This window comes from Antechinus flavipes, chromosome 2 (assembly GCF_016432865.1).
Source record: "Antechinus flavipes isolate AdamAnt ecotype Samford, QLD, Australia chromosome 2, AdamAnt_v2, whole genome shotgun sequence".
NCBI lineage: Eukaryota > Metazoa > Chordata > Mammalia > Dasyuromorphia > Dasyuridae > Antechinus > Antechinus flavipes.
The window spans coordinates 573,826,199-573,970,377 of NC_067399.1; the positions used below are offsets into that span (position 1 = coordinate 573,826,199).

Below are 144,179 nucleotides of genomic sequence, written 5' to 3' on the forward strand. Positions count from 1 at the left end.
TCAATTTCCTGTCTCCATGCCTTTTCCCAAGTTGTCCCCCAGCCCCCATCTTTAGAATGTTTTCTCTCCTCACTTCCACTTTTGGAATTTCTAATTTCCCTAGTATTTAGATATTTTCCTAGTGCTCAAGCACATTCTTCTGCATGAAGTCTTTCTGGCTTTCTGTAGATGCCAATACTTCTCCCACATCTACCAAAATAACTATGTATCCATTTTGTATAATTTATACCTTACTGTGTATATTCATCATGTCTTGCCCCTTAGAATCTAAATTCTGAAATTGCAGGAACTATTTTATTCTTGTCTTTATATCCCCAAGAGCTAGCACAAGTCCTGTTACACATCCTTGGTAAATGTTTGGTGAAGGATTATTTGATATTATGTTTCTTTTTTTAAAATAATTATAATTTTTTTATTGATAGTACATATGCATGGGTAATTTTTTTTTACAACATTATCCCTTGCACTCACTTCTGTTTCGATTTTTTCCCTTCCCTCCCTCCACCTGTCCCCTAGATGGGGAGCAGTCTTATACATATTAAATATGTTATAGTATGATATTATGTTTCTAATAAAATTATCTGAAAATACACATTAACTTTTTTGCCTACTAAGTCCTATTGTTTGACACTAGTATAATCCTTACTGTACCCAGCAATTGCCTTGGCTTAGAACAGGGTTTCTGAACATGGGCCCATGAATATGCTTCTAATATGTTTAAAAATATTTTGATAACTTTATTTTAATATAAATGACTTCAGAGAGAGAGAGAGAGAGAGAGAGAGAGAGAGAGAGAGGCCGACAGAGAGACAGAGAAATTGGAAGCCTAGAAATGAAAAATCATTTACAATTTTTTCATGGCATAGGAAATTATTTTTTCTTAAAAGACAATACAACAAAAAACACAGGAATTTATCATTATTCTTTTTTAATGATGAGCAACTAATTGGAGATGTCTTGATATATAAATGAAGACTCTCCAAAATCAGTGACTTTTTGAAGGAGAATGAGGAAGAAAGACAATTTAGTTAATGTAATTTTTCCCTTTGACTTCAAACATCAGAAATGGTGCTAAATGTTTGCCTAAGTAGATAGGGAACACTAAAATCTACCATCTATAAAAAAAAAAAAAACAATAACAACAAAAAAACATGATCTATTATTTAATGATTTCCTACATACACATTTGTTGCCAATGTTTTAGGACAGAAAGATAGTTGGGGATCCATGAGTATGCAGTAAATCATAGATTGTTTCCCTTATGGGTCAAATCTTAGTCCCATGGGTCCATCATGATATATGATTAATTTCTTTTCCCAGAAAAGTCTCTAATGTATACCCTCATTCTCAATATCAGAATCACAATGATGCGCAGCAATTTTCCAGAGATAACAACAAATCCACTCAATCTAGACATTTGAATAAATCAATTCACTGGGATCTGCAATAGTCAGTTTAAGCCTAGATTTGGATTTCTTTTTGCTAAGCTTGCCTGCAGGCTTCAGGTATTTTTCTTTATTATGAATGACTTGAATATATTGATCGGTGCTGCTGTTTTGCTGGTCGCTACTAGAGGCAGATACTGAATCTGACTCTATAAAGGATGGCTCTATCTTTTGTTTGGTTTTTGGTTTCATAAAATGCTCTGGGTACCGAGGTTCTGGGTCAAAATTCTCTAATCGTGGCTTTTTATATAAATAAACTGGTTGGTAATGGTCTACCTCAAAGCCACTATTCCAAGACTGGTAATGCATCCTGGTCAGGTCTTCAGTAGGCAAGACTTGACTCTCTGTTCGCTCACCGATGTAAAAATGAGGTGTCTGATGAAGGTCTGAGAGGGATCGTGGACGGAAGGATCTATTGAATATGTCCTTTCTCAATTCCTCTTCTTCTTCTTCATCACTCAGATGTGGGGAGTAGGCATGCTGGGGTTTTGATAAAACATAGCCCCTTTTGTTCCTAGAATATATTTCCCCAAAGTCACTCAAGTTGTCCCTGTGAAAGTCTTTTGGGGATCGAAGGGTGGAACGAGGCTTTCTGCGGGATTCCCTCTCATTAACAATGTAATATCTAGATGTTCGTCCACCAGCAAACTGTGGAGCTCCTGAACCAAGCACATCAGGCTTCATCTGCCTTATGCCTTTTTGAAAGAGAGGTTCTGAGTATATATCCTCCAAGTGTTTCTTGAAAGTAACTGGGGTGCAGGACTTGATCTTGCAGTGGTCATTCTCATGTGTAAAGTATGGATACCTTAAAAAATAAGAAAAAGAAATTTCTTATTGAAGTTAAGTGTCAAAGTTTTATGAAGAGTGTTACATCTTTTAACAGAGTTTATGTCTCTGTAACACACAATACACAGCAATTTCAGAATTCTTTATTTGCCTCATTTGCCAAATTCCTACAATGAACATCTACTGATTGGCTACTCATGAAATAATTTTTAAAAAAAATTTTCTAAAAGATCCTGGAGATTGCTTTGAAGGATTCCATTACATCTACTTGAAGATCCTCCAAACACCAAACAGCTGTATCAATTTATGCTCACCCTACTCTACCATATGTTGAGCCACATTCCTAGAAAACACAATCCAATGCTCCCTACTTTGAATCAATGTTTATTGAACTGGAATTGGGTATTCTTTCCCTGTGGCCTAGACAGTAATACGTTGGAGAGAATGATCATTCTAGAATGTGATTCTATATCACAAGGAGGTAGAGGTGGAAAAGGTCGTAGGAACAATCTAGCCCCATCTTTCATTTTATAAATGAGGAAATACTTAGGAAAAAGTTTTAGTGTCATTTTTCTTTTACACTAAGAATATTAAGTCTAAAATAATGGTGTTCTAGTAAAAAACTGTTTTCTTAATCTTGGAGTATCTCTTTCAGCAATGTTTGTATACAAAATGATGATGTTGAATATCATGCTGTCATAGCATTTCCATCCCTACTTTGGTATGCTAGCTTGCATTTGGGCAAGTCATTTAACTGAATTATTCTTCAGTTTCCTTCTCTGTAAAATGGAAATAAAGATGTTTGTTCTCTACTTGTTTCACAAGAATGTTTCCTTCAATATTTCAAATATCCATAATTCCATCTGTATAGGTAGTTTTTGAGTACCCTGTCCATCTCTTTTTCTCTTCCTCACCCTATGTAAATTTATCTGAGGGTCAACTTACTAGTAACATGGGTGAAGGTCAAAAGAGAAGAACTATTGCCACTTCTATATGGCAATGAGGCATTAAAAGACTTTAGAGGAGGAATTCCTAGAGGAGGGATTTATAGGGAGATTATGTCAATAATATAAACAAGTTGAAGTTTACTAGGGACTCTTCTTTGTTGAGATGTGATAAGTGTATTTGGTGGAAGAAATCCTGACTATAAGAATATATCCATTTCAATATTCTTCTTTTCCACCTCTTAATTTCCTCCAGCTGGCCTGGGAGCAAAAAATTGGTTTCAAAACTCAATTCTGACAGATTTTGACTGTATTTTTCTGAGCACACCATTTTAACCTTTCAAGACTCCCTAGCAACTATCTAAGAACCCTGAATGTGGGGACAATGAACCTCTGTGAATAGATTTCAGGGAGCCATGAACTTGGATCAGAAAATAAATTATATCTTTATTTTCATTAATCTTTGGTTTTCTTTGCAGTCCTTTGTAGTTTATTTTATGCATTTAAAAACACTATTCTGAGAAAGTGTCCATCATATTTGCAAGTATTCCAAAGAAGTCCATGGTCTCAAAAAGATTAAAACTCCTACTCAAAGATAATATTTGCAGAGCAGGAGCAGGTACCGCTTGCATTGGCAGAGAGAGTTTATTTAGCCACAACTTTCTATGCCAATTATATAATTAAATCTAGACCAAAGATAGAATTTTATACAACTTCTTTGCTTTCCTTAGCATTTTACTTCCCTAAGTCAAAGTGCTCATGTAGAAGCCTTTTCACAAAACAACTAAAATTTTTTTAGTACAAGGTTGTTCAAAATACTATTCAATCTATTATTCTCATTGTAATTAAATGCAGGAAGTTCTCCTAGTCAGGTTAAGGCTGAATCTTACCTATTGTTGATATGCCCAGATTGTGCCTTGGAGATACCAATAATTGGAGAAGTTATCTCTACTGGCCTGGATATCTTCGTTTGGGGTAAAGCTTGTGAAATGGTTGGAATTCTACTGCCTGGGTCAAAGCTGACCACATTGCCAGTTTTCCTTGGAGTCAATGAGTAAGCTAAGGCCTGCTGATTAACAAAATCACTTTCTTGAGATTTCTTCTTGCTTCCTTCCTGGGTCTGGGTTCTGGCTGGAAATGGAAGAAAAAACTTAATGTACAGATCTGTGCCTATCACTTTTCTGTTCAAAATCCTTCAATGCCAAGCTATGTTTTCCTCTTCTGATACTCTCTAGATTTGCATGAAACTATTCTATCACAATTCTCTTCCTAGCTGCTAGATGGTTCCTTCTCAACTTACTTTACTTAATCTTCATTCAGGTCATTTCCAGTAAAAGTAGACATTCTTAAGGGCTGGGCCCTAAGTCCTCTTCTTCCATTATAATATTTCATGGGTAATCTCATCAGCCTCCATGGATCCGTTCTTATAAGATAATTCTCATATTTATTTATTCAGCCCTAATTGCTCTCTGAATCTCTAGACCTGCCCAACCAATTGCCTATTGGATTTTAAAAACAGGATGTTCTGTAGACAATTAAAGTCAAAGAAATCCAAAACCTAATTAATTATTTTTAGTCCCAAGTCTTCAGCTCTTCTAGATTTCCCCATTACTAGTAAGTATGTCAATAAATATTTAATTGTCTACCATATCCTAGACATTGTCCTAAATAATGAGGGTACAAAAGAGGCAAAAGATAGTCTCTGCCCTCAAAGAGTTCACAATCTAAAGCGGATACTACCACTTTTCCAAATATACAACCTAGGTGTCAACCCCAATTTTTCACTCTCTCCCTCAAATTTAATCTGTTGCTAATTCTTGTATTTTTTACTTTGGGGATATCCCATCCCCACCCCAGTCAGTTTGTAATCCATTGATAGTAGTGTCCTTTCTGTTCTTCAAACAAGACATTCTACTTCCCAATTGTACCTATTTTCCCCAGATGTTCACTCTTCCTAGAATTTTTTTCCTCCTTATCTCAGTCCTCTCCTTTCACTATCTTCCTTCAAGTTCCTGCCTTTCTACATATTGCTTAATGCTAGGGCCTTCTTTCTGTTGATCACCTTCAATTGTTCCTGTCAGTCTCATTTGTGAGTTTTCTCCCTCTTTACACTGAATTCCTCAATATCAGGACTATCTTTTATCTTTTTTTGCATCCCCAGAGCTCACCACAGGGCTTGGCGCACTTATATATTATAAGTATAATATATTATACTTAATAAATGTATATTGAATGATGTCTTCCAAAAGAAAGGGAAACTTTTTCTCTTGGAATTCAAAGTCCCCCCCAAATCTGGTACCTCCTGTTTTTCTAGCCATATCTCATAGTATTCTATTTTATATTCTTTGACACAATCAAGTAGTCACTTAACACTCTGCACTTTCTTTTTTTTTTTTTTTTAATGCCTTTGTTTATTCTTTCCTTTGTTTAGAATGTTCTACAGTCATTACTTCTACTTCCCTTTGTCTTTATAGGAGGTGATTTATGGAAAGACTCTAATTGTCTAACTAGAAAAAAGTGAATAAGAATCCTGGCTCCATTGTTAGCTTTGTGACCTGGGGCAAATTGTTTCTTCTAATACCCTGATTTCCTCAGAAGCAAAATGGGCTTAATCACATTTATACTGATTACCATATTGGGTATTCATAGGGAAAGTTTTGTAAATATTAAATTACTTCATGAATGTGATTTTTAAAAATAATTGTTCTATTGAATTCCTATTGATCTTTTGAAACCTCACTCTAGCACTTCCTCCATGAAGTTTTTTCTGATTTCTCCAGTGTGTAATGACGTCTCCTTCTTAACATGGTATTTTTTGGGGCACCTCTCTATTAAACTAATGCTTTCAGACTGTAAGCTCCATAATAATATAACAAGGTCTGATCTAGTTTTTTTAGCTGTCTCTAGACCCAGCACAGTGCTTGGAATATAGCCAGTGTTTTATAAATATCTCTTGAATTGAAACTGACCATCAATTGAGAAGATCTATTAAATTAAAGGTTCTTTCTTCCCTTTTTGAAAAATACTATGAGCCTTTGGATTCTGGGTGTTTCTTTGTCTTTTTTTCCTTCTTTAAATAATTAAATATTAAAGCAAGTATTTTCTCTTCCAAACAAGTGACTCATGAACTAAGTATATCAGACATAGTGAATTGTACTCTTAACTCTTCTAATTATCTGCTATACAACAAGGTTAGGTGGGAAGAGAGGGGGAAATTGTCCCATAGAATGTTAATTCCTTAGAGTTGATTTAATCATTCTCCTAATTTTACAAAAGAGGAAATGGATGCTCAGAAGAGAAAGGGATTTTTAAAATATCTTTTTGGCAATAGATCTAATAATATCAACTTAAAATTACTGCATGAAAAAATTATGAAATATGAGGACATTTTTGTGCTTATAAAAGGAACACTGTTGTTATGCTGAGGAACGTTCATTAATTTCTGATATGAGGACATTTTTGTGCTTATAAAAGGAACACTGTTGTTATGCTGAGGAACGTTCATTAATTTCTGACTTAGAGAATGACCTATACTATATTGTATTATGCCTACTAGGCAAATATTATTTGGCAGTAATTGTGACATAGAATTAAATTATTCCAGTGGCCATGAATGTGGCTGAAGCAGGGCCTATGGAGTACTTAAAGCTTGGATAGACATCAAAGACCTCATGGTCATATACTGTATCTTGGAACATCATTAGTCAACCTGACTTTTCTCCTTCCACTGAACTTCAGTGATCTTGGAAGAGAAAGTGAGACTGATGACTTTGTGTAACTCTGCTTCACTTAAATCCATTCACATAGAAGCTATGACATTGCCCAGTGATATCACTGATCTTCTTCAAAAACAAAAGACAAACAATCATCCATGATTTCCAAAAAAACACTAGGACAAATGCATATTAAATGAAAATAAATAAACATCAATGTGAACATTCACATAACTACTCATTAACTTGGAATATTATGATCCTAGCACTATTATGGCTTTTAGTCCCTATAACACAGGTTGAGTTGAACAGAAAAGAGTATTGCTCTTTTATCTTTTATCTTGCTCTTTTATCTAGTTTTAAAAATAGAACATTTTCATTAGCTTCTTGAGACAGGATGTGGGCCCCATGCTTTCATGGATGTTCATAATAAGCTTCCTGTTTAGTAAAATTCTGTCAGTGTTCACACTCCAAAGATGCCAGGCTGGTGAGTTTCAGTCAAGTAGATATAACCACTACTGTTTCAATTTTCAGTTCTCAGTTGGCTATCTGGCGAGACTCTTTTAAAGATCAGGGGAGGTAGTGTAAAGATAGCTATCAAAAGACTTGAAGTCTGCAGATGCCTCATTAGCAAAAATTGCCTCTGACTGGACTAAAACCAGACTTTTGCAGTAGAGACCTTAGAGGTCATCTAGCTCAAGTCATTCATTTGGTAGATTACAAAATCATAGATTTATAGCCTTCCAGGCCAGTCCTGTCATTTTACAGGTGAGGAAACTGAGGTCCAAGGAGATTAATGGCTTGCCCATGTTCAGAAGTTAGTAAGTGGCACAAGAGGAGTAAATGACCATGTTATCTAATTTAAGGATCCCCTCCTCCTTAATCCATTATGACTTGACATATAATTATAGTTTCTCTCCCACCCGCTACCTTGGCCCTGACAATTCAGAGCCACTCTTTTTTTCCTCTTAGTTTCAGAATTGGTAATGTCCCAATTGTAATATTATCTCAGGATAGCTCCAACATTTCACATTTTCCTCCCTGTAGTGAGAAGCACCCCATAGAAGGAATTCACTGACTACATATCCTACCTTGGGTAACGATCTAGTTATTCCAGTAAAATATTTATTCCTAACCATCTTCTCTAACCCTTTTATGTCCCCTATTATTTCAAGCTTCATAGTTTTCATAATGAAGATAATTTTCTTTTCTTCACATGTTGCAGCTCTTTGCTCCTCTTTACTATTTTCTTTTCCACTTCCTGGATGACAGAGTTCTTGTTTCTTTTCAGGTAAGAATTTACAGTGAAAGACTTGTTTAATCATAGGTAGAGAGATAATATGGTGGGAGAAGGAGCTTTAGACTTAATGTCAGGAGGTGTAAATTCAAAACCTAGGCCTAACTATTACTGTACAATCTTTTTATTTACTCTTTTGCAAATGTGATAGGTGGGAGGAGAGAGGGAAGAAAAGGAACAAGTATTTATTAGGCAACTATTATATGTGAGGGACTGTGCTAAATGCTATACAAATATTATATCATTTGATTCTCACAACAACCCTGGAATGTAGATGTTATTATTAACCTCATTTTACAGTAGCAAAAACTGAGGTAGAAAGAGGGTAAGTGAATATATTAGATTAAGTAAGATATCTATCTTTTGTGTGTTTATTTTACATTTTTCACTTACCTTCTATCATTTGGGCAACTTTTTTCTTGTCTTCAGATCTATCCTGAAATATACATGACAACTATTTATAATTTAGCTATAGATTAACTTTTGAATAATAAAGAGATAAGATTGTTAGAGATTAGAGATTTATCTAGTCATCTGGTGATATAACCACATTTGGGCATTTAGGAGACATTGCCCCACTGGGTCAGTTGCTTGAATACAGTCCCCCTCTTAGTATTTACACAGTGTTAAAACATAGACTCTTCTCTAGAATGGATATAAGCAGAGGTTTGCCTCCAAAGTCCTACCCCTTCCTCCATTCTTTTCCAAAAGGAAACTTGGTAGAACCCTCCATTCACATAGCAACAGCTGTTTTTGGACCATTACCACCATCAGTACTACCATACATTCCATTACCGTAGCCTCCTTGTCCTTTTTTTTTTTTTTTGCCAAGTCAGCCTTTCTCCCAAGTATCCCCATAATCCTCTTTCCTTTCAACTTCCTCCCTTAACCTAAGTGCACACATGGGCAGACTGTAACTCTGTGCCATTTATTTTTTGTGTCACATTGTGTTCCCACAAAGTATTTTTACATTTGGTGAAAATGTTTTCCTAATTAAGCTACGGCAAGCAAGATATAAAATAACATTGGAAGGATTCATTTAGGTCTGTTGTATTTGTGTTACAGAACAATAGTAACATGTTGAATCCTTAGTCTGCTGCCTGACATCTTTTGTTGAATCAATAGAGAGCAGAGAGAAGGAAGGGCTATATAACCTTTCAGAATTTCATGATTTGCTTTCACTGCTTGGCTAAACTGTCAAACAGCATTAGAACAACCTTAGGTAGTCCTAACCAAACAACTAATTAAGACTTTTATTATCTGGCTTGATGCTAATTCACACATGGCTAGCCAGGAACATTGTTGGGAAAAGAGAAAAGGAAGAGTTTCTCCTCTAGTCTTTGAATGTGCCTCAGAAATGTTTGTTTTATTATAATTTTTTAAAAGCTGTATCAGCACAAAAATGCCTATTTTGTAACCCTGAACCTATGGAATGACCAAAGCAACATTGCCACCTGATGGCAGCACACTCAAATTGAAGTTCAGACTCCTAAGAAGTTCCCTCCCCCAGCTTAATATTCTAATAGTCACCCTCCATGAATGATGGATGCATTCAACAATTTTTTTTAAATGGCAATGATAATATCATATCATTCTTATGTGAGAAACTGCTCTATGCATCCAAAATCAGCATCATTATAACAAGAAGTTATTTGAATGATATGCTTAAAGATAATATTGATCATCTGTTTTGCTGGAAAAAGGCAGTTAAGTAGCTCAGTAGATAGAGTCCCAGGCCTGGAGTCAGGAAGACTCTCCTTCCTGAGTTAAAATCTGGTCCCTGACATTAAATAGCTGTGTGACTTTGGGCAAGTCACTTAACCCTTTTTGCCTAGGTTTCCTCATCTGTAAAATTACCCGGAGAAAAAAAATGGCGATCCATTCCAGCATTTTTGCCAAGACCTCAAATGGGTCACAAAGAGTCAAACATGACTTTAAAATGATTGAACAAGAATCACAATGACAATATGCTAGATAAATCTGACCTCTGTGATTATAAATTTAAAGCTAGAAAAAACCTTGTTCAATATTTTGTTCAACAATCTTGTTTTAGAGATGAGAACCTGGGCCCTAAGACATAAAATGATTCAAAATCAAAGAAATAGCAAATATCAGAATCAGTATACTAAGTCAGGTCCTTTGTCTTCCAATAGAGTCTCCTATACCTCTCTAATGCATCATCATAGCATGGGAATGACTTTGGAGCTTCTCAGCAGAATACAAGTCCTAGCAAGTTCTATCAAGCAGGTAAACTTTCATATGAGCAGCATAGTTATGTATAGATAGTGATGAATTCTTTAGTGAATTGAAAATAAATAATAAATGTCAGTAAGAACTATCACATTTTATAAACTTCTAAAATAATATTGCTTTGAGATTTTATTTGGGATATAGATCAATAGGAAAATAATAAAATCCCAGGATGGGTAATTTCAATTAATACTTGCACTTTGAATCTGCATTCTCAGCTGACTGTTGGTAAACTTCAATGATCTTGCAATACTCTGAAGGTAATAGATTAGCATGCTATAAGAGAACAGAATATAAACATATCATTTGTTGGGAGGAAAAAAACCCACACCTTTAAAAGACCAGATAAATTTCTGGAAGGTCAAGGCACGATTCCTCTCCATTGCTATCTGTTAGAATCCTTACAAAGTGTTAACTCACTGGAATTGATAGAAACAATGCATATCAGCTACACCAAAGAAAGAACACTGGGAAATGAATGTAAACTGTTTGCATTTTTGTTTTTCTTCCCAGGTTATTTTTTACCTTCTGAATCCAATTCTTCCTATGCAATAACAGAACTGTTCGGTTCTGCACACATATATTGTATCTAGGATATACTGTGACACATTTAAGATGTATAGGACTGTTTGCCATCTGGGGGAGGGGGTGGAGGGAGAGAGGGGGAAAGTCGGAACAGAAGTAAGTGCAAGGGATAATGTCGCAAAAAATTATCCAGGCATGGGTTCTATCAATAAAAAGATATAATTATGAAAAAAAGAAAAGCAAAAAAAGAAACAATGCTTATGTACTTAAGTTTACACCTTTGAGAGTTCACACATTAGGTCACACATTAGCGTTCACAAGTTCCGGAGATTCACAAGTTACACCTCCCACAATCCCACTCTTGGACTCTAAAAGCGCATATAAAAGTTCTCAGAGTCTCAGTAAGGAGTTTGCTAAGGAGTCAGTTGAGGAGATTGAGAGCCAGAATTCAGTGAGGAGATTCAGAACTGGAGATTCAGAGGAAGCTGGAGGCTAAAGCTGAAGTTGGAAGAGACAAAGGACAAGCTCCAAGAGCTCTTGGAACCAAAAAAGGAGATAGGCCTCTAAGAAAGCTAACCGGGCCCAAGGAAAGAGACAATATTTGGAGGAGACAATAAAAGATTTGAACTTTTAACAGCTGGCTGCAGTTGAGGTGATTATTATTTTAAACTGAAACTAAGGCTGCCTCTAGAAGCTATCCAAGAAACCTGCTCCCAGAGAACGATTATATTTGGGAAAAGAAGAACATTACAGCTATCAAGGATCTCCTCACCTCATCTTCTTTCAAAATTTCACAACATGACTGCTCCCTTGACCAAACCTTCTATGTCTTAAATATCTGCTTTTGTCCACTACCTTTGCTCCATTTTATGCTTCCTCCTACCTCTGCCTCCTTTCTGGAATCAGGAATTTGATGGCTTGATGGTTTGATGGTAATGGGGCATTTCTTCTTCTCAACAATTGTACATATTTGAATCTAACCATCTGTGTTTGTCCTTTCTCTTTCCCTACCCCCACCGAAATTATAGATCTCTGTGTAAGAAAAGTGAAGACAGACACTAGAGTCTGATTTTCTGAGACATTGATGCTGGTTGCATGGGAATCACTTATGGGTTGCCTTACTTATTATATCATCTAATCAAATACCTTTGTTCTACAGGCAAGCAAACTAAAGACCCAAGAAATAAAGTGACTTTCTTCAATACCATGCCATAATTAGCAAAATAGCCAGTGGATATATCTTAAAGTTGTGAGGTGAAAGATGAAAATAAGGGAAAGTTGGTTATTATAGGAATCAACCAATTAGCTCCAGAGTTAAAGATCATTGGCTAATCTGTGATTCGAATTACATCAGAACTATGAAACAATATTATAATAGATTTTCAAGTAGCATACTTACAATAGAAGCAGCAAAGCAGGAAGAATGACAACTGGGCTGCTAATGTAGCCAATAACTGAGTTGAACCACAAGGGAAAATCATTCTTAATCGTTTCAGACACAATATCATAAATTTTCTCTTGTCCACTGGGAGAGGGGAAAAACAAAAATCAAAAATCAATTTATGTTGCTGCTAGTTAAACACACAAGCCAAGGTGTAGGCCCAAGCATGAGTATTTCTACATTTGAAGCTATAATTGAGGCAATCAACTTAAAAAACAGACTTACAGAACTGGAAGAAACCTTGTAGGTAATCTAGCCCAACTTCTTAGCCAGTACTAGGATTCCTCTTTATAATGTTTTTGACAAAGTAACAATCTAGCCCCTGCTTGAATATTTCTGATGGTAGGGATTTTGCTACTACAGCCTATTAGGAAGTTCTAGCAAAAGCAAAAAACAACCAACAAATCAACCATGGTAACTTTCACCACCATCATCACCTTTAACAAAAACAATAAACTTCCTCCCTATAACTCTTACTGATTGTTTCTACTTTTGCCTTCCAGGGCAATATAAAGTGATTCTATACTTTCTTCTACTTGACAGACCAATAAGTATTTAAAAATTGCTAGTAAGTCTTTTGTAATTCATTCATCCTGCAAGCCTTAATCTCTTTATTAGAGAGATCTTATCTGTGATATTTGAATATATTATGGGTGGTAGTGGAGGGAAACATGAGTTGGCCAAATAACTTATACTTAAAAAAAATTGGGCCACTTAGTACAGTGACTGACATATAGTAAACATTTAATAAATGTTTGTTGAGTAATTGGCTGAGTAGATTTGTCTAGAGGCAGCTACTGGTAGTTAAATGACTTGCACAGAGTCACACAGCCAGAATATATTAGAGATGAGACTTAAATTCATGTCTTTGTTCATCTGAGGATGAACTCTATTCATTATGCTAATCTCCGTTTCATAAGTATCTTTTACTAAATACTATTAAATACTAACCTGTGTATCTAGTTTTTAGTTGATGGCTATGCAATTATTATTGAAGATATGAATTAAAATATGAATTATGCATATAATTAGGAAATAAAAAACAGATCAATATAGACTATTCCCACACATACATACCCTTGTCCCACATTGTACCATAATCTCTTCAACAGCAGATTTTAAGTCATAGGGAAGTCAACTAATTATTTCAACTCACAAATTATCATTAACTTTGCATAAGTAGATAGAGTACTGACCTTCAAATCTGGAAAATTTCAGTTCAAATCCCATTGCTGACACTTACTAATTGTGTAACCACAGACAAATCATTTAATTTCTTCACACTGTAGTAAATACTTTATAGGATGATTGTGAATTTCAAATGGGATAATGTATGCATAAACAATATTCTTTAGTCTTATTTCAAATATATCATATTAAAATTGCTTGATTCATCATAAAACACAATCAAAATGAAAACTGAGTTTTAGTTTCTAAGTATTTTTCTTCCTTCCCCTCCTTTATTACTTTTAGATTATGTGAATTGAAAGGAATTAGATCATTAACATTCTATGAGGAACATACCTGGCAGGCAGTCCAATTTCTCTTAAACTGGTTTTAATTTTCACACAAAAATGGATCTTTAATGAAGAAATCACTCACCTGAAGGGACCACAGTTTAAAGATGGCTTATATCGGGCAATGGCAAAGATCGTTGGCAACATGCACAGAAACAGCATAAACAGCAACATTGCCAAGTAGAAATTATTGGATCTATGAGAAAACAAAGTATTGTAGGCTTTATTTTGCAGAAAATTACAATGCATACAAATATCCAATGAATTGCTAAAAAGGTGCACAATGTTGACCTTTCTTAACCAGAAAACCTCTCAAAAAGGAAATGAATATATGTTTGTACTTGGCTTCAGTTCAATTTAAAATTATGTCTATAAACAATGTTACATCCTAATCAGGGGAAACAACACATAAAAAACAAATCAATACAGACTATTCCCACACATATATGCGAAATAGGAGTAGTGGAATGGAGTACACAGAATGCTGAATTTGTAGAATTGGAATAATGGAATACTATATTTCTATATGAAATAATGAGCTCATATGAACTGATTCTGAGCGAAGTGAATAGAACCAGAACATTGTACACAGTTAACAACATTGTGCAATGATCAGTTATGATAGACTTAGCTCTTCTCAGCAATACAATGATCTGATAATTCCAAAATACTTATGATCAAAAATACTATCCAAATCCAGAGAAAGCTATGGAGTCTAAATGTAGATCAAAGTGTAGTATTTTCACTTTTTTTTTTTTTTCTTTCTTGTGTTTTTCCCTTTTGTTCTGATTCTTCTTTTATAACATGATTAATGTGAAAATATATTTTAAAACAACTATATATTATAACCTGTATCAAATTGTTTGCTGTTTTGGGAAAGGGTGGAGATAATGGAAGGAGGGAAAAAATTTGAAGTTTAAAATCTTATTTAAAAATGGATGTTGATTTTTAACATATTGGATTACTTGATGTCTTGGGGAGGGGTGAGGGGAAGAGAGGAAGAAAAAAAATTGGAATACAAGGTTTTGTAGGACTGAATGCTGAAAACCACACATATATTTTGAAAATAAAAAGCTATAAAATAAAAAAATGAATGTTGAAAACTATCTTTATGTATAATTGAAAAAATAATACTATACTATGTTGAAAGAAATCCAGATAGCCAAAAATTAAAAAAAAATACTTTGTACTGGAGTGATTGATTAAACACACACACACACACACACACACACACACACACAAACCCTCAACAACCAAAAATGAATTATTTTACTGACCTAGAAGCTCTGAAAACTTGCTGATGGGGCACATTACAGGTCAGCACAGCCCAACTTCGTAAATACATCAGACCAATCAACTTGAGAACATTGAATGCTGGAAGACAGGGTGAGAAAAAAGCACCCATCCTATAAAAAAGAGAAAGGTCAATATCACTATATAATTGCTTATCTATTGTTTATACACACACACATACACACACACACACACACACACACACACACACACACACACACACACATATATATATATATATATATTTAAATGACAAATTCATGATGTTGATAGTCAATTCAGCTTGACTCCACTCTGCCTATTCAGTCATCTTTGATTCTACTATTCACTTTATACAATCTATTCTAGTCCAAATGGACTACTTTTATCTCTTTTTGACCACTTACCTATCTATTACAAAACTTTTATTTTATACTATATACAGAATGAACTCCTCTCCATTCAATTTGTTCAGTTTAACAAAAAAGTAACAATTGTTCAACATGTTCAAAGCACTATTCTAGATACTCAAGATATAAAAATCAAAATAAAAGCAAAATCTGTCCTCAAAAAGCTTATATTTTGCTTGGAGGGGTGAGATGAATGAGGTATAACATAAACATAAATAAGAAAACTTGAGGAGAAGAGGACACTAACAATTTAAGGAAATCAGGGAAGCATATATGAAAGAGGTCAAGGTTTGTTATGGGCCAGAATGTGAAACAAGGTACTAAGTCACTGGAAATGATAGAAACAATGCTTATGTACTTGGTTTACATCTTTGGAGTTCACACCTTTGGGAGAATTCACACACTGGTTCACACATTAGAGTTCACACCTTAAAGAGAGGATATATAAGGAGGAGCTCCCATAAGCCCACTGGAGATTCAGAGCCAGGATTCAGTGTGAGATTCACAAGTCCAGAATATTCACAAGCCAAGATTCAGTCCAGGAGTTCCCACAAGCCCAGAGAGAACCCACAATCCCACTTTTGGAGGAGGACCCAGATTCATTCCAACTTCTACTTTTGTGCTGGCTGGAGACTTTGGATTCAGAGGGAGCTGGAGGCTGAAGCTGGCAGAGGCAAAGGACTAGCAACAAGAGCTCTCGGAACCAAGGAAAGCTAACGGGGCTATTTTGGAAGAGACAATAAAGGATTGGACTTTAACAGCTGGCTGCATTTGAGGTGATTATTACATTGAATTAAAATTAAGGCTGCCTCCAGAAGCTCTCCAAGAAACTTACTCCCAGAGAACGATTATATTTTAGAGAAGAGAACATTACAAAAGTTAAACTAAACCATGAAGAAAAACAAGAATTTGAGAGATAGTGATGGGAGGTAATATATTAGAAAGACCTTTGACAAATGTGAGGAGGCATGAGATGAAATATTTTGTTCAGGAAACAATTTGTAATCCTGTTTTACTGTCATGTAGAACTCGTTAAGGAAAATAATGCAAAATAGGACTGGAAAAGAGACTTGGGGCCCCAACATGGAAGGCATTAAATGCCAGGCAGAGAAATTAACACTAAAATCATTAAGAAGCCATTGAAGGTATTTGACTGGCAAGATGCCATAGTCAAAACTTTTTGACAGCTTGACAGCTATGTGGAGAATGGATTAGAGAGGGGAGAAACCAAAAGCATCAAGAACAATGAGCAATCTCTGCTAATAGTTTAGGCAAGAAATAATGAGGAACTAAGTTAAGGTAACTGAGAGTAGAGGAAAAGGGATGCATATAAAGGATGATGGGGAGAAAGAATAGGCAAGATAAAAAATGACAATCTAAATATGAAAAAGAAGAGTGAAGGATAACTCCAGAGTTATGAATTTTTATAAGTTGGAGAATGGTAATGTCCTTAAAAGATATAGGCAAAGGACGAGGAATAGCTTTGCAATGGGAGAGGAAGAATTTCTGTTTTGGACATGTTGAATTTGAGATATTGATGGAACCTCTATGTGGAAATACTCATCAGGCTGTTAGAGATGAGGAAATATTAAGGCTAGACATAGAAATTTAGGAATAATTATCATAGAGATCATCATTAGGAGCTAAGATGATTGCTGAATACAGAAAGAAAAACAAGGATGGTGCAGGATTGAGGCTAGGGGAGGACCTACATTTAGGAAACCAGGATATAGATCACTATTCAAGAAAGCAGCTGGTGACCCAAACTTGAGGACTGGAAAAGTATGGATAATAGAAAGACATGAGAGCAAGAAATTTGAGGGTGAGAAAACTGAATTGTTAAATAGTTTAGTTATAACACCAAAACTATAAGAAAAGGAACAAAGGTGACAAATTGGGAGAATAGGGAAGATTGTATGATGAAGGAAGTCGGGAGTTGGGAGGCCCTAAATGCGCGCCCTAACCCAGGCAGCCAATTAACTTCTCTGTCCATCTACTTATTTTCAGAAGGAACTGATTTAAGTGTAGAAAAAGCCATTGGTAATAGAAAAGTTAATTTTGATATAATTATTCAGAACTTCCCTAAAGAAATTTGGCAGGACAATACTATAGATTTATGGGGTAGGCAGGACTATTAAAATATATGTTTTCATAAAATATTAGAACTGATACATATCTTAAGAATGATTAACTACATTTCCATTTATAAAATGTTCATAGACTTGAAATCTTCTCCATAGATGGAAGGAATCCCATTTTTAAATATCCCCAAAAGGAAACAAAAGGTCACTTTTCCTTTTTTTCCCCTATACTAAATGACACAGTGAAAGTATATATCATCTACATTTCTCTGGCCATAATAAAATTTCATTTGCCTGTTTTCCTTTTCTCATGGGTCTGAATAGAATTGAGAAGAAGAGTCAGTTAACAGTTAAGACCAGACAACTAGGTTCTGTGAAAAGGCCACTATTTTAAGAGAGAGGAGATTTGGATCCTGTGTCCAATAATTAACATATAATCTTAAGAAAGCCACTGAACTTTTCTGTTTTAGAGAGTTCCCTATTGTCAGGTGGAATTTACAACTAGCATACCTAATTCACAGGGCTGTTCTAAAGATTAAAGGAGTTTTACTCAAATGAGTGAGAATGCATTGTGGGAAAGTAACTTCCTGGCCACCACTCAATGAATAAGGTGAACTCAAGCTACTATTAGAAATGGAGTAATTCTGGCAGGTAGATCAGAAGGTAGAGGTAATAGAATAGTGATTGAATGGTGCAAAAATGGATGTAAAAAGGAGATCTTAGATTTAGAGGTAGAAAGACATGTTCTTTCCCCCACTGCTAGTTTTACAAACATAGAAACTGAAGTCAAGGAGAGATCATAATGTAGTAAATGGCAGATTTGGGAGTTAAAATTAGGTTCTCTGATTTCAAATCCAGTATTTTTTTCACTGTACCATAATAAAAGAGGGGCAACAGTAGCAGGGGTAAATTTGTGGTATTTTCAGATGAAATTATGAACCTTTTCTTCTCACTTCAAACAAAAGCATGAGATCATTTATCAGTTGCAAATGAGAGAATTGAAAAAAAAATTCAAAGGACTCATTATTTTAGAGCCAGCGAGATCCTGGAAAGGAAAGAGAGGAAAGAGCTGAAGAATGGAAGTAAGATATTGGAAGAGATAAAAAAAAAAGGGAGGAAAAAAGAGAAATGATAAAACAAGCTAAAAGGAGGCTTAGGAACTCAACCCTTCACCTCTATTCAGATGAGTCCAGGAAAGAAAAGTGACCTATCCAAAGTCACAAAACTACTTAGAAGAGAAGCAAGGAGCAGAGCTTTGATGTCAATTCCCCCATCTATGATCTTTCTACTTTACCATAACTGCCTCTGGTTTCTTGCAAGAGCTATAGGAAGTGAAGAGAATGGGAGAATAAAAAAAGATAAGGAATAGAGAAAAAAGAGAAGAGAGAAGAGAACTGAACTTTTATGATTTCTATTAGGGGAGGGTAATACTTGGTAACCATTTCAAGAGACAATTTGTTGTGACTCTCACAAAATATGGAAATGGTATCTCAAAAAAATAATGTGAAAACTCATGGTCACTTCATTGATCATGGATTATTGGATTCAGGAGGATTTTTGAGATCACTTTGTCCATTCTCTTTATTCTACTGATGAGCCAAATGGAGGTTCATAGATAAATATAGTGAAGGATCAAAAGCGAGTTCTTTCTCCATGATTTTCTTTAGTCTGACCTGTTCTTACCCTCTATCTTCTGTAGATTTCAGGAAAAAAATATTTCATGTCAGTTTTTATTGAGATCTTTTTTGAGATTATTTTTTATTGTAGCAGCTGATATTAAAAACAAATAGAATAAATCAATATGTTATTTTCTTGATCATCCTAACTATTTCTGAAAATATGATGTCATTGGCTTACAAGGGATTGGGGGGTTTGACAACTGACAAGGAAAGGTCTTAAGAAATGAAAATTTATTGTTGTTTATCCTTCATTCTGGAAGAGGACCATGACATTTGGGAAGTAATGCCATGATATGCAAATGGGTTGGATTTAAGGGAGGGAGGGCTATGCAAGGTGACCTGTCTCACTTCTCTCTCAGAGCCATGTAGGTCCAGTGGCAAGATCTAGATCAAGATGACTAGAGATGGCCTTGGATGATATAATTATTATTATTGGAAATGATGAAACTTTTGAATTCTCAAGGTAATTATGTATAGATTTGATAATAGTATATTCATAAATTGAAGCCTCCAAATGAAATGGACAGACTAGAACACAAAACCAGCTTTATTACCTACCAAATCATTCCTTGATTGTAGACCAGATGGAGCACATTTTCAGCTATTTTGAATTCTCCATATTCAGGCTAGAAGTAAATATGAGTAATTAGTGGATAAAATATTGCAATTCTTTTTGTTCAAGCCAGAGAATTATACTCATGTTTCCAATGAAATGGAGTCTTAGAGATTCAAGGCTGAGTTTGTGGAAATGGTATGATGTGTGTGTGTGTGTGTGTGTGTGTGTGTAAGAGAGATTAGTTTTACGAACTTTTTGTCTTTTCCCTTCTCCCAAGTAATAATCTTTCTTAGAGCTCCTAAGTCTGGCTAATTTAGTAAATAACCATCAAGATAGGGTAAAGTTAGCTTCCCTGAGGAAGCTTGAATAAGATATCTTAAATCAATATAGCACTGAACTTACAAATTTGCTTTCCAGGTCCCAACACCAACAGTCACTTAAATATCGAACAAAAAGACCACGGAAAAAATCAATAAGTAGAATGCTTGCCACTGTGAAAATCATATCAATAATGGAGAGTTTCAGCATTTCCTGTAAAGTAAAAGGTTTTGTGTTATTGACTATTTAAATTCAATGACTCCTTCCTGTCACTTCTATTTCTATTTGCCATCTATGTCTATATAGACTCTTGCTTCTCAGGAGTTAGTCATCACAAACTTTTCCCCTCATAGGTAGCAAAAATATTATTTGAGTCTGATTACCTGTCCAACATAAGTTTCCCAGCATTGGTCCTGTTGATTCTGCACATTATAGTTGTAGGAATTTGATTTATTAGTAATGGTAGTAGGTATCAGGTAATTCTGAAATGTGCTGTTTTGTTTCCCTTGGATACCAGGAATAGTTGGTGGCCATTTTTCTTCCTCAGGAAGTGCTCTGGTGGGTAGAAAGTGAGGAAAATCTACCCAGTTGCTTGCATTATTTTTAACTTCAGCTTCCTGCAGGAAGGAAAACAAAGTTTTTACATACTTGTGTCAATGAAACTCTGTTCCCAGGGATGTCTTTTCTTCAACAAATAACCTCATTTGCTGATAGGATGAGAAATCTAATTAATTTTGGCCAAGAATAGTTACTAGAGAACTTATTTTTTGTTCTAGTACTTATTAGTTTAGCCTGGAAAAGAGAAGACTGGGAAGAGGGAAGGCACATCATAACTTTCTCTTGTATTTGAAGGGTTGCCACATAAAATGTAACCTAGAATTGTTCCATTTGGTCTTAGAAAGTAGAACCCCTAGGTACTGTGAGTGGAAGCTACAAGTAGCAAATTTGGGCTTGACTTCAGGAAATATTTGCTAAGTAGTTGATCTTTTCAAAATACAATGGTATGCCTAGAGAGCAAGTGAGTGCTCATTCCTTGAAGATCTTCAGGCAGAGGATGGCTGACTATTTGTCAGAGGATGTTGTAGTGGGGATTCATTTTGTATATGGATTAGACTAGATGATTGCTAGAATTTCTTCTAATTCTCAAGTTCTGTGGTTCTGTGAGTATTTTATTCCAATGAAATCATAGGTCTGATGATAGATAAATAGACAAACAGAAAGATGGTATATTATAAATACAGATTGTGTGTGTGTGTGTGTGTGTGTGTGTCCTGTTGGAGTAACACATATACACCCATGTATTTATATATATGTATAATGAGGGAGAGAGAGAAGTTTGATTGGATGAGACTTGTGATTTCGTTTTCTCTAGATATTCCTTCTACTCTCTCTCAAGGTCTTTTTAAAAATTACTACCCCACTTCTTCACTATTCATTGACTCTCAGATTTAGTGTACAATTGCCAGAGACCCCAGGTTTGAGACCTAGGATAACTAACCCAATTCACCATATTCACCACAACTCTGACTTCCATATAGTCTGTGGTGTTCTTGAAGGACATGGACATAAAGTCACATGAAGGTGACTTTCTTTTCCTTCCTTCCTTTCCTTCCTTCCTTCCTTCGTTCGTTCCTTCCTTCCTTCCTTCCTTCCCTCCTCCTTCCTCCTCCCCTTCTTCCTTCCTTCCTCCCTCTCTCCTTTCCTTCTTCCTTTCTTTCTCCCTCCTTTTCTTCCTTTGTCCCTTCCTTCTTTCTTTCCTTCTTTCTTTCCTTCTTTTCTTCTTTCTTTCCTTCCTTCCTTCCTTTCTTCCTTCCTTCCTTCCTTCCTTCCTCCCTTCCTTTCTCCCTTCCTCCCTTCATTTTTTCCTGCCTCCCTCTCTCTCTCTTTCTTATTTTCTTCCTCCCTCTCTCCCTTTTGCCCTCCTTCTCTCTTCCTCCTTTCCTCTTTTGTTTTCTCCCTCCCACCCCTCTTCCCTTCTTTCCTTCTTTTTCTTTATCTCTTTCTTTCTTTTTTGGATTAGGTGACTCTTATGTGGCAGATAGATATTTTTCACCATTTGCAAATCTAGCAGCAGCAGCAGCAGCAGCAGCAGCAGCAGTTGTAGTAGTAGTCTTTCCCCTGTGTGTCTGAGGATGCTATTAGAAGATGTTTTGATACTCACAGCGATACTCATGCTGTTCACCTTGTCCAGAAGTGCAATGATTAAGCTGTACAGGTTTCCTAGGTATAACACAAGAACCCTGAAAATAAAAAATTTACATTGCAGAATTAGACTGTTGCAAATTTAGTTGATGGATGTGTATTGAAAAAATTAGAGGTAATTACAACCAATCTAGTATGATGGGAAATGTTGAGAGACAGCTTCTGGAAATCTAATCCTGGATTTGCCACACTAAGTTATGTGACCTTGAACAAACAACTACAGTTCTCTGTGGTTGTTTCTTTCCTTGCAAAATGCAGGGATTTGACTAGATCAAGTATCTTAAACCAACCACAGAGAACAGTTTATAATCCTTTTCCTTCTGCAATATGTTATGCCACCTATTGTTCCTTTTTTCAGGTAAATATATGATTAATTTGTGAATAGAGTTTCAGATAATAGCTCAAACCAGTGTGTGCTTTAAACAGAAACTCCCTTCCTTTTTATTTACAACCTGCTACATATAAGTCAAGGTGTTAGGAGCATGGAGGGAAGAGAAGAGATCACAAAGATAAAGAAAGCATAATCCCTCACCACTCACCCCAACCATAACCCCTCACCCCAAGGAGCTACAATCTAGAACAGCTGTTTTAAGACAAATCACTAAACTTTTTCCTTACTGTGAAACAAGAAAATAATATCAATTGACCTAATATTATTTTGAGGACAAATGAAATAAAATAGATTCTTCTTAATGCCTGCTAGTAAGGTAAACATAAAGAAAGGCATTTCCCTCTCTCAGATCAAAAGAGGAGGGTGATATAGTCAAAAAATAGTGAATTTGGTCCTAGCTTTGTAGTCTCACACACACACACACACACACACACATACACACACACACACACCATAGGGAAGCCATGTAACTTCTGAGAACTTCAAATTACATTGTCAGAATGAGGAACCAGTTAAATAATCTTTAGGGTTCTTTCTGATCCTAAAATTTCTAGAATCTAGTCCATTTTTTGGTGATGCCATCTCCATACAAGGTAAATATATCTTCTTCGTTATTTGTATTATTATTAGAGGACTTTGGAGTTGAGGAGAGCAGAACAGAATACAACTTCATTTCACATGTATTAACTACTAAACATGCTTATGCCAGATTCTCAGTGTTAAACTCTGACTAATTTCTTCAAGGGATTACAAACTTGTTGTGTTTTAGTTCTTATAAAAGAGGTACTACATACATTGGTCATATAGAAAGTGATTACTATACCTTGCAAGCTGGAATCTTAATGTGGTTCGTGGGTGGTACATCTCTAATGCAGCCACAAGTTCAAAGGCAGAAGGAGCTATCATAGTAATCAGGGAAACTACCACACTGACCTATAGAGGGAAGAAAGTTTACCCTTAGAGGCTTGAAGTCATCTGAAATTTCTATATTAGTTATAATTTTTGACATCCAAGGACACAGAGTATTTTGCATATTATAATACATAATAAACAAGTGATGTGGGTGAGAATGCCACATGATTCACAAAAGAGTAAGTAATTCTAAAATAACAATGATTACTTGATGTTGAAAGCTGTTTAAATAATGATAATAACATGTACTTAGATGATGCGAGAATTGATCTTCATTTTATGTGATTATACTACCCAATATTTCTCAGACTAAGTATCTGGGGAAAATTCAAATTTATGCATTTAGAACTGGAAAAGACTATAAAGATCATTGAGTTCTGTGTTATCAAATTCAAATAGAAAAGGGAGCATTAAATTATTGTTAGGATCCTTGTAACGCATATTGATTTAGAAAACTACATATTAAATTATCTATGTTGTCTTATATTTTTATTTATTGTGTTAAAGATTTCTCAATTACATATTAATCTGATTCTGGCAGAAAGGGGAATATTGGAGCAAAACTTCAGTCCTGTGCAGATGAGCCCCCATAACTATGTTGCTGATATTGATGACAGATAGACCTGCCTCTTCAGATGTCTACCTGGATGCAACATGGATATTGCACTGGCAAACTCAGCCTGACCTCAGATAAGCTTCTTTCATTCTCTTCAATAACTGGCATGCATTTTTATTTCATATAGAATTATGAAATTTCAGAGTTGAAAAAATCTCAAAGATTACCTATATTAAATGAGAATTTTCCTCTACAATAATTTTATTTAACATTTATTAAGTATTTTCCTAATACTAAATCATCGGAACTTTGCTTGATGATTTCCAGTTAGGTAGAAAATATTCTCCTGAGGTAGGTCAAACTATTTTTGGACAATTTAAATTATTAGAAAATATTTCCTTTCAGTGAGCTAGAATCAGTCTCCCAACAGTTTCATCCATTCATTTCTCCTAACTCTGCTGTGAAGGTCTAAACAGATCATGTTTAATGTCTTTTTTTATATGACTGTCATTCCAATATTTCTATTTATATTATTATCATTTACTTATTCATTCAACTTTTCCATGTTTGAAGACTTGGTGTTATATTTTTTCTCTCTCTCTCTCTTTCACCTCATTTCTCTTTCTCTCCTTTCTCTCCCTACTCATCTTCAATTTTCATTGATTTTACCTTTATAATAACTTTTCCATTTGCCTTCCCCCTTTTATTTGTAAATACTACCATTGTAAATTCATGTTACCACTAAAGGGACTATCACAATAACATATTAACTAATCTTTTTGCCTCAACTTTCTCTCCTCTCCACATCTATTGCTACCAAGAAATTTTCATACTGTATAATTTTTGACATGCTGTATTCTCTGCTCAAACTCTCAGATGGCTCCCTTTTGTCCACAAATTAAAGTCCAAATTTCTTAAACTAGATGCAAGGCCAGCCTGGTATCATCTACCTTTCCAGTATTATCTTTGTTCCTTGTACTTTTTGCTTCTGTTTCCCACTTCTAGGTGTTTGCTCATTCTGATCCCTATATCTATGCTAATCAGTTAAATCTGATTCATCTTTATTTATTGTATTCTTATCTATTCTTAAAGCCCAATTAAAAGATAAACTTCTGCATGAGCCTCCTCTGCTCTTCTCTCCCTCTTCTCAGTCATTAAAATCATTTCCTCTAGGATCTCATATAGCAACTAATCTTATAATCCTTTGATGAACTTGGCATAGGTATATATATTACATGACTTGTAGACTAAGTTCTATGAGGTCACTGTGTCTTATTTTAATCTTTGAATCTCCACAACTATAGAGAACCATGCTCTGAAAATAGTAGATACTTAAAAAATGTTGAATTCAATAATTAATTCATTGTCCTTTTCTGTAATCTACTCACTCTGTCACCATTTCTCTCACCTTGAATAAAATCTAAGACTAAAGGGAAAAAACATGGAAAAATAAAGAAGATAAAGGTGGTTCAATAATAATTCAAATCATATTTGGTTGATTTTTCAGACAATTATAACTTGTGGTTGACCATCTTCACAAAAAAGAGAGAAGAGAGAAAGATACCACACAGATTTAAGTTTGAGTTGTGACTTTACTGACAAAGAGGTTGTTACCAGGAGAAATAATGGAATTTATTTTTAATGTCACAGCAAAAAAAAAAAATATGGATATTCATTTAAGTAGTATGGTCTCAATGTAGTCTTAACAGGTTGACTAAGCAGATTATCTCTTAAAATCCTTTTCATCATTGGCCTCATATCATAACTCACTTTGAAAAGCCATTCATTAGGATTGTGACTATTATACCATTCCTAGAATTTTTGCCATTTTTATACTGTGATTCTAAAGTACTAGAATTGGAAGGGACCTAAACTTAGAGCTCCCTAAGAACTTGATTACTAAATTCCTATCAAACACATCTATAAAGTCCTTCTGCTTTTCAAATCTCTGTAGGTAAACAGGCAATCACTGGAGTTAAGATGATATTTGTACTAAAGATACATGAAATAGCAGAAGATCAACTTGAACTAGCATTTCCAAAGGCCTCTGTGTTTGAGAAGAATAAAAGTCTGCTATTAAGACTTGAAGTGCATAGTTGCTGGCTTACATCCCTTGCATTCTAAATTTTACAGAGCAGATATAATAAGCAACTCTTGGGTAAGTAGAATAAGGGTAAGTTCTTAGAGATATTTCTGACAGTACTTGAAGAAAAAGTAACACAGTTGCACTGACTGCAAATCAATATTTTCAAGAGAAAACTGGAAGGAGTCTTCTCAAAGGCACTCTTGTTCAAACTGAGCTAATATGCAAAACCTCATTCTTTTCCCAAAGGGTCAGTTCCTCTTTGGTCCGTTCCAGCTTCTGTGATCGATCTACCACAAAGTAGATGAGATAAATGCTCCCAGCAAGTGAAAGGAGAACTAGGATGTTTGCAATAATTCGGAGACATATGGTCACTGCCCTGAAAAAAAAAAAAAAAAAAAGCAATGAAAAAGGGTCACAGGGGTCACAGGATTCTTTAGAAGGGTAGTTATCATATAGTGTTCTTTATGTCATGAAATATATTTTCTTCAAATTAGATTTTCTGTTTGGAATAATAGTAGAGTATTTGTAGTTATTTCTTGAGGAATATAAAATTTAGAGGGACCTATCTGTGAAAACTACCAGCATACCTCTTTCTTGCCCTCCTTTGTTTTCCTCACTAGTATGTGGTGTTGGAGACTTCTGTATAGAATATGTGGATGGATACACTAATTCTTCTTTATTCTCAAAATGAATTGTGCTCCTTTGCTGGGATTCTGCTTGGGACACATTTTGGAACTAATGTGCTACCCTTGATACACAAAGTTAATATGTTAGATTTCAGGAGTGCTTTATATTTCAAATGAATTTTCTATACATTTTCTCATGAAATGTGTGTGTTGAAAGCTCACAGATCTTTAGTCTGTCTCTGAGATTGTAGAATAACGTGATCCACATTACCGTAGGAAAGTAGCAAGAGGACCAACCCTGAATTTTTCTCCAGAAGTGTGGTAGAATCCAGTTCTAATATCAAGTCTGAAGTGAGAAAGTAGACTGGAAGAATAGCAATTTTTAAAAAGAACCCTGCTATTATCAACTATTATGGTGACAGACATGCTCAAGACAGAAACTCAGAAGAAAAGAATGATTCCAAAATATCTACAAGCATTGCCTCAGATAAAGATACAGCACAGTAATTCCTGGAAGAGATAAAGAAAAAATAAAAAAAAAAATAAATGAAATGAGAAAATATGAGTGAATAAATTATTTTGACTATTATAAATATTCAAATTAATTATAACGGGCATATAAAGATACTCTCTGCATCCAGAAAAAAGAATTAAAAATAGAAATATGTATTGAATAATTTTATACATATCTATATTGATAATCTATATTTATATATCTATTGGAGTCTAATGGGGGCCATCTAAGGCAGGAGGAAGAGGGAAAGAAGAAAAAGAAAAACAAGAAAATGTACATGACAATTTTGTTATATATTTGAAAGAAATGGCAAGTTGCACATAACAGATTTGCAGTTTCATGTACCACCATCTTTTTTATTATACCATGTTATGGAAAGGTTTGTTTTATTCCATAAATTAAAAATAAAATAAATTAAATTTTAAAAAGAAAAAAAAATGAAAGATGTGAAGAAAGAATTGGAAAGGGAATTAGTAGCTTGGCATAAGAAATGATCCATACAATAAACCTTCTAAATAATCAAATGGACCAAATATATGCCAGTAGTTGACTCTATGAGATAAGAAATATTAAAACAAAGTCAAAAACCTGAAAAAATGGAAGAAATTATGACATTCCATTACATTAAAAAAATTGACCTGAAAAACAGATTGCAGATAAAAAAATCTAAAAAACCTTGGACCATCTGAATGCCATGACCAAGACATTAAATTTTTAAAAATACTAAATCTATCTAGGATTTTTAGAACAGTAGGGCAAAATAGAAACAGAAAAAATCCACCCACTAATAATTCCCTGATAGAGTCAAAGGAACTGAGTTCAGATGTTGCTTTTGCTGCTTTGCTGAGTAACTTTGAGAAAATCAGTGGACTTTTCTGGACCTCAGTGTTCTCATTTGTAAAATGCAAAATTTGTAATATAGATTAGATGTTTCTTAATTCCCTTCCACTTTAAATCTATGACTCCATGAACTTATGACTTAAACTCAGATTTTCCAGTCTTAAATTTAGTTTAGGATTTTTTTTTGCCATATTAATACTGCTTAAACAGCATTTAAAAGGATTTTTCTAGTATGATGATGAATTTGCATCAGTTCAACCTTACTTTTTGTGGTTTTCTTCTAGTAAAGTGCTTTAGGAAATAGCAAAATTAAGAGTGTTGAGAATATGGAAAAACATGAAGTTTCTATGGTTCACCTGACATGCGAGCCTGGGTCCAATATAATAAAAATCTTTTTGCTTCAGAAATGTGGAGAATTTAGTCAATTTTATTTCTAATCTTTGGATAGAAGATTACAAACTTTTTCTTATATTGGAGTCCCTTTGCTTACTTTCCTATGTATGAGAAACTAATATTGATATTTCATAGAGCCAATAGACATCAGAATTAGGAACAAACTCAGAGAGATTAAATCCTTTTCTCACAGATGGGGAAATGGAAGTTCAGAAAAATAAAATGTCTTTTCTAAAGTGATGTAGTTAATGAGTGGCAGAGTCAACAATAGGACACATATTATACAATTCTTTTTTTTTTTTTTTTAGCTTTTTCTGCTACATGATGATGATCCTTTATCCTGAAAGAAAAGATCCTTTATTGTCACTTAGTTTACTAAGCACACATTGAGAAAAATCTAATTGATTATCTCTTACTCTTTAGAAAATTCAGTAATTTATAGGAGGGAAAAACAAAGATTGACTTAGGATTTTGAGTTCTGACTCTTAGGCTTAGAAGTTCTGTGATCAGTTAACAATTTTTTCTGAGTCTGAACATCTTCATTTATAAAGTGGAGATGACAGTACTTTCAATGATCACTTCACAAGATTGCTATAAAGCAAACTTTTTTTTTAAAACTCTAAAACACCAGATAAATTTGAGCCACTATTATTTTTTTTTTCTGGGACAAACTTTCTGTGTTCTGGAAACATCAAAGAGCATAGACATTTAGTTATTTTTAAAATAACACAATGATAGGAAATAACATCTGTATATCTTCCTGGACCTTGTCTTTTTCTAGGAGGTTGAATTAGTTCTTAATTTTATATTTCCATGGGTCACAAAAGATAAAATGGAAGACTGAGAGAAACAAGAGAAGTGATGTTTAAATTGCATTGATAGTTCGAATGATGTAGGTATGCGTTTGATAGGCTGAAACCAAAAGAAATAGCCTAGGAAAGGTTGTAAATGCTGAATTGGAGCTGAGATAGAAAGTACCTATGATCTTCAAGAGAAAGGCAGGACTTTTGATAAAAGGAACTCCAGTATCTGCTCATTTGATGTTTGGATATCCTGTAGTGTGTTGAGGGAAAGCCACAGGATATACTTCAAGTAGAATAGCAAAGAACTGTTTCCTTCAGACTTCTTCAGAAGCTTATATTATTTCATGAGATTTTGAGACACACTTTTCTGAATTGTATATGTAGTATGGAAAGACATGGAATCCATCTCAATTCCACATTGGAAAAATTATCAGTCTACTCAATATTGTATCATCAAAGGATGATAGCAATGTGAAATATAAAGAACATAGAACTTATGGAAGTAAGATATAGCTGAGTGAGCTACTGATTTGAAAAAAAAATGAATCAGAAATACATGACTGAATTGGGTGAATATAAAAGAACCATCTTAATACATACAAATTTTTGCTTTTCTTCTTCTCTTGTTCTTCTAAGATAGCCTCCTTTAAGAAAACATATAACATTAAAACAGCATTGTGTAATAAAATGAATCTTATTACTGATAATACTATTTTCTTTTTATTATAAAACATTTTTCTAAGCATGTTATTGGTTTTGAGATTATAAAAACAAAGGCCTTTGGTTAAAAGTCTATTATTTGTCTTTGTTAAAATATAGGGATGCTCTTTGGGGATAGTGAAATCAATAGACTGCACAACCTTATATGAAAAGACCATAGGGTCCTATGCTGTTTGAATTTTTTTCTCCCCTCTCATTTTACCATTTATATGTTTCTTCTTTTCTTGTCAGGTTAGCTGTCATTTTAACTGTCAACATTTCCTTTTTGAGCTGCCCCTTGGCCCCCTTCCTTTCTAATTTTCTGGTTCTCATGTAATGTGAGCTGGCCACCAGATCACAGACTTTAAAATTTGAAGGCCATTCCAGAGGCCATCTAGTCCCAAATATACATGAACAAGAATACCCTCTAATATACACACAGCATGTATTCATTTAGCCTTTGCTTTCAGAATTCAATTGAGGGGAATCCTGCACCAGGACTTCCAAATATAGCCCATTCTAATTTTAGATAACTATAATGTTTAAGGATTTTCATTATAGGAAGCTTGAATTTCCCTTTTTGTATTTTTATGCATTATTCCTAATTCTGCCAAATAATGCAAGTTTAAATCCTTTCCCCCCTTTTTCCACAAAACTCTGAAATTATGAAGAATTTTAAAAACATTCCCTTGTGATGACTGCGTTAACACCCTGGATACCGTAGAATCATCTGGAATCAGGATAAGCAAAAGTCCTTAGTCTTTATTCTTGGTCTTTAAAAGTAGAAGTGAATTGGATGGACACAGAATCTCCAAGACTGTTTTCTCCCTCATCTAGGGTCAAAGTGACCCTGGCTAGTCTTACTCCACCTTAATCCCTCCTACAATTCTCTGTATATACCAATTATCAAGCCAGCACAGAATAGTGGGAAGGGTCATTTCCCAAGCATATGTTTATAGAGTATTGTCCAATCAGCAATTAATCTTAAGTGTTTGGTTGTCCAACCTCAGTGCATCGACTCAAGCATTTCAGCCCTTTACATTCCCTCTTTTCTAAGCTAAATATTTTTAATTCCTATAAATTAAAATACTCAGGTAAGTATCCTTGCAAGAATTGTTTATAAAAGTTTATAAACTGTGTAAAATTCAGGGGAATTATCCTATTAGAAAAGTGCATGAATTTTAGAACTTGAATTCTACATCATCTTCAGCTAGTCCTTTTTGCTTATTTCCAGTTGTTTAGCTACATTCTGAATAGTTAAGATTGCCAGGCAAATGGCCTTTGTCTTGTTCTTCCTGATTCCACAGTCCCTTTTATTGCTGGAATGGATTATCTCCTTACTTTTTCCTTTTGAAATACTTATTTTTCTTCAAGTCCCAGCTTTTGTGGACTTTGTATTCCTAGAGGTCTACCAAATAGCACCTAAACATTTCTTGAATAGAATTTACTTTAAAAATCTTCAAATGGTTACCAACATTAGCTGGCAATAATTTGTAAACTGAACAATACAAATAAATATTTCTAGGAATAACCCAAGAATCAGAATAAGAATAACCCTAAGAATTTCTAAGAACGGCAACATGACTGGTAGGTAAGGGAAGGTTCAGTTTGTTATGGTGGTTTGCATTGTAGTTGTATTCAGTTTGTATTGGTCTGTGGCATGAAAAGGCTCAAATCCTCTGATGATTATTTCATGATTTTACTCAAGTCATTTAGCTTCCCTGGAGCTCAGTTTCTTTATTTGCAAAAAATAAATTGACTGGAAATTCTGAAATGCCTTATAGTTTCAAATTTATTCCACCATTCTTTGAATGTAACATTTTTCTGAAGTGGATGTTAAGACTCTTAGAAATATCAAAAAATTGATATAGTGATTTTGTTAATTAAAATGCAGATGATATCAATTAAGATGTTAAGACCTAAAAAGATTAGGCTAACTTTCTTCCAGTGTGTGTGTACTGGGACAAGGGAGAGGTGGGATTAATATTTTATTTTTAGTTTTTCTTTTTTGAAGTTAGCTTAAATGTTCCAAATAAATTTATTGGGCAACTTCCCAAAAGCAATATTCTTAGGGAAACTCTTTATCCCCAAGCTCTGTATTGTTGGTTTAGCAGTCACATTGCTCACCCTGATGCTATTCACGATTGCGGCAGCCTTGCTCTCTGCAGCTTCTGGGTTTCCTATGAGGTAATCCCAAGCACAAAATACTCTCCAGCAAAATGTGTAGTTTTCATTGGATGCACTTGCAAGGCTCATTCTGGAGTTCTTTGCCATTCTGTAAAATACCATCAGAAAGGGAGTCAGAAATATGCCACTCTATATGGCTATCCAGTGTCTGCCTCAAGTCTGATATATTTTTTCATATAAATATACTTCATATTGGCAGAAAGCATTGAAGGCAGTCTTTTTTTTTTTTTTTTGAGACAATCTGATAGATGAATTAATGGACACAGAGCAGATCTTAGAGATAGCTGAAGTTGGGTTCAAGTCCCTGGGACATATGCTGGCTCTTAATGCTCCAGACAAATCTTTAAAATTGTAAATTGCAGAGAAATTTCTGATCTGTATTGATAGAGTGTATTTCCTCATCTGGAATTTCCTTGTGACAGTGAATTAACAGGACCAATACTTATCTCAATTTTAATAAAGTGATAATACCATTTTCTGAGAATAGTTGTTTTAAAGCTTTTAAAGTACTTTTACATATAGAATGCCATCTGATCCTTCTTTTGAAAGAAAAAGTCTTGTATTCCCTTATTAAAAATGAAAAAAAAAAAGATGAAACTGAGAGATTAGTGATTTTTGCCAAGGTTAAGCAGCTAAGAAAGTGATCTGGGCCTAGAAACCAGATTTCTTTTCACTACATATCCTCTGCTTTCTATTTTATTCATTTCTAAATTTTTTTTATTTTAAAATCTGTATTCAAATAATTTTAAAATATCAAATAAAACAACCATTTTCTTATACATAGTTGAACAGAAAAAGAGGACTACAAATAAAACTGTTGATCTCTACCACATAGATTGCTTTTCTTTTAAAATACACAATAAATAAAGTAACTATCAAAGCTTCCCTACTTGTCTATGATTTTCTCTGGCCTTCCTTCTGTTCATAAAAAACAAACAAAAAACTTCAATAATTCTTGGGGGTAAATGACTTGCACTAGGGTCACACAGCACAGTAGCGTCTTAATAAATGTTTGCCTTCTTATTTGCTTGAATCTCCAATTCACCTCAATGTCTGATTTGCTGGGATCACATCTCATAATCTCCAACATACAACTGGTGTTTGTTTTTATATCTTATAAAAAGAAATGATCATTGGATCAGAAAATAGATCCAAAAAGAACCTTAGAAGGCATTGACCCCATTTTGCATAAGAGGAAACTAAGGGGGTCTCAGACAAGTTAAATGACTTGACAGGGTCATTTAGCAGGTGTGGAATGAGGAGAGGGAAAAAGTAAAAAAGAAAAAGCATATGGAAAAGACATATATGTAGCTATCCTGTCTCTCTCTCTTTCCACATATTCTCATCTCTTGCTTTTCCTCTTACATTCAATAATTGTAAGATTTGGCATTCATGGATTTCCCATTTATCATATATCTCAGAATATGTATCATAGGAGTACAGAGAATCTATTATATCAAGTTTTTTTTTTTAATTTCACTTCACTAGTCAGATTGTACTTATTGCCTACATCCTTAAAGCAAGGTTCTTAGCCTTTTTTTTTGGTCAAGAACATTTTTGACAATTTGAATAACCTTATTATACCTTTTTAGAATAATATTTTATTACCTGCATTCATAATTGAAGGAAATATCAAATTTATTTTAGAGGTTAGTGAAAATAAAGATATTATTTTTCCCATTCAAGTTCATGGGCAACCAAAATTTTATCCACAGATCCCTTTTGGGTTTATGGAAACCAAGTTAATAACCTTTGCCTTGGAAGTGCACAGGGGGGCTGCTACATGATGGACTAAAAAGCCAAAGTGGATAGGCAAGAAAAAGATGCAAACATATTCACAATCTTACTTCTTTAACAGTATGATAAAGCTGTAAACAAACACTGCCATGCCAACCAGGAAGTAAGCTAAGGGCAGCCGGTATCCTGCTTTGCCAATCTTCCTCTCCTTGCCGTAGTAGCCATAAAATAAAACAGAGTATTTGAGATAGCCCTGCAAAGAGAATACCATTGACATCATCACTGACTTCTAGTTTCCCCAAATCCTTGTTGTATTTATAAAGAAAGCCCCAGTGAGAATGATAAACTTTACCCCCAGGGACCACACAGTGTCCAAGTCTTGTGCTGAAGCAACATGGTCCTTGGGAATAGTCTTGCTGATGGTACTTCCAAAAGGTTGCCCTGCAATTAGCTGATGAGAAAAGAAAAGTCAGTGCCATAAATTGAGAATCGATTCTAGAGGAATTGGGGGGGGGGATTGGGGGAAAATAAGCTGAATAGCCTGAGAGAGGGATCTTGCAATGGCACAGGAGAACATCATTATTAAAATATATATCATAGTTTCCAATCTACTGTTGGTGCTCATTAGATATCTAGTGAAGAGAAATAGCCATTGGATATTAATTTAGAAATGAAAGAGATCATAGAAGGCATTGAGCCCATTTTACTGATGAAGAAGCTAAGGAAATTCCAGACTGATTAAATAATTTGCCAGAGTCTCACAGCTGGCAAGTTTCTGAGAAGAGATATAAATCTAGATCTTCCTCATTCAAAGTCAAATGCCCTATGTCCTGCACAAGTTTTGAGTTAATCTCAGTTCAAATAATGGCTTCCTAAGCAACAGGAAAAATATTGCTACCATTTGTATATATTTCAGATTATACTGAGAAAACCCATTAGATCTTTGTTGAGTGTAGTTAGCTGCACTAAAACTTTTGAGACATCCTGTATAGTATATTCATCTAGCAGACATCTAATGTGTTCTGTAGGTACAATCTGAAATACTAATCCTATTCAGAAACTATTATTAGCTTAAAACTGCATTAAGACCTTCTGGACAGACTTTAATAGTGCATTACCAAAGAAAAGTCTCCTATGTTTTCACACACATTTATAGAAACTAAATCAAAGGCATTTTTGTCGTTAGCCAGAAACAGACACTTGTATTCTCCATATGGTTTTGCTTAATGTATAGCTATAGTCTTCTATAGAATATGAATTGCAAAAGCCTTCCTGTTTCCTTCTTAAATCTCCAGTAAGTCTGCAATGTATGTGGAGATTATTCTCAACATTTTTATGGATGTGATGCAAAAATATGTATTGGTATCAGATATTTTGTTTCTTTTTCTGGGGAGGGGGAAATATAAAACCAAAAAGATGAAGAATAACTATTATTCAGATAGAAGATGTCAAACACATGGCTCACAACATTCCCAAATGCAGCCTGAACTAGATTATAATATAATTGGGAATTATTTAACAAAATAAATAAAATATAATAACACATAAACAATATTATGTTTCAAAACTAAGGCAACATGCAATCCATAGGTATATTTATGCATGGATTAGTGGCCCCCATTTCTATTTGAGTCTGATGTCACTGATCCACTTTATTATAGGCAGCTGACCCATTGTTACATATACTCTTCAATAGATACAGAAAATGGACAGTGAGCTGGGACTGGGATTGAATAGATCTGACAGGATTGCCTTTGGAAAATTTCAGGGCTTTTCATGATCCTAAATAGTTATATTTTTAAACAATATTTCTCTAGTGACACTATACAGTTGAAGTTATGGCCTGCCCTAGTCTCTGAAGTACCATAGCTGAAGGCTATCTGAAGTATAAGAGAATCTAATGGTGTATTAAGCAGGATGTAACAGTGCTAATGAAGAGTTGTAGAGGCAAAGCATCCTAAAGGATGTTTTCAAAGTGATGGATGATTTGGAAAAAAAAGTATTCTGATCACATTGAAAGAGGGAAGGAAATCCAGCCATCAGCTCATTTGCTTCTTTGGCATCTATCAATGACAACAGATCTGGAACAAGATATTTCAAATCATTGGGGTAAACTTTTTGTGGTGTATTTATGGGAAGATCTGGATAGTAGTTGGAGAGGAAGAATAAGCATGGATAGAGTATGATCTACACATTGGAAGAATATACACGCACCCATGGATCACCAGATCCATCAATATATAAAAGCAAGCATATCATGCTACTGTGGGGACTATATATAAGTGGAAAGGATATATATATGAAATTATATATGGAAATTTAACCTCCATATCCTGAAATATCAATGCTAAGGAAAAATAGTCACAAAATTGATTTAATTATATCAACTTTTGATTGAACACTCAGGAAATAAGAGTTTTGATTTGAATGAGGTAAACAAAAAGCCATAAAAGAAGACAGACAGGATCAGTGGATAGAATCTTATTTAAAAAGAAAAAAAACATAAAGAGAAGCTAACCTACTCTTATATTAATCTGATTTATTTCTATGGCAATTGGTAGATTGAAATAAAGACAGGAATGAACTTTATGGTATACTAGGAAAAATTTCAAATTTGTCTTATATGATGTGCTCATTAACAGAAAATTTTCTATCAGTCAATGCAAGATAAAAGCCTAAATGGTTATATAACTCTCGAAGAGTAATTAACAATGGAATGAGGTCAACTTTGAAAGAAACATATATGGTGCCATCTTGGGTTTGACCATGACATGGACATGGGCTAGTAAGCAATATCATTATTAAATAGACAGAAATAATATCTAATAAAGAATTGGGTTTCATATTGTGATTCTATTCAACATTTAAATTATTTTCCACCATCTTCCATGACAAAAAATGTAACCTTCTTTCATCTTTTCCATGTGCTTCTTTATTTTCTTTCTCCCCTTCCCCACCCCCCAATTAGTCTTACCTCTGGGAGAACAATAAAAGCACCTGTCATTATGGTAAGCGCGATGTTAATTCCAAACAGCCATCTCAAAAAGATAAAATAAGAGGCAACACCAGATCCAAAATGACCTTAGGAGACATAAGAATACATAAGTATCTGACCTCTAACACAAGGCTAAAGGATTTTTCTTTACTTTAAGTCAGATGATGATTGCTCTAATTTAAAAACACTGGTGATGATTTTTTATAGTTCACAATATGAAAGGTACAGTGCATTTCTTACTATAAGTGATCTTACTATTGCATGTAATATTGATGGAAAAGAGTAATATGAAAATGTAGAAATTAACATTTACATCATCTTTCAGTCCAGTTTTACTGGTTAAGTTGGCTAGCATAAAGCTAACTGAAGTAATCTTATTATACAGAGTGATCCAAAAGTCTTAGTACAGTTCTATTAAAAATTTGACAAGAGTATATTATTCAAGTTTAAAACTGTATTAATATTTCAGAGACATTCTCTACAAAACTATTACAAGAAGGCAATTCCTCCTTTCTTTTCCAGCCCATCCAGAGAAGGAAGCAGAAACATGTAAGAAAAGCATGGTTTATGATTATTTAAAGATGGGTTATCATCTGCCTGTTGCATCATGGAGACCTTGAGCCAGGAAAGCATGTGTAGTAGTTCTATTCTCTAGAATGTTCAGCTGTAAGTAAATTGGATTTTATTTTGAGTAGGAGAAGTTGAACTAGATCTAGAGGATCTAGAATTTTCCAATTCTAAATTCTATGATCACCCAATTGTCCTAGTTCCTTGCCCCCATAGACTATGATTGAGGCGACTTAACTCCTTTCCCTGTAGACAAAAACCATGGCCTAGATGCTAGGACCAATCTAAGTAAGAAATTTAAGTATTCCTATGTCTATATGTAAGGTGATTCAGGATCTTATCAGTCTTGGTACTGGACTCTCTTTGATGCTTTGTAATCAATTCCTTTGTCTACCATATCTTGTACCCCTCTTAGTTGGGGCTGCTGGTTATTGTCCTAGTCTTCCATACCTAAATCTTTGCATTGGAGCTATCTCATTGCCTTTAGTTTTCTTTGGGACTAGAACCCTAATCCCAGCTCCTGGTTTTTTTAGCACCCAGGACAAGCTTTATAAAAGTCATCCAAGACATATAGCATGAAACTTGGCTAACAAGTCCAACTTTTAAAGAAATTGAATATAAAAATGGAGTTAACTGTAAGACATATTGTACCATAGGTAGAAAAATATTGGACTATTATGACCTCATGGCTTGAGAGCAGTCTGGGGCCAAGATAGGATAGAAATTCAGGACCAAGGAGAAGGTTAATTGGCATGAAGCCCCTGGAGGGAGGAAGTGGACCATGTAGTAGTTTCCTATTCTAGATAGTTATTTTTTAAACTAAATCCTGTTCTCAAAATTATTTCCAAGATACAGAGGGCTATAATTATAATGTTTTTCAGCACCATGTAAACTTTAAATCAAAGTTCTAGTGGCCTGCTCTAATTAAAACTCATCAGTTTCCATTGACTGTCCCTGCTTTGTGCCCTAGACCTATCTGAGATTGGTTCCCTACATATCTTCAAATCCACTTGGTGCCTGCCAACAGATTAACCTGACAATGTGCTCTGTCTGTAAGTTAGGGTACTCCAGTGCTGCCCACCAGTGGACTCCCCTGAATGATAATTACATACCTCTTTCTTTTCTCTATCAATCACTACCATATTTCCATTGTGATCAACTTACTTGTCTAGATTTCTTTCTGAAAATGTGGTTGGAACTTTACTGATCAGTGTTTCATCCTGACAGATAAATCTTATTCTTAAGCCTTTGTAATAAGAGCAAAAGCCTAATTTTGTTTCTCTGTATTTTTTTTTGCATTTCTAACTTCTTATCCCTCTTCTAGTGTCCTGTATCTGTATCTCTTCCTATTATATGTAAAGAAGATTGATCAGAACAACTCCCTAATCAACTTGATGGAGTTATAATTTGATCAACCTGTTTGGGATTTTGTTTAAATATTCCTGAGTAGGATGTGGATTTGTTCATCTATGACCTCAACAGAAATGAAGATCTGGGAACACTGAGAAGTCTGGGGGTATATCTATTGGGGTATTCACATTAAGACCTCATTGAGGAAATAGACATCTAAAGTTTCACATATTTTGGATAATGCTGTTGGTTTGAAACCATCCCATAGATTCAAGATACATATTTGTATATAAACAATATGGGAATTTGTTTTTTCTTGTTTATACATATTTTTATAAAAATTTTGTTTTTCTTTCTTTTTCACTTTGAGGAATAAAAGAGAAAATATGTTCATTATTTAAAAAATGAAAAGAAAAGGATAGCACAATCTTCCTGTATTTTCAAAGAACCTTTAGAATAGAACATTGGAGTTAAAGTCTGCCAACATTCTTTATCTCTCCTCAGATTACAAATACTTACTTTCTATTTTCTTTATTCTCATTTCCCATGGAATGAAGATAACTATAAAGTTATAGGCAAGCCGTACAAATTTCCTCCAGAGCTAAAGAAAAATTGGTAGGAAGAAACAAATGACACTTTCAGAAATAAAGAAGTAATCAGAAGATCTGTGGATCATGTTGGTATCCAAGTACATAGCTAGAGAAATATAAAAGATGAGAGGAAGTTAGGAATATGTTCTTTGAAACATATTTTGTTGGGCAGTGAGGAGGGAAAACTACAGGGGTTTTTCTGACATTATAAACTTTCCACTGAATTTTCAATATGATGCTTTTGAACCATGATGCAGTTGATGGGTTCCCTCTGGTTGGAGAAGGTATTTTCTGCTTATTCAGAGGAGCCACAGAGTTCCAGACCACCTCAACTTTTATGAGCATCCTAAATGACTCAGAAGATAACATGTAGATATATAATTTATTCATTACAGAAAATATAAGAAATTTCAGCTTTTGCTAAATATTGGTGAGAACCAGTCTGCCTATATTTCATCTGTCGTGTTGCTTTGGCATTTGGCATGTGAGTTAATATTCATCAGAATTGTCAAGTGACAAGAGTCCTGAGAGATCATCTATTCCAGAGGTATCAAAATTGTAACTCACAGGCTTCAAGTAGTTCAAATAACTGTACATATTCTATCTAGAATAGAGAAAATTATAGTGTGGATAGGAAAGGGGTGCAGGGTATGATTTTTGTCTTTAAATATGAAAGAGGCATTAGAATTATGCTACTTGATCCCAGAAGACGGAATTAGTAGTAATGGATAGAAGTTCCTGAGAAGCCAATTTAAACTTGAGGTAAAGTTTACATTTAAAATAGTCTAAAATGCAATGGATTGCTTTGCGAGCTGATTTCCATTCACTGAAAGCTTGTAAATAAAGCTTGAATTATAATGGGGAGGGGATAGGGAAGGGATTTCTGGTTAAATATTGGTTGGACTTCATGATTTTTGAAGTCCTTCCCAATGTCACTTCAGTCACTATTTTTGGCACCAGTATCAAGCTTGCATTTCTAATGGTTTCCTGAATGACTGTATTTGTATATCTTTTTCTTTTTTTCACTTCAAATTCCACATATATAAACTTTATTTCATTTTCCTCTGCCTCATACCAAACCACAAAAACTTCAAGCTTTCTTATTGGTGTCCTTGTTTTCATCAGTGGAACTGCCATAATCCCAGACAGTCACTCAATTTTAACTCACTATTCATTTTGTCCATTTCCTTCCTCTTTCCTCTTTCCCTTTCTCAATTCTCTTGTAATCTCTTTCGATGTCTCTTCTATCTCACCCTTGCTCTCTGACATAGAGGAGTGCAAGTAGAACTCTATTTAGAATATTTGAATGGCACAGCTGGAGGGGACTTTAGGTATTATTTAGTTCTTCTCCCTCATTTTGCATATGAGAACCAAAGAAAATAAGCAACTCATTTTTAGAGATAACTAGTCAGAGCTTAAAAGACTAACAGAATAAAAGAGGAATTCAGGGGCCATCTGGTCCAACTTCTACCTAAGCAAGATTCCCTTTGCCATTCCATAAGTTGTCGTCCATCCTCTGCTTGATGACATCTAGGTAGATGAAACCCAATATATCCCAAAGTAGTTCACTCCATTTTATAATGCTCTAAATATTAGAAATATTTTCTTTATTCAAAGCTGAAAATCACATATCTGTAATTTGTATTCATTTTTTCCCATTTCTGTTTTAGGGTGCTAAGTACAATGAATTTAATTCCTTTTTTCCCAAGACAGTCCTTTAAATATTTGAAGATAACAATTGCAGATCTTCCTTATATTTTCCCTGATCCAGAGTGAACACATCTAATTTCTTCAACCAAGCTTCTGATTTCACAATCTAAAGAAATCTTAGTATTCTTTAGTTTGTCTATAGTATACATTTTAAAGTTAGCTACCTAGAAAAGGAATGTCATATTCCAGATATAGTCTCAACAAGGCTGAGTGCTGTGAAACTAAGTTTTTCCTCTTCATAGTTACTGCCTTTTAAAATATAGTCTAAATATCTAGATTTTTTTTAACTGCAACATTGCTGTTCCCTTATCCTGAGCATGTGTTTGAGATTTTTTTCTATTTACACTATTGTCAAGTTATATCTGCCCTACCTTTAATTGTGAAGTTAGTGACTTTTTCAATCTATTTTTGAGTTTACATTTATCTTTAACCATTTTACTTAATTTATTTTGGCCCATTGTTCTAGTCTGTTGAGTTCTTTTGGATTCTGATTAATACTCTTTTAAATGTTTTGCACAGAGACCTGGGATTGAGCTCTATCTCTGTAACCAATTAGCTGTAAAGCCCTTAACAAATCATGTCACCTCTCTGAATCTCATTTTCTTGTTTGTAAATGGGGATACTAGTTCTACTCTCTCCCTTGCATATTGATAAAATGGAACAAAAATATTAATTACATTTTTCTCAACAATTTTTTCCCAATTTTGGAATTAATCACTAAACAAATAATTTGTATTTGTATTTTAGTCCCAGGGCTTAGAATAATTTTCTAGCTTTCAATGAACTAATGAGAAAGAATAAATGTCAAGAGGCTTTTTTTTTCACCTGAGCATCTGGAAGAGGCCCAAATCATATTAACTCATTATGAAACTGGAGTATGAAGGCTCTGTTTTGGGGGCTAGTGCTATTCAAAATTCAGTCTAAAAGCCTCCATCAGTTTAGCATAGTCAGGGATTTTGTCAGATAGTCATGCCTCCTGGGTTGACATGGGATAAACATGTATATATTACATTAAAATTCTTAATAATAATGACAAACACAAATAAAACTCTATATTACTAGTTTTTGAAACCAGTTCTGATTGTGTCATTACACTACTCAAAAAAGTTTAGTTTATCAATATTACTTCTAGGATAAAAAAAATACTATATTTCAATCTAGCATTAATAGCTCACCACATTCTGGCTCCAACCTATTATCTCTCTTCCCTGTCTATTATAAGCAAAATGACAGTAACTACTTTTTGAAGTCTAAAACCAACTTTGAGCCTTATCTCATCCTCTGTGGGGAGGTTGATGGATATAGAACTTGCCTACTATTTCTGTTCCCATCTCTTTTGTCTGCTTTGATACTGGTCTTGGGAAGTAGGAGCGGAAGGAGGGAGTTGTTTTGAGTTTTGGAACTATGCTGGCCTAAGGGAAGAGGAGGTGTCTGACTTCACCTTCCACACACTCAAGGTGAAGAAGAAGAACCTGTTTTCTTTTTAATTCTATCCTTCCCAATAACCTTCCTGCACAAACAATAAAATTCTCCAAATACTCTTATTCCTCTTGCACCAGTAAGGCACCTCTGAATTCTAAAATTCTTGGGAAAAGCTTCACTTACCCCATTAGGGTTACAATTCTACTGATATCCCAGATTTGTTGAGTATTTTGAATGAGAGACTATATGGAAAATGATTTTTAAACTTTAAAGTGCTTTGAAAATCAGTTATTGTTATTTAATGTGAGATCCAACAAACAACAACTATTACCATTATTTGAAAAACTGAGACAGGTCTAAATGAACATTTGTGATACATATATGTAGATAACATAAAAAAACTGCAGTAAAGGAAAGCTGTGAGAGGCAAATAAAGTAAGTGGTGGAGTCAATTTCATTACATATCCAAGGGCAACAAGAAATAACGTTTCATAATATACTTGATCATGCAATTTTATCTTGAAAAAGAAAATAAGTACACCTCAGCAAGCCAAGGAGACAATTATATTTTACATATCAATATATGTTTCAAGGGAAGGTAAGTGGTGCAATGGATAGAACACTGGGCCAGGTTTTATTAAAACCATAGTTCAAATCCGACCTTAGATATTTATTGTGTGACTCTGGAGAAGTTACTTAACCCTGCTTGCCTTCTTTTCCTCGTCTGTAAAATGAGCTAAAGAAGGAAATAGCAAACAACTCCAATATCATTTCCAAGAAAACCTCAACCAAGATCATGAAGGATCAGACATAATTGGAACAACTGAATAACAACTTCTGTATTGAAAAGGGCCATGTTTCCTTTAAACTTTCTGTCTCTCCCAGAATCTAGCATAGTGAACTGCAACCAGCAGGTACTTATTAAGCATTTGTTGAATTAAATTTAAAATACATAGGTCTAGGGAATGGAGAATTACAAGGGAAGAGTGAAGAAGTCAAGTTTGTTTTTTTACCTTTTATATTCTTATAAAATTGAAATATCATAAAATCAAGGAATTATATTATTTAGAGTTGGCAGGAATTTCAGCAGCCACATTGTCCAGTCCATGTCTAAAAGAAGATCCAAGTATAATATACCTGAGAAGAGGTCTTTCAGCTTCTGCTTGCCAATCTTCCATGAGTGAGAACCTATTTCTAAGTGGTCCCTTATACATTCGGCTGATTCTAATTAACATAGGCCTAAATTATCCCTTTGTAATTTTTATCTGTATTTTTTCTTTATTTGCATTTGTTTTTCTGGTTCAACTCTTTGGGGACAAATAGAAGTCTAATCTTTCTTCTGTATCTTTTGAATACTGGAAGACATGTCTCATAGCCTTATATTTTCTAGAGCAAAGCTTCCTAGTTGTTTCAACAGATTTTTTTTTAATATGGTTTGGACTCAAGACTTTACAAACTTGAGTTCTCTTTTCTGCATGTTATTTTCTTTTCTAATTTCCTTACTATATTGTGGCTTCTACAACTGAAAACAATACTACAAAGATAGTTGACTAAGATGGAGGGATTATTCAATCATTATTTATGGAAACTATGTCTCTCAATGGGCAGAAGGGTGGTCCAGTTTTAAGTCTGGATGATCTGAGTTCAAATCTGGTTTTAGATATTTGCTAGCTGTGTTATCCCGGCAAGTCATTTAATTCTGTTTGCCTCAGTTTCCTCATCTATAAAATTAACTAGAAAAGGAAATGGCAAACCATTCTAGTGTCTTTTCTAGGAAAATGTTAACTGAGGTCATAGACAGACATAACTGAAAAATGACTCAACAATAAAAGCATCTTAATTAAGCTCCAAATCATAATAAGTTTTTTTCTTCTTCTTTTTTTTTTTTTTTTTTTTTTGCTGCCACATCACACTGTTGACTCATATATTAAGCCTCTAGCCCATTAAAAGCTTCAGCTCTTTGTAAACAAATTATTGTTGGCTCAAGTATCTCTAATCTTGTCCTTGTGGAGGCTGATTCTTTTTTTTTTTCAACCCACGTGTAATCTTTATGTTTATCCCCATTTCATCTTATTAGGTTCAGGTCAATGTTGTAACCTACTGAGATCTTTTTGGATCCTTTTTCTATCAGTATTTTAACTATGCCTCCCAGATTCATGTTATTTGAAAATTTGTTTATATCAATATCATCATTTTATAAGTCTTCTTATCAGACTTTTATTCCCTTCAAATAATTTCTAAAAATCAATGAATTGGGAAGATTTTTATTTAAAAGACTTTGTAGTTTTACAAATAAGAATTTATTTATACTGAGGATAGGCAATACCTAAGAGGGATAACTAACCAACTTAACCAACACCATCAGTTGTCCAAGATAAAAATATGATATTTAGGGATTCATATGTCAAGAAATAACTTTATCAAAGATGGTAATGTTTATATTTCTGGATGATATGAGACCTTTTCAGGCAGAGGTCCTGGCAAAACTTAGGATCATAAATTGAACTAAAAGGAACTCTAAAAATTGTTGAAACTGGTGGCTCTGTACCTGAGCTCTATGAATTTTTTATGTTTTGGTAATTGTTTTTCAATATGATCAGTTTCCTTAGAATAGTATTATTGTATTTTATGCACTCTTAAATGGTATCCTGAGAAGAAATTGTAAGGTTTCACCAAATTGCCAAAGGGGTCCATAATCTTAAAAAAAAAAAAAAAAGCTGAACAACTTCTGAAGGAGGAAAACTTCCTCATTCTACAACAAGAAAAAAGTGTCAGTGATTTACCTAAAATTATGGAGGTAGTTTTGGGAAGAAAAAGGACTCTGACCCTAAATTCAGTGGTGAAGTGGTTCAATGGGAAGAGTGCTGCTTTTGGAGTCAAAGAAAGCTGAATTCAAATTTAGCCTAAATCCAGTCTTATTGCTAAATTTTGTTCCTGATCAGGTCATCTCACTTTGTGCTGTAATTTCTTCATCTCTGAAATCAGGATAAAAATAGCATCTAACTAACGAGGCTGTTGTTAAAATGAAATAATATTTATGAAGGATTTTGAAAACTTCAAAGCAATATACAAATGCTAGCTAGTATTATTAAATTCAATATGTTTTGCTTCTTCTAGAGTTATTCTAGTGATCGTGTTCCTATCTTTAGCTCATTGACTTTTGCTGATATTGTAACTGTAACAACCTCACCAATCTAGAGCAGTTCAGGGAAAGATCCCTTTGGTTTGCAACTTGATTTAAGAAATTAAATTATTATCAGATTCCCTGAAAGAAAAAAAAAAGAGTCTTGTATATAGTGCTAAAATAAATCTTTGTTGAATTAAATTTAAAATGAAATAATATCTAAGGCTATTAAAATACTATTTGTTTAAAAAAAAACAAAACCTTGTTCAATCATGCATCTCAAACAAAACTAAGCAGAGTTTGTCTTGGAGACAAACACAATTACTAAGGAAATACCCCACTGCAAATACAATTAAGAGATCCTTAGCTACAAGACAGTTAATTCTTGTGATTCAGGACTTGGCAACACAGCTAGCTTCCTTCCTTCCTTCCTTCCTTCCTTCCTTCCTTCCTTCCTTCCTTCCTTCCTTCCTTCCTTCCTTCCTTCCTTCCTCTCTCCCTTCTTCCCTCCCTCCCTTTCTTGCTCCCTCCCTCCTTTCCTCCCTCTCTCCCTTCCTCTTTCTCTCCCTCCTTTCCTTCCTTCTTTCCTCCCTTCCTCCCTCCCTCCTTCCCTTCCTCCTTCTTTTCCTTCCCTCCTTTACCAAATGACATTGAAATGGGAAAGCATTATGGTTCAATGAAAAAAAGAGTTCGAGAAGTCAGAGAACCAGCATTCTAAATCCTGCCTCAGATGCTTATGACTTGCCTGACTTTGGGAAAGGCACTTAAATTCCAAGAACCTCAGCTTCCTTATTGCTAAAATAAGAGATCTGGAATAGATGAGCTCAGATGTTCCTTCTAAGTTCAGTTCTAGGTTATGACATTGACTATTCTGTTCACGATTATAAAATCCTCATTCCAGGCTGGGGGAAACAGTGACTGTTTAGTCATTTTCAGTCATGTCCATTGTCTGACTATTCATTACTCTGTTGCAGCCGGGAGGGAGGTGGGAGGGGGTTCTTGGCAAAGAGCTAGAGCAGTTTGTCATTTCCTTCTTCAATTGAATTTGCAGATGAGGAAACTGAGGCAGGGTCTTGCCCAAAGTTGTACAGTTAGTAAGTCTGAGGTCAAGTTTAAATTCAGGATATTCTGACTCTAGATCTTGCACTCTATCCCTTGTACCACCTAATTGCCCATGACTACTTGATTATATTTATGATTTTATATATACAACTAAAACATCTGAATTAGACACACAAATAAATACAAACTGTAGTCCTATTTATAGACAGTTTTACAGAGCAGAAAAGAACAAGTAGCATACCTATAAGTTGTTTTGATTATTATTCTATAGAGATCAAATTATCTTCTTAATGAAGGTCTTCTGTCAGTATCAATATTATAGTCTTATGAAATGATTTGCTGAGACTGGTAGTCAACATGCTATAAAATGTATCATTTTCATGAGGGAAAACTCCATTAACTAATCATCTTCATCAAGGCCAAATACTCTATTTAAATAATTAGCATCAATGAAAAGTATACAAAGAAACACAGTTGATAAATTAGATAATTCTTCTTCCCAGTCGTGGATATGAGAGTCTGTTTATGCTTTAAGTTTTCATTTGTAACTTCTGGTAAGACCAAGTGATGTTTTTTGGACTAGGCCCATGATTTCATACACATTCAGAGTTCTAAGTGAGGAATTTCTTATACCAATATAGATTGGTATGTTCTTTTCTGGCTATACTTGTAGAGAAGAGGACCCCTGTGGACCAACTACTGACCAATTGGTAATGATGGGTAGGTAAACACAGTACCCTGGGAAGAATAGCTTTTCTCAGACTCCTGACCTTGCTTCTAGCTTAGTCCTCTATAAAAAGAGTACTGTCCAGAAGAGCATCATTTATGTATGTAGCTCTGACCCAGCTATTGTTACTATGAATGCCAGAGCAGTTTCTTTCTATGCATCTACAACTATTGAAGAGCTATAGAAATATTTTTCACTACCAGATCCTTGATATTGTGAAATTGTTTAACATAAAAAATAGATATGGTTTTATAATCGGAAAGAACACTAAGAAAGATGTATTATTATATGCTTTGCCACTGGATCTTATGGACCATTGGGTCTTTCTACTTGACCCTCTTTCCTATCTACATTATTTTCCTTTAGGATTAACTTGAGAGCAGGGGCTGTTTTGCTTTTCTATGTATTCTGAGCACTCAGCACAGTGCTTTATATATACTGAATATTTAGTGATTTATGTTCATTCATCCATCTATCCATCCATCCATCCATTCATAATCTTAGTGAATTGTCTGGGGAAAGAAAGAAGGAAATAAGCACTTATTCAATACCTATTGCATGCCAGACACTGTGATTTGTGGTCATTGAGTCATTTTTTAGTCACATCCAACTCTTCATAATCTCTTTTGGGATTTTCTTGTCAAAGACACTGGAGTAGTTTTCCATTTCCTTTACCATATCATTTTATAGATGAAGAAACTGATGAAGTGACTTGTTAAGGATCACAAAGCTGGTAAGCATTTGAGACCAGAGTTGAACTCATGAAGATGATTCTTCCTAACTAGCTCTTCCACTTAGCTCTCCACTATATAAATATTATTTCATTTGGTCCTCACTACAACCCTGGGAAGTAGGCACTATTATTATCCCCATATTATGGATGAGGAAACTGAAGCAAATAGTGACAAAATATTTTTCCCAGGGTCATATAGTTACTATATATCTGAGGCAGGACTTGGATTTTGATCTTTCTGATGTAGAGGCCATCTTTATATCCACAATCTTGTAACTTCCTCTGCTATATGAAATGAATGAGTAGAATAAATGGGGAAATAACTTCAGCCAGAAAAGTGATGGTACAAAGAATTAGGGGACTTATGACTGGTGTAATATATTACCAATGCAAGTGGATAAGAAACTAAAAGCAATGGTATTTTTTGTCCAAGCTGGGCTTGGTTGGAGATGATTGGAATCCAAAGACCCATCAAACTCAGTGCTGTAGGACCAGCAGCTGACACAAAGCTCTTGCAGTCAGAAGACTATATACCTACATCAGCACCTGCTGCTTGATAGCCTCTTGTCCTGGTCAGTCTCCCTTCAAACTTCAATACGATCTCCTTAGCCCGTCTGTAAAAGAAGGAAAGGTCATCATGTCCAGACAACTTCATTTTATTACATTCTGAACTCTGGGCCAAACACATTTGAATAAGGAAAGCTGTAAACAGTTGCCGCAGAACCTATGAACTGTTGCTGTGGAATGATGGAATTATGTAAATGTTTCCTTGAACCACTTTGTCATGATCAGGAAATTCAATTTTTCCATGAGCTCTTTAGCTTCCTCCTCTCCAACTCCAAAACTATAATGCAGCTTATATTCTTCTCTGTGCTGATATTTAAGGAACTATCCCTGCATATTAATACCCTCTCTCTGAATTATAGGGTATAAAGAGGTAAGTTTGGCTCATTAGCTTTGGAAATTCTGTTGTCTCACTCTGAGGCAGTCAGTCATATGACAGTGTGTGTGTGGATATAACTTAGGATCATAGATTATAATGAGAGGGGATCTTAGAAATTATCTATTTCAATCATTTCTTTTGCAGATGAGGCCTAGAGAAGCCAATGATTAGCCTGAGGTCCCATGGATGGTAAACATTGGAGCCAGGATTCTTTCATCTCCAAACACAGGGCATTTTCCACTGCAACAAATTGCTTCTTTTATGTCAAAATGACTTCATCTGAGTAGGAAAGCCAAAACCATTATTAAAGAGCTACACCCAGGGAAAAATGGCCATTGATGATGATAATAGTTAGCATTTATATATAACGATTTAAAGTTTGTAAAATGTTTTATAAATATCTCATTTTATTCTCAAAAACCTAACTTTGGGAGGTAGGTAACATTACTATCTTAAATATTTTTATATATTTTATATATTTATGTACACATATTTTATAGATGAGGAAGAACACGCAGGCAGAAATTAAGTGATTTGTTTAGGGCCACAAAGTTAATATTTGGATAGATTTTGAACTCAGGTCTTGTACATTCCAAATCTAGAACTCTTTACATAGTTACTTCTAGAGATAGATGTGTTTGATGTGGGGATAGTTGATAAAGATAATAAGGATCCAAGGCTAGACTGAGAAGCCTAGGTTGATGAAGGGAGTGTCCTGTTGTATTCTACTCTGCTCAGACTAATCACATTGGGAGTATTGTGTTCAGTTCTAATACTACAATAGAACAACACAGGAGCAGGTGCGTGGTATGGTGTTAGAGTGTTGAGCCCAGAATCAGGAAGACTTTTATCTTCATGAACTCAAATCTGGCCTTAGATAGTTATTATCTGTGTGACCATGTCCAATCACTTTGTTGCCTCAGTTTCCTCATTTGTAAAATGAGCTAGAGAAGGAAATGGCAAACCATTTTTAGTATCTTTGCCAGGGAAACTCCAAGTGGGTCACAAAGAGTCAGTCAGGACTGAAAGTAACTAACTGAACAACTGACAGGTTTCCATAAAAGCATGACCAGGAAGAGTAAAAATCGGGAAGTCACATTATAGAAAGATTGATCATAAGAATTTGGCATGTATATTTGGAATCTTTCTCTTTGTGATGCTTTCTTTTCCTCACCCCACAGGAAACCTGACCTATAGCTATCATTATGGATCACAGACAATAGGATTTAAAACAAGAAGATAATTTAGCTAACCCCTACCCCACCCTTTAGAAATGAAGATCCTGAGCACCAGGAGGTTTGTCAGCTTGCCCAAGATCTAATATCATGTTAGAAATATCTGAGCAAAGATTCAAACCCAGTCTTAGAAGGCTTCAAGTTAGCCTGGTGTCAAATTAGACAGAAGGTTGAACTTGGAATCAGGAAGATCTGAGTTCAAATCCAGCTTCAAACACTTATCAACTGTGTGATCCCAGATAAATCCTTTAATCTGTCTTTTTTTAACTGCCTTATCTATGAAACAAGGACAATAATAAAGTCTACCTTCCAAGGTAGTTGTGAGCATCAAATGATTTTGTATTTGTAAAGCATTTTATAAACCTTTAAGTTATATACCAATGCTTATTATTATTACTGTTCTTAGTGTCTGTAGGATCATATGATTGTAGATTTAAAGTTGGAAGGTACCTTAATTAAGGTATTCTAAGACTTTCATTTTACTAATTCATTAAACATTGTAAAATGTTTGCTATAGATTATCTTATGTGACCCTCACAAGAGTCCTATGAGATAGGTGTTATTATTATCCCATGCAAATTGATTGTATAGTCAATGAACATTTATTAAATACCAACTATGTATTAGGAATCGTATTAAGCACTGGACATAGACAAAGAGAGGCAAAAAATAGTCCTTGACCTCAAGGGAAGACAATAAGCCAACAAATATGTGCAAACAAGTTATACATAGCATAGGTAAAAATAATTTGCAATGGAACAATGCTAGAATTGAGGTGAGTTGGAAAAGGCTTCCTGTAGCAGATGGAATTTTTAGTAAGGAAGCCAGGGAAGTCAGGAGGTGGAAAGAGGAGGGAGAGCATTCCAGGATTAGAGAGCCAGAGCAAATGCTCAGTGCTGAGAGATGGATCATCTGTTCATTGGCTGCAAGAAGGACAGTATCACTGGGTTGAAGTATTTTGCAAACCTTCCCATGCTAGAACTAGAACTGCTAGTTTTGAAGAGTGTGTGATGAGGAGTAAGGTGTAAGAAGACCAGTGAGGTAGGAAGGGACTAACTTGTGAAGGGCTTTGAACACCAAATAGAGGATTTTGTATTTGATCCTAAGGTGATAAAGAACCACTGTAGTTTGTTGAATAAAGGAACAACATGATTTGACCTTCTCTATTAGTGACTGAATGGAGGATGGATTGGCGTGGTAAGAGACCTGAGGCAGGCCAATGTATCTGTGGACTATTGTGATAGTTCAAGTGTGAGAGGAGGAGGAGCTGCTTCAGAGTTTTGGCAGTGGCAGAGGAGAAAAGGGAGCATATTCAAGAGATGTTGCAAAGGTAAAACCAAGCAGCTTTGGCAGCATATTGGATCTAGGGTGGGAAGAGGAAATGAAGAATTCAGAATGATTCTTAAGTTGTGAACCTATGGGACTTGGAGGATGATATTGCCTTCTACAATAATAGGGAAGGGAAGAGTTGGGAAGGATTTAGGAGCGAAGATAATGAGTTTTGTCTTAGCCATGTTGCATTTAAGATGTCTCTTGGAAAATTGAAATTATTTCTAGTCATATGAAAAGGTGCTCCAAATCACTATTGATCATAGAAATGCAAATTAAGACAACTCTGAGATACCACCACACACCTTCAGATTGGCTAAGATGACAGGAAAAGATAATGACGAATTTGGAGGGTGATGGTGGGAAAACTGGGATACTAATGCATTGTTGGTAGAACTGTGAATGAAAACAACTATTCTGGAGAGCAATATGGTACTATACTCAAAAAGTTATATTTGATAACTTTTGATCCAGTGGTGTTACTACTGGGCTTATATCCCAAAGAGATATTAAAGAAGAGAAAGGGACCTGTATGTGCAAAAATGTTTGTGGCAGCTCTTTTCGTAGTGGCTAGAAACTGGAAATTAAATGGATGCCCACCAATTGGAGAATGGCTTAATAAATTATGGTATGTGAATGTTATGTAATATTATTGTTCTATAAGAAATGACCAGCAGGATGAATACAGAGAGGCTTGGAGAGACTTACATGAACTAATGCTAAGTGAAATAAGCAGAACCAGGAGATCATTATATGCTTCAACAACAATACTACATGATGATCAATTCTGATGGACATGGCTCTCTTCAACAACGAGAGGATCCAAAGCAGTTCCAATTAATCTGTAATGAACAGAACCAGCTATACCCAGAAAGAACAGTGGGAAATGGGTATGGACTACAACATAACGTTTCCACTCTTTCTATTATTGTTTGCTTGCATTTTTGTTTTTTCTTCTTAGGTTATTTTTACCCTCTTTCTAAATCTGATCTTTCTTGTGCAACAAGATAACTGTATAAATATGTATACATATATTATATTTAACATATACTTTAACAATAGACTTCGGAAAGTAATCTTCACCTTCATTTTATGAATAAGGAAACTTAAATTTTGGAGAGTTTGAATGACTTCTCCAAGGTTATATTTATATGCAAATAATCGAGCTAGGATTCAAACCTAGGTCCCATGTTGTATTTCCCTATCCAGTGTTTTTATATTGCTTCCTCAGTATCTTCATGAAAAAAAGAAATTTTTAATGGGGAGAACTCATCTCTAGTTCTGCTCACATTTCCAAAGTACAAATTTCAATCAATATATAAAATATCACGCTAATCAGTAATCATATACAGCAGTAACAATATATTACAGGCTAGTATCCACTCTGTTAAGGGTAGTATAGTGGACAACAGCTATATTAAAGGGCAATATTTAACTTCAGACTGATAATTTTCACTATGGCCTATATGGAGTCATATTCATTTGCTTTCCAAGGAGACATAACTTAGTGGACTTCTCAGAGAAACACCACAATTAGCTTTCTGAAGACATAACCAGTAATATGCTACATTACCATAAGCTAGTAAAGACAGGATTTATGGGACCAAGAAAGAAAACACAAGAATTAGAGAAGGAGAACAGTGAAGATGTGCATTTACTTTCTGCCCTAGTCAGGAAGAAGCCCAACTAGCTATTGCCAAGCATAACCAAGTCCCAGACTATCTTGTTTGTGTAGAATGATTGTGAGGATGGAACTCTATCATCCTCCATTATCTATACTTCACACCTCTGGGCATCTTTAAACAACTTTTGATATATTAAATTAACATATCTTTAGACAGGTCTGAGACCTAGTCTGCCAGTTATTCCATCTGTCTCCTCCTTGATCCCTCTCTCTGACCTCTCTGACACTTTCCTTTCTCCCCTAAAAAATTCCCAAGGTTATGTTTCCCCTATAAAAGATCTGCTCATGATGAAGATTTTTGGTCCGTCTCAGTCCTTAGAACTAAGTCCACTATGAAGTGCTCCAATTTCTCTGTCTTTGTCTCTCTGTCTCTCTGTCTCTCTATTTGTCTCTCCTCTTCTCTTCCCCCTCCTCCTCCTCCTGCACGTCCTCTTCTTCCTCCCACTCCCCTTTTTCATCCTCTTCCTCTTTCTCATAATGCTTATCTTTAATGGCATTTTTCTCCTTACTATATAGCTACATCTGGTAATACTTCCAGGAGCAGATACATTATGTCTCCAATATCAAAATAACTACTTAATGTGGATTTGTGAGCTACTGATGCTTCTCTTGGGAGAAAAACAAAACAAAACAAAACTTGAGATGGGGAGAAGAACTATAGATAGTAAAATATAAAACCAATGATCTGAAAGACATTTTGCTCGGAGTAGAGAGTTTGACTTCTACCTTTGGAGGGCTTATGAAGGAAAACTGTGATCATTAGGAACCAGGATTGTGTTCAGTAAGATCAAGTGATGTTTGATGAATTTCCTCTTCTGACAAAGTAACTAGAATGGTAGATCAAGAGGATGTCATAATTATACAGGGCCAGATTTCAGTAAGGCATTTAACAAAAGTCTTTCAGAGCATCCTTGTGGAGAAAATGAAAATATATGGACTGCATAGTGGCAATTTTAAGTGGATTTGGATCAGGTGGAATGAACAGGACCAAACGAGTGATGATTAATGGATGACTGTAATCTTGGAAGAAGATCATTAGAGGACTGACACAAGATTCTTTTTTAGGCTGATAAATATTTGTAATCAATGATATGGGAAAATATGTGCAATATTTAATATTAATTTATATGACATGATGCTTTGAAAGATAGCTAGCATGTTGGATAAGATTTGAAAAAAAAATTAGATAAGTTATGCTATCTAAATCTAACAAAAGGAAAATTTTCAGGGACAAATATAAATTTCTATCCTTGGTTTAAAGAAAATATTTAAGTACAGGTTAGAAAAGACATACTTTAACATTATTGACTTAACATTATGAGCTGTGGATAGGACAGAGAATATTCTAGGAAGATGGTGGAATAGATCAGAAAATTTTAGGTCTCTAAATCCCCTGTCCCTGCAAAAGACATAACATTGCCTCAGAGTAGCAGAAATAAACACAGGATAAAACAGTTGTTCTCCTAAGACAATTTGAGAAGATCCCAACAAAGATCCAACCTATTGAAGGTGGAATTTGGCTTGGATGAAAAGCAAATACCTCCAGTTCTACTCTGCAGAGTTAAAAAACAAAAATTTCTGGGGGGAGCTGGGTTGAGAAGTAGCCTCAGCCTTAGGAACTTGCATCTTAGACTGTGTGCAGGTCTGATAGCTTAGAAGATTGAAGGACTTCTCAGTTTTAAGAGATGCCAAGAGCAGCTGTGCTGACCAGACAACTCCTAGATTGTGGCTGCAGGAAGAAGGAGTTAGCATATCTGGTGAGTGCAGTAGTAGAGTAGAGGAATAGGGACTCAGTTGGTTATGAGCACTTGCAGGTGAGCTGACTTCTTGTTTTCAGTTCCAGAAGAGAGGACAGCTGTGGTTTGCAGCTACCAAAGGGAGTATACAGACAGATCATTTGTAGGACAATGTATATGGGGATTCTAACTGTGTCTTAGGAGTGGTAAGAAGAGCCCATGTTTGGGTCCTGAGATAGATCTCAGAAAATAAAAGTAAGAAGCTAGTTCCCCATCCCCTGGAACTACATTTCAATTACATTAATAACCGCTAAAGATAAAATAAAATATAAATAAATAATAAAGATCAAAAACAGAGGAGAAAGAACCCAACCATAGATAGCCACTATGGGGACAGAGAAAATCTGGGTTTATAGTTAGGGGAAGATAATGGAGCTAAAAAAAGCCACTCCTTTTTCAACGAGAAATGACAAATGGTCCCTAGTACAAAAAAAGTTCTTGGAAGAACTTAAAAAGGGCTTTTAAAAAATCAGATAAGGAACATTGAGGAAAATAAAAAAATAAAAACAATCCAAGAAAATTAAGAAAACTATGAATAGAAAATTAACCAACTGGAAATAAAGAATCAAAAACTTAAGAAAGAAAATAATTCTTTAAAAACTAGAATTGAATAAGGGGAACCTAAAGATATTTTATGAAACAATAAAAGGAGAAAATAGAAGAGAAAGTAAACATCTCTATTCTGGAGAACAGATCAAGGAAAAAAATATACTCAGACTGCATAAAAATTGTGATAAAAAAGATTGATACAATATTAGAAGAATCAAGCAAAATTGCCCTGGAGTTCTAGAACAAGAAGGCAAAGCAGACATAGGAAACTAAAACCAAAACCAAAACAAACAAGGCAAGCAAACAAAATAAAAAACATTGAACCTGAAAGATATCCCAGGAGGTAAACTTAAAGGAATATCATAGACAACTTTCAAAGTTCCCAGATTAAAAAGAATATATTGGAATTGAGGAGGAAAAAAATCAATATCATGGACCTATAATAAGCATTACACAAATTCTAGCAGCTATTATATTGAAAGACCATAGGTTTTGGAATATTATATTTCACAAAGCAAAAGACCTGGGTTTGTGACCAAGAGTAACTTACCCAGGAAAGAGGACTCATTAAGGTCATATATGTGAAAATATTAGCAGTTCTTTTATGATTGTTACCATTATTTGGGTAGTTTGAAAGAAAGACATAAACTTACTTGAATATGATAGGATGATCCTTGAAAAAAAAGCTTTAGGGAAAGATAAAAAGGAGTATTATCTCATACAAATGAGGTGTAATAGAAAAAAATACAAAAGAAGCTGTTAGGAGAGAGAGTGTGTAGTGCTAGAACTTTATGCTCATTGGGAATGGGTTAAACAGGGAACAACAGACACAAATATATGTGCATGTGTTGTCTGTCTTCTAAATTCAGAAAGAAATGAGGACAAAGAGATAGGATAAGGAAAAGGATAAGAGAGGGACTCTTAAAGGGATGGATAGAATAAGGAATAGGAAGGTAAGGTAGCAAGTAGAAGTAAAGTAGAGGGATAAAGAGATGGATAAATAGGGCAAGAAAGATAATGAGGAAAAACAGGAAAATATACAACAAATAATTGTAGTTTAGAATGTGAATGGGATGAATTTGCCTATAAAATGAAAATGAAAAGCAGGTTAAAAATTTGAATTCAACAATATATTGCTTACTCTGTAGTAATACTACACACCTCTCAGAAGATGACAGGAAAAGATAATGATTAATGTTAGAGGGGATGTGGAAAAACTGGGACACTAATGCATTGTTGGTGAAGTTGTGAACTTATCCAATCATTCTGGAGAGCAATTTGGAACTATGCTCAAAGGGATATCAAACTGTCTATACCCTTTAATGCAACAGTGTCTCTACTGGGCTTGTATCACAAAGAGATCATAAAAAAGGGAAATGGATCCACATGTGCAAAAATGTTTGTGGCAGCCTTTTTTGTAATGGCAAGGAACTGGATGCCCATCCATTGGGGAATGGCTGAATAAGTTGTGATAAATGAATGTTAAGGAATATTATTGTTCTATAAGAAATGATCAGCAGGAAGATTTTAGAAAGGGCCGGAGAAACTTACATGTACTGATGCTTGATGAAGTGAATAGAACCAAGAGAACATTATACATGTAACAAGATTATGTGATAGTCAACTCTGATGGACCTGGCTCTTTTCAACAATGAGGTGATTCAGGCCAATTCTAATGGACTTGTGATGGAGAAAATCATTTGCACCATAGAGAGGACTGTGGGGATTGAGTCTGGATCTCAACATAGCATTTTTACATTTTTGTTCTGTTTGCTTGCATTTTGTTTTCTTTCTCATTTTTTCTTTTTTGATCTGATTTTTCTTGTGCAGCATGGTAATTGTGCAAATATGTATAGAAGAATTGCAAATGTTTAACATATATTGGAGATGATAGTAGGAAAGAAGGGAGAAAAAATTAGAACACAAGATCTTGCAAGGATGAATGTTAAAAACTATTTATGCATATGTTTTAAAAATAAAAATAAAAATATGTTGCTTTTAAGACACTTTATAAAAGTGAGAGATACACACAAAGATTGAAAAAAAGTGCAGGAGTAGAATTTAGTATCTAAAAGAAAGCAGGGATAGTAATCATGATCTCGGATAAAGTTAAAGTTAAAATTAGTTTAATCAAAAGTGAAAAATTGAGAAAATACATTGTGTCAGCAATATTATTCTATATTGTTTTAATCCATTTAAAATATCTATACAGTATGAATACTGAGTGCATATCTGTCAAAATAGACACAGGAATTATATGAACATAAATATAAAGCACTTTTCATACAAATAAACTCAAATATAAATAATTTAAGTAATACTTATTGTTCCTGGGTAGGAAAAGCCAATATAATTTTTAAAATGACAATTTTACATAACTAATCTATTTATTCAATGTAATCTTAATTAAATTACCAGAAATTATTTTACTGAGTTAGGAAAAATAAGTTCTTTTGGAAGAACAAAAGATCAGGAACTTCAAAGAAACCAGGTAAAAAAGATAAATGATATGAAAAATTGAAAGCATTGTTGAAGTGTAAAAAGGAATAATTTTAAATTTTGTTAAATTAGAATTTTCTTGTATAAATATAACCTATGTAGCCAAAAACGGCCCAAATGGGTTGACTTATCAAAAGCCACATATAGGTAGTAAATACCAGAGTCTGGATTCAAACTCAATTTCTGTGATATCCAGTTCAATGTTTTTATCAGCTCTCTCATATTGTCTCCCTGTATTTTGTAATGAGCTCATAAATTTCAAAGTATAAAGTCTGAAATTATGACAAATATTTTAGATGAGAGCATAATTTGGATTTTATATCATTAAATAAAACTTGGAATTCTAAATTTGGCTACTCTTTGATTTTGTCCCAAACATAATAATCTCAATGCATGGTTTCTATTGTAATTAGCAAAAAAGTTTATCTCCTTTTAGTTCATAATCTCATAAATTTAAAATGGTCCATCAGTCCTCATATATACAGTGGATGGATTGCCATTCTTTCTATAACATTCTTTGTTGTGTGACCTCCTTCCCTTAGTCAAAAGTCAGTAAAAATTTAAAATGTTCAGTAATGAGCTATCTTTACCTTAGTGCTTTCAGCTTTTCCTTCATGGGCCATGGTCTGCAGCGAATTGTGGCCATGAGGTCTTTCTGGAATTGTATATTCTGGAAGATTTGTTCTGGATCATTGCTGTCCCCTCTTTCATCATTATTATCACTGTCATCCAAATTGCTGAGTTTAAGAAGATATTGAGAGAGGGAGGAAAAGATTATTCTGATATACTCTTTTAATTTTTTTTAATTTTAGTAGTATTTTATTTTTGCAAATACATGCAAAGATAGTTTTCAATAGTCACCTTTGCAAAACCTTGTGTTCCAATTTTTTTATCCCTCTCCTTCCCTCTTCCCTTTCCCCAAGATAGCAAACAATTCTATATAGGTTAGACACATTCATTTCGTCTCAACATATTTCTACATTTGTCATTGCTGAACAAAAACATCAGATCAAATGGGTAAAAAAAAATGAGAAAGAAAAAAATCAAGAAAACAAACATCAATAACAACAAAAAGGTGAAAATATCATTGCTTTAATTCACATTCAGTCTCCAATAGTTCTCTCTAGATGTGGATGGCAATTTTCATCACAAGTCTATCAGAATCCAATATACTCTTTCCAGCAAAACAATATAACTCAGTTTTATCCCAATATCTTATCAGCATAGTGTAATGGGTTCCACTAGGCAGTAACCCACTACTGCCCCCTATTGTTATAAGATTTCACTTGAATGGACTTGTTTTTCCAGATGAAACAAATCTGAGAAAGGAAAGGGGAGAAGTTTAGGTTTTCTGAAATTTTTTTTAAAATACAAAGTGATTCCTCCTAGAATAATTTCACTAAAAAGGAGTTTATTTATAGTATTAAAACTGTTTCTTTGGATAACATGAGTAAATAAGCAAAGAAATACAGTAAAATCTCATTTATGCAATATCTTATTGAGAATTTAAGGTAATTGTGATAAATGGCCTTTGGTTTTATGAATAAAGTTTGGCTAAGGAAATGTAAACTGGAAATGAGATTTCAGGGGAAAATATGCTTAATTGATTTCAGAGAACAATTTCAAGCATTTGTTTGCATACAATTAATAAACTCATTATAAATCTTTAAAGCTGATTCAAGGGACCTCCACTTCAGAACCCTTTGTTAGTAACATAATTAGTCTGTGTTTGAAGGTAATAAATGGCATCTCTTGAAAATTATTCTTATTTCTTCTAATTAAGCTAAAAGCAATAATATAAGAGATCATAGTGAGCATCACATTTTATGGTTGCAAAGTATTTCTAACTTCATTTCTATTGGTAAGGTTTTAGTGTTTAGTATTTTAATAAATAATTTTAGTACCTATTTATTTGAATCATTTTGTGAGCATCATATTAATTCTCATATTATCTTTATCATTACTATTTCAACTCTCTTTGTATTTTTAGGAAGTTGAAAAATAATCTACTTAGGTTCACTCAAGCACAGATACTGGAGTTGGAAGACAGGTCGAGGCTTTTAGAGTGTTCCCTCAAGTTTTTTCTCTATCTGAATCACTATCTCTTAATTTCTGTTTCTGTCAATATTTCCAATTAGTCTATGTTTCTGTCTCTCTGTTTGTCTCCCTGATTCTCTCTTATTTTCTCAATCTGTCTCTCTTTCCCTTTGCCCCATCTTTCTGTTTCTTTGTCTGTCTTTGCGTCTTTCTCTTCCTGTGACTGTAACTGTGTCTGTTTCTGTCTTTGTCTCTGTATCTCTGTCTGTCTCTTCTCTCCCTGGTCTATTCCTACAGCATAGGTGACATACAACAGCAAAAACTTAATGAAACCCACTATTCAAAAAGCCAAAGAAACACTCACCTGAATTGTAGTGGCTCCTTGTAAGGGTACAGTTGACTGGCATCCCTCTTGATGCTTGCATAGCGCCTAGACAACTTTGAAGATTTCATGATAGCAGGTGGATTTACTGTTATCACCAGAGTAGCAGCAAGGCAGTCAGGAAGTGGCAGACAGAAGGGTCTGCATCAGACAGTGTTTCCTGAACATGAGCTCAAGGGAACAGCAGTGCTCTCCACCACTTCGAAACAGAAATCCAAGCTCCCACATCTGGTTCTCTTACAAGGATGCTGATGGTCATGCATATGTAATTTTAAGGTGGCAGCACACTGTATAGATTGAAGAGGATCCTGCCCAGTAAAAGTCTGGCACTAGGAAACCAGTAGATCTTGGGATGCTTGTTAAAATTATCAAGTTGTGATTTTCACAGCATTTGTTCTTTGAGACTTTAGTCCCGTCTCTGGGGCTCAATCTAGATCTTATCTAGTAGGATTTCTAGGCAGCTCATTTTCTTTAGGTTTATGATCAGGACTACATTTCTAAGGGGTTCAGAATGAACTCATGTCTATTGCAAGTTCAAAGTAAATACACACCTTCCAAAAGCCATGGGGACAAGAGTATCCCTTAAGTCAGTAATTTCTAAGCAAAGATTCTCTTTACCTTATTTTTTAGCTTTCAGATTATCTTTCTGCTTGTACAGACTGGGTAGGAGAGTCCAAATTAAGAAAGAGCTCTTAAATATGTAATAGCATACTTCCTCTAACCAACTTATTGAGTATCCCTCTGGGTTCTATTCATTGCAGGTTGGATTCATTTCTAGCTCCATTTTTGAACCTTATTCTAAGACCCTTCTCCCATGCTGGTCTCTTAGCCCTTTTGTTCTGGATAAGTTCAACCTGAATCCTATTACTTTAGTCTTTTTTCCTTTCTATGCTTTAATTTCCTAGCTAGATTAGATATATGTTGTCATTACCATTGTCACATGTGTTCTTAAAATGTTTCTATATAAAAACATTCATAACAAATAAATTCTTTACACTGTGCTCATTTCATCATGACCAGCCTTTCTCAATTGCCAAAAGTTCTCTCTTTACTTATTAACAATTATGGCCTATTTCTGAAGGCATATTCACATGCCTTTCATGTTGTTTTTGAGGATCTGAAAATAAAAATTTTTATTTTAAATAAGAAAAAAACAAATAGCTTAATTTTACGAATGGAGAAACTGAGCTCTGTAACTTGACATCACAAGACTGTTTTTTTAGAACTGTGCCTAGACCCCATATCTCTAAACTACAAGCTGAGCATTTCATTAGATTAGCCCTTCTAAAAGTGTATATCAGAACCCATCAAAGTTCTTAGTTGGTATGGGCCCTGAGTCCATGCTGGAGCAATGAAAAGAAAATTTATGTAAATTTTCTTGTGAATTTGATTCACAATACTAATTAGTCTGGTTAACTCTTCTTTGTCATCTTCTTCATTATCTTCTTTTCCCTGTTTTTCCCTCCTCTTTCTCTTCCTCATCTTCCTTCTCTTTCTTCTCTTTTTCATCTTTCTCTTTCACAATATCCTGGGCCTCATTCATATTATTCATATTCATATTATTACTCAAATCTTAATTACTAATTGTGATGACCACGTTTAGCACCAGAGTATATTATAATCAGCCAGAGTCAGAATAAGAGGAAAATGCTTGATCTTTATTCTTTGTGGTGGTAAAGGGGAATGGCGATACGAAGTGAGAGCAATCGCGATATGAATCTGGCCAGCAATGCCTCTGCCTTTATCACTCCACCCACCAAATCATCTCTACATCATTTCCTATACAACACATCAAACTTGCACAGAGAGTGGGTGGGGCCATTCTTTCTCCAAGCATATATTAATAGAGTATTGTCCAATTGCTATGTAGCCTCACATGCTTGGGACCTCAGTGCAATGACTCAAGAGCTTCAGCCCATTACAATTAATCACTTCTATAGACACAGAGACATAGCAATATATTACAGAGTGTGCATGTGTGTATATGTATATATATACATATATGTATATATACATATATGTATATATACACATATGTTCTCCTAGACATTTTTGTATGCGAATACACTTTATGTACATATATAGTCTTCTTTTATATATACTTTCATATAAAAGTAATTAGCTAGACAGAACAGTAGGCTCATCTTCTTGAGCTCAAATTTGGTCTCAGATACTCATTAGCTATGTGATCCTGAGCAAGTCATTTAACCCTGTTTGTCTCAGTTTCCTCATCTGAAAAAATGAGCTAAAGAAGGAAATGGCAAATCACTCCAGGATCCTTTACCAAGAAAATTCCATCTTACATTATCAAAAGTCAGACATGAGTCAACAACAACATTAACCATACACTGGTGTGAATACACCAACACATTAAGAGAAAGAAAAGAAGAAAGGAAAAATAGTAGGGAGAGAGAAGAAATTTGATTCCCTTTTATAATCAGTGTTTCCCTATTGATAGATTATTTTTCTATTTATTGTTAATTCTAAGTTTTTAATAGTAGAAATCTTCAGGTATCTTAAATTTCAGAATGAAAACTCTAAGTTTCCCATGTCATTCACTTTAAATTCAAGTCTGAAAAAGTTTCATAATTAATATACTAAAGTTTGTACAAGAGCATTCATCGCAAATAAGTTCCTTAAGCTGTGATTATTAAACTATGTCTAGTCTTTCTCAATTGCCAAAGGTTTGACCCTGACATTAACTGACATTATAGTCTGTTTCTGAAGACACATTTACAGGCCTTTTGTGTTGTTTTTGAGCATCTGAAAAAAAGCTTTCCCTTTAAACTAAGAAAATAATAATTGGAAGGGATGTTCTGGAAATTATTAACCAAAAAATGCAGAAAGAATAGATTATATCAGGTTATTTGGGAAACAACTGAATTAACTTTGACATAAGAACAAGCATTTCTTAGCATTTTTTCAAGAAATTATCTTAGGCAATAAGCTTGAAACTAGCCAGATGCTTTATGATTCTTATTAGAGGGAATACAATGCTCTATCTGTAATTCATTTAGAAGATATGGATGGATTTAGATGAGAAGAAGAATTATTAGGTATGGCCATTATACATTGTGAGTGGACACAGACTGGAGGGAAAATGACTGAATTCCTCTGAGGGAGACAAAAACTAATTGATAATTAGTTTCAACAGGATATATAATATGCCTTAATATGACTAAGATCAGAATCAGTCTAAAGAGATGTTTTCCCCACCTACCTTTCCCTCAGGTCTTTTATTTCCTTCACAAATTTGCTTCACATTTTCAATCTCTTACTGATCAGTGATTGTGGTATAGTCACACAATTTTAAATAGCTGATTTCAGAGCTTGTTAATGAGTTAACTTTTCATTGAATCATTATTAGACAAAACCAATCCATTAAAGAGAAATAACTATTCATATAAAGCTTGATAGGGTCCATTAACAAATGGGATCCCTAAGATTCTTTGGGGATGATACCTACATAGGACATACTCAAGAAGGAAATGTCAGATTGGAGAGTTACTGTATTTTCCACTTATGTCAAAACTCTTGCAAACATCTAAACTTTGTATCCTTCTCATTCTTATAGTCTATGATTAAATGACTAGACTTTTAGCTAGAAAACATATACAATTATTTGAACTACTTCATTTTTACAGAAGAGGAAACAGACTCAGAGAAGTTATTTTTCCAAGTTCATACAGTTTACTAGTAGAAGAAACCCTGGTTTAAAGTGCCTTTTAAAGTTTTTAAACTTTAGCTTTAGTTTTTTTAAAAAATGTTTTCTAGAAAACATCATAAGATTTTAAAATAGGAAGGGACTTTAGACATCATTTAGTACAATTGCCTCATTTTATAAGAAAACTGGGTCTCAGAACAAAGAAATTATTTATCCAATGTTACACAGATTATTGACACAGACCTAGATACAAATTTACATCTTCTTACTCAATATTCAAGTCTCACAATGCTGCCACAATGTTATTCTTTTAGAAGTTTATTTTTGATATAACATTATTTTTGATTCTGTTATGTTTCTGAGATAACTTTAAATATTGATTCTGTTAGGTACAATGTTCATTGCCAAATTTAAATTGCCAATCCCCCTTAGACTCATGCAAGGTAATAATAAGAAATGATAGGTATTCAAAATAAAGTACCCTGATATAAAAATACAAAAATAAATTGATAAATATCTATTAAGATTGGGTACTCTACCCACTGATTCACCTAGTTGCCCTTGTTTATATGTTTTTAGTTATACATTGTTATTTTCAGTTATGTCTGACTCCTTGTCACCCTATTTGAGTTTTCTTGGCAAAGATCCTGTAGTTATTTGTCATTTTCTTCTCCAGCTCATTATAGTGATGAGAAAACTGAGGCAAACAGGGTTATGTGACTTACCTCTGTGTCTGAGGTCAGATTTGAACTCAGCAAGATGAGTCTTCCTGACTCCAGGCCTAGCATTTTGTTAGCTGTGTTACTCATGGTAAATTATGATATTGAATGAAAAATGTATGGTTTTTATATAAGCAGCTTATGCTTTAGCACTGGTACTATGGAATATATATATGTAATGACCACGTATTTAAAGTCAGCCGGAGTCAGGAATTCAGGTTAAGGGAAAAATCTTCAATATTTATTGAAGTGAAGAGGTGAATAAAGATTGCTATAGCAAATATAGGCAAGAAAGATTGCGATAGCAAATATAGGCAGTTGCGACAGGAAGCCAGCTAAGAGAGAGTGACGCGAGCCGAGCCAACCATGGAGGCAACTGTGGCAATGGCAATCCCAAAAGTCTCTCCTCCCCTTCCTTTTCCACTCCCCTGCCTCCACCCACCAAAATCGTCATTTCCTATACAACACATCAGGACTTGCACAAAGAGTGGGTGGGGGCCATTCTTTCTCCAAGCTTACATATTAATAGAGTATGGTCCAATTACTATTTAGCCTCATGTGCTTGGGACCTCAGTGCATCAACTCAAGCCTCAGCCCATTACATATATATATATATTCAAGGCATCAGTATCATTTCATGTTAGCTTGAGTTTATCATGAAGAAAGTCTCTGAGGATGTAAAGAAGAAATAATCAGATTTTTAAGTCTTGGATTTATAAATCTGAACAGTCATCACAATAATGTTATTTAGTTAACTAGTATTTATTTTTTCCTTGTGAAGGATTCAGAGAAATAAGACAACTACTTTCTATATAAAAGAAAAAGCATACATACATGAATATATTACGAAGCAAAGCAAAACTCCCGAAGCCAGAACTTCTTCATTTATGTCTTTGTTTTCCAAGTGTCTAACACTGTCCCTGGAACATATTAGGCACTTAAATAAAAGCTTGTTGATTGATTTATTATTGAATGCAGTTGAATGTGCAATTTAGTGTTTCATTATAAGCATTTGAAAAAAAAAACTCATTATTTTCCCACTGAAATAAATGCTTTCTTTTTTTTTTTTCCTTTGCCATCATGGGTAGTTATTTTTTTTTGGTATTTTTTATTATTATAGCTTTTTATTCACAAGATATATGCATAGATAATTTTTCAGCATTGACAGTTGAATTGCAAATCCTTTTGTTCCAACTTTTTCCCTCCTTAACCCCACCCCTTCCCCCAGATAGCAGGTTGACCAATACATGTTAAATCTGTTAAAGTTTAAGTTAAATACAATATATGTATACATATCCAAACAGTTATTTTGCTGTATTAAAAGAGTTGGCCTTTGAAATAGTGTACAATTAGCCTGTGAAGGAAATCAAAATTCAGGTGGGCAAAAATAGAGGGATTGGGAATTCTATGTAGTAGTTCATAGTTCTCTCCCAGAGTTTGTTCCCTGGGTGTAGCTGGTTCAGTTCATTACTGCTCTATTGGAACTGATTTGTTCCATCTCATTATTGAAGAGAGTCACGTCTATCAAAATTGATTATCATATAATCTTGTTGTTGAAGTTATATAATGATCTTCTAGTCCTGCTCATTTCACTCAGCATCAGTTCATGTAAGTCTCTCCAGGCCTTTCTGAGATCATTCTGCTGGTCGAAATAAATGCTTTCAAAAATGTTTGCATTACATATTTAACATATATAGGACTGCTTGCCATCTAGAGGAGGGAGTGGACGGAAGGAGGGGAAAAATCGGAACAGAAGCGAGTGCAAGGGATAATGTTGTAAAAAAATTACCTTGGCATGGATTCTGTCAATAAAAAGTTATTATAAAATTAAAAAAAAGTTTGCATTCCTAAAAGATAGTATTTATCAGAGAGGATTCTGGGAAAATGCTGGAGAAGGCCTGAAAATTTCAAGCTCTCCATATTTATCCCACAAATAAAACAAATTTGAGCCTCGGGGTGAACAAAGATCAGTGAAAAACAAACAAGACTTGAGGTTGAAGAGGGGTCCTGCTGAGATGGCCAGAAGACCTGAAAAAAGATTCTGGGACTGGAGTTTAACCCTTGTGAATTATAAACACATCCAGGCTAGCTCTACAGAAACAATTAGAGGGTTAACCTGGGGCTAGCTAGATTCAAAGGTAGCCTCAGCCCAAACAAGAGGAACTTTTACCCCTCAGATAGCATGAGGGATTTCTGAGTCTAGGATGACTGAGTGAATTCTGGCTGATTAGGAACACCAGGCCCAACTGTGCTGCAAAGCAGTGGCCCTGGATGAGAAGAAACCAGCACATCTGTGAGTGCTGAGGCAGTGAGGCAAGGATGCTGCTGGCTACAGGCACTTATGTGAGGTGGAGCTCTTAGTCTGGGATTCCAAGTCAGAGGAGAGAGCTGAAGTGAAGCCAAAGGCACCATTTCCCCATCCCAGAATTAGAAGTGCTTACACTAATAAGTTTTTATTAAAAAAAGGAGAAAGCAAAGGAGAAAGAAGCCAAGCATAGACATTTACTATGGGAAGAGGGAAGAATGAGATTCATCTTCAGAGCAGAACATTGAAGTAAAACAAACAGAAATCCCTTCTCTACCCCAAGAGTAATGTTAAATAGCTATCTGTCCAGAAAGATTTTATTGAAACAACTCAAAAAAGTCTTTAAAAATCAAATGAGAGAAACTGAGGAAAAACTAAAAGAAAAAGAATCATTCAAAAAAGGAAGATTTTGAAAAGAAAGTTGACCAACTAGAAAAGAGATCCAGAATCTTAAAGAAGAAAATAATTCTTTGAAAATTAGAATTGGACGAGGTTTGCCAGTGAAGCTGTAAAAGTTCAAGAAATAACAAAACAAAATCCAAAAAAGCAACACATAAAAGAGAATGTGAAACATAAGAAAAATGACAGATCTAGAGAACAGATCAAGAAGAAGAAATATAAAAATAATTGGACGACCTGAAAGCTGCTACCAAAAAAGAACCTTGACACAATAAATACAAGAAATAATCAAAGAAAATTATCAAAACATGAGAGGAAAGTAGAAATAAAAAAAAACCCTTGGATCACTACTTCAAAAAAATCTGATAAGAAAAACACATATGAACATTATTATTAAATTTCAAAACCCCCAGATCAAAGAGAACATTTTACAAGAAACAATTCAGATATGCTAGAACTACACTTAGAATTATACAGGATTTATCAACAACTACAATAAAAGACCAGAGGTTCTGGAATATTATATATCATCAATCAAAAGAACTATGCCTATAGTCAAAAACAAAATATCCAGCAAAACTAACCATAATATTACATGAAAAAGAAATGGGCATTCACTGAACTCACAGATTTTCAGTATTTTGTCTCAACCAAACCTGAACTCAGAAAATTTAACATATAAGAGCCAATATCAAAGACTAATTTCAAGGGATTCAACAAGAACAAACCGTTTCAATTTACATGTGAAAATGGAATCAATATGTCTAAGATTGACAACCATAATTGAATAGTTCAAAAGAAAGATTGGGGCAGAGCCAAGTGTGACCTGACTACAAAAAGCAAAACTGTCTAGGAAAAGGTAAAAATAGTAATTATGCTAAACGAATGAAGGTCAGAGAAAGAAGTGATACAGAGACATTAAATGAGGGAGGAGGGCTAGTAGCTTTGAAAACTTACATCGGTAATGGGTTAAATAGGGAACAATACATACATACATATATCTCTACATACATACATATATATACAATACATATATGTACATACATATACTGTGGAAGGTATCGCACCTTCCAAAATCTATAAGAAAATAATGGGGGAGGGAATAGGATAAGGTGGGAGTATAGAAGGGTGTGTAAATTAACAGGAGTAAGATAGGGTGTGTAGATTAATGGAAATGGGATGAGGAGGGAAAAAAAGAATGGGGGGAAAGATAAGGGAGGGATCTATTGATGGGGAAGCTTAAATAATAGCAAGGCAATTTAAGGAATAGAACTAAAATAGAAGAGTTATCAGGGATATGAAATGAGATATACACAAACACAATAACAAGGATAAGAGAAGAATTTATTAGGGAAAAATATGTCTCCAATCTTTGATCTGAAAGCCAAATTTAAAGATTCAATCAAGAGAGAAATCTAGTGTATCTCAGCCATATTAATATTGTTTTTGATTAATATCTATGTATATGTAAATGTATGTATATATAGATAACTGTATGTATTTATATATATGTAGATACATGTAAGTGGGTATGAATATATGTATATATGCATACATATATTATATATACATATATTCATATACACATGTACACATATCTCTATCTCTATCTATCTATGATCTGTATATCCATGCTTCCATGTATCCTGCTCAGGGTAGGTGTATGGGGGGAATAAAAATTTAAAAAAAGAACAAAGTAAAAACAAAAATAAAAACAAAAACCTATAAGAAAGCAAAGAGAAGATGGACCATCATTAATATAAAGTTTATTATTATTATATATGCTTTGTTGAAAATCAATTTTATTGTTACATATTTTGAATGTTCCCTTATATTTTTCTGGTCACATGACATTTCCTTTTTCTTTTTTTCCTTTTTTCTGTCTTTTTTTTTTCTTTTGTATCAATACCTTCAACTAATGTTCATACAACTTCATTTGAAGAACCTTCACCATTCTGGTTATCATCTTCCAGATGTTTTCCAAATTTCCAAAGTCTATATTAAAATGTAAAGCTCAAGAAAGAGTAAAATATTCAGGTTGTGATGTGAATGAGAAGGAATCTGGGTGACACTTATTCTGGATGTTAGACCTCTCTTACAATGCAGTGTAATCTACTTTTCAGTTTTTGGTAATCATATCATATTGTTGTTGTTTTTAAAACTTATCCTCTTGGTTTTTTTTTTTCACATGCACTGTTAACTAGTTATTATGTTATCATATCTATTATCACCCCAGTTTACAGATGAGGAAACTGAAATTGAAAAAAAGTTAATTGACTTGTCATATTAGTTTGTAAAGATCTGAAACAGGGTTTAAATTCAGGTCTTTCTGATTCCACATTCAACACACTATGCCACCTAATTCTCTATAATTTACTTTCACAATTGAAAGAAACCTTGCAAAGGACCTTTTGGAGCAAAATCAATGCAGGCATACTGGGATAGATTTCCTTTTTAAAATAATTATTTTCACAACCAATTCTAAACCTAAGTGTCTTGCTAATGTCTATGAATATTTACTTCCTAATGATGTCTGATGACAATGATACTCTTCTATGAGAATTGTTGTCCGTTTCTCTTTGGGGTTAAATGATATGATAGGAATACTTTAAAAATATTAATTTCCCCTAGGATTTCTGAAAGCATTCTAACTACATTATTTTCCTTCCAAAAATGAGGAATACAAGACAATAATTGGGAAATTGAGTTCAAATAGTTTGGTAATGGCTTCTAAATACAGAGAATAATCATCAGTGCTGGGAAAACAGGAAGGAAAATGGTTCTCTTCAGACAGAATATTGGATGATATTGGATCCATCTTTGATGTCTTCTTTTCCTTTACTGAGTCAGTCATGATATCCATTAATTCTTCCTTTAAAACAACTTTTGAGTTTATGTTGTTTTTTCTATTTCCAAGCCCACTAATGACCTTTGCTCTTGAATAACTCCTCCATCCCTTCTAATTCATCTTGCATAGCCAATAAATCATCTGGAAAATTATTTGTCGAATTCAGATATAAAACTCCCAAGGCTAGGATCAAACTCACCACCACTAGCAAAGTGATTTTTATATTAGACTGTTAGAGCAGAGTAGACTATTTTATAGAAATAAGCCCAGGATTGAGGTCAATTGTAAGTCTCAGGTTCAAGATAGCTAAAGTCTAAGAGAATCAGAAGATGGCAGTATCTAGACATTGAAAGTTCAAGAAATGTCAAAAGCCTAGAAGTCAAGGCAATAATGTTAGGAGTCATTGAGTTCTGAATAGAACAGAGGCTTGAGAGATGCAATTTAATATTAATCTCTGCTCACATTTGTTTACTATTCTCAGATTCTACAAACTACAGTCATACACTATTCTATATAATATCCCTATGAGGTAGACTCATTTTCATAGTCACCTTACAGGTTAGAATAAATGAGGCTCAGATAAAATAAATTGAATTGTTGAGAGTCACTAGTAAGTTTTTGAGGCAGAGATTAAAATTCAGTTTTTTTGTTTGTTGGCTTTTTACTCCAGGTGAAGTATATTTGTATTGTTAACTAACATATTTATAATAGTTATGATATACCAGGCAAGTTTTTGAATTATCATTTCTTTTGATCTTTATAACAATCTTAGGTATTTGCTGTTATTATTATTCCCATTTTATAGATAAGGAAATGGAGGTGAGTAAAGGTTAAGTGACTCAGTCAGTTCTCACAGCTAGTGATTACTGAAGTGAAATTTGAACTCCAGTCCTCCTGATTACAGGCTTGATACTTGCTCCACAGTGCCACCAAGCTGCTTCTATCTGTCTTCAACTGGCACAATATTATAGATTACTTTAAAATGAATGGAAGACTAACCCTACCTAATCCAACCTGATGATGAGGGCTTACAGATTTTAAATTATTCTTTTTTTTCTATAGATGAAAATTCTTTCTGCGATTGTGTCTATCATGGCTTAGTTGCTAGTTCAGGCACTACATCTCAGGCTTCTTTTCTCACATGTGAAAAGATGGTAATTCTGAGGCTACTACTTATAGTTATAAAGGTCCTTCTGTGTTCATAAATGCCACAGAACAGAAGGGGAAGTCAGAGAGGGATGAAGTGTGGAGTAGGGTACGAACAAATAAGGTTAAATGATTTGCTCAGTCACACAGTTAATAAGTGTCTGAGATTACATTTGAACTCAGGTTTTCCCTGACTCCAAAACAAAAAAGATGCTTCCAAACTTTGTAAATTGAGTGAATGACTGCTCTCCTTTCCTGAAATTCTCTATTCTCAAATCCTTCTCTCAGCTTCCATACATTTCTTCACTTCCAGGTAAGATTTCACTTTCTACAAAAACTTTTTTCAAGCCCCTTTAATTTTAATGCCTTTCCCCTGTTCCCTCAATATTCAGTTGAATACACACACACACACACACACACACACACACACACACACACACACAGTTAATGCAAAGTTGTTTCCATGCTGTTGTTTTCCTTTAGATTGTAAGCTTCTTGAAGATAGTCATTGTCTTTTGGCTTTCCTTGTATCCCCAGTGTTTAGCAATGTGTTTGCCACATAGCAGGCATTTAATAAATACTTGTTAACTGACTGATTTCTTCATATTAGAAACAGCAAACAGAAGGAAAAAAAAACAGCTAAAAAACCACAAACAAAAAAAAAAGGGGGGGACTGATACTCTGAAGGGCTTATGCATAAGTAGAATCTAGCTTTTTTTCAGACTGAGGAACAGCTATTAAATGCTGAGTAAATATTTTTGTCAATTTGTTAATTATTGTGATGGGAGTCTCTTTTTGCCCTTTGTACTAGTCTGTTGATCCATTTCATAGAGGCAAGACCTTCCAATATTAGCTTGTTAGAGTTGAAATGTATTTGATAGTCTTTTTTTGCACCCCATACTATACCTAAGATATGAGTCCCTTTGTCTAAACTCCCAAAGGAATTATAGTAAATGGGTGTTGTTTGGTCATTAAGTTGTGTCCAATTTTTCATGACCCTATCTGGGGCTTTTTTGGCAAAGATACTGGAGTAGTTTTCCATTTTCTTCTCCAGCTCTTTTTACACATGAAGCAACTGAGGCAAACAGGAATAAGTGAGTTGCCCAGGATCATATAGCTAGTAAGTGTGTGAGGTCAAATTTGAATTCAGTTCCTTCTGACTCTAGGCCTGTCATGTTACCTACTGCACTGCCTATTTTCTGCTTTAATCACACCATGCATAAGTGTGATAGGCTACACACTGTAGCCTAAGGCTTTAATAAGATAATGGTCAGATGTTCCAATCCTGAGTCCAGCTACCTTAATCTTGATTAAGCATTGCTTTGGTACTCAAAAGCTATAGAGTTGGGAATATAGACAACAAATGATGGCTTGTATCTCTACCAATGAAAATGCTGGAAAGTCTGATATGAAGAAGAGAAACATGAAAGTAGTAAGGAATGTCATTGTCTGCATGGTGAGCTGAGGTTTTTTTTTTGTTGTTGTTTTTTGTTTTTTTTTAATGTAATGAAGTGTCAGGGACTTTCATCTTTCAGCTGTTTTGTTTGTGGACCTGAACATTGTGGTTGTCGTTTTTATGCTGGAACTTATTGGAAATCAGCAGACATCCAGAACAAATGGCAATACTGACTTTGTGCACCATGGCATAAGTTGTAAGAATCAAGGTACTTAGTACCTATGATTCTATACCTTTCTGTGAGCAGTTAACATAGTTTTTGCTATATATCTGAACTTTTAAATTTCACAAAACTCTTAATAGATAGTATCTCATTTGAGTCTTTCTCTTATTGTTATTTAGTCATTTTCAGTCATGTCTGACTCTTTGGGAGCTCATTAGGAGTTTTCTTGGCAAAGATACTGGAGGGGTTTACTATTTCTTTCTCATTTTACTCATTTTACACATGAAAAAACTTAGGCAAATAGGATTAAGTGACTTGCACTGGGTCACATGGATTATTAAGAGTCTAAGACTGGATTTGAACTCAGATCTTCCCAACTTTATTTTTGGCATTCTATTCATTGCACCATCTTGCTGCCCTTTAAATCTCTCTCTATGAGCTAACAATAAGTAGTGTGGTATATGGAGTTAGGAAGGCCATGAAGTTAGGAAGACTGGGTTCATGTTTTGCCTTTGACACATACTAGTCATGTGGTCATTCACTCAATCTCTTAGTGCCTCAATTCTTTAAGACTGCATGTTGCAAAGATGTTGTCCATCTTTGTTAATGGAAGGCAATTTCACAACAGAATTTCTTTTATTGGTGAAATCATAATTCCAAACCAAGAAGAAGGGGAAAAAACCTTCAGACCCTCAAACAATAAACAACGTGAAGGCAGAATCCAATATTTCTGGATTTAACTGTTGGTTTCCCAAAATTTTATTATCCCTTTGGAGAAAGATAATCCAGTAAGCTTTTTTCATATGTTTTTGTTTATTTTTCAAAATTTTATTTTAAAATTTAAAAAGAAAATAGAAAAGAAAGAAAAGTCTAAAAAAAGAAGAAAAATATTGTCATGTGCATAGCAGAACACAGGAGAGGATTCAAAATATGTAACAATAAATTTTCATTTCAAGAAAATATATATTATAATAAAACACATTGTATTCAACACTGTCCATCTTTTCTTCACTTCCTTGTATAATGAGACTTCTAACTTGGATATATATACACATACCATCTAGTCTCACCCAGTGTTAGCTTGTTATTTTTGTGGTTTAAAGACACAAAAGGCTCAATAAATCAATCTTCCAATTGAACATGACTTTGAAATAGGAATTTAGCAACTGAGCATATTTTAGACAACAGATAAATATGGGGCAATTTATAGCATAAATTATAAAGAATATAAACAGTAATATTTAGGAAATATAAATATGCTTTAAAAAAGACAATGACAAACATCTATTTGTAATGTATTTTTTCCCTTCCAACTTCATGGTCTCCCTGAAATCTTTCCACAGGGATCAGCAGATCCCAGAGGTCTTTTCTATGACTGATATTCCATGATTAGAATTAGCTGTATGAGCAAATTAATAAATTCATAATTGGCATGTTTCATACCAAATATTTGACAGTTTCAGAGCCTCTGAAAGATATATTGTATAATAGTAATACTTTATTGTGTGGTGCTTTATGATTTAGAAAACATTTACATATAAATAATCTTGCTTTCTTGGGGGAAGGCAAAATATTGTAATCTCTACTTTATAGATGAAAATATACAAGTTTTTGAGGATAAATATTTTGCCAAAAGTCACACAGTCAGTAAGTCATAGACTTAGAACTATAAGTCTCCTAATTGCCTGGGATTTCTTGCAATTCAGGAAAATAATATTTATATATCTAATGTTATAAATGTTGCAATTCAGAAAAATAAAAAAAAATATACTATATTGCAGAAGCAAGTCTGGCAGTTGTTTTGCCTAAATTCAATAGAATAAACTTTGTGTATGTGTGTGTAATAACATTGGGAAAAGTCTGCTTTAGGGATTTAGTTATTGCTAAATACCCATCATGTTCAGATGAAAGAGACCTCTATGCTATATAATAATTGGGGTGATCACATCTCCAAGTCTATTCTCAATTGCTTATAATTTGGGAAAGAGTGAAATTTTTGTGATGAAGTAAAAAAATAAAATTCACTAATTTATTTTTTTTTTAAAGAATAAGAACCTTCTTTGTCCTTGGAAGGATACATAAATATGGATGGATCTGTGTTTTCATTGGGTTGAGGAAATTCCCATGTGGTAACTTCTTCTTCTACCACACATCACAGCTCATTTATAGCTTAGTAGACAAGACCTAGGAAGATGCTTGAGGCACATAAAGATTAAACTATATGTGTAGAGTCACAAGTATACTAAGTATCAGAGGGAAGATTTAATAAAAATCTATATCTTCTTTTATATCTATATCTTCTATATCTCCTCCTCCTCCTTCTTCATCCCAGCACTCTATCAAGCCACACTGCTTGTATGTGTAAATGATAATTGTTAAATATTAATTATTCTTTATCCTATGTATGTGACACTTTATATAGTTCTAAATAATCAATTGTTTCTTGGTGAAGAGATGAGGGTGAAAATGTTTAGCTAAAGGTAAGCTAAGAAAGCCACTAGTATAATGAAGAAGTTTTGAATCATATAGTCTTTTACAATTGAAAAGTAGCTAGAGTTGTATCAAGCACTCTTAATTTTTTCCATATGAAGAAACAGCTTAGCGTATTCTAGAAGCATCTAGTATTTTCTAGGTATTGAGTCTCCCTCAGGGATTGAGAGCATAGACCAAGCAATAACAATCAAAAAGTAATTCATTTAGTATCTGCTGCATGCTAGGCACTATGCTAGATATTATAGAGATAAATAAAATGATTGCTTCTCACAACAATTTTATCTTCTCATAGGGGAGAAAGGTACATATATGAATATAAAGAGAATAAATGCAAGTAATACAAAGTATTTAAATATAAAGGGTTGGGGGAAGCAGGGAGGGCATTAACAGTTGGGGAGATCAATAAAGATTTCATGTAGAAAATTTCTGGAACTGAATCTTCGAGTAAGAGAGGGGACTCTGTGAAATGGAGATGAGAATGGAGTAATTCTAATCACCAAGGAAAGCTAACTTTAAAGGTATGGAGATGGAGAAAGAAATGGGATATTGTGTATGAAGAATAGAGAAGGATCAGTGCAATGTACAATAAACCTGTAAAAATAGGATGATAAAGATAGGTTTTCAGGGACTTTGAAAATTAAATAGAGCAGATTTCTTTTATCCTGGAGGCAATAGGAGTTAATTAAGAAATATTACAAAAACAAAAACAAAAACCTGTAACAAAACAAAACAAAAAAAAAACATGTACAAGCCATCCTGAAACAGTTTAGAATGAGCTATACAAAATTATTCACTACTTATCTGGTATGTTTAAGTCTGTTTTGGTCTCCTGAGGCTAGGCTTTCTCATGATAGCCTCTCTCTGTTCTCTGTGCTCATTTTCTCACATGTTCACTATTCCCTTTTCTGGAATTTCCCCATAATTATTTAGAAACTTCCAGCCCCAAGTACTCTCATTGAATGATACTTTCCCATGAAATGAAATGAAACTTGGAAAACCAATAAAATGTTCCTGATAAGATCTATTCTCACCATAAAACACATGACCCTCTTCTATATGGTCTTTTTAGGTCTTCTCACACTCAAATGGAAGGGACAGTGAGAGCTTCTAATAGATCTGATTCTGAATCTAAAGGGAACCTCCCTCAAATGTATTAATCCTTTTACCCTTCTTCTGTGGACTAAAAATCATTGCATCTGAGGCTGGAATTTCAGACAATGTTAACAAAGTAAAGAAAAAAAAACTCAGGCAATGTGAGAAAACTTTTTTTTCTCCCCAGAGGAATCATAATGAGAAGAGATCAATGCTTCATAGAAATTTTACTCCTAGATTCTTTGTTCTTTTTACCTTTTAGCTTTGTCTGAACTCACAGACTATCTGAGAAATTAATGGTAGCAGGACCCCTCAGATGGGTGAGGTTATTTGTATCTTCAAGTCAGTTAATAAACTGAGTGTTTAAAAAGCAGGCCATGCCTTTGTGGATTTTTATATATTAGATATGCCTAAAGCAAGTCCCCTCTGTATTTGGAAAATACATTTCCTTTGAAGAAGACTATTATCTGAAAAAATGTTAAAATGCTGTGAGCACCCTAAAAGATATAAATATTTATCATTGCTTCTCATTTTTAGAGCACTTAGGGTTTTTCTTTTAAGCTTTGAAATGAATCTATTATGCATTCTTTGGAAATGGGACTATTGTGAAAAGCTTAGCATTATTATTATCCAAACCATATGTGCTTTGTACATCTTCAGCACTAGACATTGGAAGCCTTTTGTTTCCTGTTCAAGAGTGAAATATTGAATTTCAAGGACTGTTTTAATTTTCCCAAAAGAGGTTGCTGATAGTAAAAAGGATAGTGTTAATATCAATGATTTTTATTAATGGTGATGGGTTACATATGTCAATGGCTCTTCTGGAAAGAGTTCAGTGTTTTAAAAATAATTTTAAGTAGTTATTCTTAAATGATAGTGTTACCTCAATTTATCATAGATCTATTGACAATTTAGCACTCCCTACTCTAGAAGTCTATTCACATAGGTTTTGGGTAATGAGGATGAATTTTAAGAAGACTAAAAATTGTTTGTTTTTTAATAGTGGATGATATGATTGTGTTCCTTACTCTTCTCCTTCAAAATGTCCTCCTTATGGATAAGTAATTTCTAAGTTCCTCACCTAGAATTCTGATCTTCCATCACTATTAATTGTATTTTATATTAGGAGAAACTATGATCTAAATTCATTGTGATCTGCATGGAGCCACAGAAGAAGTCAGGGAAGGAGTAGATGCCATTGAAGGCATTATTCCATTTTGTGAAAGCAGAAATGAGTATAGTAGGAAGAGTCCTTAATTAAGATTTAGGAGACTTGGTTTCAGATTATAGGTCTATTACAAAGATTAGCAGATTCATTATCTTAGAAGAGCCTATTCACCTCTCTAAGATGCAGTTTCTCATCTGTAAAATAGTTTTCTTAAAACAACCTTGTGAGATTGAAGAAGGAAAACTGCTTTTGAAAATTGTAGAGTGTTACATAGTTGTAACCCATTGATTTTGGTGGTTTAGCTAATCACATTTAGAGAATGTGAAATATGGTATGGGTTTTTCCCTGCACAGTTTGTAAATTTTTAAATTTTATTTTAAACATTTTATTGATCCATTTTGTTTTTACAGAATAATCCTTTATTAATATATGTTCCCTTGTTACAAAGAAAAACTGTAAAGTTTAAAACAAATAAGTAAAGCTAATTGTATATGACAGGATATAAAATGTTCCATGACCATAGATATCTCTCCTTTCTTTTCTGCAGAGAGGAGAAATATGTTTCCTCATCTATGCACCTATTATTTTCTACCAGAATTAGTCATTACTATTAATCAGAGTTTTGCTGCCTTTTTAGCACTGTTTTTCTCATGATTGTAGTCATTGTATAAATTCATGCTCTCATCTTTCAAAGGAAAAGAGTTAAAATCGAAACCAACTACTTTTTCAGATCTTTCTCTTTACCTCAATATTTATCTCAGTAGAAAGAAAGCAGCACTCAAGTTGATTATAACTAAACAGCAAACACTCTGCATTTGTTGGCAGAATGAACGACCAGTTTCTGGGCAAATCATTTCAGTTCAATATTGGTTATACATAGTGAAAAGCAACATTTTGCCAGGGGTGGGACCCTCACATTTCATTACACACTGCCTGCTGGATAACCTTGAAAGAGGAATCACTGGCAGTCCTTAATCCCAAGTAGCTGCTCTAAATCTTACAGTGTCATGTTCTCATAGTCTGGCCTCTGCACTTTTCCTCCTATTGAATGAGCTTCACATAAATTATCTAGGAAATGAAATAAAATGTAATTAGAGTGCCAGCAGCACTGAGGCAGACAGATAGGAAAAAGCTGAAAGACAATGCAGCTTGTCCAGCTGGCTTTCAGTAAATGTTCTTTGGAAGAATAGGGAGAAACAAGACATGAATCATTGTACCACCTCACTCCCAAAGATGCCATTAGCTCCTACAGACAAAGGACACCCAAATAAGAGCCATTTGAAATGAGAGGGACTAAGCCAATGGAATTCTTTTTAAAAATGAGCCTTCAGATGCCAGTTTTATCAGGTGAAATACAAGGCATCTCTTGTGTGATAACAAATTCCTCACAATTCATGGAACAACATAGCTAACTGAAATCCACCAATCATAGGCTAGGTCATTTCAATGAATGATGAGAAACATCTTTTCTACTAGAATTATTAGTAAGGAAAGAAATGCTCCTAAACATTCATATAATAGAAGATGTTGCAGGGAGTGATATAAAATTGGATGAATAAATCTTGAACCTGACTTATGCAAGGGCCTTTAGTTAGTTATAGGAGTGCTAAAAGTAAATGGAAAAGGAGGTTTTCTGCTTCTTTGCTTTTTTGATCCAAGGTAAGTAATCTCATGACATTTTACTGACAAGCTACCATTGCCTGTGCAGCTCAGATTAGATCCACTAAGTGGATCCACTTCTAATGGAGATTAATTTGTAAAACATTAGGTTTGGTATATAGTAAGTATATAATACGTTCTTCTTGATTGAATGAAAATTATTATTTTTATTTATTATGGAGAATGTATCCACATTAAAATCAAAAATAGCTTTTTTTTTTTTTACTTTTAATTCTATAAAGTGTTGACATATATGATCTCATTTGAATTTTACAAAAATCCTGAAAGATAAACAGCACAGGAATTAAATAGGGATAGGACTTTTAAACTTATGGATTCATTGATGGAGGGAATTCCAAGATAGGGAAATTCCTTCCATCAATATAAATTGACACTTTTCCCCCCTAATTTAAAATCCTAGGCATAGAGACAATAGTAACCTCTCGGTCTTATACCTGTTATGGGTCAGAGGTGAAACTTGAACTCAGATCTTCTTAGCTTCACAGGCAGTTCTACTTTTCTTTATCCAAGTAACATTGGCTGTCAGAAGTGACATTCACAAAGATTGTCATTTGCCATGATCACACGAGCATAAGGAAGTTGAACCTAGACTTTGCCCATTTCAAATCCTTCCCTTATCCATTATACCATGGTATCTGTATCTTCCCAAAATGAAGAGGCAAATTAAGCTGGAGATAGATTTAGGGCAGGAAAGGAAATCAGAGACTGTTGACTCTAACCCACTCATTTTACAGATGTGAGAAATTTGTGGCATAGAAGCTAAATGATATCCCCAGGGTTCACAATTATTGTTTGCAATGAGATTTGAATTCAGAATTTCTAGACTCCAATTTCAGTATCTTCTATGCTATACTGTGCTACCTCTCAGATGAAGATGTCCTGATTAGTTTTCAAAGCCCTCCATAATCTGGTCTCCCTTTCCTTATCTAAACATTTCTCGTTGCTCCCTAAAGTCTAACTTCTACTCCTGTCATATATTTCTCTTTGTCTCATAAATCATGCATATTTATATTAATTAGTCAATTACTATAAAACCTTCATGTCTTTACTTATATTATTGAGAATGATCCTTCCTTTCTCTAACATTTCTAAATTCTATTCATCTTTTAAAGCACAGTTCATTTCTATTTCTTATATGAAATCTTCCATATTATTTCTGCTTTTACTGGTCTTCACTTTCTTTGATCTGTACTACTTTGAGCTTAACTATAGCTCTCTTATCTTATTCATTTTGGTAGTTCCTAAGTTCAAAAATTGTGTCATACTTATCAGTGGTCTTCTTATACTTTGTCATAGCCCAAAATTTTGAATACATGAGATAATTAAGACAAAAAAAAACAACCTTTCATCCCCCAAACCTGTTTACTATCTCTGGAAATGCTGATGGATTGAAAGGGATTTCCAGAAAGTCAAGACTAGTCAACAAGAATTTCTTCCTTTTTAGAAAAATAGTATTTTAATTTTCTAAATACAAGCAAAGGTAGTTTTCAACATTCACCATTGTAAAACCTTGTGTTTCAATTTTTTCTCCATCTTTTCTCCTTTTCCTCTCCCTGAGATAGCAAGCAATCCAATACAGGTTAAACATACTCAATTCTTCTAAATATATTTCCATATTTGTCATACTATACAAGAAAAATCAGACCAAAAGAAGAAAAATATGAGAAAAAAAACAAGCAAATAAACAATAGCAACTAAAAGGGAAAATATGCTCCTTTGATCGACATGTATTCTTCATAGTTCTTTCTCTGGATTCGGATGGCACTTTTCATCACAAGTCTATTGGAATTGCATTGAGATTCCTGCTTGTTGAAAAGGACCGAGTTCCTTATAGTTGATCCTTACAAAATCTTGTTGCTAATGCTGTTTGTTCTGCTTACTTCATTTAGCATTAGTTCTTCTAATCTTTCCAAGCTTTTCTGAAATCAGCCTGCACATCATTTCTTATAGAACAATACTATTCCTGTACATCTATATATCATAATTAATTCAGTCATTTCCCAACTGATAGATATCCACTCATTTTCCAGTTTCTTGCCACTCAAAAAGGGCTGCTAATAAGAAGCATTTAAGTGCTTACTATGTACAGGGTATTTTGGGAAATCCTTTGGGTACAAAGAAAGGGAGGAAAAAAATCAGTCCTTATTCACAAGGAACATGCAGTCTATTTATCTGGAAGACATTATGCAAAATAGATATGTACAAAAGCAGTATTTACAGGATAAATTGGAGTTGGTCTTGCAAGGTATGAATTGGACTAGGAAAGACAGAAAAAAGGTTTCTTGTAGAACATGAGACTTTATTTGAGATTTCAAAGAAGCTAGGAGAAGGGGAAAAAGAGAGAATTCTAGGCATGGTAGATAGATAGTAATATATATGGAGTCAGGAAGTAGAGTTCCTTTTGTGAGGAACAATAAAGAGTTCAGTGTTACTAGATGACAAACGATCTGAAAAAAATGAAAAGTGTTAAGACTGGGAAGCTAGGAAGGGATTGAATTATAAAGGGCATATAAAAGCCAGAGGATTTTATATTTGATTCTGGAGGTAATAGGGAGCCACTGAAAAAAGGGTTAGATTGTTCTTTTTTCTAATTGTCTTCAAAAAGAAAGAGGGAAATCAATTTAGAAACAACTATATTTGGATTCTCTGCAGCAGATACCTAAGATTTTTCCTTTATTTTTTATTTTATTAATGCTTTTAGTAATTTACAACCCATTCATTTCCCAATAAATATTCCCCACAGAACAGTCTCTCTTATTACATATAAAGATAATTAATTAAAACCAGATAATCCAGAAACAACAACCCTGTCTGACAGCATATGTAGCATTTTGGGACCATAGGCCTATTAATTTTCTGGAGAAATGATTTTAAACACTTCTTACTTGTATTCCCAACAACTAGCAAAGTGCTTTCCAGAGAGCAGTCTTTATACTTGTAAATATGTATGTAAACATATGCACAAATACATATATATTTAAATTGGAATATTGGTGATATAATTGAAAATTTGAAGAAAGAGAAGAAAATGGGACTCAAGTGACGTCTTTTTTTATTCTTTACCTCTAACTCTATCACCTACTTATTTAAAACTCTGGGGAGAGGTGGGAAGAAGGAATTAAAAGAGAAAGATATCTAGGGGTGACAAAAATACTATGTAATATTGCTTGTGAAAACCTGCCTGGTTTCCAATAAAACTTTCATCAAGGATAATCTCATTATATGGATTATACTTGTAATGATTTAAATGTAGATGGGAAAGAATATTGGACTTGGAGTCACAGGGACCTGGGTTTAAATTCTACTACTATCAATCAATTAACAAAAATGTATTAAGTTCCTACTATTTGCCAGGCACTGTGCTATCACTAGCTATATAATACTGGACAAATCATTTACTGTATGAATTTCATAGTCCTCATCTTTAAAATAATAGAAATACTGACACTATGGGTTTGTTATAAAGAAAAGATAACATTTAAATAATGATCTTCACAAAAAACAATTTTATATATCCAATAGGATTTTTAAATTTAAAAATAATACATAAATTATTATTAATTATGGATAATGGTGATGATTACTTCTTGATATTCTCTTTATGATTTTGAATGGATGAATTGATAAAGTGCTACATTTCTATGCATTTCTCAAACTCTGGAGATTGTGAACAAGGCTAGAAACATTTTCTCAGAATCTGCTTTTCAGTCACTTGTATAGGAAAAGAAATACAAAGAATAAAAGGAAGCCAAGGGCCTGAGGTTCAGTTTCATGATTGCTTAGGCAAGCATGCATCCTTGATGACATGTGGACATTATCACCATTGCTACTGGAGCATTGGGAAGGGGAAAAAATTTCCTCCACTCCCTCTCCCTGTCTGCTTTTGACACAACTCCCATTCACAGGATTGGACCCGTAAGGACTAATCAGAAGCTCCTGATATATATTCTACAGTAAGGGACCAGAGTATGTGGCTTTTCAAAAAATGGTCAAAGCATTAACTTTATGGGCAGTGGCCCAGCTCAACTTGTTTTTCTGCAAGATCTTATGAGTTTTCCAGGTTGGGGAATATTTTGGTAGTAAAGATCAAGAATCTGCATTTAAAGACTTGATCAAAGCTACATAGCTATTAAATATTAGAGGTAGGACCTGCATTGTCTTCTCGACTCCAAGTTCAGGACTCTGCCCATTAGTCTACTTATAATAGCACATAATACAGGATCAAAAATTTAGAGTTAAAAAGGAATTTAGAACTCCTTTATTATTTTCCAAAGTTCAGAAAAGTTAAGGAACTTGTGATAATAATAATTATTATAATCATTACTGCCATTGTGCTGAAGTAGACATTAGATAGGATCAATGTCCCCTACATATGAGGACATCTGGTACAGATATCATAATAATTATCCCTGTTTCTTCATCTGTAAAATGAATATTTTGGATTAGATAAGCTTTTAAGGTTTTTTCCCACTTTAAATCCCATAATACTTTGCTGTATTGCTTTTAGAAAAATTTGAAATAGTAGGCAATCAAAATTTTCATGCTTAGGCCTATATCCCTTACAATAGAATACAAAATTTCATATAATTTAAACAGAAAACTAATGGTTTTAACAATTAAATGCTTTTAATTGATGTTTTATCATCAAGGTAACAGACATGTTCATGTTCCATGATTGAAGAACAATGGCAGAGAATTGGACAGATTCTAGTCACTGGGATTACATTTCTGACCCCTGACCAATTTTTTTTTTAGTTGCTCATTAAGTTTCATGCACACTTAAAAACAAAACTAAACAAGACAGACCCAAACAAAAGATTCACAATGAGTTATAAATTTGCATTATTTGCATTATTTTTCCTGTCTATTATTCTATTAAAGAATACACAAGCAATTCTGGGTAGCTATTTCAGAGTAGAGAGTAGTGCTAGTGATCAGTCGTAAGGGAGTAGAGGCTATGATTAAATTTCCAGGGCTTGCTTCCTGGAGCACTTGCTCTTGGGATGGTGGGGACCAGGGAGCCTTTCTGGGCAAACACCAGACTGTAGACCAGCAGATCTGTAACCATATATCTCCCAGGATAACACCACATCGGAAGCACTGAAAATTTGCAGACCCCTAGAACTAGCTCTGAAAACAGTAGCACATAAAAACCTGAAGCTTGGCCCAGAGCCTCTCCACCCCTAGGTGAGTAGAGTTTAACCTTAATGTAAAGTTCAAAGTGGAGAAATAGGCTGGGGAAATGAGCAAACAACAACAGAAAAATACTTTACCATAAAAGGCTTTTGCAGAGGCAGGGGAGACCAAGACATAAACTTAGAAGATAGCAATGTGAAAACATTTATGAGCAGTCTGAAAATACTAATTGGACACAAGGTCAATAAGAATTCCTAAAAGAGTTAAAGAAAGAAAGAAATCTTGGAGGAAAAATTACGAAAAGAAATTAAAATGATGCAAGAAAATTACAAAAAAAGAATTAAGAGTTTGGTAAAAAAGGCACAAATTAGAAGAAAATAGTATCTTAGAAAGCAGAATCAGCGTAATGACAAAAAGGCTCAACAAACCACTAAAGAAAGGAAATCCTTCAAAAGCAAAACTGTTCAAAAGGAAAAGGAGGTACAAAAGCTTACTGAAAAATCAATCATTCCATAAAAAAGCAGAATTAGCCAAAAAGAAGTATAAAAGCCCATTACCTGACAGTTATAAAAATGAAAGTCTAGATATTATATTTCAAGAAATTATCAAGGAAAACTTCTCAAATATCTTAGATTTAAAGGATAAAATAGAAAAAATAAAATGGAACATTCACTGATCATTTCCTGAGAAAGAACCCAAATTGAAAATGCTAGGAACATAAATAGCCAAATTCTAGAGCTCTCTGTTAAATGAAAAAAATATTTCAAGTGGCCAGAAAGAAAAAAATTCAAATGTTGTGGAGGTACAGTCAGGATCATAAAATATTTAGCAGCTTCCGTGTTAAAAAAAAAAAAAAAAAAAGCTGAGGACTTGGAATATGATATTCTGAAAGACAAAGGAATTAGGATCATAACCAAGAATTACCTACCCAGCAAAAGGATGTATTATACTGCAGGGTGAAAAAATAGATATTTAATGAAATAGAAGACTTTCAAGTATTCCTGATAAAAAGAACAGAGAGAAACAGCAAATTTGACTTTGAAACCCAAGATTCAAGAGAAACATAAAAAAAAATTTGAAAGAACAAACATCCAATAAAGTTAAACTATTTACATTCTTTTATGGGAAGATAATATATGTAATTTCTAAGAACTTTATCATTAATTTTTCAGGATAATTAGAGTCTATATAGAAAGAGAGTATGAGTATGAACTGATTATATTGAAATGATCTCCAAAGAAGTGAGAAAGAAGTATGCATAAACAGAGAGGAAGAGGAAAGGTAGAGTGGGTAAAATTTTCTTAAATAAAGTGAGCATACTAGAAGAGCTTTTATAGTACAAGAGGAAATGGTGTGGCAGGCAATGCTTGAATCTCATTATCATTGGAATTGTTTCAATGAAGGAAGAGTACATACACTCACACACACACACACACAAACACACACATACACACACACACACAGACACACTCAGTTGTTAATTGAAATGTAACAACCAACAGAGAAATGGGGAATAAGAGATATGGGAGAGGATGATAAAATGGAGGGCAAGTTAAGGGAGGCAGAGATTAGAAGAAAAAAGGAGGGGTAAGATAAAAAGAGAGAAAGATAAACAAAATTTATAGGGCAATGGAAAGATATAAAGAAAGTCTAAGTAGATGAAGTCTATCTACAATGTCAACCTTTTCATAAGAAGGAGCTTCCAAAAAAACTAGGCATGCCTTTGTTTAGAAAAAGGAAATTGTCTGAATATGTAACATGTGGGAAAGTTAAAAGAGAGGCAATGTAATGCAGTGGAAGTACCCTGGCTTTGGACCTTTAGGATGTAGGTTCAAATACAGTTCTGAAATTTTTCCTGTTTTACTTTGGGAAATTATTTTTGCCCTCCTGGTCTCAGTTTCCTTACTATAAAATGAGGAGAAGCAGTAATTAAATTAGAATATTTTTGCAATCCCTTACAGGTCTAGATCTATTATGCTACATGAACTACTGGATTATTGCCTCGCCTGTGAAATATTGGAGAATCTCTAGCGTGTCTTATGTCTTCTGTGGAAACAAAAGAACACAGATGCAGGATTTAAAGAGAATAAAATAAACATTATTCTCTGGTATTTGATTTTATTAAATGTTTATTAATTTTCTTTTATATATAAGATCCTGTACAAGCAGGCTCATCTAATAGCTGAGTGTATGCTTTTTCATATTCACATTCTTAAAGACACATATTAATGTACACACTGCATTTCCTATAGTATTTGAATCCACCATTCATAGGAATTTAGCTCTTTTTTGAATCTATCAGAAGGCTAAGTCTCCACCTGGTGGCTAAATGAGATTCTGGAATCATTCTTAAAGGTGCTATTCAGCATTTAGTAAAAATGATTTCTGGCTCCTCTGAAAATGAAGGTTCTTTATAATTTCTACATTCAAAAAAAAAAAAGAGATGAACTTGAGAAATTGCAGGATTCAAAACTTCCTGCCTTTGTAGCCTTGAAACAAGAACTCATTAAGGGAAAACCTATTTGTTTTGACAACATTGCAGACAAGCAGGAATCCAATCCCAAAGGGTTGAAATGGTCTTTCTTCTGTCTCACTAGCATCATCCATCTTTGACCTATTTAACCTCTATTATATGTTCTACCTACTCTCTAACTCTTCACCCCTATACAGAAAAGGACAGCTAATAATACTTTTTAAGTTATTTACAAATTGATGAGAGGACCTTCCCTAATCTTTCTTTTATAAGACTAGCAGACCTAATTGAGGAAGAGAAAAGGGAAGAACAAATAAAGATTCATTAAGCTTGTTAGAATTTTACAAATATTTTCTCATTTGATCCTCACAACAATCCTAGGAAGTAGTTGACATTTTTAATGGTTTTTTAAAATTAAAATTATTATGATCAATTTTTAATTATTTCCCTCCTTCCAGCTCCTACCTCAACTATTGAGAAGACAATAATTATGATACCTATTATAAATATCACATAAAATATATTTTCACATTAGCCATATTATTAAAGAGAAAAGAAAATGCACTTCAATCTGCATTCAGAGTTCATTTGTCCTCCCTCTGGAGGTGTATAACTTTTTTTTTGTAATAGTCTTTTAGAATTGTCTTGGTTCATTGTTATTAATCATAGAAGCCAAGTCTCTTATAGTTTATTATCATTACAACATTGTTATTATTATATGGTTCCCTGATTCTGCTCACTTTTCTTTGCCTCAGTTCATGTAAGTCTTTACAGGTTTTTCTGAAACTACCCATTTCATTATTACTTATACTACAATACTATTTCATTATAAGGATATATCACAACTTGTTTAGTCATTCCCCAATTAATGAACATCCCTTCAGTTTCCAATTCTTTGCTACCACACAAAAAAGTTTCTCTAAATATTTTTGTACAGTTGAGTCGTTTTCCTTTTACTTGCATCTCTTTGAAGTATATATCTAATATCGTACCAAGTATTGTTGGTTACAGTTTTACAGTCCTTTGGCCATACTTTCAAATTGTTCTATAAAATTATTAGAACAGACACCATTTTGTAGTTGAGGAAACCAAGATTAAATGACTTATTTAATTATCAAATCAAGTGTCTAAAGTCAGATTTTAATTTAGGTCTTCCTGATTCCAAGTCCAGCACTCTATCTACTGTCCTTCCTATAGTAGATAGGATGTCAACTGGTAGAAATGAGAAGGGTATATTCATATATACAGTATAAGATGAATACATTCCACCTGAGTCCAGATCAAACTCTATCTAATACTTCCTTTAAATTATTAACCTAATGTCATCCAATCCATTTCTACTTCACCACTTCTAGATGCAGATTTTGTAAGTTTTGACAATTATAAGTTAATATTCAAATTTTCATACTATAACATTTTTATATATAGTGTTCTGGGACTCATTTCTATCAAATTTCTGTTCTTTAAGATTGTTGTTTGGGATTGTGCAATTTCTGAACTAGAAAGAACTTTAGACTGGTCAATCTAGAGTTCATCATAAAGTGTTGACCTTTGAGGCAGAAGGCACTACTCCCCAATGCTTAACATTCCATTATTATTATCCAGTATTAGGATAGTTCTCCTGACATTCCATATTGGGCTGAATCAACTCCACTCATTATTTCTAGTTCTTCTTGTGTATGATAATCCTTCATATATTAAAAGGTAGCTATCATTCTGCTCTCTCTGATCCAGTATTTTCTGGATGGGAGTTCCCATAATGAACCATCATATGGCATAATCTGTGCCATATTGTTCTCTCACTATCTTCATCAAAATCTGTTGGATATTTGTGACCTCATTTTTAACTTGGGACATTTTAAAGCCTAGCCAGGCTCTGATGATTCTGGAGGGAATATCTGGGTCTTTTTCTTGTTTTGTATTGTTTTATCTTCTGTTTCCTGAGTGTTATGTTCTTCAAAGATCCAAAACAAAGACTGATATCTGCCCTTCTGGCTTGACTTTTGGAAACAGAAGTTTCAGATTTGGTTCTATGTAACACAACTAAAGGCTTACTCTAGTTGGAGCTATAGTGGATTGCTGCTGGACCCAACCACTGGCAGTTAAGTGGAAGCCTCTAAAAGCTTAAAATGACAGAACTGCACAGTCTCCTGTGATCTAATTTACCATCCTTGGTTATTTTATTGGAGGCTTCAGATTGACCTGGGGATTAGATCTGAAATTCTCCTCCTTTGTTGAGGTCCACTCAGAAGATGAGTGACAATTTCCAATTGGCAGATGTTCTTGTTTTCTTCACTGTATCAGGTCCCATGAAATTGCAACATTTGGGACTTCTTTCTATATAGCACAGTCCCAGTCCTCAAAACAATCAACATTGGAATGTTCTATGAAATTCTTTTCAGCCTGGACCCTATCCCATGTCCTCAGATCTTCATCTCCCTGTACCAACCGTGGCTGAAAAATATCTTACTGGGTTTTCATTGGATTTCCTGATCAGGATTTGGCATGGTGCATTTTTTTGGGAGTAATTGTGGAGGAGAACTAGGCCTCCTACTCTTTCATTTTACTGGATTCACCATATTTCAAAAGTCATTAACAACAATTCAGCAGTCACATACACTAGTTCTTTCAGTAGCATACCTAAATTTGGTAACTTGAATTGACTGAGCAGTCAATTCTTTCTTCTTTGAGCATTTCAATTACTCATTAACTTAGTTTTGCTCTGTTGTTTCAAGTCCAAAAATAATCTTTCTTGTCAAGCAAATCAGAAGCAAAATTGGGTACTTTTGGCTTCTCTTTACTTTTTGTTTTCACCAACCCCTCCATCCTTAGAATCAGTTTTATGTATTGAGCAAGAGATATAATATGATTTGAAGTCAAAAGACCTGAATTCAAGTTCCTTTTCTGCTCTTATACCATCTTGCTTAAATCACTTCATTTCTCTGAAAAATGAAGAAATTGGACTAGCTATCCTCCTAATACTCTTTCTAATTTTAAAATTACAATCTTTTTTTTTTTGCTACCATTCTGTTACACCTAACAAATAAAAAACACATATATTTATATTTGCCTTAGTGTTTTTTGGTAGTCTTAACTCATTCTGTATTATGTCCTAGTTGAAATTAAGTAACAAGGTTTTAGTGGACTGAGCTTCTGAGTTTTTACCTGCTTTATTCATCAGCATTTGAATGTGACTGATGCTGTTTAATGAGAAAAGTAATCCAAAGGTGGTCCGTGACAAAGCCTGATTGGCAAAAGGATAAGAGGGTAAGGGATTCAAGCATAGAGGATGAAGTTAAATTCACTAAGAGGTGATCAAGATACACAATGAAGGTGACTATATCCAGGGAAGGGATGATAGTCTGGGAAAGAATTGAGGGATAGAATGATTAGATTAGAAAATCTGATGAGGTTGAGAATAAGTTTAGAGTTCATAAAGTAGAAAGAAAAAATGAAGTGATAAAAATTATCAAGATGAGAAATTTTAGAGTTCGTGACAATGGAAGTAAAACATTTGTTGATGATCAAGAATATGACCATCTTTATATGTAGCTGAGGTTGCATAAGGTCAGCTGAAATACTAAAATTTAAAATATTTGAATAAGCATCAACATACGTTGAAGTTCCATGAGATGAAGGAAGGAAATGGGGAAAAGATTAGAACAAAAATCTGAATTTATTTGAAAAAGTAAGGAGTATCTATTGGGTGTTGCTGGATTACATCTACCAAAATCTTTGAGTGATGAATATGGATTGAATGAACCTCAGAGAGGGAGAGGTAATTAAGTGATAGTGGTAGAGGGAGAGTATGAAAGTGGGTAATGGTGAGTATTCTGACTTTCCCACACAACCAGTGAGCTGGGATATTAACAATGTATAACTGTTACTTGAAAGAATAGGTAGGAATTCTGTGTCATTAGGAGACAGTCAAATCTCAGTGACAGCCAGAAGACAGAAGAGGTGAGAAAGAAAAAGGGTTAAGATGAAAGGGAATTTGTTAACTATGGATGAGACATTTTAGAGAGTACAGTGGATCAGGAGTGGGACATTAATTTGGAAGAGGGTTGAAGTAAAGGGATACTAAGACAGAAAAGAGTGGAGGACAAGGAATAGGATTAATATAGTGAAAACGGAGTTAAAAATTAGAACTTTTAAAGTGTCATATACTTTGACCTTAAACTTATCCATTAATAGTTCAGAACTCTCTAAAAGGCAAAGAAAAAGAAAAGGAGTTTATTATATCACATATTTCCTTCTGTATGATACTGAAGATGAGCAGCTTCTCTCAGAGAAGTCATATTCCCAAAACTCAGAACTTTAACTTGGGAGATGCTCCATCTGTAAAATTTATACTTCAAGATATACCAGTGAGTTGTTCCAGACTAAGAAATTCATCCTCAAATGAAAACTTATTCAGGAGACTTCATTAGTTTTCTCAGCAAGGTGCTATTTCCAAAATATGACATCTTTGCTCTTACCCCTTTCCTAATAGAATCTGGACTCTGTCCCTGAGCTTTTGTCTTGCCTGGCATAGAACAAACTTATCATGTTCCTTCTCAGACATTTCCAAATTCTACTCTTCTACCTCCTTTTGTCTTTTTAATAAAAAATTCTTTTTAAAATAAAATTTAATTGATACATTTATTTTTATATCACCTAAATTTCTCTCAGTATTTCTTCCCTGGGGAGGCAAAGACAAGATGAGAAAGTAAAAACAGGATCTTTCCCGAAACAGCTTCAAATTTCTTAAAATAATGACTCTAAACTAATTTTAGAGTATCAGAAGACACACAAAAAAATGAAGTAGAGTATTTTCCAGCCAAAGACAACTTAGACAATCAGCAGGAACTGTCTATGGCATCAGGTTAGGAGTCCAGTGTGCAGTCCCAGTGCAGGCCATAACAATGCAGCCCTGGCATCAATACTGGGGGTTTCCAAACCTCTCTGCTGTGAGACACCAAAGACAACTTGGAAGACCAACAGAAAAGATCTGTGGAACAAGGATGGGAGTCCAACATGCAGTTCCAGCACAGGCAGTGCCACCACCAGCCCTGGATCCAGCCCCAGCCTTGGTGCCAGCAAAGCAGGAATGTCTCTAGAATCAGTACCAGTAACTGGTGACTTTAAGCCCTTTCAGGACAAAAGGCATCATAGATGACTTAAAAGATTGGCAGAAAGATTTGTCAGTACATACATACTCAGAATATAACAAAGTCAAAGCTCCTACATTCAAAGCCTCTTGTGCTGCTCAAATATTTTGGTGTCTATCAGGACATTTTTCTTTTTAATGACATCCTTAGAGGAATCTATGGACCAAAGGTAACATTTTAGTCATTTTATTTGCGTAATTTCCAATAGCTTTTCAGAACTGTTGATTCATACTTCATCAACATTGTGCTAGTGTCCTGTTGTTTATATAACTCCTCCAAAATTTACTATTCTCATTTTTTATCATCTGTCAATTTTCTGGGTATGAAGTAAAGAGCTCAGTTTGGACTTTAATTTCTCTTCTTATTAATGATATAGAGAATAATTTCATATAATAATTAGTAATTTGCAATTCTTTTGAAAGCTTGTTCATATTCTTTGATATCTATCTATCTATCTATCTATCTATCTATCTATCTATCTATCTTCTATTTACCTATCTCACTCTGGAATCTGAATTCTGTTCCAGGAACCCTGAGCTCTGATTTTATGCACACACACACTCACACATATACAATGTATATTATTGCACATATACATGGTTATTATATGTGTATATATATATATATAAAATGCATGAGTACATATGCACACATCTATATTAAATATATCTATACACATATATATGCACATATATATTGATGTACGTACACATTTATTTATCTCTGTATTTTGGATGTTGTTTTTTTGGTTATTTCAATCATGTTCCATCCTTTGTGATTCCATTTAGGGTTTTCTTGGCAAAAATCCTAGAATTTTTTGCTATTCTCTCCTCTAGCTCATTTTACAAGTGAGAAAACTAAGGGAAACTGGATTAAGTGACCTGCCCAGGCTCACGCCGCTAGTATGTGTCTAAGGTTAGATTTGAACTCAGTGTTAGGCCCTGAATAAAATTATTGTGGCTCCCCACACCTTTCTTGCCATTAAGACTAGGAGAACTAAATTAATAAAAACTTTGAAGCTCTGACCACTTTACATACCATTGAGTCATAAACTCCAGGTGCATTATCTCAATCCTTGCACCAGGATTATGTATTGCCCCTCGACTTGCTATTTCTTGCCCTCCATCTTCTTATCTTAACCCCTATCTTGTCAGGGTTAAGTTATGATGCTTTCCTACAATTATAGTTTGTCCTCCTACTCAATCTCCTTGCCCCACTTAATTGCCTTTGCCTTCTTGGCTTCTATATCTGGTTTGCAAACCCTAGTTAGTTAAAACTCTATATAAGTTTCCTGCCTCAGTTCCTTGGGGTCAAATGATTTTGGGCATGAGACCCATTCAGTCAGCTAATCTAAACTCTTCACATTAAAGATAAAAAACCAATCTCTTACTTGCTTCAGTTTCTCTGGCATTACATCAGGAAGATGATTTTTTAAAACTCAGACTCAGCACTTTATTCAATGTGATACCTAGATATCTGATATCTTGGATATAAAATCTTTATCTAAGAAATTTAATACAAAGATTTCCCCCCATTCAATTGCTTCCCTTCTTAATCTGCATGCAGTCATTTTGTTTGTATAGAATTTTATATAATAAAAATTACCTGTTTTATCTTTTGTGATTGCTTCTATTTCTCATTATTTAAGAATATTTCTATCCATAGATGTAACAGGTATTCAATCTGTTTCTCCTTCCTGCTAACTCTTCTTTATGTGTAGTCTTTCTAACCTGCCATGTATTAGATATAAGATTTCTGGGCACAAAGACTGTGACTAATTCATTCACTCTCCACTGAGAGATACTTTAAAAAATTCTAAACTTTTAAAAATTCATTGAGTTGATGGCTGTGGGTGGTGGTGGTTGTTAGGAGTGGGTAGGGGGAAACTCCCCTATCAATGCCTTCTGTATTGTTTTCTTATTTAAGCAATGAGAACAATGAGAGAAAGAGAAATTCAATGCCTTGCTTGTGATCATAAAGCTAATAAGTAGTGAATACCCTTTGATCCTGCAGTGTTTCTACTGAGATTATATCCCAAAGAGATCTTAAAGGAGGGAAAGGGACTCACATGGGCAAAAATGTTTATGGCAGCCCTTTTTGAAATGGCAGGAAATTGGCAACTGAGTGGATGCCCATCAATTGGAGAATGGCTGAATAAATTATGGTATATGAATGCTATAGAATATTATTGTTCTTTAAGAAATGATCAACAGGATGATTTTAGAGAATCCTGGAGAGACTTAAATGAACTGATGGTGAGTGAAATGAGCAGAACTAGGAGATCATTTTATGGGGCACCAATAAGACTGTAAGATGATCAATTCTGATGGACGCGGCTCTCTTTAACATTGAGATGATTCAAACTGGTTCCACTTGTGCAGTGATGAGAGCCATCTACACCCAGAGAGAGACCCATGGGAACAGAATGTGAAACACATCATGACATTCTTACTCTGTGGTTATTTGCTTGCATTTTGTTTTCTTTCTCAGTTTTTCTTTTTCTCCCTTCTTGATCTGATTTTTCTTGTTCAACAAGATAACTGTATAAATATGTATACAAATATTAAATCTAACATGTATTTCAACATATTTAACATGTATTGGACTACCTGCCAGCTAGGGCATGGGTGGGAGGAAAGAGGGGAATATATGGAACAAAAGGTTATTCAAGGGTCAATATTGGAAAAATTACCCATACATATGCTTTGTAAATAAAAAGCTTTAATAAAAAAAGCCATGGTAAAACCTAAGTAAAACAAAAAAAAATGATTTGAGTTTTAACTTGCAACAAACCCAAAAGAGAGAATGAACAGCAAATCACTATCCTTGAATATGTGTTTGTCAGGACTGAGCTAAACTTTAGAAATGAGTCCAAATTACAAATCCAAAAGCTCTTGCAATAGGTTTTATAGATGGAGTCATCCTTGGGATTTCTTACTGATAGTTCAGAAATTGTTGATCATTTCTATTGGAATTAATGTTATGAGTTTGAGTGTGGCTACCACATATTTCAGAATATGTACTGAAATCTATGAGAGGTTTAGAATAAGTCTCTAAAATAAATTAAATTATGTTTTCTACACGAACATTGATTTACTCTATCCCTCAGAAAGAAAAAGAAGAGAAAAACAAAACAAATTGTAGCAAATATTCATTATTCTTTTTATTATTTAGTCATTTTTTCAATAATGTCTGACTTTTTGTGACCTCATTTACAGTTTTCTTGGGAAAAATACTGGAGTAATTTGCCATTTCCTTCTCTAGCTCATGTTATAGCTGAGGAAACTGAAGTAAATAGAGTTAAATATTTAGATTTGGACACATAGCTAGCAAATTCTTAAGGCCACATTTTAACTTTTTGAAGGTGAGTTCTTCTTGATTCCAGTATTGGTGCTGTATTCACTGTATCACTCCCTGTTCCAACAAGTAAACAAAAGAAAAGATTCTTATCTCAGACTTGGATATATCCAAAATATATATCTCATACTCACTTTCTATCAGGCTCTGATTAGAATATTTTGTCATTAGTCTTCTGGAATCATGGTTGGTCACTGACTTGATTAGGATTCTTAAAGTCTATTAAAGTTGGTTGTGTCTACAATGTTGTTCTTATAGAATAAATTATTTTCCTGATTCTGCTTACTTCATTCTGCCTCACCTCATAAGTATTTCCTTAATTCACAAGTATTCTAAAACCATCTTCTTCATCATTTATTATACCATAATAGTACTAAATTACAGTTTTATACATTTATTGCTATTTAATACCCTTCTATCACCATGAAGACATGTAGATATTCCTGGATTTTTTGGCTCCAGGAATAATGGAATTTGGAAATGATAAATTCCAGACAGCTCTGTGGTTAATGCTATGGTCAGTTACCACATGTCTGAGTAGTTCCAGGTATAGCTTGGGAATCTTTACTGGAACTATAGGGGATCTAGAAGCCAGACCACATTTTTCCATTTTGTCTACAACTTAATAAAACATTTATTGAATATGAGAACTATGCTAAGCACTATGGGGGATGGAATACAAAGATAAATAAGACATAGTTCCTATTCTCAAGGATTTTTAATCTAGCAGAGGTATAATTCAAGGCAAAATATGTGTTAGAGAAAAAAGTATAAAATATGACAGTTTATTAGTTAACTGTTTTTGACACTTTAGATCACTCCCTTTTACTTGATACTTAGTACTCCTTTCAGTTTCTGTGACACAGCTCTTTCTTGGATCCCCTTTTCTGAAAAATTATCCTACTGTCCACTAAATGTCAGCATTCCCTAAGATATTCAATGAGGCCTTCATAATGAATCTGAAATTTAAATTAACCTATGAATAATGCTCCAGAGATGGGAACTTGGAAAAGAAGGTATGAGCAAAAAGATTAAGACAGAAAAGTGAATATGTTGGCAAAAATGTTGACCAACACAGCCTGGCAAGAACATGAAAATGAATGAGGGGAACAATGTGAGACGTATTGCATCTAGAATGTGTAAGCATTGTAATATCTACATGGGAAAGTAGATAATATACTGATAGTCCATAAGTTTTGGAATCAGGAATATCTATTGCCCCAGTCATTTACTAACTGTGTAATCCACAAAAGTCATTTAATCTCAGTATACTTCTGTTTCCTCAACTGTAAAATGGGAATGGGAATAGCATCTAGCTCATTATTTTTATTGGATAAAGTGATATAATAAAGGTGAATAAATTTTGAAAGTTTAAAAATTATATATATATGAATACATGATAATATTTTATGGCAAAGAAATTCATTGGAGCTACATAAAGAAGAGACATACAGAGATTCAACCCATACTTCTTTAGAGAAGGAATAAGTAAATTCACACAGATCTCTTCACTAAAATCCTTCTGTGATGCTTCATTCTAGCAAGATGTAAATTTTTTTTACTAGTAGTATATAAGCTTTTAGTATACTAATCTAGAAAATTTCTCTCTCACTTCTCAGCCCTTTGCAATCTGGTTTTCCATTGAATCAAATGCAACTTGATTGTCTAAGGTGACCAATAGGCTAATAACTGCTTAATCATAGTCTTTTCTTTGTCTTCCTTCTACTCTAACTCTTATATCTGAAGCTTTTAATATTACATCTTCCAGGTACCTCCTGTTCTTCTCTTAGTTTCTATGATTCAGTTTTTCCTGGTTCTCCCTTTGCTGAATTATTCTACACCAAGTGTCAACATATCCTAAAACTTTTACTTCACCCTTCTAATCTTTTTACATTTTATCTTCTTTCTTTAGATCATTTCAATCACCTCCAATGCCTCTGTAAATCCTAGCTCCTCCTCATTACCAGTTAGCTGTTCCACAAGTTACCTGGATGTTTTATAGTAATCTAAACATCAAAATTTCCCTAACATAGCTCATTATATCCACCACTCCCCCTGCCTTCTCTCAAATCCAAAATAATATCCTTCCAAACTTGTTGGTTTTTACTGAGGACTCTTTGTGCTTACATCTTCTAAGTTATTTTTGATTCTCTGTTCTTACTCACTCCCTGACTCTCTTCCCACTCTTAGATAATTAGTGTCCTAATTCAATGGGTTATACAAAAGATATGAGATTTCTTACTTTCTTTCCATCTGTGAAACTGTCATTCAAGTTTTGGCTCCCATCATCTTTTTATGCGACTATTGCAATAGTTTAATTATTTTCTTGCTTCAATTCTGTCTCTTTTTAACTCTTATCTTCCACCCAGTTGGCAAATTACTCATCTGAAGACATTGATCTTTGCTATTTTCCCCACTCAAAAATCTCAATGTTTCCTTATTGCCTCCAGAATAAAATGCCAAATTGCTAGTCTGGAATTTAAAACTTTTAATCTAACTCTCACCTATTATAAAGTTCCATTACTCCCCAGTTTATAGTACAGTCTGCTTCAATTAAAGTGTTCAGCAATGTATAACATTCTATCAATCTCTTTCATGAACCATTCCTGGCTTTGGATTCTCTCTTCCCTTCTTTCCCTTAAAATCTGTTACTTTCTTATAGCTTATGTGTCACATTGTATAGGAAATCTTTCCCGGCACTCCTAGATTTCACTGCTTTTTAATATTTTTATATGTTTTATATTTCCTTTTAATGTACACACTATACCTCCAATAAAACATAAGTACCTGGAAAGCAAGTGTTCTGTCTCCCCAGTATCTGGCAAGGTGTTTTTTGTCTGATGTATAGCAGATAAAACAAAAGGTTCTTGACCTGAATTGAATTTTTGTCCCACAACATTATACGTATATGCTTCCTAATGGTATGGACAGTTTTGTTTCTGTCTTTGTGTGCCCTAATGCTTCACACAGTGTGGGTCTTTATAACTACTTTTTAAACTGAATTGTAAATCCTTTCTGAGAAAACTAGATATAAGTCTCTGGGAGCAAACACCTTTCCCAAACAACACCCTCTCCAAGTTAAGTGGTCTCATTCAATTGGAGAACTTGGCCAGGGCTATAATCACCACCCTCTATTGAATTGGAGATAAGTCTCTGGGAACAATTTGAAAGTCTACCCTTATTAATTGGGGAGGAGAAATTCAAATGGTGATCAGAGAGAAAATAAACTAGAGACAATCTTTGGTCAAACCAGATTTTACTGGGAATGTTAAAACTGTTGGATTAGGCAGGAGGTCTAAAACAAGAATGTAAAGTCATGGTCAGAAACTGTGGAAGCAAGCTCTGAGACAGAAAGAATACACTCCAAGGGAGTAGATATCTTCAGAAAAATGCTGTATTATTTTATGATGCTTCCACACTCCCTCTTTGCTCTACCAAGTAAAATAATATACAGGGCATTCAAAGATCACATATTCTCTGCCTCTAAGAAGCTTATCTCAAGTTTAGCTAGAGAGCTAAGAAAAAGAGTCATGAGTAATTTTGTAATATAAAGGAAACAATGGAAAAGCTGTCAGTAAGAGCAGCAAGAGAGGAGCTTGGCAATGCAGAATTATGCATCACATGACAGTCCAGACAATAAGAACTGTTGGGTGGCAGGGGTGGAAGGAGTTCTGTTTCCTCCATTTGCATGAATAATTGTAAGTCAGTTATAGCTGAGGATAGAGTCACTCTTTTGTAGTAGCTTCTTCAAGTGAGCCAATCATTCCACAGTAAAAGAATAAAGAGTATGAGAGCACTCACAGTCTTGTGAGCAGACCAAAACGCAGGAGAATCTGACTGTGGGTTGGTTTGGTGAAATCTACCAGAAATATGGGAATAACAGTAGTAGGAATAATATCAACGAGCAAACAACCATGCTGAGAAAACAATGGAGAGAGAGAAGGAATTGGCAAATTCTCATTTCCTACTGGGAAAGGCCAGGGAATTTTCAAATAGATTTGTGAAACAAACAGCCTTGTGTTTGTGGGAATGCTTCCAGAGTCTTAGAAAAAGCACACTGCACTGAAGCACATTGATGAGGACACTCTGCAACAGCTCCAAATGTCCCAGAAGCAGAAGCATGAGAAGGGTTACATTGGCACTATAGAAAAGTAGTCATTGTTTGAAAGTCTACCCTTATTAATTAGGGAGGGGAAAGCAATGAAAATTGGTTGACAAGATTTGATGCTGCTGTTGTTGTTCATTTATTTTTGATTCTTCTTGATCCCATTTGGGGACAAAGATTCTGGAGTGGTTTGCCATTTCCTTCCCCAGCTCATTTTATATATGAAGAAAAATGAGGTAAACAGGGTTAAGTGGCTTGCTGAGGTTTACACAACTAGTGTATGAAGCCAGATTTTGACTTGGGAAGATGAGTCTTCTCAATTCTAGTGCTGTCACTCTATTCACTGCACTACCTATCTGCTCTTATTATTTCATCCCTAACCTTGTTGTGGGCTTTTTGGGACGTTGCTGGGAAGAAGCACCTTTTGGGAAGTTCTATGCTGGCATCATGAATCATGAAACTTGGATTCCTGCCTCAATTCTATTTCCAAATAGAATGACCTTGGGCATGATATATCAGCATTTTGTATTTCAGTTTCTTCATAAATTAAAAAGAAGGATTGAGCTAGAATTCAGTGATGTCAAACAAATAAAAATGGAGATCACGAAACTATACTTAAGGATTTTTAAGGTCACATTGACTTAGTTTTAAAATGTAGCATTATCCATGTTTTATTGTATTTTATTGAGTTTTTCATCATTTCACAATTACATTTTAATTTGGTTAGGCTTCATGCCATTAATGACTTATTGGATATCTCTGTATCAGATGAGCTAGACATAGCTGTGTCAGCTGTAACATTCTGTGGCTATATTTTTAATGGCTCTATTTCTTTGTAGGGCTAAGATGAACAGGCGAAAGCATTCTAGAACTTGACTTCACAAGATCCCAGTAAGATATTTACTTAGGTCAACCAATAAATTTAATTTTCAAAATTCAATTAGTCAATAAATATTGATGAGGTACTTTACTACTATATATAAGGCACAACTCTGAGCCCTGTCTTAGGCAAGGCTCCACTAAAATCATCTCTGACAGATGAAAATCTACCTTGTCTGAAAGTTTCCAAATAAAGACACTAGATTTTAAAAGGAATATTATAAAAAATATGCACCAATTTAATCATGGTTTCATGGTAGTTCTCAAAATTATACAATAAATTTTTTCACTACAATCTTGATTTTTGTTCTCAAATTTCCAATCTGTTCTAATGTCTGCTTTGTGACCATTCTATCAATTGAAAATTCTGCTTATTTAAAAAAATAGCTTTTTATTTTTCAAAATACATAAAAAGATGATTTTCAGCATCCACACTCACAAAACATTGTGTTCCAATTTTTTCTGCCTCTTTTTGCCTCTTCCCCCTTCCCTAGATAGCAATTAATTAAACATAGGATAAATATGCAATTCTTTTAATCATATTTCTACTTTTATCATGCTGTACAAGAAAAATCAGAATAAAGAGGAAAAAATAAGAAAGGAAAAAAAGCAAGCAAGCAAATAGCAACAAAAAAAGGTAAAAATAGTATGTTGTAATTATATTAAGTCTCCAGAGTCTCCTTTCTGGTTGCAGATTGCTCTTTTCATTACAAATCTCTTGGAACTAGCCTGGATCACTTCATTGTTGAGAAGAGGCAAGTCCATCACAAGTGATCATCACATAATCTTTTTGGTGCTGTTTACGATGTTTTCTTGTTCTACTCACTTCACTTAGTATCTGAAATCATCCTGATGATCATTTCTTAAAGAACAATAATATTCCATTATATTCATATATTCAACTGATGCCATCCCTTCAGTTTCCAGTTCCTTGTTATTACAAAAATAATTGCTACAGACATTTTAATAGCAATCCTTCCCCTTTTTTATGATCTCTTTAGAATATAGACTCAGTAGAGACACTGCTAGATCAAAAATATATGCACAGTTTGATAGCCTTTTGGGAATAGAAAATTACTTCTTTTTAAAAAATAATGATAACTTTTTATTGACAGAACCCATCCATGCCAGGGTAATTTTTTACATTATCCCTTGCACTCACTTCTGCTTCGACTTTTCCCCTTCCTCCCTCCACTTCCTCCCTTAGATGGCAGGCAGTCCTAGACATGTTAAATATGTCACAATATATCCTAGATACAATATATGTGTGCAGAACCGAACAGTTCTCTTGTTGTACAGGAAGAATTGGATTCAGAAGGTAAAAATAACCCAGGAAGAAAAACAAAAATGCAAACAGTTTACATTCATTTCCCTGTGTTCTTTCTTTGGATGTAGCTGCTTCTGTCCATCATTGATCAATTGGAACTGAGTTAGATCTTCTCTTTGTTGAAGAAATCCACTTCCATCAGAATACATCCTCAAACAGTATCATTGTTGAAGTATGTAATGATCTCCTGATTCTGCTCATTTCACTCAGCATCAGTTCATGTAAGTTTCTCCAAGCCTTTCTGTATTCATCCTGCTGGTCAGAAAATTACTTTTTTGAAAAAAGTTATATCTTGTTTCATTCTGTCTTTTCTGTCTTATTTATGTTCTTTATTCTTTTGATTGTCACTATGTATACATATATATCTGTATACATGCATATGCATATTATATGCACATTATATATGTATATGTAATATACAAAGTATATAATATATGCATTCCACAAAGCATACCATGTACACAGTGCAATATACATATATGATATACACATAAACACTTCACACCCAACACATAGACATATGTCTCTCTATACACACATATATACATGTATGTATACACAATATACTGTGCACACTGTACATTTGTGTGTGTGTATATATACATATACACACATAAACATGTGTGTGTAGTGTGTGTATATGTATATGTGTGTATGTATAATACTTCAGAGTTCTTGCTTTCCTCTAGGATCTTTTTTCTACTTCTTGTATTTCTCAAAGTATATATTGTTTTCTTTTGTTTCCTTTGTTTTTGTTTTTTGGAGAAGCAATTGGGGTTAAATGACTTGCACAGGGTCATACAATTAGTAAGTGTTAAGTGTCTGAGCTGGATTTGAACAGCTTCTCCGGACTCCAAGGCTGGGACTCTACTGTTTCATCTATATATTGTTAATATTATATATTGTCTTAAAGAAAAAAAAATCAAACTCCTTCAATCAAATATACCTGACTGGTCCCCAAGTGTGGCTGGGGATTGTATACTCCTGGATCACCACCTTAATATGTCTTTTCCTCAGATAACCTCTTTTCAAAAATTTGTCTTTATTCCAACAGAAGAAAATCAGTGATCACATCCTTTCTCTCTACTTGTATAAATTTATTTCTGTAGTAGCTGCTAGTGTTATGGCAATATTGAGAAAGATTCAATAATGGATACGTTAGGAAGGGAGACATAGCCGGGGAAGATTGATTTCTATTATACATTCAGTTTAAAGTGTTGGTAACATACAGAAGATACTCAGTATTCAGTTGTTAATATGAGACAAGCTCAAGAAAAAAAAGCGAATGAAGATTTAGGAATTAGCTACATAACGATAATTATATTAAAGGAGCTGGAGAGATCACCAAGGGTGAGGAAGGTAGAGACAGAAGAAAACCCAGAGCAAAGCTTTGATGGATGCCTACGATTAGTAGGAATGATGGACAATGAATTGACAAAAGAGAATGAGGAGCAATCAGCTAGGCTGATGTGGAAGAAGCTAAGTGTACAATGAGATTCTTCTGGAGGCCACTCTAATTTGTGTCTATAAAGCAGACAAAAACTTTGCAAGGCCAGACTAAAATTTTAAAAATTGATGGGACAGAACAAAGAATACTTATAAGATACCATGAAAAATGAAAGATAAAACAATGGTATTCTATCAGCACTTTGAAAAAATATGTATTTGTATATATGCATGTGTTCTATTAATGTTATATGATTTTTAAGAGAAGTTCGAATCCGCTTTTATAAATGACGCTCTCAGGCTCAGTTACAGTAAAGGTAAAATTTAATTATACAATGCACGGGATAGAATGCTTGCAATAACAACACATACAGCAAATAATACACAAGAGGCAAAGAATAACAAGGATTATGATTAGGATAGCAGAGAAAGAGAGAGAATACATTACTCAGTAAGATCGAGGGAGCTTCAACTCTAATTGGACGGCTGGGAAGGCCCCGATATTTCAGCCTGTGAGTCTCGATCGGGAAAGTCCTAGGCAGATCGTCATCTCCATAGGTGAGGCTTCAAAGTGGAGAATGCTTTGCCCACTCTTTATAGGGGTCCAAACAAAGAAGGCTTTGGGCCAAATGAAGACCTCATCTAAGACAAGGACACACCAACTAGGGCTCCAGGTGGTTATAATCAAATGTTGCATTGATAAGGGGGCCAGTCCTTATCAACAGCAACAGTTCCAAGGAGTGGCGAGTTCCTGGAATCATATAATTGGAGCTAAAACATCGGTGGTACATGCCTGTCTTATAATTAAAAAGGAAAGAGTTGAAATATATGTTCTTATAGGTCAAGGAACGGTCAGGTTTTCATAGGAGAAGGAGTTAAAATATATGCTCTTGGGGTGAGAGAGTAGTCAAGTCCTCACAGGGGGAGTCACATCCTTCCTCAACTGGGTTCTCATGGTTTACATGGGAATTAGGTTCATATGGGGAAAGTCACGTCCTTACAATGATTTGAAATGAACTTACTACTAATAAGGAGATTTCTTATTCAGCATGTTTGTAATATATATACATAGAAGAAAAGAAGAATAAAAAGCAGATTGTTTCAAAGTAGATTCTTAATTTTTGTATACTTTTATACTTTGCTTCTTTTGTTTTAGAATGGTAATTTCCCCCCCCCTTTCTTTCCTCCAGCTGGCTTACATGCTCAGATCTCAATTGCTCTTTCTCTTCTCTCCCCTCCCCTCCCCTCCTCTTCCCTTCCCTCCCTTCCCTCCCCTTTCCTCCCCTCCCCTTCCCTCCCCTTTCCTCCCTTCCCCTTCCCTCCCTTCCTCCCTTCCCCTTCCCTCCCCTTTTCTTTCTCTTCTCTCTCTCTCTCTCTCTCTCTCTCTCTCTCTCTCTCTCTCTCTCTCTCTCTCTCTCTCTCTCTCTGTCTCTCTCTCCCCTCGTATTTCTCTCTGTATCTCTCTGTCGTTCTATCTCTCTGTCTCTATTTCTGTATACCTGTCTCTGACTCTGTCTTCTTTCTGGGTCTCTGTCTCTCTCTTCATTTCTGTCTCATTTTTCTCTATCTCTGTCTCTGTGTCTGTCTCTATCAGCATTTCTCTCTGTCTTACTCCTCTCTTTCTGAGGTCCGAGAACATCAGAAACCTTTTTTTTTAAATTTTTTCTTCCTAGCCAGAAGATACAACCCACTTCACCCAAGCAGTTTAACAGGTTTTTGGAAAAGGTAGCTACATTGCCTTGCCCTATCTTCCTAGAGATACTTTCACTATAAATGGAAGCCTATAATTCTCTTTTTTATATAATTCTCTTTCTAATATTTTTACTGTGTATATGGCTTCTTTTTTCATGAATCTTAGCTCTTCTCATTTATCTCTGATATTGTTTCTCTTCTATCTGGCTCTGGTATTTGTGATGTATTTTATTATTATAGGTAGCTAATGCTAAGTTCCAGAGGCAAAACAGTTTGCTGATTGAAATGATTCTTATTTTGATGAACAATATTTGTCCTTGAGGAAAAATTTTCCAAATGTGAGCATGTCTTAATTCTCTTTGCTTAATCAATTTACACTCCTGTTTTCAAAGAAACCTGTGTTAATGTGACTTGCTGGATATAATATGCTAACCCTTTTAGTCCTCTCTCTATTTGACAAACATCAGCCATTCTAAACCTTTTCTTCTCTCTTCCTTCAAAATCCCATCCCTTGTCCCACTCTCTTAGATGAAGTCCTATCGTATTCCATAACACCTACAAATCTTCTGTTCTCGTCCTCATTTTATAAGCCCTACACAACAAATCATACTATTTCCTTCTTTACCTCATTTTCTGGAGAAGACACTGTAGAGGTACTCCAAGTTTCTGTCGTGTTTTTTGTATGTTTTCTCTATGATTTCTCAATTGGTGATTTTGTTAACTTCTATAGTTCATTTATCATCTCAACAAGGCCAGTTCTTTTACATTTGTTTAGTCCTTTTAGTAATGTCTGATTTTTATGACCCCATTTGGGATTTTCTTTTTCTAATAATAGCTTTTTATTTTTTTTCCAAATACATACAAAGCTAGTTTTGTAGTGTTCACCTTTGCAAAATCTTGCATTCTAAATTTTTCTTCCTCCCTTCTCCCCTCTCCCTCCCGTAGACATCAAGCTATCCACTATAAGTTAAACATGTGCAATTCTTCTAAACATATTTCTATATTCATCATGCTTCCTAAGAAAAATCTGAACAAAAGGGAATAAAGAAAACATGAGAAAGAAAAAACAAACATCAGCAACAAAAGGTGAACATTCTATGCTTTAATCTACATTCAATTTCCATACGGATTCAGATGGCTCTTTCCATCACAAGTTTATTGCAATTTCCTTGAATCATCCCATTGTTGAAAAGATCCAAGTCCCATTAGGGGTTTTCTTGGCAAAGAAAATGAAGTGATTTACCAGTTGCTTCTCCAGATGAGAAAACACCTGAGGAAATTGAGATAGATAGGGTTAAGCGACTTGCCCAGGATAACAATCCTAGTAAGTATCTGAGACTAGATTTGAACTCACATCTTCTCAACTCTAGACCCAACACTCTATCCACTGCATCATCTAGCTGTCCACTTATCATCTTCAGTAGATTATTCTTTCTATTGTACTTTCTTTCTCTTCAATCTCTCTCTCTCTCTCTCTCTCTCACATATAGTTCCTTCATTGCATTTGGGCAAACATGCCCAAATCTATCTCAACAAAACATAGATTCTACTCTCTCCACTAGCTTTCATCTTATATTCTTCCTCCTTTTCTCCATCTAACTGCTGAGGAAAAAACTATTTATATTCAGTGCCTACATTTCTTTGCCTCTTACTTTTTTCTTAACCTTCTGACTTTTCATTCAATTGAAATTGCACGCTCCAAAATTAACAAGGATTAAAAATTACTAACAACTATCCTTTTCTCAATTTTCATTTTTCTTAAACTCTCTACAGCATTTAACTCTTCCTGTAAATTCTCTTCTTTCTGGGTTTTATATGACATTTTTTTCTTTACTTTCCACATGGATATACCTCTACCAAGAAATATCCTCAATCTTTTTTGCCTAATGTTTTGTGGGTCATGTAATATGATGGACCCAGCAGTAAAAGGACTTTCAAGCAATAAAGTATTCTTTATAAAAAACAGCTTTCTTCACAAGAAGATGGACAAAATAAGTAGGACTTGGGCTCACATTCTTTACTTGTGACCTGGAAAAGTCATCCAAGTTGAATACCACTAGCTATTAGGTTACTTTATGTTACTCTCAAGGCCTAGTCCATAAGAAGCATCTGTGAACGCTGTTTCTCCCTTCCCCTACCTCTTCTAAGCCATGGCCAAACAGCAGGTTTTCTTTTGTGATTTCCATCTCTCACTTCTGTATGCTTATTTTCACAAACTGGCTTCCATTCTTAGAATACAAACTCTTTTTGCCTCTAGGGGTAAACAACTTTCCTTTCCTTAAAGTTTAGCCCAGGTACCACAATATCTTTGAAGTATTCTTTGATCAGTTTCCCTCCCCTCAAAGTATTATTTTAAGATCAAATTTTCTTGGTATACTTTGCAGTTCTCCTTTATTCCTATCACAGCCTGTAGTATCCATATCTCTTTATACACTTCCACAGTAGGCTTTAAATACAATCTATGAAATTTCACAAATTAAATTTCACTGATTTTTCAATTCTTAGTACTTGGCAGGCCCAGAGAAAATATTTGTGACTTGACTTTGTAATAACATGTAGCTTCCTCAGCAACACCTGGGCTATCAATGTAGGAAAATCTTTCATGTGCCCCCATCCTCTGGGCCCTCAAAGGGCACCTATCTCCAACAGATATTTCTAGACATATTATTCCCTTGGTATTTTACATGCCAACAAAATGTGCTTCTGTCTTCCTTCTTAACTTCCCCTTTCTAATATTTCTAATATTTTGAAACCAAATGAGATAGTATATATATATATGTATACATACATATATATATATACATATATATATATATACACTCACCTATTTTCTATTGTGTCAATCTCTTCCCTCTTTCAGAGGCCAACTCAATTGATATACTTTTTTTCAAACACCTTTCCTGGATTCTCCTACTGTACACCCCCTCAATGAAAAATGACCTATCTTATTTTTTTGGCAGGATGTCTCCTTTGAAGTATTCCTTTCCATATGTGCATCTTCCCCCTCTGTCCCATAAAATTATAAGTTTGGGAGCAAAATCTGTTTATAAATATCATCATATACCAAGAATTTAACAAAATGTCTTGTAATTGGTAGTACTTAATAAATTTGTTTTCATTGAATTCCATAGAAACTAAAGAGAGCTTAGGTAATGTGACTGTTTGATTCCATAGCAATCTGTTATTTCAAGATGCCAAAAAAAGTTTTAGCAAAGTAGTTAATAATGATCAACTTTTGAGGGATGCAGTAAAAAGTAATGAGGTAGTTTACAACTCTGAGTAACTGAAATAGGTTGTCTATTTTTTTGAGATGAGGATGACAACATGGTTTGTTTGTGGGATCTTAGAGCAGCAAAAGTATTTGGGAGAGGAAAAAAAGCTTTTCAATGGTATATGATATGATGGTATAATACTAGATTACCATTGCCTGTATAATTGCATTAAGGATTTATACAGAATACTCTGGACCAGGTATTTTGCTAAGTCCCAGAAATACAAATATAAACAAAAATAGTCCTCTTTACATTCTAATGGGGGAAGCCAACATACAACAGCAAGCTGGAAAAAAGGGCAAGGGAGAGAAAAAACTTCTCTCAAGTTGGGTAAAGGTTGAAGAACAAATCTGAAGAGCTAGGGGGGGAGCCCAGACCAAAATATAGAAATTAACCTGGTTGGCTCTTTTCCAATACGAATTTTGCCCCCCACCCTACCCCAAATCTCCATTTTGTCAAAAGGAAACAGATCAGCCATACTTGATTATCCAAATGATAATACTATGATGCAGCTGACTCCTAATTCTGAGTAAAACAGAATTGCAGTAGCTCAAAAGTGCATGATATGTAAATTTAGACATCTCCACTCCAGGTGTTCACATGGATTATTTGTACCTGATCTTTAGTAAAACATTCCAAACTCATATTGGTCCGAGTAGCCACAGTCAGACACATTCTGTACCTTGACTCCAGCATTGTGATGTCATTTTGATCCTCTTTGAGAATGAAAGACAACAACCTGGTTCTCTTTTTTTTCTTGCCTTATATACATTTAACACTCTTAGAGAGCTGATAAAAGCATAGAGGTTAAGTTACTCACTTAGTGTCTCACAACCAGTATGTGTCAGAGATGAGACTTGAATCCAGGTTTTCCTGAACCAAAAGGTGAAATCTCTACTAGGCTATTCTTAGTCATATAAAACTGTTCTAAAATTTCCTTTTCTGTGCTACTCTTAGATTCTAATTTTGTCTTTTGAAACCAAATGAGAGTTGTTCCCATGTGGCAAGCTCACTCTGGTCTCTTGACTTTGAATACATTCTGTTTAGTCTCTATTTACAAAATCAGTATTCTGAATTTAACACAATATTTCAGATAGCAAAGGGTCAGTAAACAACATTATGTGAAGAATGGCAAAGACAAATTATTGTTGGGCTGAAAGGGAAAGAGAGAGACAGAAGACTTATGAATGGAAGTTGAGACAATATTACCAATGAGAGGAAGGATATAGATAATCTTTCTAGATCTCATTTTCTCTATAAAAGGAAGTAATTGTACTAGATGGATACTACTGTACCTTCCTGCTAAAAATCTATGATGTTACCTAAAACCTAGACTAGAGGGTGTTCTTTCTCAGGTGCTAATGCAGCTGATGCAGTTAAAATAAAAAATATTATGGGGTTCAGCTGAATGAGTACTAATACTAAGTTATATTTTGGAACTGTCTTGAAAAAATCCTTGACGGCATCTGACTTGTAGGCCATTTGCATTTTCTTATGAAAGTAATAAGAGCAGCTAGATGGTACAATAGATAGAGTGCTGGGTTTAAAGTCAGGGAAACTATTTTTCCTGAGTTCAAATCCGGCCTTAGATATGTCACTTAGCCCTGTTTGCCTGGATTTCTAATCTGTAAAATAAGCTGGAGAAGGAAATAACAAACTACTCTAGTTTCTTTGCCAAGAGAAGAGTAAGACACAACCGAAATGATAGAACAAGTATTGGAAAGATCAAATGAGATAGTAATTGTAGAGCACTTAACACAGTGCCTGGTACATAGTACATGCTAGATAAGTCTTTATTCCCTTACCTCCCTTTACTCTTGTATTTTACCATACTGTCCCTTAACCAGATCTTCCTGATTGTAAGTACTGCATTCTATCACTTAGGCCGTGTAGCCTCTTTCGATCCTCCATGTAGTAAGTGCTTCATAAATGTCCATTAAATTTAATCAACATGCTTAGCAAATACTGACAGATTAAATTATGATTGACTCAAAGGCCAAAGCAGCCTTCTTCCCAGGGAATTTTCATTCTCTTCAGAAATACTTTTCATCTTTGCTATCAAGATTCTTTGACTCATCAGTATTATTCAAAACATTATTGATTATGTCAGTATTAAGTACACAATGGACCCCTAATATCTTCTGGTCTGTGTCAGATTACAGGGGAAAGGGATGGATGCTTCACATTATTTCAAGACATTGCTTAAGAGTGCTTAGGGAGAACTTTTTCCATAGCCTCCCAATTCTTTATCATAACAGCTAATAGTTAATGTTTATAATGCAACTTACAGTATGTTGGGGATTGAGCAGTTTAAATTATCATCTCATTTAATATTTATAAGAACTGTGGGTGGTAAGTGCTATTATTATCCCCACTTTACAGCTAAGAAAACTGAGTTTAAAAGAGAGTAAGTGGTTTGCCCAAGATAGCACAGCTAGCAAATATCTGAGGCTGGATTTGAATTTAGGTCTTCCTGATTACAAGTCCACTGCTTTACTTAATTAGCTTCCTCTGTTATTCAGTGGAATAAATTGAAACTTTTACTAATGTTAACTAAAGTAGGCAATAGTTTTTCTATAAGTATCTTTATTTTCTTTTTTTCACTTTGAAAAGAAGTCCAGGTTGGATTCTGAATCTTTTAGATTATAGTGAGATTGAATGATCTGTAGTATGACGGATGAACACTCTCATGTAATCCCTTCACAGATGTTTCATATTCTGAACATATCTCAATATCTGTTGAATGCTCAAGGTGATAGTGCAAGGCAGTAAAATGACAAGAGAGGCAATGAATATAAAATGAAAAAATGAAGCATACCATTGTGGACATGATCAAAATCCAAATTAGGATTTATTTCAGGCTGTGTATATTTATTAAGCAGGTAAATGGTGCAATAGAGAGAGCACCAGGCCTGGAGTCAAGAAGACTTATCTTTATTATATGTATGACTCTGGTCAAAATACTTTACCCTATTTGTCTCAGTTTCCTCATCTGTGAATAAGCTGGAGAAGGAAATGGCAAATCACTCCAGGACCTTTGCCAACAAAACTGTAAATGGGATCATGAAGAGTGGTCACAAATGAAATTTCTAAACAAGCATATAAATTCATTTATTTATATATTTTCTGGTTATACACATACATTCATTATTTATTTATTTATTTTATCATTGAATATATATATACACATATATATACATTGACTACCATATTGTTGTTGTTTTTAAAGTATTTTCCTTGAGGGGAGGATATAGAGAAAGGGAGAGACAAATACAAATTAACATTTTTAAAATAAAATAAATGGCAAAACTATCTGCAGAAATCAGAACTATCCCTTTTTTCTCAAAATGAATTCTCTATATATTTTTTTTATCAATAGAATAGCTTCATTTTCTTAGGCAGATCTATTTCCATTAAAAAAAATAATTTCAGATAAACAAAAATAATGGTATGGGTTACAACTCTTAACTTCTTAGTGTATCCATGCACAATCTTGTGCTTTCAAAAGCAAATTCTAAAACAATTAAATTTTGCATTCTTGGGTGGCCATAGTCTTTACATATGTAAGAAAAGTCAACATGATCTTTTTTTTTAAAATAGCTTTTTATTTACAAGTAATATGTATGGGTAATTTTACAGCATTGACAATTGCCAATTCTTTTGCTCCAATTTTTCTCCTCCTTCCTCCCTCCCTCTCCCCTAGATGGCAGGATGACCAGTAGATGTTAAATATATTAAAGTATAAGTTAGATACACAATAAGTATACATGACCAAACTGTTATTTTGCTGTACAAAAAGAACTGGACTCTGAAATATTGTACAATTAGCCTGTGAAGGAAATCCAAAATGCAGGCAGGCAAAAATATAGGGATTGGGAATTCAATGTAATGGTTCTTAGTCATCCCCCAGAGTTCTTTCACTGGGCATAGCTGGTTCAGTTCATTACTGCTCCATTGGAATTGATTTGGTTCATCTCATTGCTGAGGATGGCCAGGTCCATCAGAATTGATCGTCATACAGTATTGTTGTTGAAGTATATAATGATCTCCTGGCCCTGCTTGTTTCACTCAGTATCAGTTCGTGTAAGTCTCTCCAGGCCTTTCTGAAATTGTCCTGTTGGTCATTTTTTACTGAACAATAATATTCCATAATATTCATATACCACAACTTTTTCAGCCATTCTCCAATTGATGGGCATATACTCAGTTTCCAGTTTCTGGCCACTACAAAGAGGGCTGCCACAAACATTTGTGCATATACAGATCCCTTTCTCTTCTTTATGATCTCTTTGGCATATAAGCCCAGTAGTAACACTGCTGGATCAAAAGGTATGCACAGTTTGATAACTTTTTGAGCACAGCTCCAAATTGCTCTCCAGAATGGTTGAATGTATTCACAATTCCACCAACAATGTATTAGTGTCCCTGTTTTCCCACATCCCCTCCAACAACTCCACATTATCTTTCCCTGTCATTGTAGCCAGTAACATGATCTTTTAAGCTTTATCCCCAAGTCCTGTGATTACTGAGTATCACAAAAAGAGATCTATTTTTCATCAAGTGTAAATCTGTTCTGGGACTACATCATGCTCAGACTTGGTTTTAACAGTTATGATGGCACTATATCATCTACATGGGAATGGACCCATCCCCACAGCATCAGCAGCCAAATTATTAAACTGTGATGGTTCCTTATGATATAATTATTCTTTTTGTCTTCTTTCAATTTTGCTATTTGGACAGCAGAAGAAATTATTGTCATCCTTAAGACCTGTTAAGTCATTCCCAATTGTCTCTAAGTCATTGTATTTGAGTTTTTTCTTTTTTTTTTTGCTTCCTTTCTTTCTTCTCTCAGCATATCACCTCCTTCTTGCACCTGTCACTGCCTCTAATCATCACTAGTCTTTCCCTTGTCCTTCACTGACACTTCTAATATCTCTTGTTGCCTTCAGTGTTTGTTGTTGTCTTTTCTTTTTCTTTCTTTTTCTTACTTGTCTCTTCTCATTGTTGTTTTTCTTGGACTTTCCAAGTCCAAGTACTCTATTCATGGCTTACTTTTTATAGACATCCCCAGTGAGGATAAACATTCTTTAACTTAATTCCTCTGACCCTCTGTTTCATCATATATAAAATAAATGATTTGGATAAAAGTTCTTCTGTGAAATTTTGGGGGATAATTGTATTTTAATATAAGTGAATTACTTTGTAATCGCATGAATTTTGTTTTTTACATTTTTAAATGTCATCATGAGAAGAGATTCATGAGCTTTACCAGTTTGCCAAAGAGGTCCATGATATCAAAAAGGTTAATAACTATTGGTCCAGAGTCCTACTTCTTTAAATGTAATGTGCACGCACTTATGGGGTCTCATGGCTAAATGTAGGAGTTGCAAAATTATGATTTATTATCAGTAAATGTTTGATTTGAATATTGATTTTGTATATTTGTATACCTGGGGTCATATAAATTTCCAGGATTTAAAGGGATAATGAGTGGAAAAAGTTTAAAAAGCTTTGGTCTAGAGAGTCTGTAAAATTTCTTTTCCCCATCTACATCTTGTTAGAAAACTATCAAATCTGAATATTTAGCTTAATTTAACTTTATACATATTCTACCACTGTCATTCTTGTTTCTACTATTAAAATCATAGCATCTCTGAAATGCTAGGAACCTTAGAAGCCACTTAGTCCAACTCCATTATTGAAAAATAATCCCCTATGGGACAGCTAGGTGGCACAGTGGATAGAGCACCAGCCCTAAAGTCAGATGAACCTTGAGTTCAAGTCTGGCCTCAGACACTTAACACTTCCTAGCTGTGTGATCCTGGGCAAGTCACTTAATCCCAATTGCCTAGCAAAAAAGAGAGAGGAAAAAAAAAAGGAAAAAATCATTCCTGTGACTTCAGTTTTTGCTGAAGCTTTTTTCCAGTGCGGAGAAATTCACTCTTTTTCACCAAGACTTGTTTCTTCACTGCTAGATATACTTAAAACAAAACTTTTCTCCACTAGGAACCAAAGCAGATGCTTGAAACTGCAGAAGTATATGTTCCTGGATAGCTGAGGCATTATTGTCTCAGCAAAATGCATAGGAATCCACCATCTCTGAACTGAGGCCAAACATGTTTGCAGTGATTAGGAGACAAATTAGCAGAGTAGTCAGCCTATTAAAGTGAACGCTCTCAGAATGTAATTGAAGAGTGAATGAATGCATTTGTTAAACACTGATTGAAATAGTAATGTGGTATAATAGCTCATGTTCTCATAAAGCATATCTCTACCATCTCACAGCAGCAGAAAGGAGGAGGGTAATTAAATTATAGTGGTGTATTTAGCACCATTATACAGTAGCAGTTAAGAGTCTGTTAAATTTTGCTTTTAAATCTACTCTCAGAGAAATGTCTACAGAGTGGGATTTGGAGCTGAAAGAGACCTGGTATAACTGAAACCCCTAGAAATAAAATAATTTGCACATAGTCAGAATAGTAAGTAGGAAAGGCAGAATTTGAATACAAGACTTCTAATTTGAAATATAGTATTCTTTTCAGTACAAGATACTCTATATTATACCATAGATGTTTGGACACTTTGAAAATAAATATTTTTGAGGAAAGAGAATTTCAGCAATGAGTTAGGCTTTGAGGAATATGGGCTTTGGTGAATGTGGGGCAATAATACTTAAAATTTTGTCTAATTTAATTCAGTACCCACTTTAGGATTTGTTTATTTCCATTGCTGGACATTCCAAAAGAAAATGAATCATTCCTACAGGGAAAAACAGAAAAGAGAGTAGGATAATAACAATATTTTAATCCATCTAGCCCTGTGTAAATTAACGATTTTTTTCCCCATAAAAGTATTGAAGCCCTATTTAAGATTTGGTTGGCTCAAGAGAAAAAAGATTTAGGCAAAAGAACAAAAGGCACATCACTTTCTGGTTCTCTGATACAAAGTGGCTATGAGCAGCTCTAGGAATTTGCTAATGCTAGGCTATCTGTCAGAATATGATGGGCAATTCAAGTAGAGGATCTTTACTTAGCTGCATCAACTGGGGATATAAAAATAATAATAGCTGGCATTTATATTGCCTTCTAAGGTTTGCAAAGAACTTTACAAATATTATCTCTTGTGATCTTTGCAACAACCTTGGAATGACAGTTTTATTATTATCACCCCTATTTTATAGATGGAAAAAGAGGCAAACAGAAGTGAAGTGAATTGCCTGGGTCATAATATTGGTATACATTTGCAGCAGGATCTGAACTCAGGTCCAATGTTCCATTTATACTTGCACTTGCCTGGCTCCCTCAGTGCCCATCCTTGCTTCATATCCTCCTGATATGCGTAAGTGAATTTTTTTTTTTTTGTTAACTGTCAATCGACGCTTTCAATGTCTCATTTCAAATGAATATCCAACAAAAACTACCAGCGGATTGGCCTCCAGTATTTGTTGCTGTCTCCTTTTCTTTTTCTTTCCTTTTCTTGCTTGTCTCTTCTCATTATTGTTTCTTGTTGGCTTTTTGATATTCTGTTCAGGAGCTTATTTCTTATAGACATCCCCAGTGAATATAAACATTCCTTTACTTAATTCCTCTGGCCCTCTGTTTCCTTATGAATAAAATTAGGAGATTGGTCAAAGATTCATAATCTGGTCTGTAAATTTTTAAATGATAATTCTCTTTTAATGTAACTGCTTTTCTTTGCAATATAATTGTTTTTTTTTCTTTCCAGGAGACAGAGCAACTGTAGAGATTAAAATTTATACATTCTGGATGCATTCATCAATTTTACAATTATACATTTTGTGCTTATTACATTGGAGGCATTATGCTACAGGGATTTCAAAGGCATATAGAGTAAAGGATGCCTTCAAGGAACTGATAAGCTAGTGGGGGAGAAAATACAAGAATAAAAATAAGATTGGAAATTATACTAATGGGGGGGTCCAGAAAAAATCTGTCTTAAAATGTTGGTTTTTCTCCTTACTACCATGTTTCCCCGATAATAAGACCTATCCCAAAAATAAGCCCTCCCCTTACTGTGTAAGATTCCTCTAAAATAAGCCCTCCCCTGAAAATAAGCCCTATTGAGATTGCTACTGTAGTGAAGGTGGTCCCTTGCGCTACACGCTACATTACGGTACCCTCTGTATGCACCGTCCCTCTCCCCCACCATGAAACACATGCCGCGCTCCGAGCTGCATCCAATCAGAGCTGCAGCAGTGAGCGTGTCATCCTGTTCTTCCTTTTTTTTTTTTTAAATAACTTTTTATTGATAGAACCCATACCAGGGTAATTTTTTACAGCATTATCCCTTGCATTCACTTCTGTTCCGATTTTTCCCCTCCCTCCCTCCACCCCCTCCCCCAGATGGCAAGCAGTCTTTTACATGTTGAATAGGTTACAGTATATCCTAGATACAATATGTGTGTGCAGAACCAAACAGTTTTCTTGTTGCACAGGGAGAATTGAATTCAGAAGATAAATAACACGGGAAGAAAAACAAAATGCAAGCAGTTTATATTCATTTCCCAGTGTTCTTTCTTTGGGTGTAGCTGCTTCTGTCCATCTTTGATCAATTAAAGCTCTCTTTATCGAAGAGATCCACTTCCATCAGAATATATCCTCAAACAGTATCATTGTTGAAGTATATAATGATCTCCTGGTTCTGCTCGTTTCACTTAGCATCAGTTCATGTAAGTCTCCCCAGTCCTCTCTGTATTCATCCCGCTGGTCATTCCTTATAGAACAATAATATTCCTTAACGTTCATATACCACAATTTACTCAACCATTCTCCAATTGATGGGCATCCATTCATTTTCCAGCTTCTAGCCACTACAAACAGGGCTGCCACAAACATTTTGGCACATACAGGTCCCTTTCCCTTCTTTAGTATCTCTTTGGGGTATAAGCCCAGTAGAAACATTGCTGGATCAAAGCATCCTGTTCTTCCCCAGTGATTTGCTTGCTGGCACCATTGAGAGCAGAGACAGGGCAACATAAAAACTCGGTATGTAAGTGGGAGTGAGGGGGTATGATGGAGGATAAAAGAAGAACTCAGGGGGCATGATGGAGGATAAAAGAAGAACTCAGCCAGCACTCACCGCGCTAAAGAAATGAAGAACTTCCTTGCAGAGAGAAGAATACATCAAGTAATGATTCCTGCAGGACTGACTGCCTATCTCCAGACCCTTGATATTACAATAAACAAGCCATTCAAGGACCATTTGCGCATGGACGTCAATGACTACATTGAAAACAGAATGGAAAGAAATCAGCCTGGAAACTTTGTGAAGCCCTGTCTGCAAGAAGTCGTGACTTGGGTGAAGAAGTCATGGGATAAAATTACTGACAGCTGTGTCACTAAGGCACCACGGGCAGGTTACCTGGACAAGACATGTTCATTTAAAGAGAGCTATATTGCTGGACATGACAGATTGGGTCCACTTCTTCTGAAGGAAATAGAAGCGCAAGACATCCAGGACGGAATTCAGGGTATGGACACTTATGACAATGTTGTTGAAGAAGATGACATGATCATTATTGGATAAAGGTACTTTTTTTTGTTCACATTTACTTGTTTATTAAAATTGCTGTCAATGTTCATTAAAATAAGCCCTCCCCTGAAAATAAGCCCTCTGGTGTTTTTCTGTTCAAAAAAATAATAAGACAGTGTCTTATTATCAGGGAAACATGGTTCTCATTTGACTTTACATAGATCATCTCATTCCTAGGCTTCAAAGAGGAGCATGTGCTAAAAAAGAAAAAGACTTCTTTCATACTAAATGTCACAATCCCATATATAGGACAAGACAATGTATGGCAAAGGCCAGATGAGAAACCCAAATAATGTACCATAAGATTTTAAAAGAGGAGAGATTCCAAATCTCTCATAATATTTGCACTATCAACTATCTGCTAAATATCTGCTATTTGCTATCAACATAGCATTTGCACTCTTTCTGTTATTTGCTTGCATTTTTGTTTTTCTTCCCAGGTTATTTTTACCTTCTTTCTAAATCTGATTTTTCTTCTGCGGCAAGATAACTATATAAATATGTATACACATATTGTATTTAACATATACTTTAACATGCTTAAAATGTATATAACTGCCTGCCATCTAGGAGAGGGGGTGGAGGAAAGGAGAGGAAAAGTTGAAACAGAAGTTTTTGCAGGGGTCAATGTTGAAAATACCCATGCATTGTGTTTGTCAATAAAGAGCTATAATAATTTTTAAAAAGTATCCATGCATATGTTTTGAAAATAAAAAGCTTTAATTAAAAAAAGAGAGAAGAGATCCCTTCTGGTTATAGGTGGTAAGCTTGATGAACATGGGTTCATCTTCCTTGTAATTCCAGATTAGTAATCATATACTTAGGCAGATTTCTCTGGACAGCTATCAAGCACCCTAGAAAAGGGGAATTAATGGATGGAGAGTGACTTGTAGTCAGGACAGATATGGATCTAAATACCCCCTTCATGTCACTTTCTATCCATATGACCCAGAACCTCTATTTTGAAGGAGGTTTTAGACCAGAAGTGTTTTGTTCTCTGAACTTTCCCACCATGCATTAGCTATCTTCTCTCTCTAGTCCTGTAACATACTTCTCTTTTTGGTCAATTCCTCATAAAAATTCTTTTTTGAGGAAGAGTTCAGAGAAAGTATCCTTTATCTCTCATTTTCCAGCCTTAGCCATCATACTGTTAGAAGGTGCCCTTCCCACCCCTTTGTTGTAACTTCTTTTAATGTTTTCTTCCTCCACTGAAATGCATACTTTGTACATGTATTCTGTATTAACTTGTTTGCCTTCTCAGTGTGTGTGTGTGTGTGTGTGTGTGTGTGTGTGTGTGTGAACTGGGAAAGAATTCAGAACTCAAAATTTTTAAATAATGCAATTAGGAGAACAACTATTAAATTAAAAAAATAGAAAATAGAAAAAAATAGAAATGAATGGAAAAATAAAAATAGAAAGAAATACATGCTCATTGAATGCAAAGAACACCTTTCTCTTTGCATATATTAGTATCCTCAGGATTTAGCACCTTGTTGGGCAGTAGCAAGCACTTAAACCTCTGAATAACAAACACTTCAATTGAACAATATCAACAAGCACTTAATTGAATCTTGTTAACTTGAGTTTTCTAAGTCTTATTTTCTTCATTTGTGAAATGAAAATAATAATAGCAACTACCATCTCCACTTGTACCCATAAGGGTTATTATAAAGAGCAAATGAAATAATATATGTAAAGACTTTTAAAATGTTAAAGATTTTTATATATTTTAGCAAGGGTTAGCAAATCTTTGCTGATTTTTAAACATTTTGTTAGAACAACAAATAATAAGCTCTTGTTGCCTATAGGACAGAAGTCAGTTTTCAGTTCAGTACATGACTTCAAAGGAAATGTTGTAGGCTGAACACTCAATGCAACATCAATGATCTTTATAAATGTAGTTTTGTCTTAGGGGACACACCAATTCCAGAAGACATAGCTAGAGATGTTTTGTAATATAGATTCTGGAAATGTTGGGTTCTTGGTTCAGGGTGCAAGGTTCTTAAAGAATTCTGAAAGAAAGAAATTAGTACTAGAAAGAAGAGGAAATCACGACTAAGGATGGAAAATCCTGTTGCCTCCATCTGGAAACCATATAGACTTGTCAGAGTTAAGCAGTGGAGATGAGAGAGGAGAATGATTTCTATTCCTCAGTAAAGATGTTAAATAATTCTTTAATGTTGGGAAATCAGGATAGGTGAATCTGATTCATTTCCCCTGACATCAGTTACCATAATAGTAATCTTATGCATCTGAGAAGCATATTTACCAATTATTTAAAATAAAGCCTTCCTAGCAACAGACACAATATATAGCCAACAAAGAAAGAGGTTATATGAAAAAGAGGAATTTCTTAGTCAAAGTAAAAGGATATATGAGGCAGTTATTCAGGTAATTCAGACCAAAAAGCTCTTTGGCTAGAATAATGATGGGAAACCAAAGGGATGATTCCACTATTTGGGGGAGAATATTATTCACTGTGGCTCCTTTTGATTATATTCTTGCAGCTGAGATCATTTAATTCCCTATCTATAGGCTTAACTCCAATTTAGGAACTTGAACCAATTCAACTTCCAGAGAGGAGAAAAATTAGGGTCCATGAATCCTTAAATTCCCAAATGAAAAAGATCCACAATTATGTGTGATGCTCTTGAAGCCTAAATCAAAGCAAGTAGATGGGAAGTGAGAAGCCCTTGTAAAGTGTTCAGATTATATTATAATGGAAGGTCCTCAGGATTGTTCTAAATTTTTTATGGCTTCATCATCTCCTTGTAAATATGTTCTTATACTAAACTATAGTATATAGACTATATACTGGTCTTGGAGTCAGAAATGCTTGGATTCAAATTTCCCTTCAGATTCTCACTAGTGGTGTGACCTAAAGTAAGATACTTAACTTCTCTAGGGCTCAGTTTCTCCATCTGCAAAATTAGTGACTTGGAATTAAAGTTACTGGAGTTTATAGAGTAGGATAGTAAAATATTCAGATTTCTGTTTATTTTGAGCTGAATTTCCACTATTAAGCAGAAGAAACTTAGAGAGCCATATGAAAAAATGAAGGATTCTTTCTAGGTGACTCTCAAATAGGCTTATTTAGCCCTAACCTCTCTCTTGACCTTCAGTTTCATACATTTGCATATATAAGCTTTTAGACATATTGAACTAGATGTCCTATAGACATCTTAAACTTGATATATCCCAAACTGAACTTACTATTTTTACCTAAAAGACTTCTCTCTTACTAACTTGGCACTTTATATTGGAGGCACTATTATACTCCTACTTATGTAAGCTCACAACTGAGGGGATATCTTTGACTCCTCACTCTCTCTTATCTGTCATATCAAATTAATTGGTAAATGCTGTTACTTTTACTTTTGTAACATCTCTTTGCATTTACTTCTCCTTTGATACAACAATGATCCTTGGTGCAGGTGTCATGTTTAGACTATTGCTCTAGCTTATAGTTTAATCTTTCTGCCTCACATCTCTCCCTAATCCTAGCTATAAACTATCAAATTGATCTTTCTAAAATATAGGTTTAATCATATTACTCTTCTATTGAATAAACTCTAGGAGTTCCCTGTTGCCTCTAGGGTCACATGCAAAATTATATCTTTGACTTTCAAAGCCCTTTTTAACCTGGCCCCTTCTTTCTGTTCCAAAATTCTTATACTTTCATTCATAAAGTGATTCAGTAAAACTGGCCTCCTTACTGTTCTTCAAATAAGGAGAGGAGGAAAGCATTTTTAAGCACCTATTATATGCCACTGTGGTAAGTGTTTTACAAATTTTATCTTGTTTGATCTTCACAATAACTCTAGAAGATAGGTGCTATCATCATTTCCACTTGACAATTAAGGAAACTGAGGCAGAGAGAAGTTAAATGACTTGCCCAGTGTCACATAGCTAGTATAGGAAGCTGGATTTGAACTCCGGTCATGCAGACTCCAGACCCAACTCTTTATCCATTGCCCAACTTAGCAGCTGAGGCACTCTTACTGACTGTTCCCTCTTGCTGGAAGGGACTCCTTTCTTTCAACATCATTGCTTCCCTGGCTTTCTTCAAATCTCAGCTAAAATTAAACCTTCAAGAATCCTTTTTTAGTGCAGTTCAATGTTAATGCCTCAGTCTAAGATTACCTCTAACTTACCCCATATAAATCTTGTATATACAAAGTAATTTGCATATTATTTCCCCTATTAGACTGTAAGATCCTTGAGCACAGGGATGTTTTTGCCTGACACATGCTAAGTATTTGATCAGAAATCAAATGTTTGCTGATTTAATTTGACTTGATGTTCCAAATCTGTTCTTTTTCATATATAAAAAGGAAGATATAGGAAAGATGATGCCCTACTACTGCCTTATCTCTGATGTTCTCTTCTATAATCAGAATTATTTATGAATGTGCAAAAAGGTCATGGAACAGTTGCTGCAGTTTTTTTTTTTTTTTAGACTAAAAACTACCACGTTTGTGGAAATTCTATATAGAAAATTTTTCTTTCCCCCAACTTGAGATTCCCAAATTTTAATATTCAAGGAAGAAACCTAATTATTGGAACTAAAGTATAAGATAGAGAGAGTGGTGTCTCTTTGAATAAAACAGAATCACTAGACTTAGTGTACAAGGTTGGAGCTCAGATGATATGCAGAGCTGATTTGATATTGAACTGTTAAGATACTTATAGCTCCATGCCTATGGCCAAACTAAGGTTGCAGTTTTATTGAACTGGAGGTAGAAGACATATATTAGTTAATGTGGACTTGCAATAGGGTCAGTGTAGTATTAAAGGTGAAAGGAGGCATATGCAAGAGTTGTTACAAAGGTGAAAGCTATGGATTTGCCAACTGAATATGGAGAGTAAGAGAATGTGTGCAGTCAAGTTGTAAGTTTATGTAACAGGGAGTAGAGTAGTTTCTTCAATAGTAATTGGGAAGTTAGGAAGAAAGGAGTCTTTTGAGGGAAAGATAAGTTCTATTTGGGGTATGTCAAATTTAAGATTTCTATAGAACTTCTAGTAGTTGAGACTTGCATTTGTGGTGCATAAGACTGAAAATCAAGAGAGGGGTAAGGGCTGGATAAATTTATTTTGAAAGTTATCTGTTAAGAAAGAATCCTTCACTTTTCCATATGATGTCCTAAATTTTCTCTGCCTTGTTTGTAGAAATGTAGCTTATGATAGACATTAGTCTGATCATTTTACCACCCCCACCCTACTTGATATATTCTAATGTCTTCCTCTTATCTTGGAGATCAAATGTAATGTGAGTCTTCATAACTTGACCTCATACCATTTTTCTGACCTTGTTATTGTTTAAACCCTTTTGTGTACTCTATATTTAAATGCCTTCTTGCTGTTTCTCCATTTTGCATCTATGTGTCTTTGCAATGGATATTCCTCAGGTATTGAATGCCTTCATTCCTTAACCCTGTCTCCTGGAGTCTGTATTTCCTCTCAAACTCAATTCAGCTATTGCTTCTTCTTCAGAACTTATATGTTTCCCCTAAGTGCATATCCTCTAAAAGCTACTGATATCTGGTGTGTGTGTGTGTGTGTGTGTGTGTGTATCCATATTTATAATCACACCCATATATATATATAAATTCAATAATTATCTATAGATATATACATTATATTATATTTATATGTATGTGTGTATATATGTATATATATATATATATATACTCACACACACAAATGTTCTCTGTGTCATTCCCATCTATATATTTAGCTTCCCCCTCATTTTATATATACATACATATAAACATATTTCTGTTACACATATATTATGCAAAACATGTCATATGAATATAATATATGCATGAAAATGTATGTGCATATTATAGGCATATACAACATATATGCATATATTGTTTTTCAGTTGTGTTTAATTTTTCATTATGCCATTAGGGGTTTTTCTGGCAAAGATACTGGAGGGTTTGTCATTTTGCTCTCCAGTTCATTTTACAGATGAGGAAACTGAGGCAAGCAGAGTTAAGTGACTTGTCTAGCTCACACAGCTAATAAGTATCTGAGGCCAGATTTGAACTCAGGAAGATGAGTCTTCTTGACTCCAGACCTATCATTCTATCCATTGTGCCTAGCTATATGTCTATATCTTTAATTATATATATAATGTAATATATATGTAAATATATATGCATATATGTATATACCCATGCATACACACTCTCTATATATGTACCTATGAATATGTGCATCTATATTGATGTATAGATACACACATATTACTCCTCCCCCTATATGTAAGCTCCTTGAAGAACTCTTTTATTTAAAAAAAATTTCTAATATCTATCATAATAACTGCTTTATAGTAATCTAATAGTAAATATTTGTAATGTTTATTAACTGATTATTTGGTTATATACCAAAGCAGAAGGTACCTCTTTGGTGGACATGTCATAAATTATTATCATTTTTATAGACATCTTGATATTATTTCTATATTTAAGGTGAAGGTAACTGAATATGCATATCTTACTTTTGTAAATAATCACATTTATTAAATTTGAATTGTTCAGCAAGATGATGCATTGCATAAAGAGAGGTTTATGTAAATTACTTCAATAATGTATCTGAACTGAAAAGTAAATCCTTGGGGACTTCCCTGTATTGTTGTCATGAGAGAAATGGGTTAGTTAGGTCATCTAATAAATTATTCCTATTGCTGAAAAGCAATTTTATAAACAGGTATATTGCTAGATATTGAGTCAGGTCAGATCTGAATATAAATTCCAGCTCTATTGCATCTTGTTACCATAGTCAAGTCACTTAACCTCACTTAGCTTCATTTTGTTCTTCTATAGAATGGAGTTAATTACAAGTGTAGTTCATACCTTCCAGTGTTATTTCATGGATCAAAAGAGATAAAGTATGTGAAGTACTTTGCAAGCTTGTGAATGCTGTATATAATGTTAGCTAGCTCTATTTTCTCCAATTTCTTGAACTAGAATAGAGGGCAATCATTAAACACCCAGAAGCTTGCCTGCACATGGTTGATATCTGTGAATGGTTTCTGAGTGATGCAAAGAAAAATTAGTAACAAAAAAGTGTCCCCTGTAATAACAGATAACAGAGCAAATTAGAAGATGGCAGAATATTTTGAAGAGGATGCACAAAAAATTGGGTTTTCAAATATTGATGAAGAAAAAAGAACTGAAATGACAAAAAGAATTTTAGCTGATGGAATAACATGGGTAAATGGATGAGAAGATGCCTATAGGCATTTATCATTTGATGCAATTGATTCTATGGAGATACAACAAGATAAAAGTTCATGTGAAAACACTGAGGAGTATTTTTGAACTGCAAATTCAATATAGGCCAACAATGATGTGACAGCTAAAAAAGCTAATATATACTATTTGTATAAGCTAGAGTAGATTAATAGACACAGTGTTCAGAATGAGAGTGGCCTGACCTAGTCACAGCTAGATATTCTAAATTGGATCCCATAGAGTGGAGAGGGGATTTGAAAATATGGATGATGAATGGGACCTGAAATCATATTCCATGAAGATTAGTGAGTAGAACTGGGGATATTTAGATTGTAGTAAAGGAGGTTTGGGGAGCCTAGATTAGCTGTCTTATAGAGAAAGACTATCACACACAAGCAGATTGATTAAAATGATATGAACTTTTGACCCTAGTAACCTGAGAAATAGATAAAATTACAAAAATCCCTCCATCCCATGTAGTTCCTATCCTCTCCAAAAGTGTCACTGGTACAATGGAAGAAAATGAGATCTTGAAATTCTAGTGTTTAAAACGTTTTTAAATAAGAATGTAATTATTGATGTAATAAATTCAAAATATAGATTCAATAATCAAAGAGTTGATGCATCTGGAAAAATACATGTATCCATTGTACATTTCATTTATAAATGACATTAAAAGATCAAGAAATTGATGTTAAATGGAAGGCCAGCTTGTGGGTATTTTCTGGAGAAATGAGTAACATAGCTTATTATTGCTTTCATTATTCAGCTAGCAACAACAGGAATCACTGTTTGTTATACTCAGTTTCTTGACTTTTCTATCTCACATGAGCATTATCAACTTGAATAGTATTGGAGGTTATGGATTGACACATGGTCTTATGAATGATAAGTTTCAAATTGGGTGGAATCTTTGTCAAATTTCCTCATTTTACTATTGAGGAAACTGAGGACAAAAGAAATTAATTGAATTTCCCAAGATCACATAACTACTAAGTGGTAAAGATAGAATTGAACCCAAATCCACTGACTCCAAATGAGTACTCTCTCCACCCCACCATTCTACCTTGTTTATAGGACATGAAGAAGCAGACAAATTATTTATTTATTTTTTGCTGAGGCAATTGGGGTTAAGTGACTTGCCCACAGGGCCATACATCTAGGAAGTGTAAAATGTCTGAGGTCAGAGTTGAATTTAGGTCCAAGGAGAAGAATTATATGAACAATTTGACTACATTCTACAAACCAATAAAATCAAGTAGTATGATACTAGGTGTCTTCGATTTGAAAGAGGACACAAAAGTAGATGGAAAAAAATATGCTTGGGAAATATGTTTTGGAATTAAGAAATTAAACAAAAGGCTGATGATATTGATTTTCTATATAAATCAGAGCAAGATACCATGAATACTTTCTTTAATAATATAAGGCAATGAGATGTCAAGTATTGTTTGTTGTACCTCCCTTACTCCAATCACAATAAATGAAATTGGTGTTCTCCTAGTGAAAAGCAAATTAATAATTAATGACATGGAAATTATTTCACAATAAACCAACTGTGATCAGTCAGATCAACAGCTGGTTAGGATGACCATGTCATAGTAGAAGAAAGAAAACATGAAGAGACTTCATCCAATAATAATAACTACAACATCACCTATTTCAATAGTATAGAGTAAAGGGAGATATATCCAATTGTTTATATTGACTTTGGCAGATTGTCACCATTTCCTATGGAAATTTAATACATACATACATAATACATACATACACATACAATCCCAACAGGGTCAAAATAGTTAAACCAATTAAGTGGAGATGCATGGCATCTAAGTGCAGCAATAGTTTAGACTAGAATTTAAACTCATTTATAAACATTTTTGAGGATGTTGATCAAATATTATGAGCGGTATATTCTAATAAAAAAGAAAGCAGGAGGAGAAAAGAAACATGCAGAAAGCATGGTATGAAGCTTAAAATAATCTAGATCTTCCTGAAAAAAAAAGGTAGATAAAACTGGAAGTAGGACAACAAATAGAAAAAAAAATATGAAATAGTGTTGCCACCAACACTATTTGTCTTCTAGGATCATCATCAGTGACAATGAAACTATGCCATTTGGACTCTAACCTCTTGATCCTGATGAGCTATATAAAGAAGAAGATATGGCATTCAACAAATGAAGTTGGAGTGAGGAACTTGACCTCATCAAATGCATGCCAAAGATAGAACTCACTGTTGCAGGAAAAAGAAGGGGTATTGACCCAGCCAAAAAAAAAGGGTCAGAATCCACATTGGTAATAAAGATGTTCCTAAGATTCTTCCTGCTTAATTAGTTTGAATTAGTTAGCTGTGATATAGTGAAATAAGTAAGAATAATTTTGGGGATTTCCATAAACTAATGAAGAATGAAATGGGCAGAATCAGGATAATTTATACAGTGAGAATGATATTGTAAAACAACAACAACAACACAACAACAACAACAACAACAACAACAACAACAAAAAGCTTTGAAAGTTGTAACAACTATGATCAATGACAATTTGTAATTCTGGAGCACTGATGATGAGAGATACTATCCTTTACAGAGAATCAATGGGCTTAGAGTTTTGTATCTTGCTATTGAGGGAATTGTTTTTGCTTGATTACACATATTATAAGAAATTTGTTTTTCTTTCTTTTTAAAAAAAAATAGGGTCAACACACTTAACACCATACACCAAGATAAAGTCAAAATGCGTTCATGACCTTGGCATAAAAAATGAGATTATAAATAAATTGGAAGAGCATAGGATAGTTTACCTTTCAAACCTGTGGAAGAGGAAGGAATTTATGACCAAAAAAGAACTAGAGATCATTATTGATCACAAAATAGAAAATTTTGATTATATCAAATTGAAGAGTCTTTGTACAAACAAAACTAATGCAGATAAGATTAGAATGGAAGCAATAAACTGGGAAAACATTTTTACAGTCAAAGATTTTGATAAAGGCCTCATTTCCAAAATATATAGAGAATTGACTCTAATTTTAAGAAATCAAGCCATTCTTCAATTCATAAATGGTCAAAGTATAGGAACAGACAATTCTCAGATGAAGAAATTGAAATTATTTCTAGCCATATGAAAAGATGCTCCAAGTCATTATTAATCAGAAAAATGCAAATTAAGTCAACTCTCAGATACTACTACACACCTGTCAGACTGGCTAGAATGACAGGGAAAGATAATGTGGAATCTTGGAGGGGATGTGAGAAAACAGGGACACTAATACATTGTTGGTGGAATTGTGAATACATCCAGCCATTCTGGAGAGCAATTTGGAACTGTGCTCAAAAAGTTATCAAACTGTGCATACCCTTTGATCCAGTAGTGTTTCTACAGGGCTTATATCCCAAAGAAATCTTAAAGAAGGGAAAGGGACCTGTATGTGCAAGAATGTTTGTGGTAGGTCTCTTTGTAGTGACCGGAAACTGGAAATTGAGTGGAGGCCCATCAATTGGAGAATGGCTGAATAAATTGTGGTATATCAATATTATGGAATATTATTGTTTGGTAAGAAATGACCAGCAGGATGATTTCAGAAATGCCTGGAGATACTTATATGAACTGATGTTGAGAGAAATGAGCAGAACCAGGAGATCATTATATATTTCAACAACAATATTATGTGATGATCAATTCTGATAGACGTGGCCATCTCCAGCAATGAGATGAATCAAATCAGTTCCAATAGAGCAGTAATGAATTGAACCAGTTACATCCAGCGAAAGAATTCTGGGAGATGACTATGAACTATTGCATAGAATTCCCAATCCCTATATTTTTGTTCACCTGCATTTTTGATTTCCTTCATAGGCTAATAGTATACTATTTCAAAGTCTGATTCTTTTTGTACAGCAAAATAACTGTTTGGACATCTATACTTATATTGTATTTAATTTATACTTTAACATATTTAATATGTATTGGTCAACCTGCCATCTAGGGTAGGGGATGGGGAAAGGAGGGGAAAAATTGGAACAAAAGATTTGGCAGTTGTCAATCCTGTAAAAATTACCCATGAATATAACTTGTAAATAAAAACCTATAATAAAAAACAAACAAACACTATAGAACAAAATAAATAAATAAATAAATAAATAAGGTCAAGGTAGGAGGGAGAAAAATAGATTTTTGTTATTTTTTTAAAAATAGAAATGGTGGAAGGGTGTTACAGATGTAGAATGCTGTATGTTGTTGAAAATAGATTGTTATGAAAAGACAGTTCATAATGTTAAGACAAAATATATCAATAAAACTTTAAAATAAACATTTAGTAAATTCAATTAATTAAATTAAAAATAAAATACATTTTAAGATAAGAATATTCTTTTAAAAATAAATTTAAAAAAACTTAAAATATACAAAAAAGAAAAAAGAGATAGAAAAGCAGGACACAAAAAACCTGTATTCAGTTCTCAATTGTTCTAATATTTTGTAACCTTATGACAAATCACTTCATTTTGGATGTCTCAGGTTTCTCATCTGAAAAATGATGAGTTTGGCATAAATTATTTTTAAAATCCTTTATAGCTTTGTTAGTCCATGGTCCTATGTTTCTGTGTATTATGGACCCTTTTGTCAGTCTGGTGAAACCTATAAACCTCTTTTTAGAATAATTCTGCAAATATCTAAAGTAAAATACATGGGGTAACAAAGAAAACCAAGGGTTAGTCTTTTTTTTAAAAAGATACATTTCCCTCCCACCCAATTTCACAGATTCCTTGTAATCTATCCCTGGACACATATCTAAGCATCCCTGCATAAGAACTATTCTTTTAACAGATATAATTTCAACTTGAAGAAACAATATCTTAACTTTTTGTAGCCTTATGTAATTTGTAAAATTTTTTCTAATGTGAAATTTACTACCTTAAGACAGATCAACTATTATACCCACTTTGCAGATGAATAAACTGAAGTTCAGACAGGTTGACTTGACCAGGGTCACAAAGTCTCTTAGAAATTAAGCCAGGATTCCAAATTCATTAGTCTCATTCTTTCAGCAAGAAAGATATCTCTATGTTTAGTCATATGTCATTTTATTTTTCCCTGAATAACAATTTAATCACAGATACTGCTTTCTATCAGAATACTTCTAAGAACATGTCATGTTGAATCAAAGAATTTGTTTCCATTATCAATTTCCTACTTACTAGCTGATTAACTTTATGCAAGTCACCTCCTCACTCCTGTCCCTCCCCTACAGCCTCTGTAAAATCCTTCTTTGCAAAATGTGTGGATTGGCTCAGATTTCTATTATCATTTCTTAATCTCTGATCCCATTACAGTCCTCTTCAGGCCAGTGTCAAGTGTGATATTGAGCAGTTATCTAGTAAATTCCATGGATGTACACAGATAATCTAGACGACTCCAGATTTTCTTTTAAAGCAAAATAAATTACTCTCTATTCTCACTAACAGGAGGGCCATATTGGCTTTTAGTATAAGAACAATGTTCTTGAGTTAGTGCCTTATTTACTTTTTATAGATAAAATATTTTATTGTGAGAATTATTGCATAAACCACAACTGGCACTGATGGATAACTCTTTGAAGATGATCTTGCTACTTTGTATCATTTTGTACATGCCTCAAGATGGCACTGGTGAGCTAAGGACAAGAGCCTACTCTCCATAGCTGACAAAGAGCCTTTGTGCGGTTCCCTCTGTAGATAAGCTGCTACAAAAGGAACCCCGCTGTTTTGCCATCTATAAATTGTTCAGCAATTTCTAGGCTAAAATTAACTACAAATAATAATGTTGTCTAGGGGAAGGTGGTCGATTGGAATTGAAGAATGTAGAGTGCAGCAGTTTCATAATAAAATTCCCAGGATCCATATCATGAAACCCTTTAGCCTGAACAGTGTAGTTGTTCACCAGACAGGTGGCGACAGAGACAGTATAGATGACATTTCTACTGGTTTTACACTGTAACTAGAAGAGAAAATCACTGAGGCACAATACATATAACAAGACAACATCAAAGATTCATAAGCTTGAGCATTTCCAATGGGGATATACCACCCAGCCATAAAGTGACAACTCTAAATATATCCAAAGATGAATGTAAAAAAAAAAGTAAAAAGAAACCAAAAACAAGACTTAGGACCTCTTCTTCAAAAGAACATATAATGAAAGCAATGTCAAATGAATCTAAAATAATTAAACATATAATTATTGACCTTGACCAAGGCATTCAATTTTTCTGAGCCTGAGTTTCTTGATCTAGAAGGGGAAGATAATACATTATCTGTTTTATAAGATTTTTGGAACAAAAGGACTTTATCAGAGTTAAAGCAACAACAATTATAAATGTATAATTAATATTACTATAGTTATTACTATAAAGGAGGCAAATATATTTCTTCAATAAAAGAATATAACTGAGAAATCATTACTTAAGCTCTTCCCCTCAAGTATTTTGGTTCCTTTCTAAGGCCTATAAAATCTCTAAGAATATTTACATATTTGAAGGAGCATGGCAGCTGAAAGGATTGAAAAAGAGCTGTCTCCAGACTCAGGAAATCACAGCTGTGTGGTGTGAAGGGGGTGGGGTGGGGAAGGAGAAGCATTCTGCCTATTTTTTAAGGTAGGAAAAAGCTGCAAGAAAGTAATTTACCTAAATGTAGATAGCAGTGAGAGACATTCTCTGGAGATGGATGGCTATCTAAGTTGCCCTTTGGGGTACCTCCTGGTAGAACTGTGTCATAGGAAAAATATACTATATATGTGATGAATATTTCCATGTAGATAATCTAGCAAAGCTGATAACAGTTTTGGCAATGTAGACCACAGTACCTGGAAAAGGTGAAGTTTTGCAAAGTGAAAATTGAGGATGAAAAGAACTTCCCATAGTAACTTGTTTGTTCTTTCTCTTTCTGACTCTATGTCTCTGTATCTCTCTGTCTCTAACTTTGTCTCTCTCTTTCCCCTTTTTTCTCTTCCTATCTCCTTCCATCCTGTCTTCCTCCTTCTTTTTTCCCTCCCTCTCTTGCTCTCCCTTTCTCCCCCTCCTTTCCTTTCTCCTTTCTCCTTCCTCTCCCTAAAGAAATAAATTAGAAGACTTGCCCCAAGAGCTGTTCCAGCAGGAATTCATAGCATCTCTCTCTCCAGAGTCTTTGAAGCATGAATTCCTTAACTTCCCCCAGCTAGCATGAGAATATATATATGATTGGAGTATTATTTTCCTTTGCATTATAAGCAAAATAAAATAATGATCTGTAAATCTGCATTGATGGAGAGAGTTTTGTTCCTCACAGAAAGAAAAGACAGGTTTGGACCAAAAATTATGAATTATTGCATGAATTGTCTTGCTATTTATATTTTAGTCACATGCTTTAATTAAATGTTTCATTATATCTGAGGACTATGTAGACAGTATTTGCCCTGGATAGGGTTTCCAGCTGAAAATATTTTTCACTTTCCTCATTGAACCTGAGCATAGATAGCATAGGAAATCAAAGAGAAATATGAGAGATCCCAGCTATGTTATTATTAATAATGAAATAGCTGTTTGAAGTTCTTCAACTTATCCAGTCTTGAGAAGCATGCAGCTTTCTTGGATACTGTTAAATAAATTGTAAGACTTATCTTAACATGAGTCTTTTTTCCTTAGACTACAAAGTATCTAGTAATTGTTTTTGTTTATGGAGGGGAATGTTGTAACAAAATTAAAAAAAAAAAACTACTTAGAAAAACAGCTCTAATTACTTGTTTTGATGCATTTCCCCCTCTCCCCCCATTTGATTTCCTCTATAGTTGATTTTGTCATTACAGTTATAATTCATTCAATTCATAAGGATTTGGGGGCTTCGTGGTTTGAAAATTTCAATATTAGAAAAGAAAATTAAGTTAGGTGATGACAAGGTTTGCTGATATATATGTACAGGAAATAAAGTTGTTTTCTTCTGTAATCTAGGGCTTTCCAGATCCTAAAATCCAACAATTTATATCATGTATATGCATGATATGAGTATATCTAAATAAATCACTTTGCAAATCTCAAAGCACTAGATCACCATCATTAACATCATCATCATTTTCATCATCACAGACAGAATTAGAGTGATTTTGGGGAATCTTCTAGTCCTATCCTTTAATTTTTTTATGTAAGGGAAAGGTCCTTAAAAATGTTAATCATCAAAATAATCTAGGACTGGCTTAGAAATAGAGTAGTGTTTTCTAGTCATGTGAAAAAAATGTTCTAAATCACTATTGATCAGAGAAATGCAAATTAAGACAACTCTGAGGTATCAGTATCCACCTCTCAAATTGACTAAGATGACAGGAAAAATAATGATGAATATTGGAGGAGATGTGGGAAAACTGGGACACATGCATTGTTGGTGGAGTGTAAAAGGATCCAACCATTCTGGAAATCAATTTGAAGCTATGCTCAAAGAGCTATTAAACTGTGAATATCCTTTCTTCCAGTGGTAGTCTCTACTGGGACTATATCCCATAGAGATCATTAAGAAAGGGAAAAGGTCCCACATGTGCAAAAATGTTTGGAACAGCCCTTTTTATAGTAGCAAGGAATTGGAAACTGAGTGGATGCCTAATAGTTGGAGAATGTCTAAATAAATTATGGTGTGTGGACGTTATGGAATATTATTGTTTTATAAGAAAGGATCAGCAGGATGATTTCAGAAATGCCTCGAGAGATTTAAATGAACATTATGATACTAAGTGAAGTGAGTAGAACCAAGAAAACTTTGTATATAACAATAACCAAATCATCCAGTGATCAATTCTGGTGGACATGGCTTTTTTCAACAGTGAGGTGATTCAGGCCAATTTCAATGGACTTGTGATAAAGCCATTTGTATCTAGAGAGGATAGTGGGGACTGAGTCTGGATCACAATATAGTACTTTCACATTTTTTGTTGTTATCTGCTTGCTTTTTGTTTTCTTTTTCTTTTTTCCCCCTTTTTGATCTGATTTTTCTTCTGCAACATGATAATTGTGAAAATATGTATAGAAGAATTGCACGTTTAACATATATTGGATTATTTGCTATCTAAGGAAAGTGTGGGGGGGGAGGGAGAAAAAATTTGGAACGTAAGGTTTTGCAAGGATGAATGGTGAAAACTATGCATATATTTTGAAAGTAAAAAGCTTAATAAAGAAAAAAAAAGAAACACAATGGAAGATCAGGAGAGAAGATTAGGTACATACTTTTTGTTATTTAGTCATTTAAGCTGTGTTTAATTTTTTGTGACCCTACTTGAGGTTTTCTTGGTAAAGATACTGGAGTCATTTGCCATTTCCTTCTTCTAGTCATTTTACAGATGAAGAACTGAGGCAAACAGGATTAAGTGACTTGCCCAGGATCATACAGCTAGTTAGTGTCTACAGCAAGATTTGAACTCAGGAAGATCAAGATTCCTGATTCTAGGCCCCTTTCTCTGCTAAATATACAATACATGATATAGAGTAGTAAATGACCATAGTAATCAAGTGTTGCCAAATCCAAAGATCTAAGCTTTTGGAACAAGAACTCACTATATAACAAAAATTTCTGGGACAACTGGAAAGCAGCTTGGAAGAAATTATGTATAAACCAATATCTTATAGCATATATCAAGATATGGTAAAAATGGGGACTTGATTTAGAAATAAGTGTGACATCATATGCAAATTAGGTCAACATAAAATTATTTACCTGACAGATCTATGAGTAAGAGCCAAGAAATAGGAAACATTATGGGTTAGGAAATGGATAATTTTGATTATATTAAATTAAAAAGGTTTTACAAAAACAAAACTGTTAGAATCCTAGTGTTAACTCAACTTGAAACAAGGTGATAACTCAAGGGAGATGTTAGAATCCTAGTGTTAACTCAATGGAATTGATACAATGCTTGTGTTCACACCTTTAGAGAGTTCATATAGCAAGAAGTATTTAAATACTCATTGGAGCTCACAAGTATGGGAGATTCACAAAGTTAACTTTGTAACTTTGTGAATTCACACCTCCCTTAATCCCTTCCTCGGAGGAGGAGTCAACCTTTTACATCTAGCATAAATAGAGTTTCAGTGAGCCAGTCAGAGTCACTTCAGAACGTTGCCAGGGCTCAAAGAAGAGCACTCTGGGAGGAAGCCCACAAGCCCACTCTCGGAGGTGGAGTCAGATTCATTCCAACTTTCACCTTGGTGCTGGCTGGAGACATACGGAGTTGAGCTAGAGGTAAAAAACTAAAAACAAGAGCTCTTAAAACCAAGAAAACCTGAGGCCTCTAAGAAAGCTACCCAGGCCCAAGGAAGGAGAAAATAAATGTTTGGATTTTATCAGTTGGCTGTATTTGTGGTGATTATTACTCTGAGCTGAAACTAAGGCTGCCTCCAGAAAACCTCCCCAAGAAACCTACTCTCAGAGAGAACCATCTTATATTATAAAAAAAGGAGAGGACATCACACAAAACCAATATAGAAAAAATAAAGGAAAAGAAGAAGGCTGTCATAGGTCTTCTCAAATATATAGAGAACTGATTTAAATTTCTAAAGATTCAAGCCATTCTCCAATTGATAAATGGTCAAAGAATATGAATAGGCAGTGTTCAGAAGTACAAATCAAATTTACTTATAATTCTATGAAAATGTTCAAAATCATTATTGACATTAAAACAACTCTGTGCTATTATCTGTAGCTATCAGATTGGTCAATATGACAGAAAAGGAAAATAAAAAATGTTGAAGGGGATGTGGGAAAATTGATTTACTAATGAACTGTTGGTGGAGGGGTGAAACAATCTAACCATTCTGGAGAACAATTTGGAATTATGCCTAAAGGGCTATAAAATGGTGCAATGCATATACTTTGATCTAAAGATATTATTACTAGGTCTATATCTGAAAGGGCTCTGATAAAAACAAAGAATCAACAAGGGCAAAAATATTTATAGCAAATTTTTTTGTCATAATAAAGAATCAGAAATTGAGGTAATGCACATTAGTTGGGGAATGGCAGAGCAAAGTGTGATGTATGTGATAGAATACTATTGTGATAAGAGAAATGATGATCAGGATGGTTACAGATTAACTGGGGAATATTTCCAATGATGCAAAGTGAAGTGATCTGAACCCGGAAAACATTGTACACAGTAACAGCAATATTGTATAGTAATCAACTGTTAATGACATAGCTATTCTGATCAATAAAATGATCCAATACAACTCCAAAGGACTTATGATGGAATAGGCCTCCAGATAAAGAACTGGTATAGTCTGAATGTGAATCAAAGTATACTTTTAAAAGTTTTAAATTTTTTTCTTGTTTGTTTCATTTGTTTGATCTATTTTTTTTTTTCTTTTGTAGCATGGCTAATATGGAAATATATTTTCCATGACTTCACATGTAAAATCTATATCAAATTGCTTGCTGTTTCAAGGGGTTGAGTGGGGCATAAGTAAGAGAATTTGGAACTCAAAAATTAAAAAAAATTAAAGTTTTGCATGTAATTGTGAATTCTAATGAAATAAATGAAAAGATATTGTGAGGAAAAGAGAAAAATCAAGCACAGAAATAGGAAAAAATAAAACCAAGAAAAATAAACTATCTCCCTCTGTTTTTCAATTACTCTGCTGTATCCTTCAGTTTAAATCTTCAGGCTCTCATTAGGAAGATTAAAAAGGCAGGGAAAGGAATAGAGTAAAAATACCTGGGAGCTGCAGTTCTATGGTCCAGAGGATAAAATTTTCATCAATCCAGCATCTTTCCTAACCCCTCTAAGGCTCAATCAACCCAAACCCAAATAGCCTTGTTCCCAAAATTGTCATCTTTTCTTGAAGTACTTTCTTCTATCTGCATATGCCTCTGCTCTCTCAATTCCAAGTGACTTCTTGGAGCATCCCTGTTTCCTCCTCCATATTGCTTCTGTTACTTTCATCAATAATTGACCTTTAATGCTAACTCAGTTGTTACTTTTCTGATTCATTGCAAGGACTAATTTGTACCTCATAAATTTATAATTCTTGACTTCATCTTTTGTTGTTAACACCTCATTGTTGTTAACACCTCATTGTTGTCCCTTTTTTGTAATTAGGTCTAGGACCACAGAACACTTATCACAACACATTTGGATTACTATGATATTAATAGCTTACATCCTCCCTTTTCTTTAATCTATTCTGCAGAGCATTCACTTCATCATTCCCATTTTCAGTTTAGAAATCTCCAGTGGCTTCTTATTGTGACATCAATAGCAATTTCCATTTTCTGTCCTCTATATTTGACTTTGTCATTTTAGTTATACTCATTCTATTCTTAATGATGTTATGGCTATGTAGTTAACATTGTTTAAATTAGAAAAGACAATTTATTTGGTGTTGGAATCCTTACTAACTGCTAAGTAATTAGAGTTGATCTAATCTTACAAGAAGTTGTTTTGGCCAGAACCTGAAACAAGGTACTAAGTAGAACTAATCAAGACAAGGCTTGTGTTCCCACCTTTACTCATTGGACTCCACAAGTATGCTAGCTTCACAAAGTACACTTTCTAACTTCAAGAGAGTTCACACTTCCCTTAAAGTCATTGGGCCAGAGAGCACTATGGGAGAAAACCCATAATCCCATTCTCTCAGAAGAGGCAGATAAAAAGCCAGCGATGAAGGATCTATGGCAGAACATATTTTCCTCTTGGCTGGCTGATCGCGCTAGACTCGAGAGAAACGACTCTACTGCAGAGAACACTTTTGACGGACTTCAGTGGAGCTACGCCAGAAGCCCTCTCTCCCCGGCAAGTGTGGCTGGGCTCCCCAGAAGGAGATAAGAGAGATCTTCCATCTCTGTTGGAGGCAGAAGAAGGCAGAGGCAGAGGCTGAAGGACAGAACCTTTGGCTTTGGAGACATCCGAAGGGCTCTAAGCCTCTAAACCGGCTGTCCTCTGAGAACAAACTCCAACATTTGAACTCTAACATTTTGGCGCCCAAGCGTGGGAACCAAGGACCCTACTTTCACTGAAGAGGTCTCCAGTGACCAGGAACTGAGTGAGTACAACCTTTTTTGGCTGAAATGGGACAGATCCTAGGTAAAGATTCTCCATCCCCCACCCCAACCCCAGACCCACCCAAGAGTGGTGCTATAGAAAGCCTGCTTAAGCTGATAGAAGATCAAGGGCTACTTGTAACTTGGGGACAGACAGCTAGACTTCTGGCTACATTAAAACGCACCTCCCCTTGGTTCTTAGAGGAAAAGCAAATCTCTCTAAAAAACTGGGCATTGGTTGGTCAACAGATGTCTGCATATAACAATGAAAACGGTCCTCGTTCAGTTTCCATTGCAGTGTTCTATTTATACAATACAATACAGATGGCCTTAAAATACCAGGATATCCAAAGGGGGAAGCCTGAGATAAAGGAGGAAGACAAAGAACAGATTAATGGCCATATCCCCACAGGGCAGGGAGACTTAAGTGAGACTCAAGGGTGGGGTGAATCTGAGGCAGCCTCAGCTCCACCTGAGGAGCAGGTAATTGACTCTCCTTCATCAACTCCACCCTCCGGGATGGAGGGAGGAGGGGTAGTGGGGGGGGCAGTGACAGCACCAGCACCTCCCCCCCAGCATCTAGCACCTTCCCCCAGCATCCAGCACCTCCTCCCCGGCATCCAGCACCTCCCCCCGGCATCCAGCACCTCCCCCCCAGCATCCAGCTGCTCCTTTGAGTAGATTACAAAAGGGACTAATTAAGGCCAGAGAAGAAGGGAAAAATGTATTAGAATTTCAACACCACATTTTTCCTGTAATTCAACAGTTTAATTCTTCAGGTCAAGAAAGTAGAAGATACTCACCTTTTGATATAGAAATCCTCAAAGACCTGAAAAAAGCTTGCACTCTTTATGGGGCTACATCAGCTTATGTTAAGATGCTATTGCAAAATTTGTCTTTTGAAATCTTGACCCCTAATGACTGGAAATCGATAGCAAAAATATGCCTAGAACCTGGACAGAACTACTTGTGGCTTTCTGAATATAGTGAGCTCTGTAGGATACAAGCCCAACAAAATATTCAAAGTGGAGTTCATACTGCAATCACCTGTGACCTACTAACAGGTACAGGTCCTTATGCAGATGTTGCAGCACAAATTGGTTATTCTGTAGCAGCATATCAGCAAATTGCTGATAATGCTATCAAAGCGTGGGCTTCTCTTCACAATAAAGACGACAAAGGGGGGGCCTTCACAAAAATAACACAAGGGCCAAATGAACCCTTCGCTAACTTTGTGGGACACTTGCAGACAGCTATCATAAGAACAAATGGAGAAAATGCAATAACAGACATCTTGATAAGGCAACTTGCTAAGGAAAATGCTAATGAGGTTTGCAGAAGAATTATACTAGGACTGCGCAAGGATGCTCCTTTAGAGGAACTCATAAGACGCTGTGCCACAGTGGACACAGGTGCCTTTTATAGCCAGGCTATGATGCAGACTTCCCCAAATCCAAACATGAGAAGACAGAATCCCTCTTGGCAAGGGACTTCCAGAGAGACTCGTAGATGCTTTCAGTGTGGAAAAGTAGGACATCTGAAAGCTCAATGTTGGTATAGAGATAGAATGGGAAGACAAGGTGGGAGAACAAGACCCCAAACCCCATGTCCAAAATGCAACAGAGGCTTCCATTGGGCCTCAGAATGCAGACAGATTCAGGGAAACGGGATGAGGGGCCCAGCCCCAGGGCCCAAGGCAAAAAACACTTGGGGCATGATGGCAGCCAATGGTGCACCCAGAGAGTGCCTAGAAGTCCAGTACCCAGACATGACCAATCAACCAGAAAGCCATATGATGGGAGAAGGGGATTACACAGTCAACCAGCCAGGAAGCAACCTGATGGCAGAAGGGAATTACAATTGGGGAGAATAGAGCTGTATGCAGCTGGGACAACTGAGATACCCCCTGGAGAGGTGAAATCTGTTCCTCTCCAGCCTATGGATCCCTTACCTCCAGGCACAGTAGGCTTGACCATTTCACCTTCTTGTATGTACAAAACAGTGTCCATCCACACACTGATGTGGGAAACTGGGGAATGTGTAGATAATATCCCAGTCACTAATACAGGTAGTCAATGTGTGACTTATCACCCAGGAGACGTAGTAGCATCAGGGTTACTCATACAGAATCCTAATAAGCAGCCTCGTGATAGTCACCCAGGTTCTGACTCCAGACCACAAAAACCAGAAATATACTGGACAGCAGCAGTAACGGCTGACCGACCTATGCTCACTATCTATATAAATGGCCTACCATTGGAAGGATTGGTAGACACAGGTGCGGATCGTACAGTTATTAGAGGTGCCAGTTGGCCCAGTCACTGGCCAAAGATTAAAGCAGATACCTATATGTCTGGAGTAGGAGGATCAATAGCAGCTGAAGTTAGTGCTGCCCCTATGAGATGGACTTTTGAAGGCAAAACAGGAGTTTTTACTCCTTTTATAGTTGAAAAAATCCCCATCAATCTGTGGGGAAGAGACGTTTTACAATTGGGGTTAAAAATGAGTACTTCGGTTTTTTAAGCAGGGCTGCTGTTGAAGGCCTGCCAACACTTTCACCTATTCCTATCCAATGGAAAACTGATACACCAGTGTGGATAGAACAGTGGCCCTTAAGTAGTGATAAAATTCAGGCCTTATTAGATATAGTACAGGAGCAGCTTGAACAAGGGCATTTACAACCTTCTCTAAGTCCTTGGAATTCACCAGTGTTCGTTGTAAAAAAGAAATCGGGAAAATGGAGGATGCTCACTGATTTAAGAAAAGTGAACGAACAGATGGAAACTATGGGAACTCTTCAGCCTGGACTTCCATCTCCTACTCAGCTTCCTAGAGAATGGCCTCTTTGGGTTATAGACATCAAGGATTGTTTCTATTCCATTCCTCTGGATAAGGAGGATATGAAGAGATTTGCCTTTTCGGTGCCCAGTGTCAATTTAGCTGAGCCTTATAAAAGATATGAATGGACGGTTTTGCCACAGGGTATGAAGAACAGCCCCACTATGTGTCAAATGTATATTGCTGCTGCTCTTGCTCCAATAAGAAAAGCATTTCCAAAAGTTATGCTATTACATTATATGGATGATATTTTGGGATGTGCACTGGAGGAACAAATTCTAGAAGCATGTCTACAAAAAACCATAGAAACACTAAGATACTACAAACTTCATATCGCTACAGAAAAAATTCAAAGGCATGCTCCTTTTCAATATTTAGGATATGAAATATATCCTAAGGCACTTACACTACAAAAACTGTCTTTAAGAACAGAGAGGTTGAACACCTTAAATGATTTCCAAAAATTAATAGGAGATATCCAATGGATGCGTCCAGTATTAGGTTTAACTACCAATCAATTGCAACCCCTATATGACATTTTAAGGGGAGACACTGCTTTAAATTCACCACGCCGGCTTACAAAAGAAGCTCAAGAGACCTTGAGAGAAGTTGAACTGGCTTTATCCAATGTAGTTGAGAGAGTAACTCAAAAACCCTTGGAAATATCAGTTTTTGCTACGAAAGAAGCACCCACAGCAGTCCTTCATCAAGGAGACAGTGTGATAGAGTGGGTGAACCTCCCAGCACAACCAGAACAAAGCCTTACGCCTTACCCAGTGCTTGTGGCTAGAATTCTATTAAAGGCCATTAAGCGAGCAGTACAATTATCTGGGACAAGACCTGACAAGATATATACCTTCTATACAAATGCACAAATTAATGTATGCTGTGAAACCATCCCAGAGTGGCAGATTTTATTGGCCATGGCTCCAAATTTTGCACATGGATCTCCATTAAAGATAACCAGACTACTGCATAATTGGCAATGGATTTTTGAGGAGAAGGTTTCTAAGGTTCCTCTTGAAGGACCAACCATCTTTACAGACGCAGCCAAACAAAATATTTGTGCTGTATACTCTCATGATCTAACTGTAAAAAGAGTAGTCAGAACTCCTTTTCAGTCCACTCAGCAGAACGAATTATATGCGATCATGCTAGCTCTCACTTATTACCCAGGCGACATAAATATAATATCTGATTCAGCCTATTCAGTAGGTGTGGTACAAAGAATTGCCACAGCCCAAATAAAATTTGCAGCTTCTAATATATATCAGCTCTTTAAGGAACTTCAAGAGCAAGTGAGAAAGCATCCAGGAAAGATTTATATCCTGCATGTCCATTCACATAGTGGACTTCCAGGTCCTATTTTTGATGGAAATTCAAAGGCAGATAGCCTTTTAACTATGTTGGCCAGTACGCCTTTATTTCAGGAGGCCCAGGAATCCCATTCTAAATACCATCAGGCTGCTCGAGCTTTGCGTTTACAGTTTGGGATTACAAAAGAAGAAGCTAGGAGCATAGTAAAAAGCTGTACAGCTTGCCTTCCCTTCCACGCTCCTACACTGCCTCCAGGGAAGAACCCTCGTGGTTTGAGACCCAATGAAATCTGGCAAATGGATGTGACTCATTATAAATCTTTTGGTCGTCTGTCTTTTATCCACGTTGTGGTAGACACCTTTTCAGGATTCACTTTTGCCATACCAGCAGCAAAAGAGACAGCCCGAGTGGTCACTGAATTCCTCATTCAAGCATTCGCAATTATGGGTGTGCCACAAGAAATAAAAACAGATAATGGACCGGCATATACCTCCAAACATTTTGAACACTTTTGTGCACAGTATAAGATTCTACACACTACTGGCATACCCTTTAATCCTCAAGGTCAAGCAATAGTAGAAAGAAGAAACAGAGACATTAAGACACTCCTCCAAAAACAAAAGAAAGGGGGAGCCACGGGTAACCCTAGAGAACTTCTAAATTTAGTTCTCTATACCATTAATTTTTTAATCTTTGATAAAGATGCACTGGCTCCAGCAGACAGGTTTTATAACCCACCAGAAGAGCAGTGTCCAGTGCGAGCAGCTCCACTATCTTTAGATAATCACCAGGTGATGTGGAGAGACCCAGAAAGTGGTGAATGGAAGGGACCAGATAGACTAACTGCTTGGGGGAGAGGATTTGCTTGCATCTCTACAGGTGGAGAAGGAATCAGATGGGTGCCTACGAGCCGCATTCGCCTTGTCCATCGCAGAAAGATGGAGCAGACCCTTGAAACAAAGCAGAAGACCCAAGAAATATCGGGTGGTTCTGTTGCTGATTGTGCTCACAAGAATTATTAGATTCCTGGCACATGAACTAATGGACAATGGAATCCTATTGGACTGTTTCTAGGACTTATGGACATGTGTAAATTTTCAGATTGATTCTTGTTATTTGTTACATTACTACTAGCCTGTGTTATATTGCTATGTGCTCATGTAAATTATGTATAATGCCTCCCATATTGATGGATTTATGTATACCATGTATATCTGTTACAAAGTTCTGGCCCATATTGATGGATTATGTGTACCCCCTCAGAAACCTCCTATGTTTTAAAACAAAAGAAAGGGGGAGATGTTGGAATCC

The 144,179-nt window shown here is 34.7% G+C and overlaps 1 protein-coding gene across 1 annotated transcript; it reads right to left on the bottom strand.

Annotated features, from left to right (window-relative positions):
• Positions 1 to 931: 931 nt before the first annotated feature.
• Positions 932 to 60,985, bottom strand: TMC3 (transmembrane channel like 3). Its single transcript, XM_051973961.1, has 22 exons — positions 60,897 to 60,985; positions 59,086 to 59,232; positions 48,999 to 49,074; positions 39,612 to 39,693; positions 37,155 to 37,261; positions 34,533 to 34,631; positions 34,291 to 34,433; positions 32,384 to 32,531; positions 30,158 to 30,201; positions 26,610 to 26,757; positions 23,651 to 23,760; positions 22,396 to 22,474; positions 20,618 to 20,851; positions 20,319 to 20,447; positions 19,919 to 19,986; positions 15,196 to 15,324; positions 14,004 to 14,114; positions 12,360 to 12,485; positions 10,633 to 10,711; positions 8,579 to 8,621; positions 4,066 to 4,306; positions 932 to 2,250 (listed from the first exon to the last, which is right to left on the bottom strand). The coding sequence occupies exons 1-22, from the start codon at positions 60,983 to 60,985 to the stop codon at positions 1,410 to 1,412; spliced, it is 3,273 nt and encodes a 1,090-aa protein (XP_051829921.1). The 3' UTR covers positions 932 to 1,409.
• Between the last annotated feature and the right edge of the window lie 83,194 nt (positions 60,986 to 144,179).

Bases quoted from the DNA above. Each gene is read 5' to 3' on its own strand.
- TMC3 (XM_051973961.1), bottom strand. From the start codon at position 60,985: ATGAAATCTTCAAAGTTGTCTAGGCGCTATGCAAGCATCAAGAGGGAT. The intron at 37,262-39,611 runs GTAAGTATTTGT...ATGTCTCCTAAG, and splicing joins GAGAATAAAGAAAATAGAAA to GTCATTTTGGATCTGGTGTT. The intron at 32,532-34,290 runs GTAAGATTGTGA...GGTATTTTACAG, and splicing joins TTTATCATACTGTTAAAGAA to AATGGCAAAGAACTCCAGAA.